This window comes from Botryllus schlosseri, chromosome 9 (genome assembly GCF_051294905.1).
Source record: "Botryllus schlosseri isolate E-star chromosome 9, Bs_hap1, whole genome shotgun sequence".
Taxonomy (NCBI): domain Eukaryota; kingdom Metazoa; phylum Chordata; class Ascidiacea; order Stolidobranchia; family Styelidae; genus Botryllus; species Botryllus schlosseri.
This window is the reverse complement of record NC_137244.1, coordinates 11524231-11668409: the sequence shown is the minus strand read 5'-3', so window position 1 is coordinate 11668409 and position 144179 is coordinate 11524231. Positions and strand designations below refer to the sequence as shown.

The following is a 144179-nucleotide window of genomic DNA, read 5'->3' as shown; positions in this document are numbered from 1 at the left end:
ATTCTCACAATTATGTATTTGCACCGCCCGTACTTAAATTCTGAAGATTAAAAGCCAGGCGAGATTTCTGTTACTATTCTGCATGCGAGAATCGCACGGTTTCTTGACGAATGCAACCTTCTGAAATGCGTGATCGGACACCTGTGTTTGTAGAACACCCCGTACTAAAACGCGTTGCACGCCCAACGCAACGCGAATCTTTCCGGGAATGATTACGCCGTCGTTATTAACTAACGGACTTTATTTGTGCATGCTTTGTGCCCGTGTGCAGTCTGAGCTGACGGCGTCTAGGGATAAAGTTCGAGAGCTGGAGGCCAGTGTCGGTATCGAGAGGAATCGCGTTCAGATCCTGCAGGCCGATTTGGAGAACACGCGGGTAACCGAGCCGTTAGGCTGTGTAGTTTGATGTGTGGGTGGCTTCCAATCTGTCAGAGTCGAACATGTACAGTAGCGTGTAAAATTTGTGGAGGTACACCACATTCGTGCACTAAGTGTTGCATCTTTAGTAGAGTGAATCACTGACACACTACCACCTTATTGGGTAGGCTTGGGATAAATAACTATTGGCAGTTTCTTTCTACCTATATTAAACATCAAACTAGACTACAATTCTGAGGTTTTGAACCGGCGATTTTCAATGGTGACTCTCAGCTTTGCTCCTTGTGGGTGCTTGAGGACGTATCCCTACATTTATTTCGTGTACTTCGTTAAAGTATGGTACAGAGTTTGAGTGTCTGCTTTTTGTTGTGTGTAGAAGTGTGAACGTTTCTTTTTCACTGTGCGTGTCATGTCAATGCCAACGACGCTGGGACTGAGAAAATATAAATCTCAAGCTCAAAATTCCATACTAAATCTTGACTTGAATCCAGCCATCACTCGAATATAAATTTGCCACTCGTCATCATTGCAACTACAATACAGGACTGAAAATCCCTCTCACTGTGTGATTATTAACATCCTCAGAGTCTCGTTATGGGACTGAAATTCCATCTCGGTTCTATATCCAGACCATGTGAATATGCCGTTTCTATGCACTGGCAGTTTGGTTCAGAAATAACACGGAGTGATTTTTGGTGCAAAAATGCTTTCGGTTGGATTTGTGCCCGATTTGCTACTAGAGTTATAAGTCGATTTCAATAGGACATTTCTACTTTTGCATGATTTTGCACGCAGTAACAAGCATTGATTCAAATGCACCGTGGTCGAATCATATTGAGGATGTAGTTCTCGTTGAAAATTATATTATTTACGACACATACTGCAGCTTATCTAATGACTTTCTATTCAGTAATCAGCTCTAGCGCTCGTCTGATGAGAAATGAATTATTTAAAACGCGTTTGATCGTGTAGAAAACGGAAGGGTTTTGTTGCAGGCGTCGGGAATCGACGATAAATCCGCTCTCGATATTCTCAACCGAGAAAGAGAGTCGGTCCAGGAACTCAAAGCCAAACTGAAACAAGCTGAAGATGCCTTGCAGAGCCAGGTGGAGATCAATGCCCTACCTGTGATTGCTCTCGGCGTTAGGCTTTTATATGCGATATCTCGCTTGGTCTTAAATGTCAACAGTAGTAACGTGTAATCCTACTCCTTGAAGTTCCTGTAGTCCAATATTTACCTGTTTTATCGGTTTAATATCACGATATTCTGTTTGCTCACCACTATCCGTGTGTGGCACTGTTTCCCACTTGTGGCACTTTTAATAGTGGTTGTGTGCTGTTGTTTTTCAAGTTCTTACAAATTAAACCCTAATTTCTTACCATAGTGATGTTTTTGAGCCGGAATTGGATCTATTTACTAAATCTCTCTCTTTCGGTTCACATAAAAGTCCTCGTTTGATACCTACTCGAATAGTTCGAAAGTTATGTCCAAATCCAAATTACGTTGATGTCATATTCCTGGATCCAAACTCGACCCAAATCCAGATGTGGTTAATTTAGTCCTTCTTGCTAATCAAGTAGGAGTAGAGCCGCTGATTTCTACTCCATTATAAGTAGAAGTAGGAATCTCCAAGGCATGTCAAAGTCACTACCATGATAGGTCTGAAAACTATGTCAGTAAGCAGTTTAGGTGGTGTGCTTTTAGCAGTTGACCAGAGATGCAAGATGTATTTTCATGACTACTAATGCCACTACGAATCGATGCAATCTTCAGAAACATATTCAGTTACGATGACACGGGGGCCATTTCACGCGGTTCCAATGACAATTTCAGCAGCAAAAACGATACAAACTTATCACAAAACTACTCTTTTCTAACTAAACAAAACTACTCTTCTACTTTTCAACACAATGAGTAGCTTCTTGGAGGTACAGAACTTAAACATACAATTGCATAGTATATTCATATTGAAATGAAACCGACTGACACTCGTCAGGGGTAATCGTGAGCAACTAGTAGAGAATTGGAAAGAACATCGTATATCAACAATCCTATCACAAAATAGGACGTCGCCAGCATGAAATTTTGAATAAGAAAGCGTTCAATGTACTGCTTTTAGATGAAACACGAAATTCTGTGGTGTCAACAAAAGATCTCATGTACCATCTAAAATAGTACATTGAAATTTCAATCTGGCGACGTCTTATTTTGCGATACGGTTATAGATATACAATCTTCTTCCCGATTGTCTACTATTTGTTGACGATTACCCCTGATGAGTTCATTTTCATATTCAGGCTCATTTCAATATGAATATGCTATTCAAAAAAAGTGGAAGTAGGTAATTTACCTTAAGAGATCTCAAGTAGAAGTGGATGTAATCTGATGACAAACTAAAGCACCGGAGTAAGTAGTGAAAGGAAACATTCAAAAAGTGATGTAATTTTGTCACAAAACTGGTTTTTACTTATCGAAACCTAAATTGCGGAAAGCACTTAATTTGCCTAAAAACTGTTCCAAGGAGCAGTGGAAGTCGACAAAATCTACTCGAATATTTCTCTGCGACTCGAATAGTTCTAAAGTTGCATATTCAGAGTCAAAACGCGGCCCAAATTGATCCAAATCCGCACTCGAATTTGATGCTCATCAGTGGCTGGCTACTATACCATACTCTTGTTTTGTGCAGGCCAGGTCCAGCGACGACATGGATATTTTCGAAGACCGCATTTCCGAGTTGATGCAGGATCTCGAGAAGGAGAAAATGCGGTCGGAGCACGACCGTCAAAGCGCGGAGAGCTTCAAACTAAAGCTGGACGCCGTGGAATCGGAGAAGGCGATGTTGGTGGCGGTTGTTGCGGAAATGGTGACTGGAAATTGATTTGCGGGGCAAGTCCAAGTCAAATTTACCAGCCGGTGCATTTCTATTTGCAGAAATCCGAGAGTGCGAGACAGTCGGATGAACGTGAAAGTCTGCAATTTGCGTTTGACGAGTTGAAGCTGAATGCGGAAGAAAAGGAAAGTGCGTTGGAGTCTGCTCAAAATCAGGTGCGTGCAGGGAATCTAGGCTGTCCGTCTGGTTTTGATTCGATGCGGTTTAGAGTTATTAAAGCTGGAAAAGTTGTTTCGCGGATTTGCTTGATCAGAGGTGGTCTGTAACTGGTACTGTAAGTACTGGTACTTTTTTCAGAAGTACGAGAGTTGTTTTTGCCTACCTGCTCTACTTACTTCAGCGCAGTGATTCCCAACCGCGGCTCTGATTGACATCTGAATATGCCACAAAAATAAAATAGACGGTTGTTTATTTCTATGAATTGTTACAGTCAATTTCTTTATATGAATGCTAAAATAGGGGATATTTGTTTTGTCTAAAGCCGCCCAAGGCTGCTTCTGAAAACAGACAAAGAGAATTCTTGCAGACTAGTGTCAAACGCATGAATGAATACCCATCAGACAATGATATATCTCGAGTTCTGCTGGTCATAGACCTTTATATATCGTCTCTGTGAATAGTAAATTTCAACGCAATGTTACTGACATCAAAGTAACGACTCTAGTCAAGTATAAATTGAAATATTTATCAGCGTATGATCCCCCTCAGACTTGGTGCATTTAAGTGCTGAAATGTATGAAGATTTATCACATAACGACATATATAGTATGCTGCAGTATTGATATGCATTTGCAGTATATTTCAATGTATAGCACTCGCTAATCTGCGTTCATCAATGCTAAAATAACTGGTATAGAATCTATAGAAGTCTATGTGCAATGTGCATGCTTTTGAATTAGCTGGATGGCGAGATCCAGAGGTACGCTAGCTGCCTTTAAATTTTCGTTACGATTACTGGAGCGTTTTCATGCGGCTCCATAAGTACTCTGAAATTTGGAATGCACCTCCGTCATCCGAAAAGGTTGGAAACCACTGCACCAGTGGCTGTGTTTTTGACTACTTCTATTTGAGAGCTTTTTATGCCAAACTAGTTGATTCTTTACACCGAAGTAAAGTACACTGAACTGTGTTATTTTGTTTAGATCGTACAACTGAAGAACGAGAAGAACGTCATTGAAAAAGAGAAAGAAGACATTTTAAAAGGGAGCGGAGACAGCTCGCTACAGCTGACGCTACTGAACGATAGTCTGCGCCAGAAAGACCAGTGAGAATTTCAGCATTGTAGGACTCCACTGATAAATTGTTCTGCCAGATATTGATATTAGGGAACGTTTTGATAATTTGGATTGAACCTCAATAATTCCGACGTACGTGTTCAACACAATTGGTAGGTTCTAACCTGTCAACAATTTAGTGAAATACCGGTACCAGTATTTACCAGTGATCTTAACATTCATGATCACGATGGCAACTAAAATGGAAATTCATCACAAAACTAAGAGGTAACATTATTCCATCATAAATTATACATAACATTGCATGGCATATCATATTATTTTAGTTAATAATAAAATTGCTTGCTCCTTGCACTGCCTGGCCTGGGCCTATATTCGCGTGCAGTGGCAGAGTTATCAATGTCTGTTTAGAGGGAAATGGCATAATTCGGTCTGTGGTGAAAAATTATTCCTGGGGTTTGAAGATTCTCTGAGCATCTCTATGATGGTGGGTGCAAATGCTAGCCCGTACTAGCACAAAGTGATCTGGGATCTGTTAGAATTTTACCACCAGGTGCTTATGGCATCCTGTGATAAGGCATTTCGTTAAAGTCATGGTGTTATAGGTGAGATCTTACGAATTGCACCAAACGCACACTGATGGATAGCTACCATTTCGGGCAACATCTTTTTCAAACTTACGCGTTCATAGAATGGCAAAATTGCTTTTCAATGCGACTCCTTTCAAACAATTCAATCCGTATTTTACAAATTCCGATTAGGGGGCTGAATCTAAGATCTAGGATTAGTTTGCATTACAACAGCACATGACTAGGTTTGTGTTCACGTAGAACCTATTATAAAAGTTTGCCTCGATACAAACCATAACGTTTCAGTAGTTTGCACCATCCCTAGTAGATATGCAGAGAAACGCCTGTGAAGAGTATCATTTGCAGCCAAAAGATCCAATTGCGTCACCATGTGGTCATTTCATGAGCTCGCATTTCTATTGTAAGTTGACACAGTTGTGATATTTACTCAAAACACACAAATCGGCGACACTTTCCCCTCAAACTGTGGCCTTTGTGATTTGGTACATCATTTTATTGGTATTGATACCCAAAAACCGATTACGTAAAGTGTTACCGCCCATATGTGTCAGGTCAGTCCTGGTAACAATCGGTCATTTGGCGGTGATGTCACTTTATGCTCACTGTTTTGATGTGCGATTCCTTGTGTTTGATTGCACTACTTACGCATTCTTTTGTGGTGCAGGCACGTCAATCAACTAGAAGAAAATCTACAGTCGTTGAAAGACATGTTAGGCGATGTCAAGGTGAGATCATTGTTTCCATGTCATCGCGAATCATAATATTTTTCATCTTTTCGCCCAAATATTCCTTGTTCTAGCCCTCAAACACCATCCCCCTCTCCATTAATGAGTGGCCTGAGTAAATTGATTGATAAACATTTGATAACTCGTTATTATATGGAGGTGTTCAATGTAGCCATCGTTGGTACTCAAGATAGGTCTTAATTTCTACTCAACTGCAACTAGAAGTAGAAATAGGCTAGCATCGCAACTGCAGCCCAGCCGATTATCGGCTCACAGATAATACAGTATCACACTTTGAAAAATGAATATCCCTATCGGCCACTCGAGGTAAAGTATATTGGCAATTTTCGTGACGTCACAACATGGTTATAGGAATCGGGGAATTATAATCCACGAATGATTTTGGAATATCGGCTGAATATATCTGGCTTATCGGTGAAGGTGCTAGTTATTGGTATTGGCTCAAAATACGATATCGGCATGCCTCTGATCAACAACACTTGAGTAGGTGGTGCAAGTTGGCAAAACTTACTTGAGTACTCCAAAAATTAGGAGCACTTCGTTCCCGACAACCTCTGCTATTATTTGGCACAAAACTTTAGCTTAAAGCCAAATCTGATTTGTTGCTTGAATTCAGCTGGAGAAAGACAGAATCGCCTCTGAGAAATCCAATCTCGAAATCTCCGTGCCGGACTTGAAAAATAAACTCGCCGACTCGGAAAGGCGTAAACTCGAACTCGAAAACGAGCTGAAAGCTGCTCGTGAAAATATCGAGTCTTTGACTTCCAAAGTCGAGAATTCTGCGGTGACCGCAGACGAGTCTGCGAGCCGGTTGCAGAGCGTCGAATCCGAGAGAAATTCCTTGAGAGAGAGAGTGGAGGAAATGATGCGTACGATGGACGGGCTGAAAGAGACGACGGCGCGCTTGCAGCAAGAGAGGCAGGATTTAGAAGAGAAACTGTCGGAGGTCAATTTTTTTTTAATTAAAAATTAAAATTTTGAAATATTAAATTTGTTCCGTAGTTGAGACAAAGAGTGAAATTTTCATGTTCAAATTTGGCTCCAAATTTAAGCTCCCTCCTCACTACCGAGGCCAACCTGAAAGAAGAACTTTTATTTTTTCTCAACAGTGAGCTAAGTAGTTCAAATACATGGTAGTAATGTTCTGTGGCCCATTGCATCCTTCTTCTTAAAAAGCCGGAAGTTGAGAACCCCTGATTTAGGTGATAATAATTTACTGCAGCAAAGTAATAGCCACTGAAAATTTTGATGATTCGCGTTGTACTTTTTCATGCAGGAGTTGGAAAAGACTGTCAACAATCTCGAGGAACTCCGGCGTAAACACGAACAGCTCGAGACGGAGAAGGAGTATCTCGCCAAGAAAAACGACGCCATGCAAAATAAAGTATTTGAAATGCACCAGTTCTTTTCCACGCCGCTCTCGAGCCTTGCGAATTGATTTAGATCATCGAAATGTCGGAGCAATTCCAAAACCTGAGTCAGACTCATGAAGAAACAAAAGCCACATTGTCGCAAATGCAAGAGCAAAGCGGGACGGAAACTCAAAATCTTCTCAAGCAACTGTAAATTTGTTTTTAATCAAAATTGGTCATCAGTACTTTTATAAAGTAAATATTATTGTTGTAGTGTCACATAGTGATGGAATTCCCGGGACTGTGGTCAGTGGTTGTTTATATTTTTCATGACATATTCGGAAGGACCATTAGGTGTAAGATTTTCGGCGGTGAATAAATGACACCGTGCGGTTCCGATGTTATAAAACGAGACTGTGCATCTTGTTCGGCAGTTAGGCACAGGCTGTCAGTGAAGTCTTGTGATTAAATGCTGCTGCGATATCTCTGCATGGTAGGACCGATCTGGCATTTGTAAGGGGCAATGCAAGTGATTGGCTTAGCAAACTGTTCGCTAGGGAGCTAAGGCATTACCTAGAAATTCACCAATGAAGATAAAACTATGTAAGCTATAACTTGATCACCAAGTGTTTTCGTGACACTAATCATAAAAGTATTGCAAATTGATCATAAACTGTAAAATGCAGTTATGCCAAGCAATTCCTAGTTATTTCAAGTCAATGTAAGTTGGCTAGCTTCACTTATTTATCTAATTTGGCAAATTACATCCTAGGAATGTGCAATATTAGTTCCTATATGCAGAAGTCCATGTCTGCAGGATTATTCTACAAACCCCATTTTTTGTTCATTGAAATGCGAGGGATTAAGATTTCATCACCCTTTTAACAGACATGAACAGCGAGAGGCAAATGAAAAGCAAAGAGCCATCGTCTCGGAAAGCACGCGGCACTTCAACGAGATAAAGGCGCAGAAAAATACGTTGGAAGAGGTTTGTGTGCATGACGCGACAGTGGCGGTATTCACAGACGTACTGTCATGTCTGATTGTCTGTGCTTTTCAAACTTGTGTGCCCTGTCACGGTCTTGTTAGCCGTGGACTGGTTAATATCCGTCATTGTGTGAACAAATGATTGTCCTAACCCTTGAAGTAGCGATGCTGTGGCATAGCTCCATGTCAATATTGGTATTCAACTTTGCATTTGATTGTGTTATTAGTGACTGGTTAAGATTGTAACTATGAAACCTTTTCCCTCTGACCATCTGTTGGTATGTTTTTCTAATGAAAAAGTTTAGGTGTGATTCTTCAGTTTGAAGTAGCTGAAATACTGAAAAAAACTTGTGATGACTATGACTGAGGACTCCTGCCACATTTTGATACTGTTCATCAAACTTCTGTTACCCAAGTGACTGAAATAGTCCTAACTTAGTGAAACTCAATTGCTTTTTCTTCCATAATATATCCCACCGACGAAATTTCAGATATATTGTGGCACGCAAATGCCACCATGCAACTAACCACCCCTATTTTCGTATGAAAAGAGACGTGACTAGCCAATTCAGTTTAATTATTCGCTGCTACTGTTTGTTTTGTTATGTTTCATGGCATCGTTTCGTTCCTTGTTGCACGGGTAGCCATCTAATTTGTCGAAATCTCTTGCGTGATCCTTGGTAGCTTTCTTCCCCCTTCTCTTGTAATTGGTTTTCTGAAAAAATGGTGTGAAAAGGAGAAAGATAGCTTGCAAGCGTCGTTGAAGACATCGGAACAGGAACGCGACAACGTTAAGGCACTGTTGGAAGGCGCTACTGCGGAGAAAGAAAACACTGTCAAGGTATGGGCTCGTTCCGTATGAAGCGACTTCGCTTATTGTTTGATATTTGTAATTTTTTAAGTAGAGAGTGAATGTGTGGCTCTGTTATTTTATTACCTAAGTAATTTCAGCTACTGAGCAATGCAGACACTGCGACATACCAAAATGTAGTTTTGGTATTGCACATAATTACGGAGATGGTAAAAGTAGCAAGCATAGTTCTCAAAGGAGAAGTAGAAGTGATGCCGCAAGATTCTCAATTCCAGAATAGACTCTATTACAAATAAAAGCATGGATTTCCAAAATATGCCAAGATTACTTAAAGAAGAAGAAGAAAGAGAGAGGTCTCAAAAATACTCGAGTTGCATATTTTTAGTTGTCAATCGCAGTTCGATACTTTTGAAATTGAAAGGTTCATAACACAATATCAATATCAATGCAAATAAATGTGGTTTTAAAAGAACTCCAGTTTCCATGATGTGGGGCTATTTCACTTGGTTCTGATGATAATTTCACTTGATAAAGCGGTACAAACCTATCCAAAGCCTACTTACGCACTCCAAAAAGTAAAAGCAGTTTGATACTGACCATCTGTGCGTATTTATAGTGCTGTTAGCCAATTCATGTTAATCACAGATTTCCGTTTTTCTGCAGGAACTCGACGAGGTGCGGCTGGAAATTGAATCTTGGAAATCGAAATGCTCCAATGCCGAATGCGGCCTCGAAAAGGCCGAGGTCGAATTATCGGAGAAATCGAAAACCATTGAAGATTTGTCATCAAAGCAAATTGAGTCCGAAACGGTAAGTTTGGCTTGTGGCTATCCTGTTGGAAGCTATCGTTCTTGGTGAAGATTTAATTTCACATATTTAAGTACTATTTTGGTGTCATTGCTGCAAGACTGATTCCCAATTTCTATATAAGATCGGATTAATCCTGGGTTTGATTGTGAATTGAAATCCAGATTCTTCGGATTTCAAGATGATTTCTATCACCCTGTACTTGTGAGATTCATGTTTGATATTTCCGACTCAATAATTAGAAGTGGATCGAATTTGGATGAATTCTTATATGAATTTGAGATTGGGGCATATTTGTGCAAGTGCAAAATAGGCCAAACGATTCTTTTTTTTTGCAAATCCATGTTTGGGTCAATATTACTGAACCTTTTACAGTAGTGCCTTGTTTATGGCGGAATGTTGGTGAAAATTCAATGGACCCAGAAATACCAGTTTTAGTAGCGATTAGTACTGCCTAAAAGTGCATGTCTGAAAAAGAGTGATAATTTTAGATCACAAATATTCTCATAATAGCTCACTTGCATGCCCATTGAAGTACGACTAACGCCAAATGGCATTTCTTTTTTGCAGAAACTCAGAAAGTGTGAATGCGATTTGGCTGAAGAAATCAAGGTCAAATCCGAGTTGCAGTCTGAGATTGAAACACTGAAGAGAGAAAAGGATGAAGTTGATTCGGCCCTTGGTGACGCTAACAAAGGCATCGAATTGTCGAGACAGGTTTGCTGCCGCTTATCTCCCATCCAATTATGTAATATCGCTACAGCAGGTGGTGAATCCAGTCCGGTCAAATTCCTAATCTTGTACTTGAGCATTGTTTAGTTTCTGTTGATAAACTGATTTTCACCATTGAAGTTTGTCACTGCACTGATTAGTTGCAAGTTCTTGGTTTTGAACGCTCTTGGTCAGGCCTGACGACGAAGAATCCTGCTTTTTTCATTTCCTATCGTGGTAGAGGATAGATGATGTATCGGTCTTCATTGCCTCAACGTGATTTTATGATGCGTACAGAAAATTGAAGAATTGAAATCAACGTTAGACGAAGTAAAGCAAAACCACAGTTACGTCGAGTTGGCTTTGAATAACTCGGAAAGCGAAAATCAGACGCTCGCAAAGCAATTGGAAGACTATCAGCTGGAGAACAAGAAAAAAGACGAGGTGATTATATTCAAATTATTCACCCTTGAAATGAGGTGTATTAGTGCCATTATATAGCTTGTGGTCCGACTTAAGCAGCATTATGATATGCTACTATCAACAACACTCTGCGTGCTTATAAAAAGAGATTCAAATAACAAACTAATTTATCACAGTAAGCCTATTATGTAACAAGAAACGGTGCGCGAAGTCAGACTATATGGTAGTCATAACAAGGAAAACGCGTGAGAATCAATTTATACACGACATGGAAAAATTTGGACAGACATTGTAAAGGAATTCCCACTGTTGGCATGAATCTAGATTATTAAATTAAATTATCCTGACTCCAATACAGATGAATGAATATGACCGAAAGTATGTATTATTGAAATATCTCTAGCAATCTCCATCACAAATGTCAACAAAAGTTATTTGTGGCTTTACGTGTCATTGCTAATCTAGGAATTCATGTGGTGAACGCCGGCATAAGCACTCGCATCAATTTGTAGAAAGCCAACCAGCTCTTGGACGAGATCCAGACGTTACGAAGCGACATCGGCAAGTTGGAAGGCGACGCGAAGTCATTGCGAGAGAAATGCGACCAGGTCGAAAAGGCTCGAGACGTATCTCAATCGGGCCGGCAAGCCTTGGAGGAGAAGTGCCAGAAATTGGAAGCGGAGCTGGAAATAACTGCACGGAATTGCGAAGAGAAAGAAAGAACCGCGGTCGATTTAATGGCGCAGGTGTGAACTTGAAATTTGTTGCTTTACTTGTAAAATACAATGATGGCTGGGGATGGCTATAAAGGCATTTGTACTATGCCGAGGGACGATTACTTGATGGTTAATGGCATCCATACCAAAATAACACACTTCTACCGGGATGAATTTCATGTGACATCTTAGAAATGTCATGTGGTGACATTTCTAAAATATGAAATTACCGTGTTTGATATAATTAGGATTGGTGTATGTATGTATGCGCGTGGGATATTTTGCAAAATCGTTTCTTTTGCAGTCATAATAGTTAATCAAGATTCTTGATGTGGTAGATTGAGGTGGTCGGGAACAAATTGCCTTTCAAAGTAATTGACGGATTTGTTTAGTTCCACTAGGCCTACTTAATTGAGTGGTTACATTTCTAGACTCCACCTCTGCTTCATAATTTTTGATCTCGCACGGGGGAATTTTTACGTCACCCAGCATTAAGGCTAGGCAAAATCCCGTGCCCGAGTAATTAGATTTAGAGTTGAGTATGAAACTTGGATTCGAATCAAGTATTCAAGTACCCTCGTTATGATGGCATAACGGTAAGATAGTCCTGGAACATCCAAATACGATATACGACTACAAAGTATATAATCGCATTTACTCATTTATATAAATGATATCAAATCTGCTTGTAGTAACATGTCATTACAATTTGAAACAACACTGCAACACTACTGTACAGAAATACCATTGCCACAAGCGTGGGTAGCTTTCTTATGCATGTATTGAGTGGTCTGCTAATTAGTATCAATATTTCAAGGCTCCTGCAGTGACAAGAAACTATCACAGCGATATTTTTGTTGATATTATAAGAAGCGGATAATTACGTACTCGAAAATATCGACATTTGCTACTCCGAACCGGATGCTCGAATCGCCATGCAAGCAACAACACAAAATTGTCGTTGTGTGATTGTTACGTTATGTTTTCTAAAATTCAAAGGTCGAAAGCCTGACTTCAAATCTCAGCGCCAGTGCTTCGGAACTGCAATCGGCCGTCAAATCACGAGATGAGTTTTCGGCTTCCGCGAACGAGCTTGCCGGCAAGTTGCGCGATTTGGAAACGGAAAAAACAACGTTGGAACGGAAACTCGATTCGTTGTCTGAGCAGCAAGGGAGCACAGAACAGGTGGTGTATTTTTTCTTTTATACGTCTGTTTCCAAAGATTTTTATGAGTGGTTTAATGTTGAGTCTGGTATCGGAATTTAATCAGTTGTCCCTTATTACAGATATGTTCATTCGTTTGAAAAATGAACCACCCCCTTTTGCAAACCCCTTCCTTTTTTTCGGCTGGCTACGCCCTTGGCTTGAGTAGATATTTCAAGCAGGCAGGACCTACTGCACCTGTATTTAACATATAAAGTACAAGTGCGTCGCTACTGACCACCTCTGTGGATACACACTTTGATGCAAGGTGGACCTTTTTAAGGTATAAGGCCAGAGAAACTGGTCGAAGATACATAAAGTCAGTCAATCCCACGATCCCAAATAACTCTATTGAGTTCATTCATGAATTGAAGTTTTTCGTTTTTGCGACAGAAATCTTTCGAGCTACTCGACGAAATCCGAACTCTCAAGGACGAGAACGGCGAATCGCAAGCAGACTTCAAGTCTTTGAAAGAGAAATACGAAGCCGTCGAGAAATTGAAGGACGATCTCTCGTGCGACCGCAAGAATCTCGAAGAAAAATGTTTGAAGCTGGAAGAAGAACGGAAAGCGATATCGATCGAATGTGAAGGCAAAGATAAGACGATAGGGGAATTATCGACAAAGGTAACAAGGCCTATTCTTCCATGCGAATTCGTGAAATATTCTTTTTTGTAGGCTTTCGCAACCTTTCTCTGTTATCTGTTTTAGGTTGAGGTTCTGACGTCGGAAGTCGGTGAGACGAAGTCCGCGCTCGACAAAGCCAGCGAAGCGCGAGACGTGTTTTCTGCCTCGTCGAATGAGTTCTCTGCAAAATTGCGTGACGCAGATATCGAAAAGACGACGCTGCAGCGGAAACTGGAATCGTTGTCGGAACAGCAAGGAAATTCAGTGCAGGTACTGATTATAGTTTTAATTTGACCAGGGTTGCTGGATGGATTAAGTTTGGGTTAGGGGTTAGACATAACTAGACCGTGCCAATGTGTGTTGGTGGTAACTTTATTGGTGTCTCTCAAATGAGTAAAACAGCCATTTTCAATATGTCATCTCAGAAAATGCAATTCAATTGAACTCAAATAATTTGTCACTCAAATGATAAGGCGCTTCGATAGTGGGCAGACATCGAACAATGTTCATCATGATCACCAATAAATGTTTCTCATGACCACATCGGAATTTCTAAACGTCAAAATTACGGTTGGGTAGAGGGGGATATTTGGCTTGGGGTGGGGATATTGGGGTTGGGTAGAGCGATGTTCGGGTGGGGGATATTAGGGTTGGGTAGAGCGATGTTCGGGTGGGGGATATTAGGGTTGAGGGAGGAGATATTAGGGTTGGGTGGGGAATATTAGGGTTGGGGGAATATTAGGCTTGTAGGTGGGTTTTGGCCAAAGGTAGGGTTAGGGTATCCCAAGATTAAGGTTGGGGGAAGGGGATATTAGGGTTGGGGGAATATTAACGTTGGCGGTGAGTTAGGGCCAAAGTTGGGGTTAGGGTATCCCAAGATTTGGGTTGGTGTGAGGGACAGGATATCCAACCCTATCTACTATCCCCCTCTCCCAACCCTAATATCACCCTCCCTAATCTTGCGATACCCTAACCCAACTCCAACCCTAATATTCCCCGTCCCCACCCTAATATCCCCCCTCCTCCAACCCAAACATTTGTCTCTTTCAAAGGCAAAAAAACAATTTGTTTTTACGTTTATAAATTTTGACTTGTACATGAGAAACATTCATTGGTGATCATGGTGAACATTGTTCGATGTCTGCCTACTATCGAAAAAGCGCCTATGATTAGCAGGCTTCTGTAGGTACAGTACCATTTACACTGCAACATTTATTCCACTTGAAGATTTTCGACCGACTCTCATCAAGAGCGAACGTCATAACTGCAGATAACCAAATTCAAAGCATGAAAATGATTTCGTTGTTGTGACGCAGTCTATTAGCGAAAAGTATACAGACTCGCGAAAGGCAGATAACAACACTCAGTTGCAGTATAACAGAATAAAACGTGGCTATAAAAATCACCGAATGACAACACAACATTGGAGATGTTCTTTCTGGTGGCATCGTATTTTCTTTGGCAGCTTTATAATGATTGATTAAAACTACGCTTTTCAATGTATCACTCGAATGCACCATATTCAGATCGCTCTGATGATCAGCCTCTCAGGCGATATAAACCCGATTGAATAGTGAACGCTAATTTTCGCGACTGCATTTCAGAAAAGCGCCGAATTGCTTGATGAAATCCGTACGTTGAAAGAATCCAACGGGAGATTCCAAGTCGAATTGAAGTCGCTGTCAGAGAAATGTGACGAGCTGCAGAAAATCGGAGACGATTTAAAATCCCAAAACAGCGACCTTGACGGAAAAACTGCGAAATTAGAAGGAGAATTGAAGAACGCTTTGAAGACTAGTGAAGATCGAGAAATAGTGATTTCGGAAATATCGTCGAAGGTGAGTTTTCAGCCGTGGCGCTAATTCTAGGTTTGTGGACAGGAAATTTTGCTTAGCTATAATTTTTTGCAGTCTGCTAGTTCGTTAAGATATGGGATCATCCCGCCGCAACTGATAATCTCTTGTTCCGTTGATCTCGGACAACTTATCAATGTGCTATGCAACTGTTATTAAATTGTGAAATATATATCCTATTTGTCAGGCTTGCCAGGTCTAGCTTTTATAGCGACGTAACGAGCAACGCTGACCAAAATCTTGAGATATTTAGATTGTGACAGGCTAGTGCACCAACTGATGCTAATGTAAACCCTCGCACCTGGTACAAATGGAATGCATTCAAATCCTGCACTCTGAATATGAGTGTGGCCTGTAGATTGCTGCTGTAGAAGATCTCGACCTGAAGAGTTTGTGATGCTATAAATATATCTCGAGCATGATCCCCTGCCGGCTGTGCTTGTATGTCATATGGTCTTCATTTTCTGACACTTATTCTTCATCATTCCAGAACGAGGGTTTACTCGCTGATCTTGGTGCTAAAAATGCAGAGCTCGAAGCTTTGCACAAATCGAAAGAGGAACTGTCGATGTCAGCCGACGAATTAACGCGAAAGCTTGGAGACGTTGAGAACGAGAAGTCTACGTTACAATCTAAACTAGAGTCTCTGTCGCAAGAACGTGGCTCTGCGGAGCAGGTGGGTTTAGTCTAAAAAAATGGGTCTGAGTAGCCTTGGCAATCATCGTCAGGTATTCTGTGAGCGGTCATGCATAAGAGTCAGAGGCAGTCAGTAATGCAGTAATGAAGTACTTCTACGTTGTCAGAGTTCTCAAGCAGATTTTACTTGTATTACTATATCAAGTGGCTATGTTATTTTGACTGCTTCCACTTTTACTGAACGCCATTTCCATGTACTTTTTGACACTTTATATTTTAAAAAGTAGAGGGCATTTTTGGATTACATGATGAAAACTTAGTGAAATAGCCACTGAAGATATTTTGAAAGATGACCGCTATTCATTTTGGGTGAGCCGCGAAGATTCATGTTGTTATTTCAAATATATTCACCTCCTGACAAGCGCTAAAAGTATGCAAACTCTCGACTGAATCTACTATTGACAGTTTCTGGCCCTATTTTTCTATTATCAGTCCTGATATGCGAGATTTGATTAAGTCATATAGAATGTCACTTGGTCCGAGTCATGCAAAAAGACTTGAGTACAAGTCGAGTCAATTTGTGTCAAGTCAAATCGAGTCATTTTCCATATTTAAGAAAACGACTCTAGTTTGGGAATGATTAACATTCTCTATTGGCCAAATGCGATGTTTAAATTAATGATATTATTTAGCATTCCCAGTTCTTATCCCTGAAGACAGGTTTAGACTTTTTCTCTCCCAACTAACTGCTTCATTTCCTGTGTAACCCCAACCCTTCAGAGGCAAAACAGATGAGTGCCGTGGTCACTATGCTGATGTTCAGGGTTAATTGTTCTTACCTATCTTTGCGTTTTGATCAACTCTCCATATCGAATGTTGATAACAGTAGCTCGTTACAGCACAATAACACAAATGTCGTCTTTTAATCCGTTATTGTTTTACATTCGATAAAGAAATCATTCGAATTATTGGACAAAATCGAAACGCTGGAAAAGGCCAAGAGTCGGCTCGAGGTGGATTTGGAAGCGGCAAAGACCGAAGGAACAAATACAGCCGAAGAATTGGCGAAATCGAAGACGAATTTACAAGAAATATCGGAAGCCAGGTCTGCCTCGGTAGAAGAACTGTCACGCGTCGTCGAAAATCTCGCCGTCGTGGAATCCGAGAAAAACACTGCCGTCGATAAAGTTCTGAAACTGGAAGTTCAATTAAAGGAGTTCTCGGCTGCGATCGAACAAGCTAGAACGTCGGAACAATCGTTTAAAGAAAAATGGGAGAAGGCCAAGTACGATATTTCTTGTTCCATAATATTATGCTACCAATCATTTCTTCGGTGCTTGGCACAAGATGTTTGTTAAACTTTGAAAGAAATAGGTTCTTGACCCTGCGAAATTGATGGAGGCGTGCATCGTTGCTAGTGTATGACAAATAGGAAATAGTATCTGAGCCTTAGCTATCTGTTTGTCTCAGTTATTGGAATTGTTATGCCTGTGCCATCATATTTGGTGATATACACGTTCTTTTGACTTCCCTGAGGAGAGTCAGCTAAAAATCTACGCGTTTATTTCAATACGAGTCGATATTACTCAAGTGTAAATATTGAATTCTGAGTGTCTTGGAAATAACAATGTATATGACCTGAATCAAAATGTGGAGCTCGTAAACGGAAGAAAATAATCTCAGAATCCTGGTTGAATACGCCGATTTTTTCATTTTGGCTGAAATAATTCAAATATTTCAGCGCCGAAATTTCCACGCTGACGGAACAGAAGACCATGACGGATCAGAGAATCGCCGCGTTGGAACAAAATAAATCCGAATCCGAGCAACGTTCGGCAGAAAAAGCCGAAGAACTGAGCCAAAAACTTGTCGAACGTGAACAAGAAGCCGGCCGACTCCAATCCGAGATCGCCCATCTTAAAGTGCAATATCAAGAAGAGCAGGACAAGGCAGTGTCCTTGCAGCAATCATTCCAAGAAAAGCACGACGATTTGAGCCACGAGACGGCCGCGGTCAGCGGCGAACTATCCGCGTTGAAAGCCGTGCTGGGAGCGACTGAGGCTGAAAAATCCAGGTGTGATTTTATTCTTAAATCTTCTCTTGTTCCGCGTCCTCGAGATCTTACTGTTAGGTATTCTCGATCATGACGAGTGGCAGGACAAATCCGAGGTTTGGATAGATTAGTGATATTTTCTTTTGGAACTCGTCTTATTGCTATATGGAGATGATAGTTTGAATTTTGGTCATTCCGATTTTCATTGGCTTCATCAAAATTCAATCTCAACACGTGACTATTTCTTAATACACAAACCATTTCTTAAAACACAAATCAAAAAGTCAACCTGAAACCCTGACAATTCTTGATACACACAAATTTTTGCCTTTTTTTGAATAAAATTGGTCCTTCCGAAGGTCATTGGAGGCTTGAGGCTTTATCAAACTTCAACCGCAAACCCTGGCAACTCTTAATACACGCACATTTTGGCATTTTTTTGAATAAAATTGGTCCTTCTGATGCTCATTGGAGACTTCAGGTTTTATCAAAAAGTCAACCTCAAACCCTGACAATTCTTAATACACACAAATTTTGACCTTTTTTAAAATGAAATTCATCCTTCCGATGGCATTGGAGGCTTGAGGCTTTATCAAACTTAACCGCAAACCCTGAAAATTCTTGATACACACAAATTTTGACCTTTTTTAAAATGAAATTCATCCTTCCGATGGCATTGGAGGCTTGAGGCTTTATCAAACTTAACCGCAAACCCTGACAATTGCTTAGCACGTGCAAATGTTGTTTTGTAAAACCTGTTTTCTGTTGATCAATTGAATTTCTTGATACACACATATTCATGGCATTTCTCAAAAATGAGCTCCTTAATTGAATTCATATTGTTTTCCTTCCAGTATTCAAGACCGTTTGAAGAGCGTCAATGCCGAAAGAGAGGCCGCTTGTCAAAATCTCGCGTTATCGAAAAATGAGAATTTCGAATTATCCCGTAAAATTGAAGAGCTCTCGCAAGCCAGTCAAAATGAAAGCCAAGTTTCCACGGCGAGGATACAAAACCTGTCGGAAGAGGTTGACTCGCTAAAGTCGCGACTCGAGCAATCTGTCCGAGAATTGGACGAATTGAGTCGGTCCAAATCTGAAGAACTGGGCCAGACAGAACGAAAGGTATAGCCTTCTCGGCTTTCCAAGTCATGCACCACCCCTCCATGCTATCCCAGTGACGCATGAGCGCCAAGCAGGGAAGTCATGAATACCAGTGTTACTAATGAGGTCTTTGGTCTGACCCGGCCGGGGATCGAACCCACGACCTACCGATCAAGAAGCCGGATGCTTCACCATTACGCTATCTTGTCGGCAAAACGTATATTATGAACTATTATAGTCTCAATAGCAAGGGCTAAAACTCGGTTCTATGTCAATATGACTGTCAGTTTCTATTTTCTCAGCTTCCGCATATAGGAATTTGAGTGAAATATAAGATCTGGGTTTTTCTGGGTTTATTTAGCTTCCACATCTGGGTTTTTCCAAAATATTCCAGTGGCATCTCTGCAAGCAAGCGTCAAATAGTCGTTACTCGAAGAATATATTTACTGAGTATTGTCAAAATAAGTGTGGAGCTATTTGGAAATAAGTGAGCTGCTCTCCGACCCAATTGGATTGGGAACTGCACAATCATGATTGTTTTGTTTTGTATTTATATCATAACAACTGCTGATTACTGTATTAACTAGTTTTCAAGCTAAAATAACATTTGTCATTTTTTTCAAGCAGTTGAAAATATATAAGGGGCCATTCATTTTTCAAAATCTTCAAATGGGGCCACGATGTAAAAAAGGTTGGGAACCTGATGTAGAACCTATTAGCCTACCGTATATCTGCCATTGCTACGCTTTTGTGCTTGATCACTAGATCGCCCAAAGATGTCTGCACGAAAATGTTACTTTCCGGCATCAACCATTACTAGTTGTTTCATGCCATTTCCATTTCGACATGACACAGACTTTGTTAAAACCCAACATCAATCGGCGTTTGTAGCGTGATGATAATGTACCCAATTCGTTTGACGCTGATGTGATTTTGCAGACGAGCGAGCAGATTCTGGCGCTCGAAATGAATTTGAAGCAACTGCAAGTTGAGAGAGACGAACTGAGGACAAAGGCTGAGCTACTACAGACTGCGTCGGAAAAAGTAGGTTGTTCCGCAGTGCCGGTATCATACTAGTCTCGCAACAAAATCGATGCGACAGGTCCTGTGGCATTCACTGTTTACCGATACGGCCAAGGTAGAAGTAACTTGTGTAGTAACGGTGCATTTAGAGACAGCCCGAACATTAGTCAAGGATTTTGAAGGAATAGCTTGTTGCTGGTTCAGGCTTTCAGGATTGTGATCTTAGATTAACGCAGAACATCGGACAATGCCGCAAATAAGTGCTGCTTTCTCGATCACAAAAGTGATGTGAATCTATCCAAACAATGCTTTGTGCTGGACAAGATCTTGAATGTAAAGAGCTTGTGGATTGGCTTTTAAAACTGTTGAAGTCTGGAATGATAGCCCCTTGAGTGGTTTGCAGGGCCGTAACCAAGTCGCAAGGTTCCGAGTCACAAGTCAATCTTTCTTTATAGTTTCGACTAGAGTCATTTTCAACTCGCCACAGAGTCAACTAAGTTGGCGAGCAAAGGGTCGTGTCGGAGTCATGGTATTATGACTCGAGTTGGAGTCCAAGTCATTGTGTTGACTGTCCAGTTTTGAAAGTTTTGATAAACCCAATTGTTACGACTCTGCTCAGTGATATCGAAAGCTTTCCCTTCATAGGATACTAATTTTTCTCAGTTAAAAGTTTCTGGTTCGCATTTTTCGCAGTACTAGTAGACGAAATAACAAGAGTGTGGTAACGTTACTATTCTTCGAAATTACAATGAAATGTCGGTCTCGGCCGTCCTGGTCTCAAGTCATTTGACATGGTCCGACTCATTATGACTCGAGTACAGGTCGAGTCAATACACAGTTTGACTCAAGTCGAGTTGAGTAATATGCCGTAATTTGAGAATATACTCGAGTCTAGTTAAGTCACCAAAAATTCGCGACTTGAGTCATTACAACCATAGGCGCCGACTTTAATTTTTATACGAGGTGGCGAAGTCTTGTGACGTCATCATTTTTCCATATCGATGACGTCATCGTCGCACTAAAACGCACTTTACTACATGCCGCTGGTTTACGTGCAGCGTTAAACTATTCGTGTGGCGTTTTAATACCGGCCCTGTGATCATTAATATCAAACCATGCGTTCGAGTTATTAAATGGAATCTTAAAACGGTACGAGTACGATCATATGAAAATATAACTGCGCTACTAGTCCGTCCGACGGAATGCACCGAACAGAAATCAGAATTTACGTCACTGAGAATTCAAGCGCAATGCGCTGTGGTGTGATTAACGAAATACGCTCCGCACTGGCCTGGCAAGTTCGCAATTAACACACAACTCTCGAACATGAGGTTTCAAGCAGACAATAATGATGATTACAAGCGCGAAATCGCGCAGCCAATCAATAATTGTCTCTTGCAATTTCTAGCTTCGCGTTGATTAGCTCGCATCGCGGCAATTGTTTACAGATTAAAACAACGATTTTGGCGGCATTGGTACATTTCCGATTTACGTTCGAGAAGCATTTTGGGAGTACATCGGTCAATTCGTAATTTTAATTTGCATATCGACGGCCGCCAACACATACGTGTTGACGGCTGCACAAATTTCCTTCTACGGCCGCTGGTTGACTAACCCTGGGCTAGAACTAATTCCACTTCTGGGTGCATGCCGCAATCTTATCAATAGAAATTCACTGTCTACCAAATGCCCAATAGTTTAATATTCGATATTGTTGTTCTCGATACGAGTACATCCAGCAATCAAGTTGATCGGAATATAGAAGGTTCCCGGTTCAAACGACTCGAATAAAATCAGAATTTGCACCACCCAGAATCTCGTTATGCATCAATATTTGACAATGGCACGGCATCGCCTACTGCACTTTAATAACGAAAGGAACACTGAAAAATGAATTTGTACGGCAATTTCGGAGTACGAATGTATCAAGCAGAAAACGAAAAATATGGATGGTTGCAAACGAGAAAGCGTGTATTCTAATCAGTATCGTTATGAATGGCTTTTGAGTTTGACATAGTATTGAGTAGCTGTCGTCGCGACAATTGTTTTCTCATTATATCGGTGTTTAAGCTGTATTGCTGCATTTACCGATTAATCTCACTGGCAAAGCCTTCTTAGAGAAACGAATATGCGCAGAAATGAATTCCAATTTGGAGGCACACACCAACACATCCTCCAATTTCACGCTCCGATTACGAAGACTATCACATACGAAGCTAGCTAGCTCAAGAAAGGTTTTGTAAACGAATGTGGGCGTACATCATTTAGATTTTAAAAAAGCAGATCGTCTATTTGGGCGGATGGTCGGGAGAGGAGATCTAGGATGGTGTTCATGTTGACGATTTTATGCGTATGATGAGCTTGCCAAAGAGTCCGGTAGTGCAGTCAATTAGAGAGTCCCTGATCTCTGGTGAACAATTAAATACGTGCGCGTATTACACAGCCTCGATGACAGTTTTCGCAAATCAAAATATCCGAACGGCACCGATTTCAGGTGGTTCAGACCTGTGTCGTCTTTTAGAGCTCAAACCATGATACACATCTTCTGATCGTTACGTTCAAGTATTAGCGGGAATAAATTACGTACGAGTCTCTTTGCATTCGATGTTATTCAGTTTCGCGATGTCGCTCTTTAATCAATGTAACATAAAACAATCACCAATTAGCGTTAACTCGACCGCATTGTCTCCAAACCAGCGAGAGATAGGAGCCAAAGCATGCTAGGCCTGAGACGCGATATTTAAGCCAGCAATGGTATCTTTCGCACCAGGCCTATCGCAGATGCTCAATGCTCATGTATATGCCAGCGATGATATCGTGTACGCCAGGCCGAAGCCGCCAATACAGATGCGATTGCGCAGGCAATCGATAGTATAGAGTGAACCGGGCCTATTTCAGATGCAGGCTTGTTCGAGACGCGATAAACCGGGCTAGCGACGATAGCCACGCGCACGGGAATGAATGACCTAATATCGCGATCATCACAGAATCTTCTCATTAATTGACAACATGCTTCTCGCAAATCGGCCCGGCGGAACAATGATAATACAATTATTGAATTGCAACTGAATATTAGAGTTAGAATGGTCGTTTCCAAATGACATGGTTTCGCGTTTCAAATGGTTTCGGTCCCCGAAAGCCCACTGGCTTCGCGCCTGGCACACGCGCGTATCGAACTCGACGACTTCTCCTCTAACGAGGTCGCGTCGATTCGCCTGATTAATAATTATTGGTCACAAATCACTTGGGCGTTTGAGCATTTTGTACGAGGTGGCCGCCACCTCGTAAATATGGTCACGAGGTGGCACCGCCACCTCGTAACCTCGTAAGTCGGCACCTATGATTACAACTATGGTAGTTTGAGAAGATAAATCAAATCGAACAGTCCAAAGTGTTGATGTGCCTCATCAAGACCACCTGTATCATGAACTGCTTTTCACTTGAAAATTAAAGTTGTTGAAAACATGAGTATTTCAGCGAAATCCCCAAACTCTTTTTCCAGTTTTGTAAGTAGTATACACTATACAATCAGAATCATGTTGCTTCAGTCTCTATTCCAAAAAATCGACGTATCCACCTTATCTTGAACGCTACGTTCTCCTCTCGCGTGCTTAATTCGGCTTCTCATTCAGACGACGTCCACTGTGGAAGAGAGAATCAAGTCTTTGACGGAGGAGAAAGCCAAACTTGTGGCGGAACGCGATTCCAATCAGGGAGTGGTTGAGAAATTGAAAAAGGCAATCATTGAAAATGAGGAGGTAAAGTCATTTACGGCAGGGGCGTGAGATTCATACATGCAATCCATACAGGATCGTCGGTAACTTTAGCTAGGCTTGGTGATGGTGATGGTGATATTGCTGTCAATCCCCAACATCTAATCTATATCTAACTGATGCAGCCTAAGGCTGCATATGAAATATGAATTATTCCAAAAATTTAATTTGCTATATCCGAGTATCAAATCTGCGGTGATAAGTTCACGATTGCAACTTAAATTTTGCCATCAAAATGATATTGAACTAGTATGCATCCTAACTTGTTTGATTTTTGCAGGTCGCCGAGCAGGATTTCATATGATTAATCGCGTTTTTCTACCATTCCTCTCGATGCGTTTGTTAGCTTGATCATACTAGAATTTGCGTGACGTAATCATGATGCTTGCGTGATTCGTAGTCATTGTGACTTCATAATAATCGGTCATTTCGTAGTTTCTTTTGTGATTGGTGTACGTAGTCGTTGTGTTTTAACATCTGCATTCATCGTACTTTTGGTTTTCAGCCGAATATACTCTCCCTTCCCTGGTAGCTTTTTGTGTCGCAAAAAGCCTTTTATTGATATGTTTTTACCTTTGCATCGTACATGGATTATGTTGAGTCAGGATTATGTTTTGGCTCTTCGTTATCTTGATACCCTTCTCTTCAGATATGTGTTGGCAATAGTGATTTAACATTCTCTAATAAGATATCTGTTTTTCTGCTGAAAAAGGGGCCTAAAACTATTCTTTTCTGTCTTTTGTATCTTTTTTTACTCGCGTCTAAAAGACTTGTTGTTACACCTTCCAGACGGACAAGCAGCATCGAAGTAAGATTCTGATTCTTGAAGCTGACACCGCAAACTACAAGGAAAAGCAGAGTGTCTTGGAAGAAAAATATAATTCTGTAAGTCTATTAGCACTCCTCAAAAAAACTACGTGCAGCCATTCTTTACAAGCACCAGATATAGATAAGACAGTGTAACCGCAGGCCGCTTTTAGGTTTCTAGCAGTTGCAAAGTACTCAGAATTCATAACGGTAGTGTCGAGACTTGGTGATGAAGTTTGATATCGGATCGTACGTAGCAATTTCAACCTTTTTCACTGTTCTCTCATCCCACCTGAGCGTTGCTCAAACATACCAAACCAGGCTAAATTTTGAACCTACAATTTGTGCACAATTTTGACGATGTCATTTCCTTCTTGTATGGCAGCTCTCCGAAATTCACGATAAAGTTCAAGCCAAGCTTCTGAAAATGGAGAAAAGGTATACTCCTTCCTTGTGCGATGTTAAATGGGCGTCCCCACCTTTATTCAGGCACTGTCATCGCGAATGAGACGCACTACCTCGCATATACGATTATTACTGTAGGCCTACATCATAATGGTTTGGTAATTTTGGAACAAAATTTTCCTGCTGTTTTCAATGCTGTCAGAATTTTTCATGCGTGTTTTTGAGTAGCGATTTTCCTACATTTTTTATTTTACTTTTGATACCATGGTTTAGTAAGTGGTACGATCTGGAAAGTGTTATATTGCTGTAGTCGGTCATAAAGAAGTGATGACGTAGTGGTAACAAGTTTACATTGGATTTGCAGTGTATTTGCTAACGAGTTAGTCGTCTCTTTCACAGCGCGCCTGATATCGAAGAAAGGTATACCGTTGATCAATTTGCACGTTTGCATGTCTTGTATTGGCGACACGGTGTGTGATTTTAGTAATATGGGTATTGTGCCAGGATTTGAAGGGTAATCGCGGGTAATTTGAGAAATCGTGGATCCGGATTCAAATATTTACTGTCGGAGTTGCGTGCTGTTCGGATTTACTTTTATCGTTCCTGGTTCATTTTGAGCTGTTATTTTAATTCAAATTTTATTTTACGTTTTATTCTACAAAATTAGCATGGCCCGCTATTCCGTTTTCTGCACGGTATGCTAGTAAATGTGATGTGATGCATGCATGTAATAATTACCTGAACAATGATTACCAATAGTGCGGGTGTGCATTAACATTTTGAGAATTTTTTTTGATTAGCAAGGAGTTGTGAGACCCAAATCGACTTGCTGTTGAACTTATTGATTTTGTGCATGATATTTTTTTTCTGTGGTTATAGTGAAAATGCCTCTACTGCGGTAGCATATTGATATAAATCGCAACTTCAAGATGAGGTGAATACCAGTTAGCATGGTCAGAAGACCTCAAGACTACCTTTTAATATGAAAATGTGACCTCGGGCTCTGTAAAATTTCTGTCAAATTTCTGTCAGGATTTTTTAATCTGTCGATTTTCAGGGAAAACGTTCTTAAACGAGAATTTGCCAAAGAACGAGAGAGTCTTCAGCACACGATCGACATCACAACGGCGCTTGTGGAAGAAACAAAAAGCCAATCGGAATCCTACCAGAAAGAGGTTCGCTTCTCATGCAGAGCATCATGCCTGGGGAAGGTTTTTCCCAAAGTCTGCTTCCATTCTATTTTATCTTCTTGCCCTAACCAACGAGATAGTGTAGTGGTAAGGCATCTGTGTTCTTGATTGGTATTTTCCTGGCACGACCTTAGACCTGTGTCAGACCGAAGACTTGCTTGTAAGACAATCGGCACTAATAGATAACTCGTAGAGGAAAAATGGTGCTGCTGCCTCGACAATATTCAAGTTTTCTTGTCATGTCCGATGTGCAGATGTTAATAAACTATCTTCATTCCAATTTCGCTGTGCCATCGGTTTTAAACTGGCCATCATTCGGAGTGCATTGTCAAGCTTAGATGCTGTAAATCGGTTTCCATTGAACTACTGTATTGAAAAATGGAGTAATTTTTAGCTTGTTGAAAGATTAAAAATAACCTAATTAAATATAACTTTCAACAGGAGGAAAATTACTATATTCACCAGTATCGATAGTTCCGATATGAACGTCATTCCTCTCTGTCAATTTATATGCTCACTCGAAATATTGCATCATTGTATGACCTGTGTTGCAGGTCAATCTTCTCAAGAGCGAGATCGTGCTGATGGACAGTTTGCGACAGTCATTGAAGAACGTGGAAATAGAGAAGGAAACTCTCGCCCTGCAACTGCAGAATGCCAAAGCTTCAACCAGGCGTACGTAACCTTGCACTTCATATTCGAATGCATATCGATGGCTGATGATGTCGTCTAAGACTAAGGAAGTTGGCTGGCTGAGAAGGTCATATTCTGAGGACGGATGGTAAAAGTAGTCTAAAATGGTGGTTGGAAATGTTTGTGACCAAGTCAGGGACATTTGTGCCGCTGGGACACTGCTGTAAGGAATGAATATCTTTTGACCTGATGCATTTATAGCCCCTCGGTGTCTGCAAGACTATGGGATATTTTGGCGAGTGATAACGAACAGACACTCGTCGAGTTCCTTCACAGAACAGCATATCCCTAGATGTATCCCTAGATGAACAGGCAACGGCCATGAATTCCGCCAATTTCGATAATTTACGTGATTGGGTTGTAGGGAGTTGGATAACTCGCTAGACTCGGGATTTTGAGATATTTCATATAGCGTGGTGGTGTGCAGATGCAGCCTAGTTTATTTCATGTCAATTATCCAAGCATAGAAAGGCTGTAAAGCTGTAAAATAAATTCTATTCAGATTTGGAAGCTTGATGCCATGTCTTTTGAATAGGTTTGGCTCTAATTATTTCTTTCCGTTTCTTCATGAATTCTCGACTTCTTCGAACAGAGCAATCCGGCCCGATCGAAGACGGCGCCACGGACGAGGAACTGCGCGGCCAGGTCGACTTTCTGAACTCTGTCATCGTGGACCAGCAATCCAAGATCGGCGCTCTGAACGAGAAAATTGACGAGCTCGAACAAATGCTGCTTAGCGGCGACGATATTGACCCGTCTCAAATCGCTGATGAATACGAAAGACAAAACAGGTTCGTCCAAGGATTAAATTTCGCATTAGAAAACTGCAAGTGTTGGCTGTACTTGCTACATGACCCGTATAAAGTGGCTGATAAGCACCACTCTGTTTGAAATGAGTGCTACATGACCCGTATAAAGTGGAAATAAGTGCTACGTGACCCGTATAAAGTGGCTGATAAGCACCACTCTGTTTGAAATAAAATTTCTTTTAATCGTACACTTTGGCACTATAGAAAATAGGTAAATTGATTTCTGGTACGTGTTAGATTAAGAAACGGCAGGGTTGTAACCAAGTCACAAGGTTCCGAGTCACAAGTCAATCTCACTTATAGTTTAGACTCGAGTCAAGTCGAGTCATTTTCAATTCACCACTGAGTCAAGTCCGAGCTCACGTCACGGAGTAGAGTGTCGAGTCCGAGTCGTAGTGTTTTGACTCGCAAGTCATTGTGCTGACTGTTCGGTTCTGAGTTAATGTCATGTGAAACCCACTTTTTACTACTCTACTCGGTGATATCGAATGGTCGCATTTTCAAGTACTAGCACTGATAGACGAAATAATAATAGTGTGATAACTTTACCATTCTTCGAAATTACAATGAAGTGCCTGTCTTGGTAGACCCAGTCTCGAGTCATGTGACTTGGTGCAAGTCGAGTCAATACACAAGTAGATGACTCGAGTCAATTCGAGTCACAACAAAAATTACGACTCGAGTCTAGTCATTACAACCCTGAGACGTCCTCTTATCTGTTCATTGCATCGCGTTGTGTCTTGTGTATCGCATTGTACGCCGTGTGTGTCTTGAGCACATGAGCCTACGATTATCGTTATTGAAACAGTGCACCGACCCCCAGATATATACCGCCACGCTTTTCTTTTCAGTGATTCGAGACGTACTGCGCCACGTCTGTTCTGCGATATCTGCGACATATTTGATGCCCATGACACGGACGACTGTCCCACCCAGTCTTCAGCCCATTACGACAACGGCGACTTGCCACCGTCCGTGCACAACGCCACAAAAAGAGGCGAGGTCCGGTCGTATTGCGAAAACTGCGAAAGTAAGTGCCTGTGGCGGTAATGTTCGTGTACGTTCTGTGACCGTGTCTTGCAACGTGTGCAGGATCCGACCGTTGCGCTGCGGATTGTCGGAAGCCTTTGCAGTGAGCTGGATTGTTGCGGTTTGAGTGTGGGAGTGATGCTTGTTTGATTGATTTTGCGGGACATAGGCTTTTGATTGTTTCTGATTTGCCTTGTAGCGGGCTTGTTGTGATGTCTTCGTAATTCCAAGATTGTGTAGTTTTTGAGATGCCTTACTTGCTTGTAGGCAGTGGTTGTATTCAGACGGCTCGCACTGATCCAATATAACCGTCCCACAAAATTTGAAAGGTTTTGCCAAGCGGTTAGCATTACTGGCTACTGCCAATGACTGTTTGTGACAGAACCGGCTTAAACACATGATTTTTGTGATTGTGATAGAACCACTGTTAGTTGGGTTTCTCATTGTTATTGTACTTGTCTTAGTCGTTAACGCACCCTTTTCATCGATCATAATATGCTTGTTTTACCGGTAGTGGAAAACTGCCAATGCTCAAATTGTATGTGTTATATAATTTTCTGGAGAATAGCTGTTCCTATGCCATGTTGTATTTCTAAATTACCAGCCCCTTCACTAAAAGTTGTCATCTTCCTATTAAGCAAATCAAGTCTAGGTTATTTTCGGTAGTTAAGGAACGTTGGTCTTGTGATAATAATCCACGGCGAGTGATGCGGTCATGACCAATGTTCCCTCTAAGCTGCGTGCATGCCCAATTGCACAGTGCTGACACGGTCTCTGCGCACAGAAAATCTATGCTGCGCTTGAGAGAGCCGAAGTGAGGAAACATTGATCATGACATTACTCGAATTGTAGCATTTTGCTGTGATGTTAGTGGGCAGAAGGACTTGAAATGGTTTGAAAAGCACTCCGATAGTTTCGAAAGCTAGCTCGGCCAACAATTCCTGAGATCTTTGAGAAACTATAGATATTTACTTATACTATTCCTGGATGACTCCTTGATAGTGATACAGCAGCATTAAAACTATTTGACATAACCTTGGTGCTGGAGCTATATTGCCAAGACATGTTACCATCTCATGTTGTCGCTAACAACGCCATTTGTCCATGAACATTTCCTTTAATGTGACGAGTCCAGACATTCTCAATGTTCAAGATTATGTCGAACTGAACATTTCAATTTGAAAGAGTGGGTGGCAATGTGAATTACTTCTGTCATTCAGTGCATGTAACTTGTGTATCAAAGTTTCCAGCCGCATCCGTGTTATTAGTAATCAATCGACTTAATTCGGATAGCAGCATGATATATATTGTGAATCCCTATCACGGATTGCCTCAATTCTGCCATACATCGCTTTACGAGCTCTACCACATTCCCGATCGTATCGGAGACGCAAACTTTTGTGTTTTTATTCAGTGTTCGGGCACGATACTGCGGACTGCACAGAAGAAGACGAAATGTATTGATCGCAAGTTTCTGCAGGACCCTGAAGATTTTGGTTCCGGTTGTGCTATTGACACCAGTCGTGTTGTATCTGATCCCAGAAACTAGGAAACATCTTCCCGGTTTCAAGCAATTGCTCGCTGTCTCGAAAGTATCCATCGTGAACAGTAAAGTATTGAAACTTGCATACGAATGCGATTGATTTTGACTTCCCCATCATTTGAAATGGAAATGCGCTAGTTTGGTGCTTTGAATTATGCTGCGATGGTTGCAAAATGCATTTATTCAAATTAGTTACTACTCTGCTTGGTTAGTTCATGTTGCTCGTACCTATATTTGATCTTTGAGTTAGGGCGTGGGACCAATATTTATGTATATGTATATATACTTTTCAACTTTTAACTTATTCCGCCCGTGCAAAATCTAGGGTCTGCACTTAAAAAGGAGATGACGTTATCCTGGTTGGATGCCTTGTTGGAAGTATTTCCTTGCTTGTTATCATTCGTGTTATTGCTCGCAATTTGTGTGGTAGGTAATTTCCCGCGGGGGTTTCGTACGACCTGTATTTGTTTTGCTCGATTGCCACCGAGTAAATGTAGCAGTACTTACCTGGTGATGGAAATGTATTTTTCGACTAAAACTGAGAATAAATATTGAATTTGCTCTGTATGTTTTTGCTGTTGGTCATTGCAGTGATGATTGTATTGGATTCTAGTGTCATGTTAATTCTGTCCAATATATGGGCCGCGTTCTCCTATACGAGACGGCGTCGTGTTCCCTCCAAGGTCTGCAGCACAGAGCCAGTTAACTCATTGACATGCATTTTATTTTTTTTCCTTGGGTTAAACATCAACAGACTTCAAATAAAAACAATTGGATTCATCAGGTTCTTGAGCAGCATAACAGCGTCGTTCTTTCATCGGTAAAAGCGTGAACTATGGTCTTAAATCCCGACAGAGTTGCGCACAGTCGGTTCAGTTTCTTGTTAGCAATTTTTATCAGTTCAATACACCCCAAAAATTGCGACACAATGAAAAGATAGGAAGGTGTCGAAACGACTTGGAGTAGTCTTTGAAATCAGACACCCTCTTTGGCCTAGGCGACGTAAAGAGGAAGCATACACACCGAACGAAAAGCAAAAGAAGATACTATAAAAGCAAGCGACAAAAATGAGGTGGCATGTCATGGAAGGCGAGATCGGTCCGGTAATCTTGAGGACGGACTGGTATTCAATAGTAGAAATTGTGATTGACGGCGTCGGTGATTCAGTTGCGACCATTGCTTTGTCAGGCAAGGGAAATGGCGCGTTGACTCGACCATTTTGGGAACAGCAATAAACCGGGAGTTAAATTTAAGAGACTACTTCACGTCATTTTGACACCTTACCATCTTCAGTACAGTGTTGGGATGACTGCAAACGAAACGATCACAGCTTCCGTTGTCGAAGTAGTAGTAGTAGATTAATCCAATTGTCACGTATCTTTGTTTCTTAGACGGCTCAGTGCTTACATTACGCAGTGCTCACCTTTACCAACTCTCTTGTATAATTTAAATCGAACGAACATAGTTTATGCGTTTATATTATCGTGTATTTGTTGATGGGTAGTGTAGGCTAGCTACTGTACCATTTCATTATGTTTCGACTTCACGAGGCTTCGTATTCGATCCTCTATTTTGGTTGATGATAACAGACTGCGTGGCTTTTAGCTATACGCCGCAGTTGCTCACGTATTTTATCAGCAGTTCCAAGTGTGCGAGAGCGATACAGCGCCTTTTGCATGTATATTTAACTTTATGTTTGTTATTTGATTCAACATAAATGTCCAATTGATCTGTCTTTCACCCAGTTAGCAAATCTAATGACTTTGCATCATCACTCATACTTCGAAAATCCAATTTGACATGAATCTTGACTTGACTCGTGACTTGACTCGACTTGATTCGAGTCACCTCCAAAAAACGAGTGACTTGACTCGAGTCAAAATGTGCAATGACTCGAGATGACTCATCGTGACTCGAAGGTAGTGACTTGATCCCAACACTGCTTCAGTATCAGTTTTAATAATATTTTCATCATTCCAAAACACCACAAAAATGCGATAGGCCTACAATAAAAAGATAGGAAGATGCCGAAACGACTTGGAGTAGCCTATAGTCTTTGAAATCAGACACCCGGCCTAGGCGAAGTAGAGAAGACGCGTGCACAAATTGCACATTGCACACTGAATGAAAAGTGAAGCAGAGAATATAAAGGCAAAGCGACAAAACGAGGAGGTATGTGGCGGAAGGCGAGATCGATATGTTAGGTCGTGGTTCAGTGATCCTGGAGGCTGACTATAGAATTCATTTAGAAGAAATTGCTTGTATTTCGACTTGAATGTGGACATGGACATGCTCGACGGTTGTCTGATAGCCGGCGAGATGCTGTTCAACAATTGGGGTCCGGCATACTCAATGATATATATCATTGACAAAACGAAATGGATGCGGTTAATTATTGATGATTATAGCTAGGTGTTGTTGGAAGATCACCGGATGGTGTATCTACTCGGCGAAAATACATTCTAGTATGTAATTCTAGATCCTGACATGTTACATAAACTAGTTTACGGATGGTTACCATATTTTGGGATCCAGAAGGAGCACACTTTTTCCCAAAAGATTACCGGACTAGAAAACTGCTGATTCTAGAATCTGTAATAGAAATCCTGTGTTGGCTAAAAAAAGGTCAACCTTCTGACTCGATTTCTGGATTACCCAAATTTTAACGATACTACTGTGGTGATGGCTAAAAAGTCATTTTTCCAGTTTTACTCCCGGAGGACCCGCTCGATCATCCATATAGCAGATATTGGCGATTTTTACTTTAGCCTTTCCATTACCCTGGGTGTCCAAGCTATAAAGGAGTACTAAGAGGATGACATTTAGGCGTCCTCGGACGACATTTTCGATTTCGGCGGGGGAGATAGCGTAGTGGTAATAGGGTTGCCATACGTCCGGAATTTCCCGGACATGTCCGGAATTTCACTGCAAAAACTGCGTCCGGGAGGAATTTCTAAAATCTGGCTAAATGTCCGGAATTTTGAAGGTTTGAAGTAAGCTAATAATTTTTTCGTAAATCAACATAAACAAGATTATTTTTGGGCAGATATATGCCACATGAAATTTTACTCCGCGCTGCGCGCGATTTAGCATCATTTATAATGGTTTTAATATGGGGACTATCTCCCTCGCAAAAACGGCGATCAAAAATAAATAAAAAAATGACATTCATAGAAAAAAAGAAGTGTGATTGTATTGGCAATTATAAGATAACGGTTCGGATGATATATTCAAATATATGGTGTTTCTAAACCTGGGGGTAGTTTGCTTTTATTCTGCGGTTCGCGAAGATTTTGATCGTAATTAGCTACCAAAATAGGCCGTGAGTAGGTCTGGGCAAATATACCGACCTTTAATTAGTAATCAGCTCTTCAAATTTTGAGCTGGGCCACGGCACATTTTCAAATTGGAAATAGAGTCGCGACCATAAAAGGTTGGAAACCACCGGATATGCGGTGTTTATATAGCTCAGTGGTGCAACGCGCACCGGCATTAGTCTGATAAATAATCTTATCGGCGTGACATGAACATGACTTAACCATGTACAATTATGCTCCTTGCGTTCTCGAAGTCATCATCCTCCACCAGCTCGACCGCTAACTCTGATCATGTGGGCGGAGAGAGAATCAAAATTATACAGTAATATATGGAAGAACCAATATTAGTGACATTCAAATCATTTAACGACCAGATGCATATAGTAAGCCCCCAGAAGTTGCATCGAATACCCAACGGGAGGCCCAAGATCAGTATTTATCTCGGCGGAAGGGAGCTGAAAAAATGTGACTTCGGCCCTGGTTCCAATTTACCATACACAACCACATACTCCTGAACCCGACCGTGACCACCTCTAGTCCATAGACAAAGCGTTGCTGGTGTGACGTCATATTTATCGACAATGTGCTCACACCTCATTTTGAAATCCGCTAGTGGGCGCCGAAGAGCGTCCGGAATTTGTGAAACAAAAATATGGCAACCCTAAGTGGTAACGATAAGCGCCCACCAATCTGACGGACTCGGATGGATTCCCGTCGAAGGTTTATCTGGTCTCCTGTTCCCCCGCCGTTGCCGTTCTTACGGCGACAAAAAAGCTCAGAAAAAGACCCGACAAAAGAAAGCACTCACAAGGAATGGAGAGTACTAGTAGAAAGCAGTGGCGGCTCGTGACAATATCGGGTGGTGGGGCAAGGGCCGCAAGCGACTTGTTATCAATATGACGTCACAGTAGCGTTTTTCAACGTTCATGATGGCCACATGAATTTCCCGTAAACAATGATTTTTAACGTAGGTGCCGCGAGAGGTTTGCCGGTGGCGTGACTTGAAGTGCGGTAACAAATGTTTTATTCATTGTTTTTTATTCAAATATTATTTTACAAAATGTACGCGAACTAAGAATCGTTCCCATGCCACGAATCAATCATCAGGTTATCCTTAGTAGCATGCGTTATGATTTCGTGGTAGAGATTACGCAAGCGCCGAGTAAGACTATACCAAAAATACACAGACCAACTACCTACAAAGAGCATTCGCATGACACCTTGTGGTGTTTTAATCGTTCCATGCTCAGCAATTCTGTAAAGTGCTGCAGCGCCTCCGACCCGATTTGTATATGGATTCTCGTCCCGAAAGCGAGTCAAATCGATTTGCCCTCGTCCGAAAGTGTTTGGTACACGATCCTGATGCGTTACGACCAGGGGATAGGCAATCAAAGCGGTGGCACCCATAAACGTAAAACATTATAAAAAGCCAGCTGTTATCCATGGAAGATTAATTACGAGTCTGCCTGCCATCATTCAAGCAGGAATCAAAGCATTGTGTTAAATTGAAATGCGAGCACATATCGCATTAAACAATTTCATGAATAAATTATTTCATCTTGATGAATTTTTCACTTTTTCTCCATAGCCATAACAAAATATATCGGTAAATTAACTGTCAGTGTGCCTCGAGTAATAAGGATGAAAACCACTCACTTTTCCTTAGCCATAGACATGGTTGAGTTACCTGGGCTCACTTGATTGAAATTATTCGGAAAGAACATGATGTGTACAGTCGTCCGCCCACTAGCATTAATTTATGTCTTGTATAAGTATTGTGCGCGACGTGATTTCTTATTAGCAAAATGTTCAATAACGAGTTTATTGAAATCTGGAATTCCCAGAACCACGTCGTTGTGAATCGAGAGAACAGCCAACGCATTAAGCTTATCTTGGCCCATCCTGTTTCTGAGAAAGGTCTTGATACGTTTCAATGTGCTGAAACTGCGCTCGGATTCCGCGGATGAAATCGGGGTAGTCAAAATGATATTCAGAAAGCTAGTTACTGTAGCAAAGTTGATCGAAAGCGAATTTTCAACTAGGAATTTTGAAAGTTCGCTAGTGGTTTTAATTTCCGAAAAGGATGTGTTAGAATACAAACAAGTCAACTCGCTCTCCAACCGAGCAATGTCGATCATCGGGTAATAACGAGGCACGCTGCGCAGTAGTCCAGAAGGAAAATGAATTTTGTAGGCAGGGAAATTTCCCGGATTTAACAGGGCGAAAGTAACCAACTGGTCACTATTCAGACGATGTTGGATTTGGGACATCAGTATATCGCAACATTCGTAAGCCGCAACAAGCAGGTTTTGCACACTTATCCCACGACGTAAAAGCGCTGTGTCACCGCTGTGACTATAAATCGAGAGATTGCGTATGCCTAACTGGGAAGGTCAACGAGTTCGGACACATACGCAATTGTTATCTCATAGATTGGACAAGGAAATGTCATATTGAATCCAAAACATCATTCTGAAGAACTACGGATAGCAGCCTCGGAAATTCGGTCCCGGTACAGCTTGGGAGATTCTGGCCTTGAGGCTGGAGACTGTCACACGACACATACGGCTTACGGTCTATCAGTGGTGGCTGGTCCTATAGGGCAACTGGGGCATTGCCCCACCTAAAATTCTGTTCAATAACAATTTAACCATTTATAGACGCACAGCGCTCAATATATATCGAGATCACAGCGAAACCCGCGTTCTTCTTGGGCTTTCGCTTGCAAATGCCCATACATAGCGAAGTCTCCGCGAAAATCGAATTCTCTTCTGTGTTTTCGCTTTGTGAATGCCTAGCCGGGGCTTGCCCCGGTAGCGCTCATAACAAGCTTTCACTATCTATTCTCTCAAAGCTGCGCACAATTAAGAAACGTTGCTTTACTCTCTCCTATTCGTAAAATGGCCGAGCAACCGGGGCAAATATGGTTGCTCGCCCCTAAGGTGTGATGTAACAATCGTATCTATATCTGAACTCGGATACCGTGATATGCGTTGAGTCGACCGTTGCTGGTACAGGTCGATTTTGATGGTGTTTCACACCATGATAATTCTTGAAACTTGGTATGTCATGTCGTGATGGTGGTATTTAACACTGCCCTAAGTTTCAGGGTTTCTACTCAAGGTTTAGGGTAGTAATTCCGTTTCCAAAGTCGAGTGTGTGCTGATCGGTCATGTATCGCAAACATATTTCACGCAAAGCCGGTATTGGTCTCCATTGATTTTAACGATGCTCCTTAGCTAGATCCGTCATGAACTTTTACATGGTATGTCTTGATTTTAGTATCGAACGCTGTGCCAAGTCTCAAGGTTGACACTCAATGATTAGGGCAGCAATTTCGTTATTAAGTTCGAGTATGGTAGAGATGTGCGCTGATCTGACACTTAGCCTACCTAACGCATTGCGGATTTCACGCAAAAGCCGGTGTGTCTGTGTTCCATACTGAGATAGGTGATGAGATGATGATATCATGAAACAGTTTACTAACATCCTCGGTTTGCATTCAAATATTTAGTTTTATTTTATATTCTCCAATGTCAATTTCACCGTGGAATGGTGGCCTTCGGGCCATTTGCTCACAATTACAACCCCTGTCAAGCGCGATAGCTGTTTCGTTTTCGATGGCGGCTAACAGCTGATCGCTTGATCAGCCGATTCCTCAGTAAATATTACGCAAAATTCGGCGTTGATCTGTTCGTATTAATTTTGACAGTGTACCATACCGAAAACGGTCATGAGGCTATACTTCTCGATGATTTCATGTAACAGTGTACCAAGTTTTCGGCTTTCATCCACGTATTTATTCGGTAATATATTTTCCGAAGGCGATTTTGCAGCAGACATATAGACACTATAGACCGTAAGCCGTATGTGTCGTGTGACAGTCTCCAGCCTCAAGGCCAGAATCTCCCAAGCTGTACCGGGACCGAATTTCCGACGCTGCTGTCCGTAGTTCTTCAGAATGATGTTTTGGATTCAATATGACATTTCCTTGTCCAATCTATGAGATAACAATTGCGTATGTGTCCGAACTCGTTGACCTTTCCAGTTAGGCATACGCAATCTCTCGATTTATAGTCATTTCCATTTCTGCAGATAAGTAGTCAGGTCAAGTGCGAACATGAATCGTGTTGAATCTTTGCTCCGTACGCCGTTTAGCCAGCTGCCTTTAGAGCAAAAATTAGAGGTAAAGCGACTAGGTCCGTATCAGCCTAGAAATTGCCCATTGATCCAATCGTACGCCGGAGAAAAGCGCACTCGTGCCTTTTCTTCAGCGCATTTCGATAAAAATGAATGGCTTACTTATGGCGAGGATAAAAACGCCTTGTTTTGCTTTTACTGTCTTTTATTCGACAGTGCCGGTACCGGAAGCAGTGGCTCTTGTTGGAACAAAATTGGTTATCGCGATCTGAAGCATTTGTCAGAGCGTCTGAAAACGCACCAAAAATCCCAAGTGCACATGGCTAGTGCAGTTAAATATAAATTGTTTGGCAGAGTAAATGTAATGTCGCAGCTCAATGAAAGTTATCGCGTATCAGTCTGCAAGCACAATGAGCTTGTAGATAAGAATGGCATGTTCTCTCTCGGGTGATTGATGCCATTAAATTTATTGGAGTTCATGAATTGCCCCTTCGAGGCCACGATGAGAAGGAATGCTCTCTCAATAGGGGGGTATTTTTGAATCTAATTAAATACACGGCTTCCATTGATAGCATTTTACGCGAACATCTCGACACCGCGACAGTAGCTAAGGGTACCTCACAGACTATTCAAAATGATGTGCTTGATTCGATATATCACATCTATCTACAGCATTTGTTTACCGAGATTGTTGACGCTGAATTTCTATCTATTCAGTCTGACGAAACAACTGACATTACGTGTTTGTCACAACTAGTCGTGATTTTTCGGTTCACGAAATTTGGTATGCCAGTCGAACGATTCCACAGCTTTGTGGCTGTTGACGATCGCACTGCTGTCGGAATTTCTTACGTATTAAAAAAAACATTACAGCCCTATTCAGTTGAGTCGAAACTTATTGCGCAAACCTACGACGGCGCAGCAGTCATGAGCGGATCGCGACATAGCGTACAAGTTTTAATGAAAGAAGTTTACCCGCATGCGCATTTTTTGCATTGCTGCGCGCATCAGCTCAATCTTGTAGTGAAAAAAATGTGCTTAGGAATATCTTCTGTCAAGATATTCTTTGCAAATCTTTCAGGGTTCTCCTCCTTTTTCTCTTTCGCCAAAGCGATCTGATCTATTGCGCGACATATGCAAGCACCGGTTACCTAGATGCGTATCAACACGGTGGAACTTCCAATCCAGAGTTGTGCAACGAGTGTCAGAGAGTAGGGTGGAGCTTCTGGAATGCTTCTCAGTGATTGAGAGCTCTCCTGTCTGGGATGATACTTCCATACGTGAAGCGGCGGGGCTTAAACGACTCCTGGAAGACGAAGAATTTTTTTTCTTTTTGAAGCTTTTTTGTGACATCTTCATGCACGTCGATACACTGTACAGCACTTCTCAGTCGCGTATGGCCGATGGTACTACTGCGCAATTGTGTATTGCACATTTTTGTGAGGCAATTTCGCATATCCGGGCGAATGTACACTTCGCTGGTGACACAGCGCTTTTACGTCGTGGGATAAGTGTGCAAAACCTGCTTGTTGCGGCTTACGAATGTTGCGATATACTGATGTCCCAAATCCAACATCGTCTGAATAGTGACCAGTTGGTTACTTTCGCCCTGTTAAATCCGGGAAATTTCCCTGCCTACAAAATTCATTTTCCTTCTGGACTACTGCGCAGCGTGCCTCGTTATTACCCGATGATCGACATTGCTCGGTTGGAGAGCGAGTTGACTTGTTTGTATTCTAACACATCCTTTTCGGAAATTAAAACCACTAGCGAACTTTCAAAATTCCTAGTTGAAAATTCGCTTTCGATCAACTTTGCTACAGTAACTAGCTTTCTGAATATCATTTTGACCACCCCGATTTCATCCGCGGAATCCGAGCGCAGTTTCAGCACATTGAAACGTATCAAGACCTTTCTCAGAAACAGGATGGGCCAAGATAGGCTTAATGCGTTGGCTGTTCTCTCTATTCACAACGACGTGGTTCTGGGAATTCCAGATTTCAATAAACTCGTTATTGAACATTTTGCTAATAAGAAATCACGTCGCGCACAATACTTATACAAGACATAAATTAATGCTGGTGGGCGGACGACTGTGCACATCATGTTCTTTCCGAATAATTTCAATCAAGTGAGCCCAGGTAACTCAACCATGTCTATGGCTAAGGAAAAGTGAGTGGTTTTCATCCTTATTACTCGAGGCACACTGACAGTTAATTTACCGATATATTTTGTTATGGCTATGGAAAAAAAGTGAAAAATTCATCAAGATGAAATAATTTATTCATGAAATTGTTTAATGCGATATGTGCTCGCATTTCAATTTAACACAATGCTTTGATTCCTGCTTGAATGATGGCAGGCAGACTCGTAATTAATCTTCCATGGATAACAGCTGACTTTTTATAATGTTTTACGTTTATGGGTGCCACCGCTTTGATTGCCTATCCCCTGGTCGTAACGCATCAGGATCGTGTACCAAACACTTTCGGACGAGGGCAAATCGATTTGACTCGCTTTCGGGACGAGAATCCATATACAAATCGGGTCGGAGGCGCTGCAGCACTTTACAGAATTGCTGAGCATGGAACGATTAAAACACCACAAGGTGTCATGCGAATGCTCTTTGTAGGTAGTTGGTCTGTGTATTTTTGGTATAGTCTTACTCGGCGCTTGCGTAATCTCTACCACGAAATCATAACGCATGCTACTAAGGATAACCTGATGATTGATTCGTGGCATGGGAACGATTCTTAGTTCGCGTACATTTTGTAAAATAATCATTTGAATAAAAAACAATGAATAAAACATTTGTTACCGCACTTCAAGTCGCGCCACCGGCAAACCTCTCGCGGCACCTACGTTAAAAATCATTGTTTACGGGAAATTCAGGTGGCCATCATGAACGTTGAAAAACGCTTCTGTGACGTCATATTGATAACAAGTCGCTTGCGGCCCTTGCCCCACCACCCGATATTGTCACGAGCCGCCACTGCGGTCTATAGTGTCTATATGTCTGCTGCAAAATCGCCTTCGGAAAATATATTACCGAATAAATACGTGGATGAAAGCCGAAAACTTGGTACACTGTTACATGAAATCATCGAGAAGTATAGCCTCATGACCGTTTTCGGTATGGTACACTGTCAAAATTAATACGAACAGATCAACGCCGAATTTTGCGTAATATTTACTGAGGAATCGGCTGATCAAGCGATCAGCTGTTAGCCGCCATCGAAAACGAAACAGCTATCGCGCTTGACAGAGGTTGTAATTGTGAGCAAATGGCCCGAAGGCCACCATTCCACGGTGAAATTGACATTGGAGAATATAAAATAAAACTAAATATTTGAATGCAAACCGAGGATGTTAGTAAACTGTTTCATGATATCATCATCTCATCACCTATCTCAGTATGGAACACAGATACACCGGCTTTTGCGTGAAATCCGCAATGCGTTAGGTAGGCTAAGTGTCAGATCAGCGCACATCTCTACCATACTCGAACTTAATAACGAAATTGCTGCCCTAATCATTGAGTGTCAACCTTGAGACTTGGCACAGCGTTCGATACTAAAATCAAGACATACCATGTAAAAGTTCATGACGGATCTAGCTAAGGAGCATCGTTAAAATCAATGGAGACCAATACCGGCTTTGCGTGAAATATGTTTGCGATACATGACCGATCAGCACACACTCGACTTTGGAAACGGAATTACTACCCTAAACTTTGAGTAGAAACCCTGAAACTTAGGACAGTGTTAAATACCACCATCACGACATGACATACCAAGTTTCAAGAATTATCATGGTGTGAAACACCATCAAAATCGACCTGTACCAGCAACGGTCGACTCAACGCATATCACGGTATCCGAGTTCAGATATAGATACGATTGTTACATCACACCTTAGGGGCGAGCAAGCATATTTGCCCCGGTTGCTCGGCCATTTTACGAATAGGAGAGAGTAAAGCAACGTTTCTTAATTGTGCGCAGGTTTGAGAGAATAGATAGTGAAAGCTTGTTATGAGCGCTACCGGGGCAAGCCCCGGCTAGGCATTCACAAAGCGAAAACACAGAAGAGAATTCGATTTTCGCGGAGACTTCGCTATGTATGGGCATTTGCAAGCGAAAGCACAAGAAGAACGCGGGTTTCGCTGTGATCTCGATATATATTAAGCGCTGTGCGTCTATAAATGGTTAAATTGTTATTGAACAGAATTTTAGGTGGGGCAATGCCCCAGTTGCCCTATAGGACGAGCCGCCACTGGTAGAAAGGGACGTGGCTTCTAAAAGATCAACATCGAAAAGAACGGTAACATCGGGCATTACGGGCACTCTAGGCCGAGGTGGACGTTAGGAAGGAAAGGACGTAGTGTATTTTTGTCCTTGATGTGTTTGCGGCATATACACCGACTCATGATATACAACACGATCTGCGCATATGCATACCATGAGTGCATGATGTGCATATGCCGCTGGACAAGGAAGTGCAGATATAGCCTTTACGGCTTTCTATGTGATGCACCACCCCTCCATGCTATCCCAATATTGCATGAGCGCCAAGCAGGGAAGCCATGGATACCAGTGTTACTAATCAGGTCTTTGGTCTGACCCGGCCGGGAATCGAACCCACGACCTACCGATCAAGAAGTGGGACGCTTAACCATTACGCTACTGATGCGTGTCGTTCGACATCCTCCCATCTGTTCATGACATCGCATTGTGTCTAATCGCATTGTATGTTGTGTGTGACTTGTTCAGATGAAAAATATAACCGAACGATATATTGCTGAAAAGGAGGACAAATGATGAAATGGTATCGCTAGTGCACGTCATCATCACCGGATGATTATAGTTTATGGTTGATCAGCAGACCAGAACAGTGTAAACTAAAGGTAATTTTATATTACCACTGTGATGCTAATAGCACATCAGCAGAAATATGATGACCGCGTGAATCATTGTGAATGTACATGGATAACATGATTTTTTTCGGTTTATAAAATTTCGGAATAACTGGAATATGTGTTGCCAGATTTCAAAATTCTCAGAAAAACCGGTTGCCAGCTCATAATATTTAGAGCTGATCAACAAAAAGGATCCTGTTCCGGCAAATAGACATCCAAATGCCTACATTCTAACGATAAAACCGAAAAATCATATTCACCCCTCTGCGACCCCAAGGGCAGATCCACTTCTTGCTACAAGTCGAAATGACTATCCCAACATTACCCCAAAAATATTTCAGCCTTCGGAACACAATAGGGGACCCAGCAGAATCTTTTGAAAATGGATATTTTTCGATGAAATAACCGTAATGATATTATAACGGATATTTAAAAAATCATTTTCACCCCTCTGCGACCCCAAGGGCAGATCCACTTCTTGCTACAAGTCGAAAAGACTATCCCAACATTACCCCAAAAATATTTCAGCCTTCGGAACACAATAGGGGACCCAGCAGAATCTTTTGAAAATGAATATTTTTTCAAGAAATAGGGATGCACATAATGATATCATAACGGATATTTAAAATATCATATTCACCCCTCTGCGGCCCAAGGGCAGAACTACACCTTGCTACCACCAGAGAATCCTATGAAAATTGATCATTTTTCAGGAAATAAACATGCTCGTACTGATATTATAACGGAAATTCGAAAAATCATCTAACCATCTGCGGCCTCAACGGCAAAACTACACCTTACTACAAGTCGAAATGGCGATCCCAATCATGAACTTTTCCGAAAAAAAAACACGAATAATGTAGACCCATGGCATGTTCGTTGATGTTCGACTAAAGTCAAACAATCACTTTAGATGGCACATTCACATGCAAACGAGGGATATATAGAGTTCGTCGCAAACATAGAGGATACAAGTTTCATTCGAAATCAGTATTCGTTCATAGTATAAATACAGAAATATCAAATTGCGAGTCCATCATCGCTTTAGCTGCAATGTAGCTGAGCCTGCGTTTGTGCATTACATATTTAATGCAGATCTCTTTCAGTATAACGTATCGGAAGAATTCATCAGCATGAAAATCGTGCTCCAACACATTCATTAGTTCACAATTTTTTTTTTGATGACCGATGGATTGAACACATTCGTGATACGTGGCGCTGAGTACGCGTGCACAGTGACAGTCGAATTGACTCACTTTCTGAAGAGTTTCTTCTGCAGGCATAACTTCGACATCAAATATCAATACGAATTTCCAGTGTCATCTTCTGGTAATAAGTCTGGCGGCGCTTTGCACTTAGTACGCTGAGCCAATTTGAATTGCATCATCAATTTCTTGTTGATAAGAAAAGTTCCGTGAGTTTGATGATTTGGTTCCTGGCACGCGTTTCGAGGCCTTTCACACAAAGCTGTGAAGTACGAGACTAAACTGTCAGCAAAGATTTCGTCAAATTCTCGTGGTATTTAAACATTATCATTTGGAACTCCGTGACATTTTACATCCTGATTTCCAAATTTTCAATTGGTCTCATTCTTTTTCTCTTCACAATTTTTGGTTTTGGAGTCTCATCTTCGTTGGCGGTAGAATCATCGTCGCTTATAATCAGACGCTTATCTGGGCGTCTTACATAAAAAATATATATCCGTTCTGAGTCTTCACAGTAGATGAAACGTCACACGGCTTTCTCGATAAACGTTATTGTCATCATACACAACTGTGGTACCATCCTTCTTCATTACGTTGGTGACGTAGTGTCCCGCGTTGACCGATTCGCCAAGCCTTGAAACTATGGCGTTTAAATTGAAGCACTTGCCTCCATACTTAATATGTTCCTCTGCTGCAAGGCTGTAGGAAAGAATATTGCTACGATCGTTCCTTGGTGCATGAACCACCAATAAACTCGGAGTCGACAAGATCTGACGATGCATACCCACCACAGAGGTACATTTCAAACAAGGTTCTGTGGTCGAATCATCGAATTGCTTTCGGATATTGTCCTCCAGTGACTCAGTTGCATTATCCCTGACAACAAGACGAATGACTGTTTTGTTTGTGGTCGATTGATTTATGAAGCCACAGAATTGGCAAGCTCCTCGTAATTCAATATGCGTGTTGCAATTCAGGTTGGCCTTTTCCAAAATTGTGGGGATATTGCTGAGCTCGAAAAATTCTATGGCGTCTTGTTGTTGTTTCGCTGGAAACTTACAAGCCTCAGCAGATTCCCTGGCGTCATTTTCAATTTCCTGATCCGTACTCTCCTTGCGGTTTACTAGGTTAGAAATGATTTGAGCTGTATGATTGATGGATTGGATTTCTTCAATATCTCCTGCCCAGCTACACGGAAAGCACGAAGCTACTGCCTGTACAATTGAATTAAACCAACATGTGTTTCCCATGTTTTTCAATCCTATGCCGGCGACATCTTTCAGAATGAATATTTCTTTAGATTTTTTGACATCTGGATGGACGACCTCTGATGTTCTTGCAAAATCGTAAAGAATCCAATGGCGAAAATGTGTTTGATCCAATGGGAATTTCACGGTTCCTGCTGAGCATATCACCCGGGCGACAAGGCAAACGCAAACTCCACAGCTGCTGTTGTCTACCTGCTTCAACACATTCCTTGCCTTGCACCGCGCCTTCAGTATCCGTTTTTGGCTAGATCTTGAGCGACCCAATATGGAGCGTAGTCGTTGTTCTACAAGTTTGGCCAGATCCTCTTTATTTTTTGAGGAAGAATCAATCAAATACCACATGTTTGAATGTTTTGAGTACCACAGAAGAAAAAAGTGTTCGTTGTACAGAACAGGGAGAAGAAGGTGGTCAGGAACATCTCCTGCTGCGTTCATCAGTACAGAAGAAAATTTCACCACTGCTTATTCCTCAATTTCCGTTGGGTTTTGTAATAAGATCAAATTATTATATGTGTCTGAAAAGCCGAATCTTTTCAGGCCAAGGTCTTTATTCAGATTAATAACGCACTGACAAATATATGAGTTGACCACGTCTGCCGTAAGCCACTCTGGATAAGTCGTGTTTAAAACATGCGACTGGATTTTGTTCATGACAATGTCATCAGGATCCAAACACAAACAGTAAACGTCCATCCAAGATACATGCGCACCATTTGGAGTGGAGAAGGCAATTTCTTTGAATTCTTCAAACAAGTGTTCATGATCGTGCCACAATGATCTCGCAAAAGCGTAGACCTGATTTAGCTGACTCACATTGATATTACTTTCCAACACCCCATTTTTCAAATTATCAAGTCGACAAAGGATAGCACCTTCGGAGACGTCGTCAGCGACTGTGACACCGCGAAATTTCAAATGTGCGGCAGCTTTTTTGGACACGTAGTATCCCGAAGCCCGTCGTTTTCGTTTCTTGAATACTGATTTGATGAGTTGATGATTTGAATCGGGAGTTTTAGCATTCGATGAAGACGTTCTCTGAAACCTGTTTTTCGTTTTATTTGATTTCTCGTTGGTACTTTTTCTGTAACCCTCATGGAAAACAGTATCGCAATATATTTCGCAAGACCTTGACACTTCGTTGCGATATTTTAAGATAAATTTATCCAAAGAGCATTTCGATGTGGTATTTTCAAAGTAGATATTTTTCAATTGAAAAAAATGTTCCTCAATTATTCCTTGGGTTCGATTGTTTTTACATATAGACTGTATTCCCTTTTCATTACTTTGCTTTTCAAGATTGTTGTAGAATTTTGCATATTTGGCATAAAAAGCAGTGACTGAATTTTCATTGACGTGTCGCGATAAGTCTCCAAGCAAAAGGCCGGACGTGGCTGCGAGTTTTGGAAAAAATATCGACATCAATTTTTCCATAAAATTGTCGGAGAAATATGCATTTTCCACGGGGAATTTTTCTTTACAATTTCCGTTTCTGTATGATTCACTGTGCTTGAATTCGTTGATCATTTTCTCATAGCGCAAATAGAAGGCCGACTTGAGCTCCTGTTTTTTGTCCAGCGACGCAACATTCGAAAAAAAATCTTCATCATTGCCGAAATCGTCAGAGTCTCCTTCTTCAGACGCACGTAGGCTACTGCGAATACAGGGTGCGTACTATAAACGGGTAGTGGGTACACACTACACAGGCATCAACTTGAATTTGGTACTCTTACTTTGTGTAGATCAAATTCTTCATCCTTTTCTGTTTCCTTCGCCATCGCATTTTCGCGTGTAACGTATAATTCCTTTACAGGGATGTCACCTGAATTTTGTCAACTGCTGAACTATGTACTAAAGAATATAAAACAGTGGTTCCCAACGTGGGTGATATCGCCCCCCAGGGGGCGATTTGGCGGTCTAGGGGGGCGAAAATAACGAAGGGGGCGAAAACAACGAAGGGGGCGATATGGAGGCGATGGCGCGTTAAAACGGCTATATTGGAGTCGGCACCGTAACAACCGCACCCCAAACCCCCCAATTGGGGGTGGGGGCCTGAACTCGATGGGGTGCCAAAATTATTTCGTGAATTAATATAAATTATAGTGTAATTTTTTAGAAATTCAAGCAACTTTTTCAAAAAATAAATATAACTGTTTCATATACGTATCTTGATTTGGGGGTACCCGTCACCCAACAAAAATACGCATGATTTATGGAAATGGGAGACTTCGGCGTCGGCCATTACTGCGCCACGACGCACCAAGACATATGAAGTTAGAGGCCATGTAACATGCGACTCCGAGAAGTGTGCCAGAACGATTACCAGCGAGAAGACCTTGGCCAAAAAGGAATGCCCTTGTGCTGACCGAAAACTTCGATATATATACAATTATACATATATGTGTAATTGTCCATAGGCGCCTCAATGGCTGGCGTCGAATGTTCCTGTCCTGGCGACCTTAACCCTACAGGACAAATGCCATCCCGCAAGGAAAAAATTATTTGCCAGTAAAGAAATACCAATTTGAAATCATGTGCGTCTTTTAGTTTGGTACGTTTTGACGATTTCCATATCTTCTCACATAGCCGTATAGGAGGTCACGAAATGGCATCATGTAACGAAGTTAATATAACAACGATTCCGCCCGAAGATGTTTAATTATTATTTAGAGGTCCTACCTTTTTCAACACACCACACTCAGCTCTACCGGCGAATCTGATTACGTGAGCAGAAAGAGGATAAAAAATTGATAGCAATATATATGCAATTCCCGACCATATTGACCGATTCAAACATGGATTACATAAATTTGTCGCGCTTCGCGCGTTTAGGCGAAATACGGTGACTCACCAAACACTACATGAAATAGGGTATAGCCGATACGTAGCGACAAACAGCCCACTGGCTGAGGGGGGTCTGGTGTTTGGTTTATCACCCTATGGGGCCAAAGACCAACGTTTTAAGAGGGGACTGACGAAGTGCTGTTTTTCGGTTCCCAATATTTGGGGGGCGATGATCGGTGTGGAGCTTCAAAAGGAGGCGATGAGTCGAAAAAGGTTGGGAACCACTGATCTAAAATATTGACGTGAATAACCAAAAAAGCTCTCGTATCGAGACATGGCCCCAGCGCGCGCCAGGTATCAAAGGCATGTTTACTCTCAACCACACGCGACTATAAGTATTGTAACATTTTTACTGCGTTTAAAGGATGCTGCTCCCCCAAAAGCGAATCCTGGACTATTTTTGATCGATGGGGCTCTTATACTCTGTGGAATTCAGTGGTATGGCTGTATTGCAGGGAAACCAGGTTACCATATACCGAGCGAGATAGTGTAATGGCGATGTGTCCGGCTTCTTGATCGGGATCCTCCTATCAAGACAAAACATTCCAGAAGTGGTTATCGTGCTATCGACGTCTACAAGAACACAAAAGTATTGACAGATCACGCGACTTGACGTCTGAAGAATAATAATCTGACGATTTCGGCAATTATGGAGACTTTTTCTACAATGTTGCGTCGCTGGAAAGAAAACAGGAGCTCAAGTCGCCTTTTATTTACGATATGAGAAAATGATCAACGAACTCAAGCACAGTGAATCATACAGAAACGGAAATTGTAAAGAAAAATTATCCGAGGAAAATGCATACTTCTCCGACATTTTTATGGAAAATTGATGTCGAAACTCGCAGAATCATCCCGCCTTTTACTTGGTGATTTATCGCGACATGTCTTTGAAAATTCTGTCACTGCTTTTTATGCAAAATATTCCAATTTCTTCAACAATCTCAAAAAGCAAAGTAATGATAAGGTAATACAGTGTATATGAAAAAACAATCGAACCCAAGGAATAATTGAGGAACATTTTTTCCAATTGAAAAATATTTACTTTGAACATACCACATCGAAATGCTCATTGGATAAATTTATTCTAACATATCGCAACGAAGTGTCAAGGTCTTGTGAGAGATGTTGCGATACAGTTTTCCATAAAAAGTATAAACGGTAAATCAATTAAAACGCAAAAAAAGTTTCAGGGATCGTCTTCATCGAAAGCTAAAACTTCCGATCCAAATCACCAACTCATCAAATCAGTATTCAAGAAACGAAACAAGATAGGGAAAGTGTTAAAGAAGGTAGACAACAGCAGCTGCGGGGTTTGAATTTGCCTTGTCGCCGGGTGATATGCTCCGCAAGAACCGTCAAATACCCATTGGACCAAACACATTTCCACTATTGGATTCGTTTTTAAATATCCGTTATAACATCATTACGTGCATCCCTATTTCTTGAAAAAATATCCATTTCCAAAAGATTCTGCCGGGTCCCCATTTGTGTTCCGATGGCTGAAATATTTTTGGGGTAATGCTAGGATAGTCATTTCGACTTGTAACAAGGAGTGGATCTGCCCTTGGGGTCGCAGAGGGGTGAAAATGATTTTTTAAATATCCGGTATACTATCATCATGTTCATATCTATTTCTCAGAAAAATATTCATTTTCAAAAGGTTCTGCTGGGTTTCTTATTGTGTTCCGAAGACTGAAATATCTTTTGGGGTAATGCTGGGATAGTCATTTCGACTTGTAGCAAGGAGTGGATCTGCCCTTGGGGTCGCAGAGGGGTGAAAATGATTTTTTAAATATCCGTTATAATATCATTACGGGCATACCTATTTCTTCGAAAAATATCCATTTTCAAAAGATTCTGCTGGGTCCCCTATTGCGTTCCCAAGACTGAATTATCTTTTGGGGTAATGTTGGGATAGTCATTTTGACTAGTAGCAAGGAGGGGATTTGCCCTTGGGGTCGCAGAGGGGTGAAAATGATTTTTTAAATATCCGGTATAATATCATTACGGGCATACCTATTTCTTCGAAAAATATCCATTTTCAAAAGGTTCTGCTGGGTTTCTTATTGTGTTCCGAAGACTAAAATATCTTTTGGGGTAATGCTGGGATAGTCATTTCGACTTTTAGCAAGAAGTGGATCTGCCCTTGAGGTCGCAGAGGGGTGAATATGATTTTTTAAATATACTTTACGATATCATTACGGGCATCCTTATTTATTGAAATAATATTCATTTTCAAAAGATTCTGCTGGGTCCCCTATTATGTTCCGAAGGCTGAAATATTTTTGGGGTAATGTTGGGATAGTCATTTCGACTTGTAGCAAAGAGTGGATCTGCCCTTGGGGTCGCAGAGGGGTGAAAATGATTTTTTAAATATCCGTTATAGTATCATTACGGGCATTTCTTCGAAAAATATCCATTTTCAAAAGATTCTGCTGGGTCCCCTATTGTGTTCCGAAGGTTGAAATATTTTTGGGGTAATGTTGGGATAGTCTTTTCGATTTGTAGCAAGAAGTGGATCCGCCCTTGGGGCTGCAGAGGGGTGAAAATGATTTTTTTAAATATCCGTTATAATATCATTACGGGCATTTCTTCGAAACATATCCATTTTCAAAAGATTCTGCTGGGTCCCCTATTGTGTTCCGAAGGCTGAAATATTTTTGGGGTTATGTTGGGATAGTCATTTCGACTTGTAGCAAGAAGTGGATCTGCCCTTGGGGTCGCAGAGGGGTGAATATGAGTTTTCGGTTTTATAGTTAGAATGTAGGCATTTGGATGTCTATTTGCCGGAACAGGATCCTTTTTGTTGATCAGCTCTAAATATTATGAGCTGGCAACCGGTTTTTCTGAGAATTTTGAAATCTGGCAACACATATTCCAGTTATTCCGAAATTTTATAGACCGAAAAAAATCATGTTATTCATGTACATTCACAATGATTCACGCGGTCATCATATTTCTGCAGATGTGCTATTAGCATCACAGTGGTTTTATATTGCGCTTTCCTGAGCCGTCCCAAGCAAGCGTTACTCGTTACTCGAAGAATATATTGATTGCGTACTGTCAAAATAAGTGTGGAGCTATTTGGAAATAAGTGAGCTGCTCTCCGACCCAATAGGATTAGGGACTGCACAGTCAAAGCGGCTGACATGTCCTGTTTTCCGGCTCAGCTGCAAGCTCCAGCGAAAAGCTTTCTTCGACCTTCCACATGGATGCCAGGTGCAAGAAATAACCACGTATGCAACCAAAGGTAACGTACTAAATAGCCTATATATCACTCCTTGTATTGAAAATTGTTGTTTGTGCACGCTTTGTGTAACTATCAAGGCTTGACTCACTACGGTGCCTGCAATCTGCCTGCGTTGCTGCGTGAATGTTGCTTGAGCTGATCTGCCTGATCGTTCCCGAATTCGTGATGACTGATCAGGAACATCGATCAATGCGTGTAACGTGGGGTTACCATACGTCCAAGTTTTCGAAAATGTCCCCCGACTCCGAGGACGCCTAAATGTCCTCCTTTTTGGCAATCCGTCCTCCTTACAGCTAAGATAATGGAGAGATTCTATGGTTCCTGGTTCAAGCGAAAGTGACGACTTATTTTTTTTAGTCAACACCACTAATTTTAAGTAAAAAGTGTGAAAATAGAAAGCGCCTGTTTTCAGTTTTGATCAACTAACTTTTCTGATTTTGTTAAAGTGTCCTCCTTTCCCGATTCCAAAATATGGTAACCCTATGTAACGCAACGTGTTATGGGTTTCATTTTACTCAGATATGTGATGTTGCATACAGATTGCATGTACTATGCAGTATGTAATGAGGATTAGCTGCATTAGGCTATGGTACTAAAATCTCTTCGTTCCTGAAACCTCAGTCCTGTGATGTCCTGATGGATTGTGGGCTATTGAGGTCAACATTGTTAATTTTGACATTTTAAATGCGCTTATATTTTAGATTATTATTCCTGTATTGTCATGTATTGCTAATAATTAATGACCGATTCATATTTATTTTCATACTAGATTTCTGTACGGTAACAGCAGGCTACCTGTACCATGTTGAATTAGGGAAAATCAGACTAACATTTGCTCCAAATTTGAAATCTTTGGGTAAGGCTATAAGGTCACAAAAACTGCTGCTGAGTCTACTCTGTTACTTATTTCATTACCTTACTCGAGTAACCTTGACTACGTTTTGTGCATTTTTGCAGCTGGAAATTGGAGGCAGACCCCGAGCAATGCATTGACGAGTTGATGAGATCAGTGGAGAGGTTAAATGAAAGTGAACACCCTCACGAATACTATGTGAACAAAGTATGTTTCTATTTCCATGCCTAGTCTCGGACAAAACCTTGTTAGGTTTACCAACTGAATTCTTGGCTTCTAAATATCTCCATGAGATGTGAAACTGTGCTTAGTGCTTAGTGTGCTCCTGTGCTAGGTATAGTTGAGAGTGAGAGACAGAATTTTTTTTTTAAATGAATGGAGAGAGCTGCATGTGGTGTCTGAAAACTGTCATGGCACAGGAAGAATATATATTAATATATTTACCCAACACTGACCTAAAATATACTTGTGTTTAAATATGAAAAATAGCAAAGCATGTCTCAAGAATAACTAGCATGAGGAGTAGTGTGGACAGAATAGGTGCAAAATAGGATTGTGAAAAGTGCAGTAGCAACATATTATTAAAGATTACGTGGTATGATTACTCAGAGAGCTGCTGCCTTTTTTAGGTGCGCTATCAAGATCATTGGATACAGATCTACTCGTACACACCTGCTGGATGGTTGGATGTTGTGGAGATATCAATTGTATCATCCGGAACTGATAAGTCTTTAGCAAAGGTATTGATTCTGTGAATTGATTTGCGGTACTGAGATAATAACCTGACTACCTTGACAGGTCTGTTCATTTTCCACCGGCGCAGTGCCAGCCTGGCTGCCATTTGGTCTTATTTGCGATATGGTGAGTACAGTAACCATGCTTCACTCCTTCAGTTGTCAATATGAAGGTATAAATGTGTTTGTGTCATGTCAATATCATCTTATCTTTCACTACTTGTAGGCCCCGTGCTAATATTTTTATTATGTTGTTTGTACTACGGTGGTAGTTTACACTTCGCACGTCTGTTCTGCGTTCTAGTTGCTCTGCTGGTGTCCATTTTCTGACGGAGGGCTGAATGAATTTCGTTGCAAGATACTTCGAGAGTCGCTTCCTTTTCGGGTAAGATTATGCTCGCACAACTTTTTTCTCAGATTATTGCGACTATTTGCTAAAATTATCAGGTTGGTTAAAAACCGTTGTAAACCAAATTTGACTCAATTTCACTGGTAGAAGTGAAGCTATCAGAGTGTGAAAACTTTGAATTTATTATTAAAAAAATTTCAAATCTTATTGGCTAACAAATGAAATTGTTCAGTTGTCTACAAAAACTATGCAAAACAAGTTTGACTCAATTCCAGCTCTTAGAAGTGTTGTTATTCAAGTCTTACATGAATAATAATTCTTGCAATACCCACAGGTCACAGTATAAGCTATTTTTTGAAATCCATGATTTTGAACACCAATAACTTCGCTTTCACCAGTTGCAATCGAGCCAAGTTTGTCCTCTATCGTTTTATTCGACTGTTTGACAATCCCATGGAGCAGACAGTAAAATTTGAAAAAAAAATCATTTTTATAGTAGGCCTAAATTAAAAATGGAGTCAAATTTGGTGTGCAACGTTTTTCGAGCCAACCGAAAATTTTTAGCTAATATCCGCAAATATCTGAAAAAAATGAAGTAATTTTTGAACAACCCTAGTGTACACTGTAGGTAGGTCTACACAATACACATCTACGTTGACGGCCACGAATGTATTTTTATAATTACCTATGCTTCGAGTTAAGTGGTTCGCAAGCTTCTTTGGCATACGTGAACAGCAAGATTATTCAGAAAATGGGTTGCACGTTATAACATGTGTACTTTATAAAAGCATGCTATTCCCAAGAAACATCCTCTTCGGGAGCCACTGCTCTAAGTATTGTTTGTTGTCCATTGTGACCATATTCTAACATGCAGGCTTGGGCACTTAATTCTTCTTGTAATACAAAATTAGTTCTGGATTACTTCCTTTTTTTATTTCTATCATCGAGATATCAATCCTATATGCAGTTTTTCATGTTTGGAATTCATCCCATGTTATTTAAAGTCCCTGATCTTTTCGTATTTAGGTCACCGTGCTGTTTGAAAGTGACACGGACACGCTGCTTCCAAAGGAACATGAAGACAGTACTATTCAGTACACGAGACTTGATCATCCGTGTGTTAGTGAAACACAAAAAAATAAGTAGTTCAAAATGGTTGCTACAGCGAAATTCTTCAGTTACCACACCGTGTCTGACTTCCAATATTTGAGGGTTATCATTTTTATGTCATGCAGTTATGATCGCACTGTGTCTCTTGAAATTTTGAGATTATATTGATCGAATTTTTTTATCCATTTGGCGCTAAAATGCTGTGGGGTACAGTAGCATTGTGGATATTAGTTTGTAAGTATGAAATATCTAATGTTCAAATCATTTGTTTGATTCGTGTTGGTCTGACTTGTGCCCTAGTACGCTGATTTGTTGTAATACGTTACAGTTTTAATGTGTTTCATTTCTATTCCATAAGCTGCCTTATTTTGTTTATCGATCGTGACTATTTCTTCACAATTTCTTTTGTACATGACATGTATAGTGTATAAAATCGTCTAATATATGGTCAATGTGATGTGTGTAAATATTTTGCTGTATCTGCGAGTCAATAGTAACTAAATTTTGAAAATAATGGTGCAGGATATTATCATTTTCTGCAGAAGTATAGAGATCTAAACATTGACCATGTGCACTGTTCAATTTGTCCGTTCTTATTATTTTTACTACGGTATTTTGATGTTTATATAGGGTGGAAAGCAGGAAAACTTGGCCCTTTCGCCAGTTTTTAGATGTGCACATGGAAATGGTGGTAACATATGTGTATTGTGTAGCCAGGGTGATAAGTTTATTTTTTTCATACATGATGATTTCACGTCACGAATGACTTGACCAATGTTCCCTCTAATCTACGCTCGTGCGCGCACTGCTGACAAAGTCTGTGCGCACAGGAAAATGTGTATCGCGCACAAAAAAATCCGCCTGTGGTTCGGAAAAAAATTTTCGCTATATCTTTCACATGATGATGATCAGACCCAGGGGCAATTGTACCATACCCATGCGGGGCAATTATTACAGTGTTATTTATAACTCAAAATAAACGTAATGAACAATGATAACGGGAGCACAAATTGTATTATCTAGAAACATGAGCACAGGGGCAAATACGGAAAACCTACTTGAGTAGGCCTACTCCGTATGTGTAGAAGTAAGATCTACTTCGTTACTGGCCGACTTTAGCCATGAGCACCATAAACAGTACGACAACCGGTTATAAGGAGCCGAAACATATGCTACAAATATTCAGCAACGGCGAAAATGTACAAAATTTGGAGCATTAGGCATCTCCGGGAAACTATCTATTCTATATACAATTAGGGTTACCCAATTTTGGAATCGTCATTTATGCCGATTTTCAATTGAACTTGTCCATTGTCCTACCTGTAAAAGCTGTAAAGGAAGACATTTAGGCGTCCTCGGTGGCGACATTTTCAATTTCCTGAAAAATGAGCACAATTCCTCATGGCAACCCTATATACAATAGAGATTGAAGATGATTCTCGCTAATGGCGACATCAGAAGTTGTTGTGGGCGAATAGCGATGACGCGGAAACCACAATGGATTGTGGGTTGTATAAAAGTCTGTCAGTAGTCCAGTCGACATGGACATTTCAGGGGCGTTGATAAGCAGAGATCGTCAAAGCCGTAAAGAAAGCTATTCCTGTAGAAGTAGCATTAGCGACGCAAAAATCTATTCAAGTACGAGTAGAAGTAGTGCTTTTAAAAGCCACTTAAAACTACTGAAAGTAGAAGTAGAATTGACCGGGTTTTAAATCTACTCAAGTATGTAGGTAGGAGTGAATATAGCAGCCATGAATATACGCTCTCATGGACTGTCTAGGCGAGAGCAGAGCAGTGCAAAAGTGAAGAGTGCTATCGCGCCACGTGCTACTATACGATACGAATGTTAAAAGCTAGATTACCATACGGTAGCTCCAGGACCGTAACTGCCGCACCCCAAACCTCCTAATTGGGGGGGGGGGGGGGGCAAGCTCTACTGGGGCCCAAAATTATTTCGCGAATTAACATAAATCAGAGTATTTAAAAAAAAAATTATGCAACCTTTTCATAAACCTTTTCGCGCTGCGCGCGATGTAATGTTGTCTTATATTGTAGGAACTCGTTTCCTACTGAGTAGTTAACTAACTACGTAACTCTCATTTCGATACTGAGAACGCCAGACAAGTATAGCTACACTCAATCTGTAATCACAACAACAATAATATGAACATGCTCTCTGACTGGCACCTTTTGAGCGTGCAAGTCAGAGCGGTACGAATGTATCAGAATGTTAATATTTGAACGGTAACGCGTCAGGAATAAGCGTAGTACATTTACGAGTCGCGATCGCTTGGATATAGTTTGTAAGTGTATTATGTGCAGCTACACCACCCTCCACCAGATCGTGACTAGCCTTTTCAAGCTCGAAATCGAGGGGGCACGTTAATCATTCTTCCGAAGCGAGTCTTCATCTGCTTGTTGCGCGTAGACGTCATGTCGTCCTGTTCACGTTGGAAGCTTTCCGGTGCTCGCTGCGCAGGATCTGGAGATGACATTGAAGGATCAAGCAAAGGCGGTCTACCTCTTGTAGGTGGTTGTGCCACCATGAATGGATGTTCTTTGTCCATGTAGGCTGGCTTGAGTCTGTCTGCCGAAACGAGTTCATCGCGCAAGCCAATCTTCAGTCTGAACACCTTCTCTCCTGGGGAGATTACTTCGTATGGTCCGTCATATGGTCTTGTCAGCGGGTGCCCATGTGCGCCTCTTCGCACGAAAACGAATTTACTATTTGATAAGTCTGAAGCCACACGAGCTGATGTGTTTCCATGAGAAGAGGTAGGGGTTGGGCGCAAACTTCCAGCAGTTTCTCGAAGGCGGTTAAGCAGTGGATTGTAGTTTGTAATGGTCTCAGGCGTGGCCATGAAATCTGCTGGCACTGCTATCGTCTCACCGTACACAAGTTCCGCCGAAGTGGACCCTAGGTCCGCTTTTGGTGTGGTTCGAAGTCCAAGTAAGACCCACGGTAGCTCGTCTACCCAGCCTGGATGCGTGCATCGAGCACGCAAGGCAGCCTTCATAGAACGGTGGAAGCGTTCCACCAGTCCGTTGGCTTGAGGATGGTACGAAGTGGTCCTGTGTAGTTTGGTGCCGAGAAGTTCACAAACTGCGTCCCATAGTCTGGAAGTGAACTGAGGCCCTCGGTCAGATGACATATCTGCCGGAACGCCAAATCTCGCCACCCAATTATACAGCAGTGCGCGGGCACATCCGGCGGCGGAAATGTCAGAAATCGGTATGGCTTCGGGCCACCTGGTGAACCTATCGACTATTGTAAGGAGATACGTGTATCCCCGCGAGTGAGGCAAGGGGCCTACGAGGTCGATGTTCAGATGACTGAAGCGCTTTTCTGGAACACGAAATGTTTCAAGAGCAGTTTTCGTGTGTTGAGTGACCTTCGACCGTTGGCAGGCGATACAAGACCTGCTCCACTGGTTCACGTCTTTCGCAAGACCCTTCCACACATATTTGGCGCTTACCAAATTCTTTGTGGTCCTAACGCCAGGATGCGACAATGTGTGTACAGCGTCGAAAACCCGTCGTCGCCAAGATGGTGAAACCACCGGCCTCGGTGTCCCAGTGCTGACATCACAAAGCAAGGTGGACCGCCCACCGTCAAATGGAATCCGCTGTAACTCGAGGCTAGTATCGCGCAGATCAAGGTCCGTTTGTTCCCGTGCCATCGCTTGGAAATCTAGGCCGTCGTCGATAGCGTTGACGGTGGCACGCGACAATGTGTCCGCTACCGAGTTGCTTTTCCCAGAAACGTGCCGTATGTCGGTCGTGTACTCACTGATTGCGGCCAATTGTCTGGATTGCCTGGCCGACCACGGTACACATTTCTTCGCCATGGCAAAGGTCAACGGTTTATGGTCGGTGTAGACTGTGAAGTGGCGACCTTCCAGAAAGTAGCGGAATTTTCTGATGCTCAGATGAATCGCCAACAGTTCTCTATCAAAAGCACTGTACTTTCTTTCAGCATTATTCAGTTGACGGCTAAAGAAGGCTAACGGCTTCCAAATACTCCCCAACTTCTGTTGGAGGACGCCCCCAACAGCCACATCAGATGCGTCTACTGTTAAGGCGGTTGGTGCATCTGTTTTAGGATGCACCAGGAGTGTGGCCTTGGCTAAAGCAGCCTTAGTAGCGTTGAAAGCCGTGGTCATGTCCGTGGACCACTGGACAGTTTGAGTCTTGGATTTACGACCGGCGGTAGCTCTGTATAGAGGCTGCATAATTTCCGCAGCACTTGGTAGAAATCTGTGGTAAAAGTTCACCATTCCATTGAATTCCATAAGTTGCTTGACCGTTCGAGGCGCAGGAAAATTGCGGATTACCTCCACCTTCTCAGGAAGGGGCTTGATGCCGCTGGCAGAAACTCGATGGCCAAGGAAATCCAGCGTGGACCGGCCAAATTGACATTTGGTGGGGTTTATCACAAGCCCGTGTTCTCGAAAACGGGAGAATAATGCCCGTAAGTCTGCTAAGTGCTGTTCCTGGTCTTGGCTCGCAATTAAGACGTCGTCAAGATAGACAAATACGTTTTGAAGCCCTTGGCAGACAGAATCCATCAAGCGTTGGAATGTTTGTGCCGCGTTTTTCAAACCGAACGGCATTCGTAGAAATTCAAAGAGTCCGAAAGGCGTGGTGATTGCAGTCTTCGCAACATCCTGTGGCCTGACGGGAATTTGAAAATATCCCTTTACAAGATCAACTTTTGAAAACACCGATTTGCCATCCAAGTTGTGTGAGAAATCTTGAATGTTAGGGACCGGGTACCGATCAGGTGTCGTGGCATCGTTCAAGCGCCTGTAATCGCCGCAGGGGCGGCTTTCACCATTGGCTTTTGGTACTACATGCAGGGGAGACGCCCACTGGCTGCTGGACCTGCGTATAATCCCCAGTCTTTCCATGTTGTCGAACTCATCTTTTGCGGCCTTGAGACGGTCTGGGCGCAATCTGCGTGGGCGCGAAAAGACGGGTTGGCCGGTCGTTACAATGTGGTGTTCCACACCGTGTTTCGGCTGTTGAAGTTCAAAAGACGGTTTGGTAATCTCGCTGAATTCATCGAGAAGCTTTGAGTATACCGTGTGCGGATGCTTTTCGACTACATGGAGTTGCGTGTGACGGGACCATGACAGGTGTCCCACGACAGCTGTACGGCATGTTGAAGCTTCAAGAAGCCGTCGCCCACCTATGTCAACTAGGAGGCTATGCCGCAAAAGGAAATCTGCTCCGAGAATGGGACGAGAAACGTCCGCGAGGACAAACCGGCACTCATACGTCTTGGTGCCGATGTGCAGTATTTCCGTTCTGTATCCATAAGTCTTGATCTCTGAGCCATTTGCAGCTACCAGAAGGGGACCGGTATTGCGAGAGAGGCGATCAGAGCGTAGAGCGGGAAGGATGCTAACCTGGGCTCCTGTGTCTACCAGGAACCCGCGGGCGGATTTGGCATCGTTGATGATCAAGAGGCAGCTACGAATTCCACCAACCGCGTCAGCCTCTAACCGCGATCGGCGTCGTCGTTTCCCTGTCGGGTCTTTCTGCGACGGGCGTAGCGCACCGTCTTCGGTGCCGAAGATTCACTTTTCTGCTTAGACACCAACTGGGCAAATGCGCACCCTTGTTTGCAGTTCGTAGCCTTCATACCGAAAGTTTTGTGGTAGTGACAGATGAAAACTCCGGTTGCGCTGTTTACTTCTGCCTGTGGGGCGATATCCTGCGCGTCATGGCGTAAGGCGCTCACGTTGGCTGTCTGAGCTGCGAAAAACACTCTATCCGCAACTTCGGCCAGTTTTTCAACATCTGTTTCTGCGGATGTGGCCAGCGCTGTTCGCACTGCAGCAGGTAGCTGGGCCAACCAGAACGCTCGCAGTAATGTCTCTTGACTGCCACCTAGCGCGCGCATGTATCTCAACAACCCAGACGGCTTTCTGTCTCCTAAGCCGGCTATGTTAAGAAGTTCAGAGTCCTTAACTTCTTGTGGCTTGCCATATACTTTGATTAGCGCCCTTTTGATAGCAGAGTACTTTTCTGTTGCTGGCGGGTCAGTAAGGAGAGAGGAAATTTCGCTAGCAGTGGCGTTATCTAACACCGAAACCACATGGTTAAATTTCGTTTCATCTCGAGTGATGCGTGCAGCCTCGAACTGAGCTTCAGCTCTAGCGAACCACAAAGTAGGGTTGTCAGTCCATATTGACGGAAGTTTAACGCTTACCGCATTAGCTGTCGAAGGAATGACGAGATTCTTCAGTGCGTCGGTCAATCCCTGCAAAGCGGCGTTATCCATGTTGGAAAGCGTCAGTATAATCCTGGCTGTGCACAATATTTGTGGTCTTCTGGAGTCTTCCAGGTAGTTCGGGGTCACCAATGTAGGAACTCGTTTCCTACTGAGTAGTTAACTAACTACGTAACTCTCATTTCGATACTGAGAACGCCAGACAAGTATAGCTACACTCAATCTGTAATCACAACAACAATAATATGAACATGCTCTCTGACTGGCACCTTTTGAGCGTGCAAGTCAGAGCGGTACGAATGTATCAGAATGTTAATATTTGAACGGTAACGCGTCAGGAATAAGCGTAGTACATTTACGAGTCGCGATCGCTTGGATATAGTTTGTAAGTGTATTATGTGCAGCTACAATATCCTATTTATTGGGTACCCTTTACCCAACAAAAAATACGCATGATATATAGAAATGGACACTTCGGCGTCGGCCGTTACCGCGCCACGACGCACCAAGACTTATGAAGTTATAGGCCATGTAACATGCGACTCCGAAAAGTGTGCCAGAACTATCAACAACGAGATGACCTTAGCCGAAAAGAACTGCCCTTGTGCTGACCGAAAACTTCGATATATATACATATTTAATTGTCCATAGGCGACTAAATTGCTGGCGCCGAATGTTCCTGTCCTGACGATCTGAGCCCCACATGACAAATGCCATCCCGCAGGGACACATTATTTTCCAGTAAAGAAATATCAATTTGAAGTCGTGTAAGCTAAGTCTTTTAGTTTAGTACGTTTGGGCGATTTTAATATCTGTGGACATAGCAGATGGGAGGTCACGAAATAGCATCATGTAACGAAGTCATATACCAGCGGGTACGCCCGAAGATGTTTAGTTAGTATTTAGGGGCCCTACCTTTTCCAACACACCTCACTCAGCTCTACCGGTAAATCTGATTGCGTGAGCAGAGAGAGGATAAAAATTGATAGCAATATATATGCAATTCCCGATCATATTGACCGATTCAATCATGATTCAATCATCGATTCAATCATGATTCAATCATCGATTCAATCATCGATTTGCACCCTGTCGGGGCCAATACCACCCTTTGGGGGGGGGGGGGGAGGGGGGCTGACTAAGTGCTGTTACGGTCCTGGGTAGCTCCAGACATTTTACTGAGTCATAATATACTGCGATGAACATACGATATGGGTGACAAATTATTTTGACCGATTATCCTGAAAACATATTTGTCACTCCTTATCTATTTAGGGCAAAGCGCGACGTAATTTCCGGACTTTACTAAAGTTTTTATAAAATGAAGTTTTTGTTGGTGCTCAGTGAAAATAGCAGTAGTTAGTATGATCGGTCGTGGTGTGCCTGGGGGTCTTATGGCGGGGTGGTGACTCGTATTGAAAACCGGGGGTGGTGACTCGTACTTTCAGACCCCCCTTGTGGTGGTGAGTCGTAATGGGTTCTTATGGACGCGGTCGTGATTCGTACTTTCGGGTATAGGCTGCGGCGGTGACTCGTATTGAAAACTCGGGGTCGTGACTCGTACTTTCAGGTATAGGCTGCGGCGGTGAATCGTAATGAGAACTCGTGGTCGTGATTCGCACTTTCAGACATCTCTCGCGTGGTGTTGAATATGTACGAGTCACCGACAATAACCGCACAAACGGAAACGTGGCTTGCAAGAGGATTAAGCAGTGCGACCTATATTTCGAATGACCTGCGCGCTGAATTGTTTCACAGCCAACCGCGGTGGTCGTGACTCGCCTTTTTTACTATAGGTGGTGACGGTGATTCGCCTGTCGTGTATTCTTACGGGTCTGTGGTGACTCGCCATGTGTTCTTATGGGTGCGGTCGCATGCGGCTATTGCGTCTTATGGCGGGGGTGGTGAGCGGCTATTGATGCTAACACGAAACCCGGGGCGGCGAGCGACACTTATTTCTTATGGCGGCGGGTCTTATTTCTTATGGGTGCGGTCGTGATTCGTACTTTCGGTATAGACTGCGGGTGGCATGTCGTACTTTCAGCAAAAAAGGTGTGAAATAGTTTGCCAAGTCTAGGAATCACTTGCAAGGTAATATTTTGGTATTTAGTTTACCACAGAACCGGCGTAGACGGCGATTCGAATATCAACAATAACAACGCTCACGAATTAACACTTCAAATAGCTGTGAAATAGTTTGCAAAACCCCGCGATCGCTGACAAGATAATGTCTCGGTCATAACCATCTTTCACGACTTGGTGTCATAACCATACCGATCGCTCACGCGGTGAAATTTTAGTAATCAGTTTGTCACAGTACTTGATATCGCTGGTAAGATTTAACAAGTAACGAATAACAGACCGCGGTAACTTGAATAGCGACAAATTGTAACTTATTTCCGCTCTAACTCTAATCCTTTGTGAAGTGAACGCTTATTCAAAAGGGTGTGATATAATTTTAAAATCCAACGACCACTCACCGGATAATACTTCAGACATAGCAATTCCGCATACCCGCCTACAAGGTATTATTTTGGTAATTAGTTTGTCACAGAACCGTCGCAGGCGGTGATTGGAAAACCGACAATTTGTCACTCGCCCGCGATCGCTATATGTTTCACGCCTCCAGAATAGTGGCTGACTTTAGTTGCGTGATAAGATCCATGAAAATATTCAATCAATGTGTTAGTTTATCAACTTGAAATGAAACTCACTACACAAATCAAGTCGATTCGTATCTGAATGTTTTAAATCGGTACAACTCTAATCCTTTGACAAATCCCTTACCGCGTTTCTGTTGAATCGAACGTAACCCGAATATTACTGACGCCGACTTTCAGCCACATCGAATTATCCGCACATTCCGCGCCACTGTTTTCACACTTATAGAATCAATACCAACTATAACTCTACAAGAATCAAGAATCACAAGTATGTGCATTACACAGTTATTGTCTTTATTAACTTGAAATCAAACACTTAACAAAAACACACAACTAATCATTTGGCAACTCTAGCATTACCAAAAAATTCCAGTATTGTTGATTGAAAATCCTTGAGTCATTATTATCAAAAATGTTATAGTACCGCATCGGAATCCATTCGCGGGATGTACTAAAGTTAAATCCAGATAATCCAAAATGAAATATTTGGACTTTGACATAGTCTGAATTGAAATATATTGACAAACATGACTACCAACTTTGATCCAGTCACATTTCAAGATCATACTTTGAAACAATCCTTGAAACTTACAACTCTATTCACGACTGAGTTTTCCGTTTATCAAATAGAGTTTCAGTAAATACTATCGCGATATTTTAATGTGTTACTACACACAATAGAATCAATCAATGAAATAGCCCCTGTTGTAAATATTTCTAACTTGACAACCACTTGTGCGTACCGCGATCGACTTGCGACGCGATGAGTTAAATCGGGATATTTCAATCTATTTGTCGAAACCTTGAACAAACTATCAGGTTATTTTTTGTTGTAATCGAGTGAACGGAAATAGTATTACGTCTCAACATTTTAGCATCTTCCCATAAACAAAAGAGTAAAATACAAAAAACCTTGTCAATTCAATCCGTTTGTAACTTACCCAACCAACTCAACAGTATCCTTACGAAAAGTAGACAAGACTACGCGAGTAATCACTACAATCCAAAATCCATAGCAAGTTCGGCTGTATTCATATCCCTACGACGCGTCTTTTGTTTTTCAACTGTAAAAGTCGTTACTATTTTGCAAGACAAAGTAATTACTACTTGATATATTTTATAAACCAAAGTAAATACTACTCGGTGTGTGGTTTGAGATTAACATATTACATTTGAGTATACCGGATTTGAATGCCTGACCAACGTAGTTGAGAATTCATTTCTTACAATCAAACGCCGGTTTTACATTGAAAGGTATCATACTGTAAACATAAGGATTGACACATTGATTTGATATATGAGATTTTGTAATGCTCGACCACGACTTGATTATTAAATTATTCACGATAATTAGACCCGATGTTGTGGTAAAGGTTATTAGAAAATATCACTTTTGGCATCGAGTACCAGTCGAAGTGGGTGAACAATAACACCGAAAATGATAAATGCGTTTCGTGCTACTATTGATACAAGTTCATTTCTATCAGGTGAAATAAACGCCATCACAAAACTCAGAGCATACAAAGGTCTTGATTGATATGAATTTCGATTTGTGTCTTATGATTTTAGAAATATTATGATTCGTTAAACCAAAGTCGTATGTCCGATTATTAATTGATTGGAAACTTGATCACGTACCTCGATCATTACAGAAGATTATAACCCCATTGTCCGACAATCTTTTACAAAAGGATCGAAACCAAGTAACCCAAAGTCGTTGCCGTCGCATAAACAATTTGTACGACGTTTGATAATTGTACCCTATACGTTGGTGTACTAGAGATATTTGTAAAACACACTCTGGTAAAGAAATCGAAAAGATATCCTACACCTAAATCTGATAAAAACATTTTGCACTTTTTGTTCGTCAGTAGTATCCATTTTAATTTTCCCATTTCCTCTCGTCAAAGTAGATGTAATCATAGTCACTAAAGAACTTACTTGGATGTGTTTGAATTCTAGACATAGTTATGATTTACTCAACGCAAGACCCAAGAACAACCGTAGTTAACAACCGTGCACACATATCCAAAATATCGCACACTCCGCTATTCCTAAAGTACAAACACCCGATACAAAATATCACTTGTTGCGGCATCATCTTCACAATATCACCATTTTGTTTGTGTCAATTAGTTACTTTGTATGTTATCGCACAACTCTTACAAAAGTACGAAGGATATTAACATCGCACTAAGTAATTAACTTTACTCGATATTCTCACATTTCGAAACTAAAGAATGGTTGGTTAGACTCTACAAACTGTTTCGATATCACAAGACCTTTATTGTCTGAATGGGTGTTCATGTATCTTAATAATCAAATAGTTCAACACAGAACTAGTACTAACAGAAACATCAGAGTTGTTTACACAAAAGTTTGTATGTGTACAGTATGCGAATACCATGTGTAAGTCCAGCACAATTGCAGTATCCATTCGAGTTTAGTTAACACAAATTTATTACAACGGAGCCACGTAAACTTTCGTGAAAGAAAAGCATACTCACTTCCAGAGGGTTATGTCAACACCATAGCAGTTCCCCAACAACAAAGTACATATGTTTCTAGCCACGGTCCTTACATCTTTCACATAGATCAATCTACTTTGCTAACGAAAAGTGCTGAGTCATCACATGATCGCTCTCAGAACAAAACAGCTAGTAGATATTATCATTCAAAATATTCCTAACCCTTTACACACCAGTGACAAATCATACAACGAATATGCTTTGCGGGTCGAATTGTTGTTCAGTGTCAAGTCTACCTGTTGAAACGTACATTAAACAGCGCAATCCAATTAAAACCACGAATCTATTTTCATTTCGTCACATACAGAAAAATAAATTTTCTTTCTCCAACACATACTTGTAACCAATCGCTTTCATTAAACACACAACACCATAAAAGTATTTACTTTCTACAACATAGACATTCCGATGTAGTCAAGAAATATTTTTATTAATCAAAATCATCGATTTCTGTTCACGGCGTTAGTGTGTGCATGTCATACCTGTGGGCCCCGTATTAAAATGGACACGACACGACTGACTGTAAGGAGATAGAAGTCTATCACATCGATTTACATGTGGTCTTCGCTACGGTTTCAAAAAACGAATCATCTCTTTTGCATTGATCTAGACCGAGCAAGTTAGTTAATGGCCATGATTGTGTTTGTCATATGCGAATGATAGGGTTACTGTCAAATCTACATACAACAATCTTCTGACGATCATAATAGCAATTTCATTTTCCGCCCCTTCATAATTGTACAACTCGGTAACTACGTTTAACAAGACCAATCACACTACCGGCGTTGAACACAAGATACCTATCCAAGTAAAAATATCATTCTGGTTTGGACAACTGACGTTTACCTGTGTAAAATTATCATTTTCACTTGGAGGTCCACCGTTACCTAACTAAAATACCATTGTCTTTTGGAGATTTATCGTTTACCCAGTGTAACAATCCCCTTTTCACTTGGAAATCTATTTTTGGCCTGAATAACAAACCCCTTTTCACTTGGAAATCTATTTTTGCCCTGGATAACAAACCTTTTTCATTTGGAAATATATTTTTTCTCTTGGTAACAAACCTTTTTCACTTGGAAATATATTTTTTCTCTTGGTAATAAACTTTTTTCACTTGGAAATATATTTTTTCTCTGAGTAACAAACCTTTTTCACTTGGAAATATATTTTTTCTCTTGGTAATAAACCTTTTTCACTTGGAAATATATTTTTTCTCTGAGTAACAAACCTTTTTCACTTGGGAATATATTTTTTCTCTGGTTAACAAACCTTTTTCACTTGGAAATATATTTTTTCTCTGGGTAACAAACCTTTTTCACTTGGAAATATATTTTTTCCCCGGGTAACAAACCTTTTTCCCTGAGCAACAAACCTTTTTCACTTGCAAATATATTTTTTCCTGGGTAACAAACCTTTTTCACTTGGAAATATATTTTTTTCCCTGGGTAACAAATCTTTTTCGCTTGGAAATATATTTTTCCCTGGGTTACAAACCTTTTTCACTTGGTGATCCGTCGTTTACCTGAGTAAAAATATCATTTTCCTTTGGGGATCTGGCGTTTACCCAGTGTAACAATACATTTCTCTTGGCCATCTAGCTTTTCCTAGAGTAACAAAACCATTTTCATTTTGAAATCTGACAACCACACCGACAATTTGATATTTTTGTATTTTCTTACAGCGAACAGCGACAAAATATACACCAACAACGACTCCGATACATTTGTCTAATCAAATATTCACTTGTGTTGGTGCATCCCATCAAAATCGTCGGTTACCCACATGCAATGCGCTCTTGTACACAGAAATGCATGTTTTGGAAAATTGGACAATAGACTTCGATAGTTCTGTGATGTCCGGGTTCGTGCTTTGGATTTTCCAGAGTCAAAATGTCTGAATAAAACACCTCCTTGACGATGGTTGGTATGTGGATAACGGTGTTCGGAAAACGGTTGGATTTATGTCACCCATCGCGATAACAATTCCAGGTCGAGTTTTCCCCCCGCATGTTTACTATATTGTGTCTTTATTGGTCAATGCATGTCTCGACATTCAGTTTGAAATCGGAAACCCTGATAAGTATGTAACCGGATCCGGATATCAACTCTGAATCGATAAACCAATGAACAATATTCAAAGTAAACATGTTACACCCTGTGTTCCCACGAAAAAATACCATCCAGACATACGTCACGCTTGTTTGCCCACATCAGTATACGCGTAAATGGAGGTGTGTGACATTGCATGCAATGTGTTGGTATACAAACATCGGGGAGTAAGCCTTCGATCCACAGACATTATCATAGCCGGTAATTTTGATGCAGATCGAATGTCATCACACCCGATAACAATACCAATAAGCCACATTGCAATGACTCTGAGTCCGCGCTATTACATCGATATTTCGACACCGTTCACTGATTTACTCGATGGTGTTATCGCAAGATAGTCATGACCCTATCTCCGGACAGACCACCCAGACCAATTGGATACATCGATCAATGTGTTGTCCACACCGAAGTTTTCTGCTGCAGCGTTTGACCATGGTGAACTATCGAAGTGGTGCTCGAAATGATTGCGATCAGTCTTTCAGTCATGATGCATGGATGTCGCTACTCCCACATAACGACTCCAGACAAATATCGTGAACAGTGATTATGCAAATCTCGGACTGATACTGTGATCCAATAAGGTGTGTTTCTGTGGAATGAAGACTGCAATCGTACACCGCAATAGAACACTACCTCGCGATTTCACACGCAATCAGAAAACACATCATCGTAAGGATTCAGTTCGTGACATTTCGAAACGGTCGTCACCACAAGAGATCGGGGTTGGTCTCGTCATATCGGAGCATTTTGAAACGGTGTCGTCACAAGGCTATTGACGTCGATTCAGTTGGTCATGTCAATCCGTTTTACAAAGTACCGTTTTTCAAGTCCCTGCACCGTAGTGTTACGACACAGACAAGATGCGACGGTGGAAATAATAAAACACGGAAGGCACACTTTGGTGTTATTTGACATGGATTTTACACCAGACGAACCTCACATTCGAGCGTCGAATTGGAATGACCTTTGTATTATTGACGTCGAAGGGAAAGAAATGTATCGATTTATCGGATTTGTACATATCCAACAAAAATCTGGGTATATGATTGTGCATGGTTCGCATATTTGACTGTGAACGCTCTATTGGTATATGTTGTACAGTTTACTTTCACCGTCGTGTGAATAACCATGTCAAGGTTCCATGTTTGTGTGTCTATATGTCATACTTCAGATTGACTCAGAGTCATTGCAATGTGGCTTATTGGTATTGTTATCGGGTGTGATGACATTCGATCTGCATCAAAATTACCGGCTATGATAATGTCTGTGGATCGAAGGCTTACTCCCCGATGTTTGTATACCAACACATTGCATGCAATGTCACACACCTCCATTTACGCGTATACTGATGTGGGCAAACAAGCGTGACGTATGTCTGGATGGTATTTTTTCGTGGGAACACAGGGTGTAACATGTTTACTTTGAATATTGTTCATTGGTTTATCGATTCAGAGTTGATATCCGGATCCGGTTACATACTTATCAGGGTTTCCGATTTCAAACTGAATGTCGAGACATGCATTGACCAATAAAGACACAATATAGTAAACATGCGGGGGGAAAACTCGACCTGGAATTGTTATCGCGATGGGTGACATAAATCCAACCGTTTTCCGAACACCGTTATCCACATACCAACCATCGTCAAGGAGGTGTTTTATTCAGACATTTTGACTCTGGAAAATCCAAAGCACGAACCCGGACATCACAGAACTATCGAAGTCTATTGTCCAATTTTCCAAAACATGCATTTCTGTGTACAAGAGCGCATTGCATGTGGGTAACCGACGATTTTGATGGGATGCACCAACACAAGTGAATATTTGATTAGACAAATGTATCGGAGTCGTTGTTGGTGTATATTTTGTCGCTGTTCGCTGTAAGAAAATACAAAAATATCAAATTGTCGGTGTGGTTGTCAGATTTCAAAATGAAAATGGTTTTGTTACTCTAGGAAAAGCTAGATGGCCAAGAGAAATGTATTGTTACACTGGGTAAACGCCAGATCCCCAAAGGAAAATGATATTTTTACTCAGGTAAACGACGGATCACCAAGTGAAAAAGGTTTGTAACCCAGGGAAAAATATATTTCCAAGCGAAAAAGATTTGTTACCCAGGGAAAAAAATATATTTCCAAGTGAAAAAGGTTTGTTACCCAGGAAAAAATATATTTGCAAGTGAAAAAGGTTTGTTGCTCAGGGAAAAAGGTTTGTTACCCGGGGAAAAAATATATTTCCAAGTGAAAAAGGTTTGTTACCCAGAGAAAAAATATATTTCCAAGTGAAAAAGGTTTGTTAACCAGAGAAAAAATATATTCCCAAGTGAAAAAGGTTTGTTACTCAGAGAAAAAATATATTTCCAAGTGAAAAAGGTTTATTACCAAGAGAAAAAATATATTTCCAAGTGAAAAAGGTTTGTTACTCAGAGAAAAAATATATTTCCAAGTGAAAAAAGTTTATTACCAAGAGAAAAAATATATTTCCAAGTGAAAAAGGTTTGTTACCAAGAGAAAAAATATATTTCCAAATGAAAAAGGTTTGTTATCCAGGGCAAAAATAGATTTCCAAGTGAAAAGGGGTTTGTTATTCAGGCCAAAAATAGATTTCCAAGTGAAAAGGGGATTGTTACACTGGGTAAACGATAAATCTCCAAAAGACAATGGTATTTTAGTTAGGTAACGGTGGACCTCCAAGTGAAAATGATAATTTTACACAGGTAAACGTCAGTTGTCCAAACCAGAATGATATTTTTACTTGGATAGGTATCTTGTGTTCAACGCCGGTAGTGTGATTGGTCTTGTTAAACGTAGTTACCGAGTTGTACAATTATGAAGGGGCGGAAAATGAAATTGCTATTATGATCGTCAGAAGATTGTTGTATGTAGATTTGACAGTAACCCTATCATTCGCATATGACAAACACAATCATGGCCATTAACTAACTTGCTCGGTCTAGATCAATGCAAAAGAGATGATTCGTTTTTTGAAACCGTAGCGAAGACCACATGTAAATCGATGTGATAGACTTCTATCTCCTTACAGTCAGTCGTGTCGTGTCCATTTTAATACGGGGCCCACAGGTATGACATGCACACACTAACGCCGTGAACAGAAATCGATGATTTTGATTAATAAAAATATTTCTTGACTACATCGGAATGTCTATGTTGTAGAAAGTAAATACTTTTATGGTGTTGTGTGTTTAATGAAAGCGATTGGTTACAAGTATGTGTTGGAGAAAGAAAATTTATTTTTCTGTATGTGACGAAATGAAAATAGATTCGTGGTTTTAATTGGATTGCGCTGTTTAATGTACGTTTCAACAGGTAGACTTGACACTGAACAACAATTCGACCCGCAAAGCATATTCGTTGTATGATTTGTCACTGGTGTGTAAAGGGTTAGGAATATTTTGAATGATAATATCTACTAGCTGTTTTGTTCTGAGAGCGATCATGTGATGACTCAGCACTTTTCGTTAGCAAAGTAGATTGATCTATGTGAAAGATGTAAGGACCGTGGCTAGAAACATATGTACTTTGTTGTTGGGGAACTGCTATGGTGTTGACATAACCCTCTGGAAGTGAGTATGCTTTTCTTTCACGAAAGTTTACGTGGCTCCGTTGTAATAAATTTGTGTTAACTAAACTCGAATGGATACTGCAATTGTGCTGGACTTACACATGGTATTCGCATACTGTACACATACAAACTTTTGTGTAAACAACTCTGATGTTTCTGTTAGTACTAGTTCTGTGTTGAACTATTTGATTATTAAGATACATGAACACCCATTCAGACAATAAAGGTCTTGTGATATCGAAACAGTTTGTAGAGTCTAACCAACCATTCTTTAGTTTCGAAATGTGAGAATATCGAGTAAAGTTAATTACTTAGTGCGATGTTAATATCCTTCGTACTTTTGTAAGAGTTGTGCGATAACATACAAAGTAACTAATTGACACAAACAAAATGGTGATATTGTGAAGATGATGCCGCAACAAGTGATATTTTGTATCGGGTGTTTGTACTTTAGGAATAGCGGAGTGTGCGATATTTTGGATATGTGTGCACGGTTGTTAACTACGGTTGTTCTTGGGTCTTGCGTTGAGTAAATCATAACTATGTCTAGAATTCAAACACATCCAAGTAAGTTCTTTAGTGACTATGATTACATCTACTTTGACGAGAGGAAATGGGAAAATTAAAATGGATACTACTGACGAACAAAAAGTGCAAAATGTTTTTATCAGATTTAGGTGTAGGATATCTTTTCGATTTCTTTACCAGAGTGTGTTTTACAAATATCTCTAGTACACCAACGTATAGGGTACAATTATCAAACGTCGTACAAATTGTTTATGCGACGGCAACGACTTTGGGTTACTTGGTTTCGATCCTTTTGTAAAAGATTGTCGGACAATGGGGTTATAATCTTCTGTAATGATCGAGGTACGTGATCAAGTTTCCAATCAATTAATAATCGGACATACGACTTTGGTTTAACGAATCATAATATTTCTAAAATCATAAGACACAAATCGAAATTCATATCAATCAAGACCTTTGTATGCTCTGAGTTTTGTGATGGCGTTTATTTCACCTGATAGAAATGAACTTGTATCAATAGTAGCACGAAACGCATTTATCATTTTCGGTGTTATTGTTCACCCACTTCGACTGGTACTCGATGCCAAAAGTGATATTTTCTAATAACCTTTACCACAACATCGGGTCTAATTATCGTGAATAATTTAATAATCAAGTCGTGGTCGAGCATTACAAAATCTCATATATCAAATCAATGTGTCAATCCTTATGTTTACAGTATGATACCTTTCAATGTAAAACCGGCGTTTGATTGTAAGAAATGAATTCTCAACTACGTTGGTCAGGCATTCAAATCCGGTATACTCAAATGTAATATGTTAATCTCAAACCACACACCGAGTAGTATTTACTTTGGTTTATAAAATATATCAAGTAGTAATTACTTTGTCTTGCAAAATAGTAACGACTTTTACAGTTGAAAAACAAAAGACGCGTCGTAGGGATATGAATACAGCCGAACTTGCTATGGATTTTGGATTGTAGTGATTACTCGCGTAGTCTTGTCTACTTTTCGTAAGGATACTGTTGAGTTGGTTGGGTAAGTTACAAACGGATTGAATTGACAAGGTTTTTTGTATTTTACTCTTTTGTTTATGGGAAGATGCTAAAATGTTGAGACGTAATACTATTTCCGTTCACTCGATTACAACAAAAAATAACCTGATAGTTTGTTCAAGGTTTCGACAAATAGATTGAAATATCCCGATTTAACTCATCGCGTCGCAAGTCGATCGCGGTACGCACAAGTGGTTGTCAAGTTAGAAATATTTACAACAGGGGCTATTTCATTGATTGATTCTATTGTGTGTAGTAACACATTAAAATATCGCGATAGTATTTACTGAAACTCTATTTGATAAACGGAAAACTCAGTCGTGAATAGAGTTGTAAGTTTCAAGGATTGTTTCAAAGTATGATCTTGAAATGTGACTGGATCAAAGTTGGTAGTCATGTTTGTCAATATATTTCAATTCAGACTATGTCAAAGTCCAAATATTTCATTTTGGATTATCTGGATTTAACTTTAGTACATCCCGCGAATGGATTCCGATGCGGTACTATAACATTTTTGATAATAATGACTCAAGGATTTTCAATCAACAATACTGGAATTTTTTGGTAATGCTAGAGTTGCCAAATGATTAGTTGTGTGTTTTTGTTAAGTGTTTGATTTCAAGTTAATAAAGACAATAACTGTGTAATGCACATACTTGTGATTCTTGATTCTTGTAGAGTTATAGTTGGTATTGATTCTATAAGTGTGAAAACAGTGGCGCGGAATGTGCGGATAATTCGATGTGGCTGAAAGTCGGCGTCAGTAATATTCGGGTTACGTTCGATTCAACAGAAACGCGGTAAGGGATTTGTCAAAGGATTAGAGTTGTACCGATTTAAAACATTCAGATACGAATCGACTTGATTTGTGTAGTGAGTTTCATTTCAAGTTGATAAACTAACACATTGATTGAATATTTTCATGGATCTTATCACGCAACTAAAGTCAGCCACTATTCTGGAGGCGTGAAACATATAGCGATCGCGGGCGAGTGACAAATTGTCGGTTTTCCAATCACCGCCTGCGACGGTTCTGTGACAAACTAATTACCAAAATAATACCTTGTAGGCGGGTATGCGGAATTGCTATGTCTGAAGTATTATCCGGTGAGTGGTCGTTGGATTTTAAAATTATATCACACCCTTTTGAATAAGCGTTCACTTCACAAAGGATTAGAGTTAGAGCGGAAATAAGTTACAATTTGTCGCTATTCAAGTTACCGCGGTCTGTTATTCGTTACTTGTTAAATCTTACCAGCGATATCAAGTACTGTGACAAACTGATTACTAAAATTTCACCGCGTGAGCGATCGGTATGGTTATGACACCAAGTCGTGAAAGATGGTTATGACCGAGACATTATCTTGTCAGCGATCGCGGGGTTTTGCAAACTATTTCACAGCTATTTGAAGTGTTAATTCGTGAGCGTTGTTATTGTTGATATTCGAATCGCCGTCTACGCCGGTTCTGTGGTAAACTAAATACCAAAATATTACCTTGCAAGTGATTCCTAGACTTGGCAAACTATTTCACACCTTTTTTGCTGAAAGTACGACATGCCACCCGCAGTCTATACCGAAAGTACGAATCACGACCGCACCCATAAGAAATAAGACCCGCCGCCATAAGAAATAAGTGTCGCTCGCCGCCCCGGGTTTCGTGTTAGCATCAATAGCCGCTCACCACCCCCGCCATAAGACGCAATAGCCGCATGCGACCGCACCCATAAGAACACATGGCGAGTCACCACAGACCCGTAAGAATACACGACAGGCGAATCACCGTCACCACCTATAGTAAAAAAGGCGAGTCACGACCACCGCGGTTGGCTGTGAAACAATTCAGCGCGCAGGTCATTCGAAATATAGGTCGCACTGCTTAATCCTCTTGCAAGCCACGTTTCCGTTTGTGCGGTTATTGTCGGTGACTCGTACATATTCAACACCACGCGAGAGATGTCTGAAAGTGCGAATCACGACCACGAGTTCTCATTACGATTCACCGCCGCAGCCTATACCTGAAAGTACGAGTCACGACCCCGAGTTTTCAATACGAGTCACCGCCGCAGCCTATACCCGAAAGTACGAATCACGACCGCGTCCATAAGAACCCATTACGACTCACCACCACAAGGGGGGTCTGAAAGTACGAGTCACCACCCCCGGTTTTCAATACGAGTCACCACCCCGCCATAAGACCCCCAGGCACACCACGACCGATCATACTAACTACTAATAGCTCCTAAATGTTTTCATCTCTCTCACTTGATGATTACGTGACAAACTGCAAATAGCGAAAAATATGTCGGAAATCACATAATATTACGACGTAAAAGTAGCGGAAAATTATATTCACATAAGTAAGTTTTGCAAGTAGAGAAGAACTACTTGAGTACTTCGTTACCTACCACCTCTGATGATAAGTCTTCTTCTCTGACGATACGCTTTTAAAGAAACTGTTGGAATGAGTCAAATATAATGCATGAAACTAATAACCTGGACTATGCAGTAATCGGCTATATACGTGAAGTATTTTACCATACAATACAACGTACGTCATATACCTGGTGATTCAATCACTTGCATTGAAACTTTCTCAATTCTAATCTCTCCATCTTCTAACGGACGATCGAGCATATTATTTCACTACGTTTACAACATTTCATGGAACCGAAGCACCGGCAATTTGACGCAGACGAAACTAGTGGTGATATCACTTGTTGACTTTCCAAGCGTGTAGCAGTCAACAATGTTCGATTGCCGGCAAGTAGCCTATACCAAAACAAACGTCCAGTTCACTGATCGTAAAACTGCGGACGATCGAGAGCGAATTCATTTCCAATGTCTGAAGCAGTCTTATCTGAATGCGTGGTGTACTCAGTGTGACGCAGTTCATATTGTGTCTGTGGTATAAGTCAAAGATTATTTTATATAGTTAATCAATGAAGCTACCCAGATGGTGACCAGTTTATTGTCTGCAGAATAAAGTCAATAAGAATTAGAATTACCCATTCTCATAAATTTCAAGTCCAGTCGCAGGCTTGTTAGCTGGATGAATTGTAATTGATCGTCACTATTGTGAATCAGCGTATTGGCTAGAAAAAAGCTAGTATTTACTTTATACAGATCTAAAAGACGTGTTACATTCGCAGCATAGTGTCGTTCGACTGTGATGCAACCTCAGAAGCGCGTAGCTTATATCAGAATGCTACTTAAAACTGTAAACTGGTATTTGCTGTCGGCAAGGCATATCCGTTGTGGTCGGATATAAGAATTCACAATTCCAAATCCTATGTATCAAATTTACAGTAAAATAACCATGACCGAAAAGCGTACGTTCGGTGCCGCGGACTATGCCGTCTTCGGCGGCATGTTAGCGATCTCCGCAGCCGTTGGAATATTCTATGCAATCAAGGACAGAAGATCAAGAGCTGGGACGGAGGGTTATCTTATGGCTGGAAGGTGAGGATTATTGTAGCTAGGGAGTAGGTATTGTACAACTAGATTCATAGTGGAATAAGGTGTCACGTTAATCATGTTGTTCATACTCATATTTTCATATATTGTATTCATATATTTATATTGTTTCGAGACTAGTTCGGTACTTTCACATTCAGCCGATATTCTTCATTAATATTCCCGAGCTTCTAGCACGGCCCACTTTGTCCTAGACCAGTGGTTCCCAACCTTTTCCGACCCATCGCCCCCTTTTCAAGCTCAACGCCGATCATCGCCCCCCAAATTTTGTGTACCGAAAATGTAGCATACAAACTATAATCACCGGCGGGTTGACTAAAAAAAGGTCAACTTTCCGGCTCGAAGCCTAATTTGACACTTTTGTAACTAAATTTCCGTGGGTTGACTAAATAAAAAAAAAGGTCAACTGTTTTCAGGCGTCATCGCCCCCCTATCTCCCCCTTCGCTATTTTCGCCCCCGTCGCCCCCTTTGTCCATTTTCGCCTCCCCTATCACCCCCTTCGTCATTTTCGCCCCCTAGACCGTCAAATCGCCCACGTTGGGAACCACTGTCCTAGACTTTTATAAAACGCCGTTTGCGCTGATAGGATAGCGTAGGGATCGAGCAACTCATGTTAAGAGGAATTATTGTTTAACATTTTGTAGTAGTTGAAGCGTAACATAGTTGCAAACTTACATGAGTCCGTACTCCTCGTACGTAACGTCATTCTGACACCTATATGTTAATTGTTGCTCGTTGGATTCATGTTTGCTCAGCTTGTTGCTGAAGTGACTTTCACGAGCATTGTTTCACAGCGAATGATAGTTACCTCGATCCCATATTGCTTTAGTGAGGTTGCAGCTGTGACGGAATTGAATAAAATAATTGGCTATACTTCATATAATATGCTGCATTTCCTCGAACATGTGTACAGCATTTGTCTACTTCCTTCGGTTCTGCTTAGGTCAGTCGTTTTATGCTTGCGCAATGCACATTGCACATAGTACGTCCAAATACGGTGAATTTACTAAAGCCAGAAGAGTTGAAAATGCCATCTTCGTGGAGGGAGTTGCACGAACGCAGTGACGATTGCTACGCCAATAAGCGTTGTCACAAATAATGATTGTCGACCCGTTGATAGCAAGTGGACCACAAGCAAGCATGTCATCCTCGTCACAGTAACTCAAACACATAATTTTGTACGTGACTCGCGCCACTCATCTGAGTTGACGACATAGTGTTACGCAGTCATCTGGTATTATATCGGTCATTCATATCTAAATCATTGTGTGCAAACCCTGTAAAACAAGTATTTTCTTGTTTGCAGGTCAATGAATGTGATCCCAGTAGCGCTTTCGCTAACAGTAAGCTTCATGTCGGCGATTACTATACTTGGGACTCCAGCAGAGGTTTACTTGTACGGCACAATGTATTGGTGGTAAGTACTATACACTGAAATGCGCCCGGTGTCCCAGGTTCAGAACTCCACGACGAGACTGATCTCCGTCGTAGACGAACGAAATAAATTCCAATGTCCCACATTATCACGCTATTGCTACCATGAAATATCACAAAATTGAATATTGCTTTCTAGGTTTGTTGTTGTTTTCCTGATAGTGGCAGTCGTAACGTCTCAGATATATATCCCTACATTCTATCGCTTAGGGATCTCAAGTACATATGAGGTAAGGATTTATTGTATTCAATTCTTCATTCTATATGTGCGAAGAATTTGTCTGGTGTGACTCAGTGTTGGGATCAAGTCACTACCTTCGAGTCACGAGTCATCTCGAGTCATTGCACATCTTGACTCGAGTCAAGTCAAGTCAATCAATTTTCGAAGGTGACTTGAGTCAAGTCAAGTCACTCGTTTTTTGGAGGCGATTCGAGTCAAGTCAAGTCATGAGTCAAGTCACAATTCAAGTCAAATTGAATTTTAGAAGTATGAGTCATGATTCAAAATGTCATTTTATTTTGCTCGTTGCATGAAAGACAGATTAATTGGCCATATATCTTGAATCAAATAACGAATATAAAGTTAAATACATGCAAAAAGGCGTTGTTTCACTCTCGCACACGTAGAACTGCTAATAAAATACGCGAGAAACTGTACACCTAAATGCTAAAGTCTGTAATTATCATGCAAAATTAAGGATCGAATACGAAGCCTCGAGAAGTTGAAACAAATTGATATGGTACGATACAGTACCCACCCGTCTACGCATCCGTGAGAATATAAACGCCTAAACTGTCATCGCCCGATTCAAGTCAAGAGGGTGGGTAAAGGTGACCGCTGCGCAATGTAAGCACAGAGATACGTTGCTATTACAATATTGCATTAATCTACCACTACTACGACAACGTAAGCTGTTATCATTTCGTTTGCGGTCAATTTATTTGTGATGTAACAATGGAGAATCAGTGAAATGTGCAATCAGTGACTGACTGGTTACTCTCACAAGTGACACCGGCGCATCGTGAACAGTCCGAACTGACACAGGATACAGTGATTTACTCGACACCGTTTACTCGATGACTTGAAATTGACTCGTTAATTTTGCTCCGAGACACGAGTCAATCCACATTTCTGTAGCGCCGAGTCAAGTCAAGTCAAAGTCATGACTCGAGTCATCCCAACACTGGTGTGACTCAGCTTTGAAGACTTTGTCATATCGAGCGTCCCGTCTACCTTGCATGTTGCATTTTACCATGTTGCATTTTTATTACGTGTGATGTTGATTTGTAACATTTGTGGACAAATATAGATGCTCTCTTTCTCTTTGTTCAACGCGATTCGGTTTTAAAATCAGCTGCGTCAGCTATCAAATCTTTCGGTTCATGCCAGATTCCGGAGATACTCTTTACGTTACTGTTCCGGATTTCTTATTTCTGTAACACCTACAAAATGCATTTCCGAACTTGCCCAAGTATTTTCATAAATCCCAAATTTTTCCGCGTCCCTGCAAGCTATCGACAATTTTCCATAGCATTAATAACATAACCACAAAACCTTCTGTTCTTTGCTTTATGCCCTTTGCTTTATGCCCGTGATTGTGTTGGTAGGTAGATAGTTTGGATTGGCGAATCGGTTAGTTACTAGTAGAGTCATTACAACTTCATTTTTAGTATCTGGAAATGCGCTTCAGCCGACCCGTTCGTATCTTAGCGACTGTGTCTTACATCATACAAAATATCATGTACATCGGTATAGTCATCTACGCACCAGCGCTGGCGCTCAACGAAGGTATGCATTTCGGAATAACTCCATCAACCATGTCGCTCTTGCACCGGCTGCCAACACAATATCTGTCATCTGCCTACCGTTTGGAAATGTTATGGTTCTGGTAAAACTGATCACGCAAAACGGCTTATTTCGTGCACATAAGGTTTAGTGGCACAATAAAATTACAAAGATCGCGGGTAATAACTTGAAATTGTCAGACGCACAGTCAAATATTAGTCATCAAAGACATTCTAGGCGTCTTTACGAGGCTTCAACAGTGTATTGATCGATGGTGATATATTCTCTCTGCATTTGTGCAAGACACATTGGATATTTTTATGCGATGAATGATTATTCTACCTAGCAGCGAGCTGTTATCGCAAAAATCGGATATTGACGTAACTCAATTGTGAAGCAGTGCAGACTCCATTTCAAGCTATTGTCATTCAATAAATACTTCTCCGAGTCGTTGCAACCTTGCAACAGTCGCTTGCATTTGCCGCGATAATGCATCGCCAACGCGATCAGTATTGAGTGGAAGACACAACATATGACTTTCGAAGTTTCATTGATATTCCGGCTTGAGCTATAGCGTTGCATTAAGACTTCTCTAAGTGGTTCTGGTTCTTTGTCGTCATTTTATAAGATCTCAATCAAGTTACAATTAGAAATGACAAAATTGATCAACGAACGAACGATTCTCAAATCACACTAATCGCACAGTGTTTCACCATAGCAATGATGTGATGTTATTAAATACCAAATTAATAAACATACCGGCATTTTGGACTGCATTCATCCGTTCTAGCGTGCAATTTGCGTAATGCACCGTCATGCTAAATGTGATGTCGCAGAATCCGTAACCCAAGATTTGTGGCCTGCTTAAATTCGCAGTAGCTTGCTGGCAATACCATGGAATTGATGACCCATGCCATGGCCATCGGCCAATTGGCCATCCATGATATCTGACAATTATCGAGAGAGTAACTCGTTAATCGCTTACGTCCAAATACATTTTAGTGACTGGATTCAACCTGTGGGGCGCCGTGTTCTCAACGGGACTTGTCTGCACATTCTACACAACCCTGGTGAGTGCCACATTCCACTTGATGCAATATTACTCGATTTAATTGCCAAATCCTTGTTCTAGGGCGGGTTAAAGGCCGTTATATGGACGGATGTGTTTCAAGCGATGGTGATGTGTGCGGGGTTTATTGCAGTGATTATAAGAGGGAGTGTGCTGCATGGGGGATTCGGTGAAATTTGGGACACTTGCGCCGAGGCCGGAAGAATTGATTTCGTACAGTATGTTACACTTTTCCGATTTTTATTTGGGATTACCATCATTGTAACGACCGCGAATTGACGGGGTGCACTGGTATCGGTACTCGATAAGGCTTACTAGTTTCTGCGATTTTGTCAACTTTCCGGTATCTAATCAAACGAAATATTCATGATGAAATAACGGCGCCATTACAGACGTAAAATTTGTAATATTTAGGGTTTGGTTATTCTTATGACGTCATAATTGGTTGTATGCAATGTAGCTAGATGCATGTCTTTGAAATTCTCCATTTGCTGACGATTGCCCTTGAAGAGTGTCAGCTCGAAAAGCTTCGGGTTTTAATATATTTCTGCAATGAATATATTACTAAAATGTACATTTAAAACTAATAAATGTTTAAAACACTTTGTTTAAAACATGTTTTAAACACTATTTTAAACGAGGGCCTTTTTAATTTTTTTAAAAAGTCGTATAATTATGCCATAATGGCGTAAAGACTTTCGAAAAAACATGTGGTATGAGCCTGTGGAAGATATACACCCGATATAGCCGACGTATACGACATGGAATAGTTGGAACCCTCGAAATAGTCGGCTCAACAGCTACAGTGCGTATGGATATCGATCATTAGAACGGAATGAAATGTTCTGATAATGATGACCGCCGACCGTAACAGTGCTGCATGACGATGTAATCCTGGTTAAGAATATTTTTGGTTCGTATATGACAGAGATTGGAAGCCTATTTCGGTAATGGAGCTATATTTACCCTATATTTTCAATGGCGAATGTTAATCGACTATGACGTCACAATTGGATATTCGTGACGCCATGAATCAGATAATAAAAACAATAAAAACATGTTTTAAACAAGGCCCTTGTTTTAAAAATGTCTGTTTTGCATATATTTTTGTTTTAAATGCAACCCTATGTACAATACAATATACAACACTTGGTGTGATGCGATGCACAGATAGGAGAATCTCGAAAGGACCATTATACGAACTAACAATCTATGAATCTACCTTGACCTACTAATATATATGACCGAGCAAAATCGAATACCTGAGTGGTTCGAATACCACTCATTATGATGTCGCAACGGTATGAAAGATTTAGAAGGTTCATATCTGTACCTGTCATTTGACGACGAATAATATAATGGCAGTTTTGCATCACATTGAAGATAATTTCTTATTTTCTCGATCACGCCTATTTCATTGTATTTTGTGACAATGCCATGGGTTAATCACAACTTCATCGACCTATCATTTCCTCGGTATCAAAAGTTCATAAGTACGACCCACGCGCGTCCACGTCGTATAACTACCATATGATAGACAAGAAAGATCATCGCTCTATCAAATATTCATAACGTGATTTGCGGAACAGTATCGCGCCGGCTATACGACAGTGATCGTGCATGTGCACATTCAAGTCGAAATACAAACAATTTCTACTGAATCAATACTAGCTAGCCCTCTAGTTTAGCGAACCACGAGCTGACATATCGATCTCGCCTACCGACACATGCCACCTTTTTTTGTCACCAATACTTGTATATTATCTTCTTTGACTTTTCATTTAGTGAGCAATTTAGTGTGCATGCCTCCTTTTTTACATTGCCTATGCCCGGTGGGTGTACTCCAAGTCGTTTCGACACCTTCCTATCTTTCATTCTATCGCAGTCTTGTGGTGTATTGAAATGATGAAATTCTTAGCAATAAATTGAAGTGAATTGAACGTGCGTACTGCGTAGCTTTGTACTGCATGTTTGGTATCCAGCTATACGTTCTATCAAGGTCTCAAGGCTTCCACAGTGGAAAATAGTATCGAAAGTATAATTATCGTTATAAATTAAAATCTCATGGCAAGGAGCGTATTTTTCAGTACTCTAAAAAATCCTCTCCCGCTCCTCGACTCGACTCGCTAAAATTGTTACTCGATTTAGATTCATGTTAATCGAATCTTTGTGCCAAGACCTTCTAGTGAATTGCCACAGTATTGCAAATCCCAAATGCGGGCGCCATTTGACTCCTGACGACGAAATCGAATGGCACTATTTGAATATTCATACTATAGCTTCGAGACTGATTACCGAATCCGTAACACATTCTGGAGTATATTCGTTGGAGGGACTACGCTGTGGACCGCTGTGTACGCCGTCAGCCAATCTCAAGTGCAAAGATATCTCTGTTGCAAGTCGGCGAAACAGGGCAGCTGGTAAAGTTTAGCGATTACTTCTCTGTTATTTCGCAGTACTGTGTACTTCATAATTATTGATGAATTTATATCACCTCGCTTTTCAAAACACATTTCGTGTTTGAAGGTGTCTGTGGTTTTGTGGTTCATTTCACAGTAAATTTGATGAGGAAGTAATGGTTCAGATCGAAAAATTGTATTATTAGATATCACTCTTAAGGAGTTTATTTCTTTATAATTGTGGCATAACTTCGGCGCCATCTAAAACGAATAGAATAGATGCTCATAATCTTTCAACAATCGTATTGTATTAGAATTGAAGTCAAAAGTAGGCCCACTCTCTCATAATATATGGAAACAGCGCGAGGTCAAAGTCTTGTGATGTGGTAAATCGCTCCGTGTTTACAATACCATGATCACGTATTTATCGACGCCAATTATTTCCCGTTCGGTGGCACATTCCTGAGCAGTTGACTCAACCATATCCCGCAGCTAACAGTAAAATACAAACTTTCTGAATGACGCAGTATGACGAAGAGTGAATCATCATTTTTATGTTACAGGGAACACTGCCGTTGCGAGTTTTTATTTCTCCGAGTGACATCGCATGAAATACTACCCTATTTACAATGATAAAGGCCACCTACAGTTTTTGGTCGCTTAGCCCTCGCATCAGATAGTTTGAAAATGGTTTAAAATAGGATGGACGATGTAGGTTTTGTAGGGCGAATTATGGATTGAGACATGAACTCTCTGCTTACATGACGTTGTATCTGTTTCAGCAGTGGGCTGTTGTAGTTCAACGACCGCGAAAGAGTATATCTGCTCGCAATAAACCGCGCAATATACAATGGTATTTGAAACCCGAATAGAAAAGTGGCAACCGAAACTAAAATGCGCTGCCATGGGACAGTCCCGAAACTGTCGTCGCAGCAATACTGAGTACCTATCCCGGTTATGCATCATCCTCAGCTCTAGACCTAGCCTATATCTAGACAAGCAATTTGCGATGGCAAGGGCCAGAATTTGGGATATGAGATACGTGCCCTGAATTCGATCAGTTATAAACCTCGTTACTAATACTACGATTTGAAGTTGATGGAAGGCTATATTGGTACGTGAATACGAGATACATATTAAATATTGAGGAGAGTTACCGCTTGCATTACAGGGATGGTACGAACCCCTGCAAGATTCTGGTTCGTGTGAACCTGAATCTTTTTGAAAAGTTCAATGTGAACGTGAACGTGAACACGGACCTATGACGTCACGTGACGTCATATTGTTAATTCCACCCCTACATTTCAGTAAATCAGATATAAATGTACCGTACATAGTACACGATACTTATAGCGATGACTTTTAATCATCACCAAATGGATCAATTGGAACAATCTAATGCGATAATAATTCCATGAAAACAATATCTTACGTCGCTTCGCCAAAAAAATTTACAAGGACTTGCTGAATTTCTTTTCATGCTGCCAACGCCGTGCAGAGAGTGGTGCGTAGTTGAAATGCAAAGATTTTCAACGAAAGATGTTATAATGACGTGTAACATTGTAATATTTGAAAAAAGTTGACAGTGCAGAACATACCACGGGTCGTTTACGAACGTGAACCTCCAAATTTCCGAGGTTCACACATCTAACGCGAATGTGAACCTCACATTCACGCCATGCCCACATGTAAGGAATGGTACCGAAACTGTCCTGTTATTTTGCAGTGCGTTATTTCTCAATGTGTTTGGACTTTTCGTCATCATCAGCTTGGCTTGCATGGCTGGATTAGTTTTATTCGCGCATTATAGCACATGCGATCCCTTTGGACAGGGATGCGTTGGAGCTTCGGACCAGGTAAGTGTGTAAAGAGGTTCAGGATACTTGCGTTTGTGCGTTGCAAATTCGCCCACTGTGTTTCTATGGCTTGTTGTAGGCCTATATGTCTGTCACGCAGATGTGTAAACAGTAATTAGTTGCGAAGTTGCGTTACTCATGTCAAACTACTCTGGAAAATCGAATGAAAGACAGAACTGTCAATATTCGAGACAGTTTAAATTTTATGGAAGTTGTAAATAGCACATATGCAAAAAGTAACAAAGTAAGTAGTCTTTTGAAGTTGATTTGGATGATATGCCCGAGGCTTCAATTTACCGACAGCTTTCAAAACACGGGATAGCCTTCAATATTCTTTGTTACAAAAGTTATTTCAGATCTGTCCGAAAACAAGTCTATGTTTGACACATTCTCAATAATTTAGGCTTCCGCCTAATAATGAGCAACATAATTGGAAATGTCCATGATACTGTCTTAAAAATGATAAACATGCACATTACACACGGGTAAAGGAGGGCAAGTAGATGTTCTGTCTTAATATCCATAAGAAGTAGAAGTAGCCTACTTCAACGGATGAAATTATTGTACTTTATAGTAGTTTATGGTTCTATGGATACTCCGGGGCCTGCTGGTTACCCCAGAGGTCGGGAACCTATGGCTCGCGAGCAAGGTTCCCTCTAAGCTGCGCACGTGCGCAAATGCGCAGTGCTGACACGATCTCTGCTCACAGAAAATCCAAGTTGCGCACAAAAAATCCGAAGCGATGACCTTTTTTTTAGTCGTTACGCACTGTTGTCCAAGGGTCTGCGCAATGAGTTGCTGAGTGAGCGCGGACTCGTCAAAAATTAGAGGGAACATTGCTCGCGAGTCATATATGGCTCTTTTGGTGATATAATATGACCCTTTGGTAAATTCCTACTTTGCCACTTTATTCGCATCTTATACACCAATTATCTGGATTTTTTGTAGATTTTCATAACGATCGGAATCACTATGCTTGCTGTAGCTGAGACAAGTATTTGTAGGGTTAAAATGTTGCATATCCAGTCGGTTTTAGGGGCTTGGAACCCTCTTTTCAAAGTCTTAAAATTTGGGTCAAATATTGCCGGCCGATAATTGCACATTTACCAGCCCAATATAATAGATTTTTTTTCTGCACGATACTTTGATTAATCTGAGAAAAGCGAACTTAGCGACGCCTTTATGACAATGCAGTATTCAAATTCACATTATCTTCCTCATCATCGGCTAGAAATGAACTCCCTTGGAAGTGACATTCCTCATTACAAATTCAATTCACATATTCTTAGGTAGTTTGCTCGCAACGCCGTTAAAATGTAGGGCTGGAGCTCAGCGCTATGTTACCGCCGAACAATTTGAGATTTGAGTGGTAAGGTTAACCAAATGATACCGGTTAACAATGGTATCTGCCGCTAAAGTTTAATTCAAAATGCACATCTTAATTGCCTTTAGTTCCAAAAAATATCACATGACTCTAACGAAAAGAAAATTAAAATAGATATAGCTTGCAGAAGGTTCTGAACCAGCAGCGACGGTAAAAGTGTCGGATGGTTTGTCGAATATGGTCAACTGTCGTTTCTCATTGTGTCGGATGCTCAAATGTAACGAAACCGTATTGATTAGTGCGGGCGGAATAACATCATATCAGCGTTTACACAGAGAATTTGGCGCACACGACGAATCCCATGTAGTTAACTTTGATTTATTACCACAATGACGTCATGTATCTTCGATTGTGACGTAACAGTTGACATCGATGAACGAATCTTTGGGAATTACAATTGAAAATTTAGAATCAATATGGCTCTTTGTCGAAAAAGGTTCCCGACCCGTGCGGCATATTACGTTTTATGCACTCGTAAATCGGCACACTTCATTATCCAGCTCCTACCCTATCTCGTGATGGACATACTATACGACTATCCCGGGGTACCAGGACTGTTCGTCGCCTGTGTTTTCTCAGGAAGTCTGAGGTAATTCTTTCATCGCTATATCCTTACGATAGTGGAGATAAAGCACGTATCATAATTCTATAGCACTGTATCCTCTGGAATAAACGCCATGGCCACTGTCACTATTGAAGACTTCATCAGACCGTGCACGAAATGGTCCGAAAACAAATACACATGGATGTCGAAAGGTAATTGCATGTTTGAAAACCCGGGAATAGAATTATTGCAAGTCTCATCGAATTTAGCTATATGCACTGCATACCATTTTTGAAGGCAACGATTTCCTGACAATGTCCATTAATGCGGTTCTACACCACTCGTAATGACCAACTCCCGTAACTTTACCGGTCAATTATCTTGCAAATGTGTATAACTGTATATGTATGTCGAATCTGCCTGCTGTATTTTCAAAAACTGAGAATAGTGATCACGGTGAATTTGTGCGTCAGACCCAAAGAGTTTGAGATATTTACGCAAAGCGTACGTGTAATCAATTCGGCATAAGCATCGATCTATTCTAGATTATAGAAACTATCCCGTAACATATGGACATATTGAAAAATTCCTTTAAAGTGTGTATATGAGTAGGCAAGTCAGTTTATAAATAGACCCTAACACAACAAACATCTGTGCATCAGTAGTACCGCAAACAAATTTGTATATTAAATGACTGACGGATAATAGTTATTTTATAGTCATAAGTTCTATGACGATCTCCCCACAGTATTCATCTCCTTAGGATACGACCTGGTGTTTTGCATTATTTTAAGCAGCATGACAAGTTAATTTAATCTAATGCAGGGCTCGTTCTGATCTACGGACTCGCTTGCATCGGTATGGCGGCATTGGCATCTACATTAGGAGAAGTTTTACAAGCCGCCCTCAGCATTCTGGGACTCGTGGGAGGGCCGCTCGTGGGTGTATTCACGTTAGGAATGTTGATGCCGTTTTCTAATTCTTTCGTAAGTACTTGTTATTGCTGCCTTTGTCTTCGATATGGAGATTGCGCTGGCTAGCATATATTGCATTTCGAAACGGCATTGTTTCAATTCGCAATTATTCGTTGTCAGTGTCAATCCCTGTTCGGGAATACAGAAAAGAGAAGGAGGTGCTTTGGCACATGTAAATTGAACATTGGACATGACAAAGATGTGCATTGTACAGATGCGCACACACGATAAATGCTACACCAACTCAGATACCCCACATCGACGTAAAATACGCTACATGTATAATCATTAAACAATAGTTCAAAATTTCCACTATATATTATATAGTAGGCCTACCTACTGAATCATATTCCTTTCTCAATTGTATTAATATCATCATATGTTCACAAGTCCATCACCCACCAAGTTGCAACCAAAATTCAATTGCTATTTCTTTGTGGTTGATCGTATATTTACATAGTAGAACAATATATGAATGAATTGCTGCGGTTATAATAACTATTGTGTGCATCTCTATATGTGTGCACAGCACATGGTCAGTAGCGTCAGTGCTGGACTGAAAACAGTTCATTAGTTTGGAGCTCTTTGCGCATTTACGCATTGTGTTGTAGATTACTGTAGGTAGGCAAATAATAGCGTTCCTAATATTTGATGTTCTCAAATATTACGCTTGGACTATATACTGTTGTTAGCACGTGTGGTATCGTGCACCCTGTTCATAGTTAAAACACTTCAATGGATGCTATAATATAGTAATAATATTATAATCATAAGAATTCGTGATAACGATGGATAGCGATTATTGTGACTTTGCGAGAAATTAATGTGTGATATATGTAGCTCGCTCAGTTGGTTGTGTGATACATTACTAACATGACACGGACCAGAACGACACTTTCGTTATAGTGATGTGGTAATAACGGTGCTGATTACTATCTCGAGTTATAAATGGGTTAGCGAAGAGGAAGTGAAATCATCAGCTAAATGCTAAATTGTTCCAATTGAATGCAACAGGCCGGGGGTCATTGGCGTGTCGCAAAATTTGGCATGATGTGACGATAATCATAATCCAAAAATGTATGGGGATATGAGGTTCAAGCTCTACAAACCATTCCATGGGTCGTGATTTGTGATCCACTTACTTATTTGTAGGGCTGGGCACAATGATTCGAGTACTCGAATCTGAATCGAATATTAATTTTAATGATTCGAGTCGAGTAGTAAAAGATGATTTTTTCGAGTACTGGAGTTATACACTGAAAGTTAATATATCAACGAGAATTATGGTTTCGATATTAATTTTCACCATTGAAGCCCTGGAACCTTGATTGGCCGTATGGTAGCATACGAAACACATAGTACAAAGTACAAACGTTACTGGAAATAGCAAATTTTCGAAGTCATGGCCATCCCACAACATTGTCTCCAGGTGCAATGTGATCGGTATGGCCGAGAAAATACCAAATTATCTTTAATGTGATGGATAACAGGCATTATGTCCTTTGTGGTCGCATAGAACGTACATATTTGAATTTAGACATATTAATTCTGTCATGACATCATAATGAGTGATACTCGAATACTCGACTCGACTCGAAGCATAGTACGTGATTCAGAATCGAATCACTCAGGTACTCGATTTTGCCCAGCCCTTGTGTAAGCTTACTGTCTACCATACGTTGATCGGAGACAAGCGACAATAATTATTATGGATGACGTGTAACTGCCATGATCTGCTTAGTGGCAAAGGAGATCCATATTTGAACCTTTTAAACTATTATAAACCATAGTAGACGTTTGTCGAATACTGGATTTTACGCGAACCTTGATACTTGACTCGGGATCGAATCACTTAGGTATAGGCCTACTCGATTTGGTTACTAAGGATTTTAGCACTTGGTTATTAATATGAAAGCGATGTATCAATATGTTAGCGTATATTTAATAAATTTGTAAATGAATGTTACGCTGAATATGTGCATGAAGCTGAAATTTTTTCTCACATGTCATATAACGTTAAAATCGCAGTTGCAGTAAATTGTCACATCCCTAGAAAAAGGGAAGTTGCTCGCGTACCCCCGAAAATTATCTCGCGTACTCCAGTTTGAGAACCTCTTGTATTAGTGTATTCGGTTTAGGGATTAGTGGTTAGGTTAGGGTCAGATTAGGAGTAGGAGTTCAAAGTTGAAGTGCTGAATTCATTGGCAACCCTCAATGTTGCCAAGATCTACCATAGTATTCAACACGTTATCATTCCCAGGGCGCTTTTTTCGGACTCATAATAGGCTTAGTCATGTCTACGTGGGCTTACGTCGGCGGAAGGATATATCCACCGGGAAATGAATTCGTCAGAAGGCTGCCCTTTAACGACACCACCTGCGCTTCTACATGCTACTGGGAAGAGCCCTTGAACGCGTCGCTAGCGACACCCGCAGTCACTGCGACTGCGTTGCCCACCACGACGTCGGTAGCGGAGGAAGACCCGGCCATCGCCGACTTGTACGCGATGTCTTATTTGTACTTGGGCACATTTGGAATGTTGGGCACCATCATTTCAGGAGTTATCATCAGTCTTGCGACGTGTAAGTAGTGATTTTGTGAGAGACCTTTTGCTTTCTGACTATGAACGGAGAACGATTGCGGTTTGACTTGTCGGTACAATTGTACAACTGAAAGTAGTTCAAAAATGTAATCACTTGAGTAGTACTAGTCGGGGAAACTTATTAAGGATTCCCAAAAGTAAAAGTGCTTCGAATATACTGATCATCTCCGACCACACGTAGACGTGTTTTGAGTATAACGTACCTGGAAAAGATGGTATCTCTTGATTTGTGTTTTTGCCGCGGTCGATATATCCTCTCGTTGCAGGCGGATGGAGAAACCGTCACAACGTCGACCCGAAACTGATGAGTCCTTTTTTCGACCACTGGATTTTTAAGTGGGTTCCGGAGAAGGCGCGGCATATTTTGCGCTGTTGCGTGCCAGGACGTGATGACGAGTACGACCTGGAAACAGAGAAAGCGCACAGCATGTCTACGTTTGCGGAAGTAAGTAGCTTGCAGAAGCGATCTATCATAAACATGGTCAACGTGTCACGTCCGCATGGCAGTTAGACTTCAGGCTGAGCTATGTTATTCCACACCCCATTCCATCGCACAAGTTTACTTGAATAATAACCAGACTGGCGGGGCAACGCTGCTTGATTTTTGGTACATTTCACGATTCGTTACAAAGCTTTTTGCAGTAGCAAGCATGTTTTATAGACCTTGCACACACAATACATGACTACACGGTGCACGCCGCCGTTAGCCTTTCCAGTTAATTTGAATTTCGATCATTTCGACTGATTTTTGTTACATTTGTCAAAATACGTAGGCCTATATTTCATGACTTGGTTGTGGAATATTCTTGCTCCCCATAATTATTAGGATTTGGGGCCATACTCATGTTAAACACTGTTAAGGATGAAATCACTGTGTAATTAGAGGCTGTAAACACTTATGCCCTCCGATCATGCAAATTACAAAGAAGTGCTACTGTAGTGTGTTTATATCCTATCTGTTGTATCGATATCTTCGTTAGGCCAATCTGGACCGCAAGGTGGATGTAAAAATCCCTGTTTTGCTACGATACAGCTCGAATGATTGGTAGCATGTTGCTTTGATGTTTGAGGAGTAGCATTCAGCATATGTATCGATAACAAGACCTTGTATGCGACCTATGTTGCTCTCCCCAGTCGTTGCATATACATGTACTCTACAACTGTGCATTCCATTTTTATTCGGCACTGTGTTGTTGACTATTGTGATATATTTATCTATTTCCAAATTGACGCGCATTACAGCCACTAGTAAACAAAGCCGGGGGAAATGTGTGAGCACGTCCTGCGACGTTGAAAGGTATCTCGTGCATGAGGGTGTTGGTGTTGCTAATTTTACTGTCGTAATGCTGCACGATCATAACATACACGACGTATAGCTAAAAGCGAATAATCGAAGTTTGCACACCAAACAAATGAGCAGCTTCTAGGTTATGTTTGGCCTATTATAATGAATTTGTTGTCTTCTCATACTTCGCTGTCTGGCTAACCTAACCAACAATTGTACTCAGTTCCGTGTACAATCAATCTTTCGTTACAATAGAGCAGGGGTGGGGAATATTTTCCTTTAAAGGAGTCATGTTAGCCCGTTGTAATTCCCAAAGAGTCATAAAACCATATCAACTGCTACGTCACAACTCGTGACGTAATGGTGGCCCGAAACAGAAGTTCACTGCGTGGGATTAGTCATGCGATTTTAAATGAGCATCAACAGCCAATATTTGAGACAAGTATTAGGATTATGAAATAGGGTTTTTCCGAGTCTTTAGGGTTACGCCACTGTCGTAACGACCTCACATCCACTCGTCATGTTACCACAAGGAAAGCGATCTAGTCCGTTACGTAAATTTACAACAAAATAGCAGCAATATCGATAACCAAGATTCGAATAAAGTGCCAAATTGAAAAGTTATCAGAGAGTCATATCATATCATCCAAAGAGCCATATATGGCTCGCGAGCCGTAGGTTTCCGACCCCTGCAATGGAGGAATGTTTGTGAACTGTCAGCTAGCCTACAAATAATTTCTCTGTACTGCGTTGAATTTGTATACGGGTAATTGAACTATAATGAGCGTGGTTTTCTTAAAGATCGTTATAACTCCAGTCGATTTACAATAATTTCCTGTTCTATAACGAGTGGTTTTAATCGCAAAACTGTTTTACTAATTGAAGGGTATCCGTCAGCGTGCTGAATCAATCTACAGTACATTGCGCACCGGACTGAATAATGATGTACATTAGGGCGGTTCAAAAATAACCTTTTTTCCTTAATCTTGCGGGCTACGTGATTAAATCGTTAGGTTGCCTTAAAAAACGACGCATACCAAATTTGAATTCATTCCAACCAATATTCGCGGTTTACGTAGAGTTTGAAAATTTTGAATTTGCCAAGAAACGCAAAAAAAAAATTTTTTCAAATTTTTCTGCCAACCCCATGAGATTGTTTGGCTGTCTTCAAAGACTACACTCTAAGTTTTGAAGTGTTGCTCAACCCGGAAAATTGAACACGAAACGTGATCCAAAAATTGAACGCCTAAAAGTGTTGCGAAGTGTTTAAATTAAAGGTGTTTACCTAAAAAGTGTTCACTGTTCAGTCTCAAAGTGGCTGGTTGACTAGTCACCGGAACGCAGGGCTCAAAATAAAATCAGATTTTATTGATTCATTAATAAATGACGCTTATAATACCCAACCTGGGTTATTAAATACGTGCAAACATTCAAATTTCCAATAGCTGCTGTGACAGGGTTTCATAAATTCAAATCAGCAGTTGAAACCGTTTCCGGAATAGTCCATGAAATTACGAACATCACAAATGATTAAGAGCAAACTCACAACAAATATCATGCAACTCGCTCAATCATGAAAATGAATGCATTGGGATAGTGATAACAAAATATCATTTAGTATCTGAAACTCTCGTGACAGGGGCATGGACTCAAATTAATTGGTTACGTCCGTTAACGGAAAACATGATCAACAGCGGAAAATATGATCAACACAAATCATTACAACTTATATAAAACTAATCAAATTATGGTTTGTAAATTCCTAATTTTATTATAAACAAACAAACAATGAATGTATCAGTATCACTACCACTACCATGATAACCAATCATAAGTATTTTTTTACTCTTAATGAAATTGGGCCTGCTAACCAGGCATCAAAAATATTCTAGTGCTTGCATTACAAGTATTTATATCAGGTTAATGCCAATCACTTTTGTTTAAACAACAAAGAATTGTTTCTTTGAGTCCATACAAATTCTGCAGATTTATAGAAAAGATTTTGTTATTATTTACCAATCTGCTGCAAAAAATGAAATCTGGAAGTCATTAGGGCATTGGTTCTCAAACATTTTTGGGCACACCCCACTTATGATAGCAAAAAATTTCATACACCCCTTATCGTCGTATCATAAAATTAAAAAAGCAACCAGAAATCCCAACGGGTAGTTGGATGGCAGTGACGGTAATGGTTGTTGATGAGAGAATATTCAAATATTAAATTCTGACCATACACAGAGAAATAACTACAAGCTGCCATGTGCGAAAAAGAGTTTAGTTGACTGCGGCTTCACGCCCCTTCAAATGCTTTCTCCTGTTTGAGAACCACTACTTAAGGGTGTGACAATCCAATGCATAGCAGCTCAAAACGTCAACAATGTTTTTGAATACTCCATTTTCAATGAAGCATTTTTATATTCTTGCCATCAGCTGCAATCCAGGCTCGGTGAATCTCTGATTTGTGGCGTGTCATGGTGTTTGCTTCTTTTTACTGGTCGACTCCAAGTTGTGCTCCTTTAAAATGTGATTAAATTCCAAAGTTTTGAATACGTCAATGAAAATTCTAAATTTTATGCAGAAATTAATATAAATATTTCGGACATGTAGGTTACAGAAGCACAGGAAAGGTGCTCGGATACATGTGAAATCCAATCACAGAGCAGGACTAAAATTAGCAAAACGACTAATAAAAATATCTTTAACTAGGTCTGCGTTTTTTTTAAATTCGGCCATTTTGACAGTTACATTGACATTCAGACGCACAGGCAACTGTGAGAATGCAGAACTGTAACTCAGAATGAAATTTATAGCAGAACGTTGCAAGTCTATGTAAATTTGTATCGTCCACAAAACAGAAAGATTACGGTACCTGTTTCAATAAGACATGCGCTCGGGTCTTGGATTATATTCGTTTGTCTCTCAATTTGGCTTGGAGAAGGAGACAGTTGACTTCATCAACCTCGTTTTGCTGAAAATATAATTGATTGCAAACAAGATCTGACAATAAATGTAGTAGAACCGTTGTTCCTATGGGTTCAGATTTCCATTATAATAATTGACATACGGTACGGTAGGCTTTACATATAGCTTTGATTCTAAGATTTTATAGCTGCTTTGAATTGAGACGAGAAAATATATCAGACAAAGGACACATTGATTGTCTTTAGTACAAAAACTTTGTGACATCTTATCGAAGGTGTGAATACTTTTCCTTCATTGCGGTAATTGTAACTGTTGTAAATCTTTCCAAATCCTTCATTTCTGATTAAATTTAATTAACGCAATTCATTGGAATTAGCAGGTTAAGGGAAATGATCTCAATTTGATGATGTTCACCTAGTCCTAGTATAGTTTAGTATGCAATAGTTTAAATACAAGTTACACCGGCTCTTTACATTCAACTACACCTCTGTTCAATGTACAGTATACAGATCAAGCCTTTCATCAGCTCATATGGCTGATATGGATAGTTTTTGAGAAAATTAGGACTGCAAAAACCAGCACATTGCATGATCAATGGTGATATATGAAATGAATAAATAGACTTATATAATCACATGTTTCCATGGGTTCTTGAGACAAAAGTATGTATCGCAAAAGATGACTGTACCGACACAAAATCCGTTCAGATGACTCCTCACGTCACTATCAACATTGTCTGTTAGTGCAGGCATGGTAGAACTAGGGGCTCTTTTCGAAGAGTCGCCATCAGTTGGATGAATTTGAGGATCAATCCAAGACTGTTGAAAAGAAAATACTTGTTTTAAAAATTTGCTATACAAGGGAACTATTCAATATTCGAACAGCTTCTTCGAGGTACAAAACTCCAATATAAAATTGAATAGTATATGCATATTGAAATGTGCCCAAATATTTTTGGCTGAGACTCGTCAGGGGTAATCATCAGCAACTAGTAGAGAATTCAAAAGAACGTTGTATATCAACAATCGTATCACAAAATATGACGTCACCCGCATTCAGTATTCACGCAGATATCAGACTGGATACAATTGTATGTGACAAAAGGGTGTCTTTCATAGAACAATTAATTGATGGAATGGAAAGTTGCATGTGACCTTTCCACCAATTTTACTCCAGCACGGGTAGCATACTTTCCTGGATTGTTAATCATTTTAGTGAAATTTTACCAGCAAACATTCATAAAAATAACCTAATGCAGCAGAATCAAATTTATTATCTAAGGATATACCAGCTTACTTAAGAAACACTGCGATGCTTACCAGTCTTTTAAACACCAAATGCATTTCAAAATGGTGCCAATTGCAATACATACTACCTGAACATTAGGGCATTTTCATATTCTTTCCATCAGCCGCAACCCAGGCTTGATGAGTCCCTGATTCGTAGCGTGTCATGGCGGCTCCATCTTTTTACTGGTCAAATCCAAATGCTGCTCCTAGAAAATATGATAAATACCAAAGGAAAATTGTAAATATTATGCAGAAGTAAATATAAATAATTTACACAGGTAGGTTACAGAAGCACAAGAGAGGTGCTCAGCCCCCCAGGTTGAGAACCACTGACCTAGCCCATTATAGCTCAGTAAGCAATAGTTAAAGTACAAGTTAGATGAGCTCATTACGTTCAACTACATCTCTGTTCAGTGTTCAGTGTACACTGTACAGTGTACACAGATGAAGCCTTTTTCAGCTCATACCGAATAGTCCGTAGGCTATGCAAAAACCAGGAAATTACATAATCAATGGTGATATAAAAAATAAATAAATAGGCTTACATAATCATATGTATCCATGGGTTCTTGAGACAAAGGTCTGTATCGCATAAGATGACTGTGCCGGCACAAAACCCGTTACGAACGACTCCTCAGTCCTCACGTCACTGTCAACATTGTCTGATAGCGCAGGCACGGTAGATCCAGGGGGCTCCTTTCAAAGAGTCGACATCAGTTGGACGAATTTGAGGATCAATCCAAGACTATTGAAAAGAAAATAAATGTTTCAAAAATTTGCAGTACAATAATGAACTACTCAGTAATCACGTAGATATCATACTGAATACAGTTGTTGTTTTCTGCAATAAGTTCTGTGTCACAGAAGGGTGTCTTTCATAGAATAATTTGGTAATGAAATGGAAATTTGCACATGACGTTACCACCGGCACGGGTAGTATACTTCCTGGATTGCTAACAATTTTAGTGATATTTTATCAGCAAACATTCATAAAAATCTTTATCACGAAGATAACCGAATGCAACAGACTCAAATTCATTAAGGATATACCAGTTCACTTACAAAACACCGTGATGCTTACCAGTATTCCATAGAGAAAATGCATTTCAAAAAGGTGCCAATTTCAATACATACTACCTGCAAAATAGAGTTTAGTTCAGTTACCGTATCATAATAAACTCAGGAAAGTCAAATTTGAGGATTGGGCAAAACAAATATTACCCCTTGTGATCCATGGTTTGTTGAAAAGATTGTTTGTTTGGCTGTGCTGTTATTGGGGCGATTTTGTGGACCTAAAAATGGAAGATTTTGACCAAAAAATCTACATTCACACATATTTTGACGATAAAAAACTTAATTTTGACCCCATGTACTTGAATTAGGTGTTTCTGACATAATGTTAGAATTGTACTACCGGTACTTATCTTTATTTCTGGCTGGAGCTGTCTGTTCTTCCAAAGTAGTTTGACCTAAAAAATATCTTTTGGCAAGAAAACTGACAAATTTTTACATGAAGAAACCTTATTTTATCGAAATCTAGACCCATGAAGAATTCCAGTATTCGTTACATCTCGTATTATGGTAGAAATAATTAAAACTTTGTTGTAGTATAACGAAAGATACTTTCCCACATTTTCGGGTAGAAAGTGTCTGTCCTTACTAAGTAGCTTGGCAAGAATGGGGAAAAAACGTTCACCAGCAGCAGTTGTTGGCCGTCAACACTGAAGTTGTGGGTACACTGCAGGTGACACACCGTGTTGCTTCAATGTGACAAAGTTGTCTACATCGCAATTTTTCATCATACGGTTTCTAATAGAAGAACCAATGCCCACGCAATCTTGCTTCAGTTAGGATAATTCAGTAGGCTACGTTGAGCATTTATTTCATTTGACAGTTTCCGATTCACAATGAGCAGACGATGGTCCGTCTACAACGGTAGAACTATAAAGTAGGCTACAAGATGTAAATTGTAAAATGATAAGTTCACCGACAGTGCAATCATCTATGATACAAACGAAATGCAAGTTGCCAAAAAAAATTTGACTTTGTAAACAATTTTTGCAATTTTAACCTAACGGTACAATTTTGACAAAATTTTGGCCTATTTTGACATGTCAAAAAAACTGTCTTAGTTAAAACCTTACCACTTGGAATAAACAGTACAGTGTAAAATGTGTTGCAGTTGAAAAACCATCAAAACCGTTGCATGACTGTTACACCGGTATTCAATTGCTGAAATTGCAGTACTTGTCCACAATGGACCACAATATCGCCTACATAGGGATATTTCAGTGTGGATAGAGAGAACATACCTTTATCTATACGTCAAAAAGTTAGTTGGATATCAGCTTCCCCTCAGTACCGTAGTACTGGACCTGGTCGCAGCCTGGTATATTATCAGATTCGGAGCTCGATCATCCAGCAATAAGATCGGACGAATCATATACTAGAAAACTTCCAAAGAACATTCATATGAATAAGGGATATCAGTAGTCTACTAAAACATCTAAAACAAACGACCTTATTGCCATGTCAAAACGAGCTCATTTTATGACTATGCTCACATTACATATATTCAATAACATTTACCGCATTTCCATACCTTACAGTACATGGATGTTATGATCCTTTACGCCATCAGGTAGCAGAAACTGCTTCAATATATCCATTCCGCCAAGTCTGTTCGTGTACCCTACTCTCTGCCTGAAGCCTGACGAACCACCAATTCAAATTCCAAACTGAAATCGAGCGCGCTCTACCGTAACGAAGGTGGTGACCCCTCTGCGTCATAGGAAATATGTATATTTTGTTCAAATATTACCCTTAAATTTGGTGGTTTGGTCAGTTGAATAATATTATTTTACATACACCATGATTTTATGTGATCCCCGAACGTATCGATAGTTTATGAATGCAAAATTGATGATAAATTACGGAGTATAAATTTTCGTGAAAGTAAGCCGCAGTGGCGAAGTGTTACATATGAACGGAGAAATACGCAGAAGTGTTGCGACGATAATGGCCCAATGCGTTCATATGCCCAAAAAGTGTGTCTGTACGCAGAATAAAGTGTTATGAAGTGTTTAATACGACCTTGCGGATTTAGAGTGTATGCAAAACAAATTTTACTCAATTCCAAGCCGTAGAAGCGGAGTTATTCCAGTTTTTCGATGAAAATTATTGGATTATCCACCGATCAAGGATAATCCCAGAATTATCAAAGAAAAACTGATATAACTCCACTTCTACGGCTTGGAATTGAGTAAAATTTGTTTTGCATAGTTTTTGAAGACAGCCCAACATTTTCATGGGGTTGGCAGAAAAAATTGAAAAAAATATTTTTTCGCGTTTCTGGGCAAATTCAAAATTTTCAAACTCTACGTAAACCGCGAATATTGGTTGGAATGAATTCAAATTTGGTGTGCGTCATTTTTTAAGGCAACCTAACGATTTAATCACGTAGCCCGCAAGATTAAGGAAAAAAGGTTATTTTTGAACCGCCCTAATGTACATTTTACTAATTTACTTCTCTGAAAGCCTTTCTTGTCTGCATCTTTTAATCCCGATTATTCGTAAAAGTGTGGCCGTCATTGATCATAACTTATTAATTTTTTCTGTCAAATCCTGTGGTGTTGTAACGGTCTTGAAACGATAGCATGTAACACTCAATATCGTAGTACTTCAAATTCTTATGAGTTCGCTGCACGGCATTTTCCACAGGAATTATAAACTACTTACTCAAGTGGGGTGATATTGTTTCGACAATATTTATACTACATTTCAATATTGATCGCCAAGATATTATTATACAAAAGGCATGCACCCACTCCTTTTGATACATGTTCATATACATGTACAATCTGGCATACCGTGGCGTTATACATATCCCGTAACCATAATCTCATTAAGGCCATCCGCAAGCAGACTTGCAACGTTGTACTCTAAAGTTTCATTGTTTCAGATTGGATTATCACCTATATCGCTTAGTGTGAAATATGACTCCGACGGCAAGGCGTTAAATGGACAAGATCCGGAATTTCATACGAATGAGATGAAATTGCCGCCATGAAAACAACTAATGGGGTCCGCTACCAATTAGGCGAGATCAGGGATGTCTCCTTTAATCAGTGATTGAAATTCGGGAGGCTTTTTGTTGCATATTACTTTATTACTTTCCATAAATAAATGTGTATAGCAATCGTTTTTATGTTTATGGTCTGATTGAGGCAGTTTAGTAGCGTCATCTTTTCGTACAGGTCAAGCTATCCCTAGTCTTACAGAGAGAAAGAGAGAGAGAGAAAGAGAGAGAGAGAGAGAGAGAGAGAGAGAGAGAGAGAGAGAGAGAGAGAGAGAGAGAGAGAGAGAGAGAGAGAGAGAGATCAACATTAAAAGTACAGAAGATTTCCAGAAGATTCGACTGCTGGAATGGCCTACCTATAACTTAGACTGGGCCGTAAATTCACGCACCCATCAGACTCGCAAGTACAAGCATCTGGAATTCATGTTCCATTATTCATCATAATTCCAACGAGGCATTTTAATCATTGATTTGAATGTTGACACCGTGCGGGTGAAAATATTTCTCAGCACCTAAGGTAATGTTGCTTGCAATGTGGCGGTCAGGCTTTTCTTATTGTGCCTCTGAGCTTCCAGGTTTAGATTTCCGGTAGGGGATTGGCGCCCGCATTTTACGAAAATCGTCACCACACTTGCGAAGATCTTCTGAGCACTACGGAGTTAGCAATTGTTTAATATTACCAGTCAATCATAATACGACTTTCAACTTCGAGTCCTGACTGTAGTCACCTAATCAAGCCGGACTCGACATGGTGCGATTACTGAAATTGAAAGTGACTATACCGTGCATGTACAGTGTACACTGCACAGTGTACAGTGTACAGTTTTATGTAACTGTCTGATCCACTTTCGGTACTCAATTATCGATTGGAAAATTCCCATGGTCTGCGTGCAGTATTCTGCAGACCCGAATTCGGCACCTATGACAGTGAATTGGTATTACGTGATTGGAAGTTGATCTTATCCAAACAACACAAATACCGAGCTAATCTGTCCGCGGCAGAGGCCTATGTTTATATTCGTTAATGCTGGCTAGCCATGGTAGTTGGTTGTATCGACGTGGTTGAGGAGACATATTATTAGCTGCTTGAAGGACTTATCATTTAGCGTATCGGACTAACTGGAGAAATATCACCTCACAATATTATACATTTATAGTTAGTAACATGGGGAACCTGCGACTGCGACACACTGCAATTCCGTAAAATTACGCTATCTGAAAATGTTAATAAATATACAAAATTCGCATACCTTAGATTCAGTGGTATCGTTGCTGGTGATTAATAATAATCATTGTTATCTTGCGATTCGTCGTCGAGCTACCGTAGAAACTGTCACTCATTCAACCAATTGCTATAATTGCGACATAATAGTAACACGATTGCGCCTACGCCTACGGTTCTCAACCTTTTGTCTTCGCGGATCCCCTTTGGACCGTCACGGACCCCCACTGACCCCCCACACACTAAGTCATATATAAAATCTCAATTATCGTGCAAATAGTAACTGCAAGCTTGTGATAAACAGCAACAAAATGACTTTTCTCGAAAATATCATGATACTATTTATGTAGAACTTGGGAAGACTTTTACTATTTCAAAGCGAATTCTGTTTCTACATTTCTTGAAATACGCGTTCGTGTGCTGACAATTCACGTCGTCGATTTGATATGAACTGGCGCCGAAAATCCAATTCCAAAAAGACATGTGGTCGCGAATGTAATAATAATGCGTAACGCTTCCGATGACATCTTTGGGCATGATCGCAACATATATGGCACCAAAATTGAGAAACAGTCAGGGTTGTAACCAATTCAAAAGATTCACAAGTCAATCTCACGTCATAGTTTTGACTCGAGTCATGTCGAGTAATTTTCAAGTCACCGCCAAGTCAAGTCCGAGTCTAAGTCAGTGAGTAGAGGGCCGAGTCTGAGACATAGTGTTGTGACTCAAGTCCGAGTCCAAGTCATTGTGTTCAATGTTCAGTTTTGAGTTTAATTCGGTTCAATCCACTCTGCTAGTACGACTAAGAATGGCTCGCATTCATAAAATCGTAATCTTCCTCGGTCCTAATAATTTCTGGCCCCATTTCCAAGTATCCGGACTGACAGCCGAAATACCAATAATGTGGTGAATCTGCTATTATTCGAAGTTAAAATGAAATGCCTGTCTCGACCGTTCCTATCTCAAGTCGTATGACTTGGTTCGAGTCATGCACATTGACACGAGTACAAGTCGAGTCAATACACAAATTGACTAGAGTCGAGTCATTTAACGCATTTGAAAAAATGACTCGAGTCATTACAACCATGGAAACAGATTTCTAATAAACGAAGAACGTCCAGCCTAGTCACTTCTACGTAGCAGCTCAGCTTGAAGTTATTCTGGAATAACGGTTATGTATATCACAAGAGATATTGGATTTTTGCAAACAATTTTTTCCGAAAACCCAACAAAACATCTCTAAATAGCAACATGTTTGTATCAGTAGGCTATTGGCAATTCGGCAATTAAATTGAGTTTGCACAGTAGAATATTTCATCTCAGACGGCCATTCACTTTATGTGAGTCCTGGAGTTTCAGCAGTTGTATGAAACTAAACTGCATCGAGATTTTTCTAATTTAAAGAAAAGTACAAATTAGATTATCAACCACTTTTCTAATTTGGAGGTTTCGCGGACCCCCTGAAAATGCTTCGTGGACCCCTATCGATCCGCGGACCCCTATTGAGAACCACATGCCTACGCAGTAGGAAATTATTGCCAGATATATGTAGTGGTTTTAACTTGATTATAGAAGGTAGAGCTGTAACCGCATTGCAAAAAGTATTATATCCGAATATTGTTTTAAAAAGTTTATCTTAGAAATTGCATTGACGGCAAGTAAAAAGAGAAATAGCCGGGTGATCTATTACATTTCGGTGAAATAAGTAGTAAACCTGCCTAGTGCCTAGGTGTACGTGTACACTGTAAAGTGTACACCGTACGACGGACGTACAACCCCTCGTTTGAAGCGCATAGTTGGTACTGCGAGTAACTGTTCTATGTTAATCCAGCAAAGAGTCATTTTCGCTCACGATAAATAGATGAAAACGTTTAAATGAAAATTTCGAGTAGCAACTTGTTCGACTTGTGCAACCATCGAAGATGCGTCTCGCGGACGAGAGGATCATTCAGCCATTTCACTGAGAGTTGCCCCGTTCGACATTACTTGCGCCAGTTTCTCGCAAACTTCGTAACGGCAGGACGAGTCTTAGTAGATCGCGATCATTACGGCAACAAATTAGTCAGGAGAGATATTTCACAGGGATGGTGTGAACGCGAGGTTCACGTTCGCGTTCTGTGTGTGAACCTCGGGAATTTGGAGATTCGCGTTCACAACAGAACCTTGGTAGGTTCTGCACTGTGAACCTTTTTCTTATATTACAATTTTCACTTCATAATGACATCTTTGGTTCGAATTTATTGCATTTCAACTGCTGGCCACTCTATGAATGACGCCGGCAGCATAAAAAAAAAAACTCAAAACGAGCATGCACTTTGACAATCTCAAAGATTTTACTTGCTTTGTTACAAAAATTTTGCTCTAAATATCCAACTTTCCGTTTGTGAATATATAGTGACTCTATGCTGTGAGCTGACCCGCAATCACATAACATCACGAGCGACATACAAAACATGTAAAGAGCAATTCAACCAATCAATGAGATTGATATCGTTTTTTGATGTAACAAATCTAGCTAGCGTACGGGTTCTATCTTCACTTCATATGTTTACTGTATCATTAAAACCAAATCCGTGCGATTGAGGTGTTGGCTACAGCTCTATAACTTTTGGGGTAGCCTAATATCGGTAGCAAGTATAAAAGCCTGCGTTACACTCTGCCCAATACCAATGTAGCAATACTCAGACTCATATACCGAATACAGCACCCGGTCTGGTCCAGGACCAGACCGCTAAGGCGTAAGCTGGCAACACCTCTTCGAAATGATTGGCAAAGCGACGGATGATATTGATTTTATGGGAATATTATATCATATGATTGCCCCAGTTGACACATTTTGCGACGTTTAAATCGCCAAAGTGTACTTCAGCATTATGGCATTATGTGGCCCGAGTCGTCTCTAGGTATCGTGTACTGTAGGGGAGATGTGGTTCCGATGGATCAAAAATTGGAAAATGATCACTGGCCACAAAATGTTCTGCCGAAAACAGCAGATCTTTTGCTGGCTCAGCACTTTGATACAAGCGCTACCTATCGCGCACATATACATGAGTATCCGTCTTTTCAAAAATATTTATGGACGTTCAAAATTTGTTGCTCGAACGTATCATCGGTCCCCACCCGGTGGGTCCAATGACACACGACCCGGGGACCTATGACACATATACCCTAAAAAACTCAGATGTGACAATTTTTCTTGGTCAGTATTATAATCTGAGCTACAGCAAGCCAAGGAAGAATGTTTGGTCGCAACCGTCAAAAAATAGAATAAATATTAACTTAAATGTTGTCATAAACATAACAAAAAACATCTGTGAGAGACCCCATAGCTCGTGCACGTTGAATTTTTTATGTATGTGAGGAAAGATTTTGCCAGCATGCAATTGTAGACAAGTTCACGGAATGTAATCACGGAATTATCATAGAAAATTTTCAAAGTATTTTCGGTCCCAGTGATCCATCGGTACCACATCTCCCCTACATGTACAATGTACATTAATATAGGCTATCACTTCATTGAAAGATAGGGTTGGAATTAGCAATATGACGTCACGTGACGTCACGAGGTTCACGTTCGCGTTCACACAGAACCTTTCAAAAAGGTTCGCGTTCACACGAACCTGAACCTTTCCGAGGTTCACACCATCCCTACTTGTAATTAAATTGGAATGGATTGTCTCACGTACTCGTTGCAGCGATAACTTTTATTGGGTAATACTTGTAGCTAGATATCCAGACGATATGGTTGGCGGGGATAGTAGCTGGTGGGCATAACTGCTCTGTTAGTCCGTGTAGGGAAGGAATTAAAGAACACGTTTACAAGCGACATTGCACGGCAATTAAGGAATACGATTGTATGAAGCAGACAAAAATTAATACGCAAAAAAATGACCGAGAAGATAGCGTATTGGTGGAGAGTCCGGCTTCTTGATCGGCAGGTCGGTAGGCCGGGTCAGACCAAAGACCTGATTAGTAACACTGGTACCGATGGGGGTGTCGAGATAGCGTAGCGGTATGATCCACAGCTGCAACACTAATAGGTTGTGGGTTCGAGTCCGACCGAGGTCGACTCCAGAATTCCTACCTAAATGTTGGAGGTTTATCTAGGTTCCTCTTCGCCATTTCATCCGTATAAGCGGTGTCTTACAAAAAGCCTTGAAGTGGGCCGTGCTACATGCCGGCAGCTACGGAATAAAAATGGAGAAAAAATGGCCTGGTGTAAATGACCACAGTAGTCGACAAACACCAAATACCTCAAAACAAACAAACACACTGGTATCGATGACTTCTCCGCTTGGCGCTCAGCATTACCTGGAGAGCTTGGAGGGGTGGTGCAAGACGTAGAAAGCCTTACAAGGCTATATATGTACCTTCCTTGTCCAGCGGCATATGTAGTTATGTATACATAACATGTATACATATCATGAGTCGGTGCATATGCCGCAAGAACGTCCTACTCGTTGTTGCTTTCTTATCCAACACCATGAGGTTCGGACGTCGCATTCAGTATCTCTTATAGCGACAATTATTTGCGGACTACAACGACGTTCTCGGCTGCTGATATGCATTCCCCTGTTGAGTAGGCGCCGCTCCAATATCTATGCAATGCATCTAGCCAGGCCAGGACTGTAACAATGTCCGAGTCACAAGTCATTCTCACTTTTATAGTTTTGACTCGCGTCAAGTCGGAGTCAATTTCAATTCACCGGGTTAAGTCCAAGTCCAAGTCATTGAGTAGATGGTCGAGTCCGTGTCATAGTGTTACAACCAAGTCCAAGTCAATGTGTTGACTGTTCAGTTTTGTGTTCAATCCGGTTCAAACCCACTTTTTTCAACTCTGCTCGAGTTATATAGAATGGCTCGCATTCATAATATCGTAATCTTCTTCGGTCCTAACAGTTTCTGGCCCTCTCTTCCAAGTATCAGGACTGATAGACGAAATACCAATAATGTGGTGAATCTACTATTCTTCGAAGTAATAATGAAATGTCTGTCTCGGCCGTTCTAGTCTCAAGTCGTATGACTTGGTTCGGGTCATGCACAATGCAGTGTTGGGATCAATCCACTATCTTCGCGCCACAATTCATCTCGAGTCATTCTACATTTTGAGTGGAGTCAAGTCATGTCAATCGATTTTCAAAGGTGACTCGAGTCGAGTAAAGTCACTCGATTTTTCGCAATGACTCCTGTCCAGTCACGAGTCAAGTCACTAGTAAAGTCAAGTTGAATTTTCATACGAGAGATAATTAAATTCATTTCATCATTTTACTAGCTGTTTGAAATAGAGATTGAATCCCCATTTATTCTGAATCGCGTCGAATATAGAGTTTAATATACATACAAAAAGGCTCTCGCAGAACTGTTAAACTACGCAAGTAACGGAATAACCCCAGATGATATGAAAATTGATATGATACAGTACACTATTACCACTTACACATCCATTATACACAATTTAAGACTGCTCCAATTGTTGATGAGTATATATAGAGATATAAACGATATTTGTTCGATTTCAATCATACTAGAGCAGGGGTTCTCAACCTGGGGGGCGCGAAACATCTAAAGGGGAGCGCGAAGAAGCGGTCACCTGAAAATTTTTTTCGCGCTTCGCGCGATTTACCTCCAATGCACGCGTGTGTGTCTTTATATAGACCCAATTTCATATATTTTTATTCTCTCATCAACATTCATAACCGTCCATACCATCAAACAATCTGTTGGGGTTGCTAGCATCCCAGTTGGATTTTGTGATATGACGATAAGGGGGGGCGCGAAATTTTTCACTATCAAAAAGGGGGGCGTGTCTAAAAAAAGGTTGAGAACCACTGTACTAGAGGGTTGGTTATACGAGCAGTTTACAGAAGAGAGACACATTGATATTAGATTAATTTGCAACTAGTTTACGACAACGTAAGCTGTTAGTTCCGATCCCCGCGTTTGCGGTCAATTCATTTGTTATATAACAATATAGGCTCGATAACACGCGGAATCATCGAGTGACTGGATACGCAAACAGGTCACGCCCAGCGTATCGTCTTGTCGTTGCGAAAGAGTTGCAGTTACCAAGTCACGTTTCTGGTCGTAGTCCTTACAGAAGTAATCGGAAGCACGTTATCATTAGAATCTAGGAGCTGAGTGATCAGAAAATCGATAACAGTAACGGAAAACATATCTCTAGGTATTATAGGCGACGGGAAGAGTTCCATGTCACGGTGGAACGAAAATTGCTGACGTGCTGTCCGTCGAAAACGGGGAGGCTTCCATAAAATAAAACGATATATATATTATTCAAAAACAGAACAGCAGATGCAAGCACGGTCATAATTTCAACAGAAATCGAATCATATTGGGATGACTTTTGTCGATCCCCCAATCTTAATTCGAAATTGAGTTGATTTCTTATAATGAGACACTTGATGGCGTAATGCGGATGTAGCTTTAGAGGAGCGGCGGACAACATACAGCCCGGAACGGGATTTTGAGCGCCGCAGAGAGTTTCTGCCGTGAAAGTGAGTGAAATTCTAATCTGAAAATATTGACAAATTTCATGCGCCATAGAATCAATCCAAGTTTTCCATCCTGAGAAAGATGGCCATGAAACTACTTGTTCTGCTCGGGTCCATACATTTGCGAGCAAACATTTTCTACCATAAACACTAACAACAAAAGGCTGCGTTCCAATATAAAAAGAACTGATGTCCACGTGCAGTCTTTAGTAAGGGTTTCTACACCCGACATGCAGCCAGAGTTCAAAGAACCTGGAGACAACTTTGATTGACCGCAGATGCCTGATTGACCTCAACAGCTATCGAAGTACATTAGGTTAATAAATTCAATAAATACTGTTATTGGCCTCTGTTTCTTTAAACTTACAGTTTACAATGTATACGATTTATTTCTCGTATTGGTGGATAAATACGCGATTCATGTATCGATTCTGTAATCCGGCCCGCCGAGTAATTGAAGAAGTTGCCCGCCCCTGCTTTAGAGCAAGAAGATGCGCCTTGGTCTGAGATTGCCAGTAATATACAGCAGCAACCGAGTCATTGATAAACCGGTAGCCTATGACTTGTTAGACATTTCAATAAAACAGTTTTAAGTCTCTTTGTTATAGGTTTGTGTAATGATATTCGGTTGATTAATGCAGATGGAATTTGTGCAAAAATTAAAGTGCGGATTGTTCCCGGAAAGATTGAAAAGCACCGCGAATTAACGAATACTGACCGTGGAATGAGATCCAACTATATTGGCCTACTCAATTACTCAAGCATCTTGGGAATGACCTCGCTGACGACGGGGACAAACGCATGAAGGCCAATGCCCTCGTAAATAGTTCGTAATCAATGATAAAATAGTCAGTTCTTTCTTACTTAAGCGTGTTTTAATGGAAACCAATGTATCGTTTCCCTCATGAGTGCCGTTTATTTTGGTATGAATAAAACGTGCTATAAATCCCCTCAAAGGATCTTTCACAGGCTCCAGTAGAATATACAATCAAATGCTTCAGCACCTTGACGAGGAAGCTGAGTTGGAAGTAGGCCTATACTATCAACCAGTGCTGGGCTGACTCAAGTAAAGATAGACTTTTGACCAAAGTGCATATATTCAAGGGGCGCCAAATCGGTAAGGTAAGAGTAAGAAGAACTGGGGTGGACACATACGTGTTCATGAGATTCTGTATTAAGGAATAAATGCATACTAATGGTAGATGACTCCTGTTTGCCGATTTCCAAGGATACCACGGGCCTTCCTGGCATTGTAGGCATTAAAAGTCGGCCTGTTTCTCTTTCTTTCCTGGACAAACGAAGGAAAACTCTAGCATATAGCCCTTGGCTACTACCGACGAGACAGATAATAACTCTTGTAATCGCGCATTTAAAATACTTGGCTCTACATTTTGTGACATAGCACGGTAAACATCTAGCTTTTTATGCTGTTGTCTTATCCTGTTATGAATTATGTGGTTCGACTTTACGAACGTCTTATTCTTGATATCCACGTTATGGGTATTCGCAGAAAGTCTCCAGTTTATATACCCATAGGTATAAATATACTTAACTGACGATGGTGTCGCGGACATTCGTCGCTGCCGATTATGCAGTTTTTGCTATGATGTTAGTCATATCGTCCGCGATCGGGATATTTTACGCTCACCGCAGAAGGAAGCAAAACCACGATACATTGGGATATCTCCTCGCTAATAAGTACGTAATGGTAGACCTTCGATGCTTTATGATATTTATTCACAGTTTACCGACAAAAATCCACACACCTTACACATCGAGAAGGCAGCCTAGCTATCGTCATATTGGCAAGAGTGATTTAAACCTTTTGCAGTTTCAGTAATGATCGTTGCCCATCGATATTGTAAGGTCCTCTCTGTCCATGTCCAATGTCCATCTCTTCTATTCGGCCTTGCTGCTGATTTCCAACTCGACCCGCCTGGTTGCATGAGCTGAGGCCTAGAATAAAGTAGTCGTTGGCATCGCCTCAGCTGCGCTCTTCAGGCTTATGCATTTGCAGTCGAATGAAAAGCCCTGAACACCGTCCAACATATCGCAATACTCTGTTCACATTTTCTGAGGCGCTAATTAATTTCTATATACAATTAAATAGTATATTCATATTGAAATGAACCCGAATATTTTCGGCTGACACTCGTCAGGGGTAATCGTCAGCAACTAGTAGAGAATTGGAAAGAACATTGTATATCAACAATCGTATCACAAAATATGACGTCACCAGCATGAAATTTCGAATGAATATGAATATACTATTTAATTGTATATTGAAGTTCTGTACCTCCAAGAAGCTCTTCTAATTAATTTCTATTATCCAGATCGATGACGATGATACCCGTATCGATTTCCTTGGCAATGAGCTTCCAGTCGTCGATCACGATGTTGGCCATCCCTGCGGAGGTGTATATCTACGGGACAATGATTTTATGGTGGGTAATTATTGTGCGTCAAGTTGGCAGAATGAATGAAGTTATCGGGAGTGTGAACGAAGTTGTGGTTGATGCTTTAATGCAACTATACAATGTTGATGGCACCACTCTGGCTCTATGCGAATGATTTGCGAAACTGAACCGTGTACATACCGGAATGTTATGCCAATTTACTGATCACTTTGCCAATCTTCTACTACCAATTCTCAAACCATACTACGAGTCAATTATGCAGGACAGAAGTATCCATGCGATATGCGATCCCGTATCACGAATACACGCAATGTGAGTGACACACACTACATTTTATATCAGTGGTCGGGAACCTATGGCTCGCGAGCCATATATGGCTCTTTTGGGTATAAGATATGGCTCTTTGCCAAATATTTATTCTTGTATTGAATTGATCAATATTGCTGCGACTTGTTGGTAAATTTTCATCACTGCCAGAATAATTATTCTCGTGGGGCATGGCAGTATAAACATGTCTTTAAGAGATAAAGACAATGTCTTCTTCAGGTTTAGGAGCTCGGACCTCCTCTTTTTAAAATCATCATATTTAAGTTAATGTCACGCCGGCGGCCAATATCACTCGCGAATTTTATGTACCCGACTCGAAACATTGAATTGTGCGATGCGTTGATTAATCAAAGAGCATAACAGACATGGCTACACCCATTTCAAAGCGCAGTTTTCAAATACTCGTTGTCTTCCTGATCTAAGGACAAAATGAACTGTTGTGGATGTGACAATTACAAACTTGAATTACAAAAAAACGTCATAGCTATCCACGTCCTTGATTGGTAAGTATAGCTCTGTGTAGTACAGGCGATAAAATATTGGCGTGTAGCGCAACATTATGTTACCGCCGAATACTTGAAGAGTAGAGAAGTCGATAAGTATATAGATTTTCGGAATCAGTGTGGCAGTCACATTCGATTAATACCAGTTATAATAAATTCTAAGCTACTTACGACAAATTGCGTCATCAATAGTGAGGCTTGGCCCGTTTGTGCCTTACCTCTCGTTTCGAGCTTTATTTTCGAACAATAAATACCAGATTTTACAGAGAAAATATGGCGCACACGAGGAATCCCATGTAGTGAGTTTGAATAAGTGCTACCATGACGTCACGAATTTTCAATTGTGACGTAACAGCTGATTGACATGTATGGCTCTTTGGGAGTTGAGATGGAAAAAATGGGGCCAATATGGCTCTTCGGACAAAAAAGGTTCCTGACCACTGTTTTGTAAAGTCAATTATAGTCCTGAGATGATTATTCTGGCAGACCCGGAACGATGCGCTGTGGAAAATAATTATCGTAACCGGCGGATGATATAATGCGACGTTTTAGTTGCAATGCGTATCATTAGCGTATCGTAGCGACATAATTTTGAAACCATTTAGTCAGGGCATGATTTCTGTGATCAGTTCAGGCGGCATCACGGGAATCACCGGATTGTAAGCAATTTCGATGGATTGAAATACGGATAGAAACGAGCAGCTAGAGTTGTGAAAATTTTAATGCGCTTTAAAGGTACTAGGCGCGGACGCCAGCGAAAGTATTGAATTTCTGGAAGTCAGTTGTTTCTACGCACCGCGGGCAATGATCCATGATGTTATTATCTAATTATGGCTAAACATCGTGCTTCATGATCAGATTATAATACAGTATGCCATGGGTATGAGGCGCGGAATTTCGTGATGATATTTTAAACTTCGATTGCTGGAAATTAGTTTTGAGTATACCGTCTCATCAAGTCACCTCCAATAATTACATACTTGCATGGCATTGTAGCGTATGCCAGTTGAAATCCTGAGATTCAAATGTCCGTTGTGCGTTGAAAATATTGGTGGGAATAAGTCACTACCTTCGAGTTACAAGTCTTTGTACATTTTGACTCCAGCCAAGTCAAGTCAATATTTTTTCGAAGGTGACTAGAGTCAAGTCAATACACTCGTTGGTGTCTCGATACGCAAACGGAGACCTTCTAAATACCGTAAACAACTGTACAGTAAAGCCCCAGTCTATAATTACTAACCAAAATAGAGGATCAAATAGTAAATCTCAGAAAGTTGACATAACATGATATGATGCAATACACTGTCCAGTGCCCAGTGCCCGTGCACATACACATCCATGAGATACAATTTATGCCTGCTTCAATTTTACACGATTATATATAAACGCACACACAATAACTCTATTTATTCGATTTAAATCATACAAGAGGTTTGGTTAAGATGAGCACTGACCATACTGTGAGCAGTCTATAGAGCAGATATGCATTCCTAAGAGATTACTTTATTACTAGTTTACGACAACGGAAGCTGAAAGACCTGATCAATTCGTTTGTGGTCAATTTATTTTTCAAATTTATTTGCCAGATGTAAGTAAGGCCGTGAAACCTCAGGTCACATATAGGTTTTCTGGTAGTGTCATCGGGCTCGTCATATCATTTGGAATTGGTAACTGTGATTGAGAGAGAATTCGGAAACGGGCGTACAGCAATCGTGAATACCTGAAGACAAATCACAGCTTGAAACAATTCAGATTATTGAATGCATTTTCTCAGATATTCACGTGCAAAGTCATTTGTGAATTTAGTTTTGTTTTCGTCCTTCTCTTATCCTACTTGAGATTAACTCAAATTTATCAGACCGAGGGGTCTGTGCCTATTCGGCTGTGCAGTCATGTTGTTTGTAGTATATTCACGGGGTTTGTCGACTACTATGGTCATTAACACCAGGCCAATTTTCATCATTTGTTATTCCGTAGATGCCGACTTGTAGCACGGCTAGGATTGCATTTAAAACAAAAATCAATTTGAAACAAACATGTTTAAAAACAAGGTCCTAGTTTAAAACATGTTTTTTATTGATTTTTATGTTGTTTTAAAGCCATGGCGTCACGAATATTCAATTGTGACGTCATAATGAATTGACATTGACAATTGAAAACATAGGGTAAAAATAGCTCCTTTGACGAAATATATGTACCGTTGCTGTTGAACCGACTATTTTGAGGGTTCTTTCCAATCATCCCATATCGATAAACGTCTGCTAAATCGGGTGGTAATTGTACGTAGGCTCATACAACATGTTTTTTGTAAAGTATTTACACAATTATGGCGTAATTTTACAACTTAAAAACACAATTTTTTTTAAAGGCCCCTTTTAAAAAAACTGTTTAAACACAAGTGTTTTAAAACATCGTTTGTTTTAATGCAACCCTCAGCATGGCCCACTTCTAGGATTTTACAAGACACCGTTTATATACACGGATGAGATGGCGAGGAGAAGTATAGATAAACCACCAACACTTAGGTAGGAATTCTGGAGTCGACCTCGGTCGGACTAGAACCCGCAACCCATTGGTGTTGCAACTGTAAATTAGCTTTTGATTACACTACTACGCTATATCTGGCATTGCTCGGCTGTGCAGTATTGGGATGAATACACGAGTGATGTATAGTGTACACTGTACACATTCGCTGCACAACTATCTTCTGCAAACAAATAAACAAACAAATAGGCCTATCCGTGATAATGGTGTCGAGTGGGGGACTTACGACTATGGTCAGTACCAATGTTCCCTCTAAGCTGCACACGTGCGCAAATGCGCAGTGCTGACACGGTCTCTGCGCACAGAAAATCTAAGTTGCGCACAAAAAATCCGAAGTGATGACCTTTTTTTTAGTCGTTACGCACTGTTGTCGAAGGGTTTGCGCAGTGAGTTGGTGAGTGTGCGCAGACTCGTCAAAAATTAGAGGGAACATTGGTCAGTACATATTCAAATGACTCGGATAATTTTGCGAATGAGTCGGAGTTGTCACTATTTTTATCATAAGTCACTGTCTATTCAGTGTTCGTACAGATGAACAACTTTCGACTGCAAGCATTGGCGGAGAAACCATGTTATAGGCAAGAAACAATTGCATTTCAGGTTTCCTAGCAATGTTTGTTGAATGTAGTCTACTTGAATGTGTAATCGTTTCAGGGTGCTAGTTCTGTACGTCGTAATCGCAATCATCACTTCCGAAATCTTTCTACCAACGTTTTATCGACTTGGCATATCCAGTACATACGAGGTAACTGTAAATATATTTGATAAACTATATTCATTTCACAGGGAGATTTAAATGTGGACGTTAATAGGGTCAGATATAGAGACAAATACTAAAGAAACCAAAGTGCTATCATAGTGCAGAAGAATTTGCCGAACAAAAGCTATTTGAATAATATATCATGGTCAAGCGCTTTATAATTCATTACACAAAATGTTAACAACTAGAATCATACTACCAAAAATCGCATAGCACTAGAAATGTTATTTCAAATAATCTGATATGGATAAGGGGCGCGCCTACCCCATGGCAACGACAAGGAGCTATTACTGCAACGATGACTGCAAGTCAACTATGATATAGTCTTCTATTTTTTTGCTTTCATTGAACACTTTTTGGCGCTTATCGCCTATTCGGTTTGCGCCCAAAGCATGGAATATTGTATCGTTTATTTGTGTTATTCTTGGACTCCTTTTCCGGACAACTTACATTCACGCGTGCATCCACCATCTCTTCCATGCGTAATCGTAAGTGTCTGTTGCTGTTGATCTCCGAAGCCTCGACTTAACTTAATCTATCTGGACTTTTCGTGCGACACCGCATACACAATGAGGTCGAAGATGAGGAGTCCAGAGGAACCTCCGACGCGCAGAAACTAGGCAGAGCCTGGACTCGAACCAGCTGCCATTGCTGCCGTGACTATGTCGCTTAGCACACTGCGCCACCCGCTTCCCCCACCACTGCTCTATACTATGCAACTAATTAGGAGTTTCACTTTCTCCTTGAGAAACGTCCCAGGGTCATTACGGCGTATCCTGCAGACATAGATTCGGGTGGCAGCATATAAATGGCTCGATATCGGGCATCCGAGAGCTTTCCGAATAGTTCAGCAGAATTCTAACCCATTAGGTCAGTGGTTCTCAACCGCCGGTCCGCGGACCGGTGCCGGTCCGCGACGACATTCCTGCCGGTCCGCGAGGTATATTACAATTTTATACCTTTATTTCACAATGCAATATGTTGAAGATTTGTCCATTGATAAAACAAATAAAACATCAAATTCTAAACTGATTCAGAACTTCGTGAGGTAACATTAGGGCGGGATTTGACTTGAAGTTAAAGACATGTCTTTTGACGACATGCGAGAGACAAGAACGAGCTTACTCGCTAGAACCGCGCAGTTTGCGCGGTCATTCGTTTTCAATCCATTTATTTTGTGCAGAACAGGAGCCTAACTTGGGAACCAGAAACCCCCCAATTGTAAAGGTGCCGAGGTTGAATGAGGCCCAGAATTATTTCGCAAATGAAGATAAATCATCGAGTTTTTTTTTAAAACTTTTTCCAACATTTTTCAATTTCCTTTCGCCCGATTTAATGCCACTAAATATCTCGCTTATTGGGGGTACCCTTTTCTCAGAAACAGGCATTTCGGCGTCAGCCATTACCGCGTCACGACACACCAACACTTAATGCAGTTTAAGCTAACATGGGACTCAGAAAGGTGTGCCAAAAATAGGGCACTGAGAAAACCTGGGACGAAAAGTACTAAGCTTTGTTGACCGAAAACCGATATATATTATACATAATATCTAATTGGCCATAGGCGCGTAAATGTCTGGCGCCGAATCTCGGCGTCCTAGTAATCTGTACCCCACAAGACAAATGCGATCCCACAGAGAAAAAAATATTTGCCAGTGAAGAAATACCAATTTGGAATCGTGTGCGGCTTTTAGTTTAGTACGCTTGAGCGATTTCAATATCTATTCACTATATAACAAACATTAGGTCACGAAATAATGACATGCAATGAAGTGATTATTTCAACAGGCCCGCCCGAATATGGTATTTTCAAATATTTTTCACGTGCCCTAAAATTTCCTAGACGACACTTCACTCAGCTCTACCGGAAAATCTGCCAATTCTGAGAGGATAAAAATTTATAACAATATATATATATAATTACCAATATTTTTGACCAATTGAGTCATGAGTGCTCGAATATTTTCGCTATTTACCCGATCAAGCTTCATAAACTCTCTGCTTACACTAAGTAGAATGAATGTGCCCACAAGTACTGGTGAAAACATTCATTCAACTGAGGGGCCTGGGGGCGACGCCCCCAGAAGTTTGCCTTATCGCTGTGTGGGGCCCAACACCAACATGTTTGGGGGTGGGCTGATGAAGTGCTTTTTCGGTCAGCATTATTTTGGATTGCCGGTATAGCTTTTGTCAGGTGATTTCGTGCGGCGCATTGTATTCGTAGTATACAGAGTAGCCTATACGAGTATTGGTGGATGGCCAAAGAGCAAGGTAGCACGACAAGGTGCTTGTTTCGACTCCGAAACGCTTCTTCTCTCGTTATTGTCGAAGGAAAGAATATTATATTCGAGTTAGCCTGGTCAGTTAAACCCACAACCGGCGGCGCGAACGACTGTTTACAAACGAATTCCGGCGGTAGCACGTTTCTCTCGACAAGGCAACTTTACTTCGACTCAACAAACTCACAACCGTAAAATCACATGGATGCCATCGCCGACCTCACTGCGATTGCAGTGACTTATAAAGCCCAGAAAGTACAGTGAGCCGAGCTTGAAAAGTCGGCAGCAATGATCCAATGAACGAAGGCGCATGGAACAGAGAGTGACTGATTCGTGGAAGAGAGAGTGCAAGAAAAGTCGTCATGAAAAAATGCATTGAACTTTTGAAATTGCAATTGAGCTGGTAAAATTGCCATCGTGCCATTGTCGTGGAGCACAAAGCCTCATCGGCCATAAGCAGCACTGCTGTACCTTATCAATACAATACAAACATGGATGCCATCACGAACAATGTTCCCTCTAAGCTGCGCAAATGCGCAGTGCTGACACGGTCTCTGCGAAACGAAAATCTACGTTGCGCACAAAAAAATCCGAAGTGATGACCTTTTTTTTAGTTGTTACGCACTGTTTTCCAAGGGTCTGCGCAGTAAGTTGGTGAGTGTGCGCAGACTCGTCAAAAATTAGAGGGAACATTGATCACGAACATAATTAAATACGATCAAAAGCCTCTAAATGTCACTGTCCAGCACCATATACGTTGAAAAAACGGTTGCATACTTCACATTTTGAGTTGATTTCAATTTTTGAATGTCCACCGGTCCGCGAAATATTTTTTGAAATTTTACCGGTCCGCGAGGGGAAAAAGGTTGAGAACCACTGCATTAGGTCACATTGCGAATTGGAAATATCGTATATCCAAAACCTATAGGTAAACTGGACAAATAAAAACGTACGAACGTCACAATTGAACGTGTAGTTGATATAACGATACTGTCGTGATGTCGAAACTCGAACGTAGTAGCGAGGTGAACTTCTGCAACTTTGGCTGCTCTTTTACGTTTAACGCAACCGATGACGAAAGCATATTCCTCGATCGGACTTTCCGGAATTTACCTCAGGGGTGTCAAACATGCATCCAACCCGCCAGATGATTACATCCAGCCGCGAAGCAATTCAAAAGAAATGAAAAAAATACCTGTATTATTCAGCCCCATTTATATCAAACGTTATGATCTTATTAAGAAATACTTTCACGTGAATAATCCCTGCAGACAGAAAGTGTTGAACATGTTAAATTGTTCATATGCCACAATATAACCGTTTACCTGCCAGCCGACGGCAGTGGTGCGTTTTACCTCTAGCCACCATTAGGAACAAATCGGTGACAATGAGACCAAATTAGGTTAGGAAGCTGAAAGGTCTTTTACATCCATAAAGCGGGTCAAGACCTGGCTACGCTCAACAATGACTTCCGATCGCCTCTCCGATTTATGTGTGCTTCAATGCCATCACGAAAATTAGAACAAGATCGCTCGAGTTGTTACAAATATGGCTGGCGCGAGGCTACGAATTGAGTTGTAATCCTGATGTTGTCATTTTCTGTTCATTTAATAAACTGATCGTGCTTTTTGTTTGAAATTACTTTCTGAATCTATAACAGAGTCTATATTCTTTAGAACTATCAGCAAGCAATAACTTTGGAAAACGTCTGGAGCTGACTTATTTGCGTATACTCATCAATCTTTATAGGTGTATTTGTCTATCTATAAGCTTCTTCATCAGACAGCGGTATCTTAAAACAAACGCTTTGTAGTTCCCTTTGATTCATCAAAAATTTCGCCTCCCCCAATTTTTTTCTGGCTTGGTAATTGGTGTTGCCCTATCATCCGAAATACAATGAATACCGTATAGAAAGGCTTGATAATAAAGTCGGTGTATATGCCGCAAAATCATAAAGTACAAAAATATATAACGTCCCATTTCTGTGAAATTCTCTCCGAGAGGGGGGGTGTTGACCAAAGACAGTTACATTTTCCCCAAATTATGTAGCTTTTCCAAACGACCATGAAAGACAGAGTTTCTTAAAGTACGGGTCGCGAAAGGTATAATTTTGGGTCGCAACGGCACCGGAGCGTAGCAGGAGATCTTCAAGTCTGGGTCGCAAAGGGTATAAATTTGGGTCGCGACGGCACCAGATTGATCTTCTAATATGGATGTAAAATTTGTTGAATTTGTTGCACCAAAATAAATTATTCACGTTTCGCGCGATTATTTGTGGTTATTTTGTCATATACGAATTCCCTATAGCTAATAAGTCAGACACGTTGAATAGTCGTTACTACAATATGGTTTGATCATTAAAATGTGGCGACATTTGTAATACACTAACTGGTTTGAATTCATGATAAGATTTTTCCGAATTTAGTTTCTCTGAAAACCGTCGGAGACCGTTACGATGCATTAGTGTAGCTTAGGGTCTGCAACGGGGGGGGGGGGGGGGGACGGAATATGATGCGTAGGAATTTCGAGGCCGACCGCTTTTGCGCAAGGAGACATGAAGGTATAGAGTTTCGGTCAACATAAGGCTGGGCAAAATGCAGTGCCAAAAACATCGACGACAATAAAAGCGTGGCCGAAATTAACCGTCGTTGGGTGGCCAAAACTTTCGATCTCGATATGTCTGGTCGTCGAAATGGTCGGCACCGAATAGTGCTATCCTTGCAATTTGAGTAGATAGTAGTACCGATGCGACACCTTGAGGACAATAATGTATCCCAATTTGAAATCGCGTGCGCCAGACTCGCTTCGTAGAGATGAGTTGTGTACATTCCTTGTATGCGCGTTCTCTATGTCATTTATGCCCGTGAAAATGTCGCATACTAAAATTAAAAATATATCCGTTTGGATGTCTGAGGCTTTGGTCGCCGTTAAAACTCAAACTTGGGTCGCCGTGTAAAAAGTTTGAGAACCGCTGATGTTACATAGCTGTTCACGATTCTGTTGTGAGCGCGCCCCTTGAAATTACCAAGGCTGGTATCCCAAACGCGAACAGTTGGCGTTCGAAGGTTGCTACCATCCCTAGCGGTAACGATGTAATATATGCCATCCTAATTGTTGGACTGTCTTATACCCTTTATAGTATCTGGAGTTGCGGTTTGGAAAAGTAGCACGGCTAAGTGGAACAATCGTATTCATCGTGGCATCTATGTTCTATTGCGGAATCGTCATATATGGCCCGGCGCTGGCATTTCAAGCAGGCAAGGCAGTGTTTTATACAGTTCAGCATGAGAACATACTATTAATGGATATTTCCATCAGTAAAACACCCTTTATGATTTAAGAGAGTATTTGACTGTTGCCTGTATTAAAATATTGAGATGTATCGTTTCCTTCAGTCACGGGATTTCCATTATGGGCAGCAATCATTACGACCGGCTTAGTGTGCACCATTTACACCACCGTGGTGAGTTCACGTATAGATAATATTATGTTACCTTGGGGTTAATATAACCTATAGCCTACCGGCTATTAAGCTAAATAATTTACCTGCCTTTTGGTTAGTGTCTCAAATGCTAGTGGGGTCGTAGAAGTAATAAAATGATTATATATTTCACGACATTATGATACATAAATGTATATGGTCATGAAAATGGAGACAGATGTACCTGTGAAGGTCACATTAATTACTATATGCACAGGCACCAATGTTCCCTCTAATGTTCGACGAGTCTGCATACACTCACCAACTCACTGCGCAGACCCTTGGACAACAGTGCGTAAACGACTAAAAAAGAAGGTCATCACTTCGGATTTTTAGTGCGCAACTTAGATTTTCTGTGCGAAGAGACCGTGTCAGCACTGCGCATTTGCGCACGTGCGCAGCTTACAGGGAACATTGACAGGCACCCTCATCAGTGGTACTGCATGGTTGAGTAAATGACACCTACCATCACATTCCATACCTAATCATTGCAACAATTAAATTTGACTCAGACCTACTCATTGAGGAACATTTTACAAATCCATTGCATCTTATAATGCCGCATTCTATTCGTATCTCAATCAAAATATTTAGACAGTACAGACATTACGTCCCCACATTCCAATATGACGTTCAATAGGGAGGACTCGAAGGTGTGATTTGGACTGACGTATTCCAAGGCATAATCATGATTTCGGGAATGTTGGCTTTTCTGATCAAAGGCAGTGCCGATGTAGGAGGATTTTCCAACGCTTGGAAGGCAGCGGAAATAGGAGGAAGAATCGATTTCGTTCAGTAAACTATGATCGATAAGTTCTGCTTCTAGATTCTGACGCTAACGGCTCATTTATCACTGTTTAGCTTTGAAACGGATCCGAGGATACGCAATACTTTCTGGAGCATCGTGATTGGTGGTGTCATCAGATGGACCGGAATGTACGGAGTCAGTCAATCTCAAGTCCAGAGATATCTCAGTTGCAGAAGCGAAAGACAAGCAAAACTGTTAGTTGAATATTTACGATTGAATTATGGTACAATAATAAGACTATATTTCGAAGTAAGTAATAGCAAGATTAACAAGAAGTTCAATCTTGAATAAGTCTATAGATGATCCAATGTTCCCTATGATTTTTCACGAGTCTGCGCGCACTCACCAACTCACTGCGCGGTCCCTTGGACACCAGATGGATACGACTAAAAAAATCGTTAATTTTGTAGTGTTGACAAAAAAGATTCTCATTTCGGCTTTCTTGAGCGCAGCTTAGATTTTCTTTGCGCAGAGACCGTGTCAGCACTGCGCAATTGCGCATTGCGCACGCGCGCAGCTTAGAGGGGACATTGGATGGTACGTGTCACTACCTTGATGAGATTGCGTGACCGTGACCATATTGAATTTCATCTAATTGTCATTTAGTCTAGTGCAGGGGTCGTGAACCTTTTTTTGTCTGTAGAACCATATTGGCTTCATCTTTTCCATTTTAACTCCCAAAGAGCCATACATGTCAATCAGCTGTTACGTCACAATTGAAAATCCCTTGCGTCGTGGTAGCACAAATTCGAACTCACTACATGGGATTCGTCGTGTGAGCCACATTTTCTCTATAAAAACTGTACTAATCATGCTGGTTTCCATATTTGAGCATGCGAAACTCGAGTTACAAGAACGTAGGTTCTTCGTCATGGTCCTTTTAAATGCGAGAACCCATGATCACATGCGTAGCTGGAGCCAAACATGGTCACTACAGCAGTATATAGGCCTACCCACTCTATAAGGTGTGATGCATTAGTGAAGTGGGGTCAGGGGAGGCAAGTGAGGAAGAGCCTCACCTGTCGTCAGGATGAGTAAACGAAAATTGTGAAATCTTGAATTACTATTGATATTTTCTATTGATGTTCATGAATGACTAGATTTTGAACATTTTTCTCCCAAATTCACACAATTTGCATATTTATTGTTCGAAAATAAAGCGCGAAACGAGAGGTAGCCTAAGGCACAGACGGGCCAAGCCTAACCATTGACAACGAAATTCATCGCATATAGTTTATAATTTATTATAACTGTTATTAATCCAATGTAACTGCTGAACTGATTCCGAAAATCTGAATACTGATCGACTTCTCAATTCAAAGTAGCCTATTCGCCGGTAACATAGAACGTGGCGCTAACACGCTTACATTTTATCGCCGGTACTACAGAGCTATACTTCCAATCGAGAACGTGGATATGGCGTTGTTTATAATGCGAGTTTGTAATTGTGAATTGTGACCACAGCAGTTCATTTCGCGCCGCAGATCAGGAAGACAACGTGTCTTTGAAAACTGCGTTAACATATTGCCGTCGCCACTGTCTACTATTCTCTTTGATCAACCAACGTATCGCGCAATCCAAGATTTCGAGTCGGGTACATCGAATTCGCCTTTACCTCTCAAATACGTGTTTATACTGCCACGGGAATAATTATACTTTCCGTGATGAAAATTTACTAACAAGTCGCTGCAATATTGATAAATTCAGTATAAAAATAATTATTCGGTAAAGAGCCATATCTTATACCCAAAAGAGCCATAGGTTGCCTACTACAGGTCTAGTGGCTATAAGGCTACATGTTATTAATTTCAGATCTGTATATTTGAATGTAGTCGGACTGCTCCTGCTTTTCACGATGGCGGTTATGTCAGGGGTTATAATTTACGCGTATTACGAAACGTGCGATCCGCTCAGAAGTCAATGCGTGCAAAGACCAGACCAGGTAATGTCGGGTTTATTTATGACTGTGGAGTAGAGCTGTTCAAAAATAACCTTTTTTCCTGAATCTTGCTGGTTACTTGATAAAATCGTTAGGTTGCCTTAAAAAACGACGCACACCAAATTTGAATTCATTCCAACCAATATTCGCGGATTTCGTAGAGTTTGAAAATTTTGAATTTGCCTAAAAATGCAAAAAAAATATTTTTTCAAATTTTTCTGCCAACCCCATGAAATTGTTGCGCTGTCTTCAAAATCGATGCAAAACAAATTTGACTCAATTCGAAGCCGTAGAAGTGAAGTTATTTCAGTTTTTCTTTGATAATTCTGGGATATTTCCTTGATTGATGGATCATCCCAGAAATATCATCAAAAAACTTGAATAACTCCGCTTCTGCAGCTTGGAATTGAGTCAAATTTGTTTCTCATCGTTTTTGAAGACAGCGCAACAATTTCATAAGGTTAGGAAGGAAAATTTGAAAATTTTTTTTTTTGCATTTTTAGGCAAATTCAAAATTTTCAAACTCTACGAAATCCGCGAATATTGCTTGGAATGAACTCAAATTTGCTGTCCGTCGTTTTTTAAAGCAACATAACGATTTAATCAAGTAACCAGCAAGATTCAGGAAAAAAGTTTATTTTTGAACAGCCCTACTGTGGAGTATTTGGCTCTTTATATACAGTTGTGTACGGGCCAAATGATGGCCATATTATTTTACATTATATAATAATGTGATTTAGAAGCAACAAGGGATTACGTAGGCATACAATATACATGTGCTACAATCCGAAAAAATAAGAATAACAAATAATAACAAATACGCATAATTCACTCAATTGAGTCTAATTGTATGAGAGAACAAGTATGGCTAGGGTTGCATTTAAAGCAAAAATCAATTAAAAACAAACGTGTTTAAAACAAGGCCCTAATTCAAAACATGTTTTTTTAAGCCTTGACGTCACGAATATTCAATTGTGACGTCAAAATGGATTAACATTTTGACTGTAGAAAATATAGGGTAAATATAGATCCTTTGACAAAATATCTGTACTATAACTGTTGAACCGACTATTTTGAGGGTTCCAACCATCCCATATCGATATACGTCGGCTAAATCGGGTAGTAATTGTCCGTAGGCTCACACAACATGTTTTTGGAAAGTATGTACAAAATTATGGCATAATTTTACAACTTAAAAAAACACAATTTATTAAAAAGGTATTTGTTTAAAACTCTGTTTGAAACATGTTTTAAACAAAGTGTTTTAAAACACCGTTTGTTTTAAAATGCAGCCCTAAAGTAGGCTATATTTCTAGTATTGCTTTAAGACCGTTTCAGACCGTTCAGGTGCTTTAGTCTAGAATAGTACAATCTAGTGGTGGGGACCATTAGTCGCCGGAGTTTTGGCGCCAGTCATTTCAGCCTAAAGATTCATCAAGAGTTTCAGCAAACATGCGACTCCACAAATTGTACTCCTAGAGAGATCGACGGCGACAAAACCTCACCCCAAAATGTCCTCCCATGTTGCTCTAAATCTTCGATATTCATAAAGTCAGCCGGCTAAATGGCCGACGAGGAATATTCCCGTCTCTGCAATCTGAGATCTGCCTGACGAAAGGCATGGCAGATCGCGCGTGCTGAAAAATACTACGAGCTATTACGACGCTGGTAATCGCAGCACTTGCGTCAGTACCGCCAGGGCGTACGATATCGTATTGGATCCGGTACAGTCTATATAATTGACTATACGGTATTCCGTCTAAGTCACAAAACTATAGTTGTGCAAAGTGAATTTTGCGCGAGTGGTTCGCGAATTCGTGAAACTATTATTATTATTATTCTCGTAATTATTTTTACAGCAGGTGTATACAATGCGCTCATCATAAGATCACGATTGACAATACTCTATTCTAGTATACGTTATTTCAGATTTACCCATTCATGATGCTTGACCTGTTCAAAGACCTTCCAGGTGCGTCTGGACTGATCCTCTCAGCGGTGTACGCCGGGAGCCTGAGGTATACTGTACTCTACATCAGAGTTGGATCAATTGTAATTTGCAATTGAGCTGAATGTATTTAATTACATTTTTTCATGTAATTGTAATTGTAATTGTAATTGAAGCATTTCTATTTTGTGTAATTGTTATTGTAATTTGATAAAAATTTTGCTCAATTACAATTTCATTTACATTATTATGGAAACCTGACAATCACAGTATAAAATAATCAATCAATCAATCATTTATTCGTCACACCAGTGAAAATCCGGTACGTACCAAGATGACGACGAGGGGCCGCAAGGCCTTAAGGCCTTTGTACACAGTCGCCGCCCGTAATAATTGGCCTATTTACACCGGTGTTCTATGCGTGCAGCGTTATAACTAAATAATTCAGCCATGCTAAACTGTTTCCCATACTTCAGTAGCAACAGAAAACTTTGTGAATTACAATATAGGCTAAACCAGTGGTTCTCAAACTCCGGAAGCTCCGGTAAACTGAAAATGTTTCCGCGCTTGGCAGGATTCACCTCCGTTTCATAGTTATTGCTCTGTGTATAGTCCGAATTTCATATTGGAGAATTCTCTCATCAACAGTCATAGCCTTCCATACCATCAAACTATCTGTAAGGATTGCTAACATTCTGGTTTCATTGTGTGATACGACGATAAGGGGGGCACGAAATATTTCACTGTCATAAAGGGGGCGTGTCTAAAAAAGTCAGAGAACCAGTGGGCTAAACTCAATCTTAATATTTAAAAAATGGATGAACAGCAATTAAACTCTCTTGAAACCTGTGCTGAACCATTTCCTACACCACGGTCAGAGTTTTCTTCTAAATCTCTGACCAGTACCGAAGCTTGCTGCAACAATTGCAAAAACAAATTCATGTTTCCAACCAAGGCTTCATCAAACTTGATCACGCAGTTGTAGAGATGTTATTCCAATCCTACCTCAAATCTTGGCCAAATTTACTGGGGCCAGAAACTTTTCTCACCCTAATGTTCATCAAATGCAATCTAAAAGTTTCCGAGCAAGTGAAAATGTAAATGCGAACCAAAATGTTGTAATTCGTAGTTATCAGGAGGTTCTTTCCTTCTGCATTTATTTTAATTTTACACACCTTATCGGTATCATCCTTATCGCTGACGCCTACCACCAATTACATTTCATTATCCTCACTCAGCTCTGAGTAGCCTACTCGTTTGATTACATTTCATTGACTGTCCTGTAGCCTATTCGCTGTTAGTCGCTCAAACTTTTGGTTGTTAACAGTCGCTTGAAACATTTTTATGTGTTTGTAGTTTTCAGTACTCATGAGTAGAAATAGTTCGAATACGTTCAAGTTTTTTTTTAAGTAAAGGGTATTCTACGTATAATGAATGAAACATGAATAGCTTGAGATTGTTGCTAATTACATCGCTACGGTTGTCAAAGAACACCTCTCTACCGAATCAATTACATGTTTAACAGTAATAGTAATTGTAATTGTAATTGTAATTGTAATTGTAATTGTAATTGTAATTATACATGTTTAACAGTAATTGTAATTGTAGTTGTAATTTGATATTTTTTAGCATTGAGTAATTGTAATTGTAATGTAATTGAAACATGCAAGGGAGTAATTATAATTGTAATTGTAATTGAACTGAATTATTGTAATTGATCCAACTCTGCTCTACACATAGTATATTATATTCCTTAAAATAGTAGATATAGCAGGTAGGGATGGTGTGAACGTGAGGTTCACGTTCGCGCTCTGTGCGTGAACCTCAGAAATTTAGAGGTTCACGTTCACAAACGAACCTAGGTAGGTTCTGTACTGTGAACCTTTTTCATATATAACATTTTTCACTTCATTATAACATCTTTGGTTGAAATTTATTGCATTTCAACTGCGGGCCACTCTGTTCATGGCGCTGACAGCATAAAAATCAACACTAAAACGAGCATGTACTTTGACAATATCAAAAATTTTACTTGCTTTGTTACAAAATTACGCTCGAAATATCCAGGTTTCCGTTTGTGAATATTTGGTGACTCTCTGTTGTGAGCTTGACCCGCTATCACACAGCACCAAGAGCGAAATACACTACATGTAGGACATGTATAGTCAACGAATGATACTTATTCAACCAATCAATGGAATTGATATCGCTGTCTGATGTAAAAAATCTAGCAGGAGTGCGGGGTCAATCTTGATTTCATATGTTTATTGCATCATAAAAACCAAATCAGTGCGATTCGGGTGTTGGCTACTGCTGTATAACTTGTTAATGGCGTAATATCGGTAGCAAGTATAGAAACCCGATTTACTCTCTGCTCAATATCAACGTAGAAAAATACTCGTACGCAAAATACATTGTCCGGTCTGGCCTAGACCGTTAAGGCGTAAGGTTATATTCCCTTACAAGTTCTCGTCGAAATTGTTGGTAAAGCGACAGGAGATATTGATTATATGGGATTATTAGATCATTTGATTGCCCCAGTTGATACATTTGGCGACGTTTGAAACGTCAATATGTACTCCAGCATTGTGGCATTGAGTGACCCGCCGAGTCGTCCCTGGATATCGTGTACAATCTGTACATTATTATAGGCTATCACTTCATTGAAATGTAGGGTCGGAATTAGCAATATGACGTAACGTGACGTCATGAGGTTCACGTTCGCGTTCACACAGAACCTTTCAAAAAGGTTCGCGTTCACACGAACCAGAACCTTTCGGAGGTTCACACCATCCCTAATAGCAGGCATATTGACATAGCAACTATAAGGGACCGATATGAAGACCTCATAATATATTGGGTTACCCCTTGAATCCGATTACAGTCATTGCAGCATCAGCAGGCTCTGCGTCTTTAAACTGGGCATGTACACTAGGGTTGTTCAAAAAAAACTTTTTTTTCCAAATCTCACTCGTCTAGTGACTAAATCGTCAGGTTGTCCAAGAAAACGATGCACACCAAATTTGACTCAATTCCAACCAGTAACGGCCGTGCAATCTTGAATTGAAATTTTTAAATTATTATTAAAAATAAAAAAATAAAAATTCTCAAATTTTTCTGTCAACCCCATGAAATTGTTGAGCTGTCTTCAAAGACGATGCAAAACAAATTTGAGTCAATTCCGACCAGTAGAAACGGACTTATTGGAGTTTTTCGTTGAAATTTCTCGGATTATCCTTGATTGGTGGATAATCCGCGATTTATCAACGAAAAACTCACATAAACCCGCTTCTACTGGTCGGAATTGACTCAAATTTGTTTTGCATCGTCTTTGAAGACAGCTCAACAATTTCATGGGGTTGACAGAAAAATTTGAGAATTTTTATTTTTTTATTTTTAATAATAATTTAAAAATTTCAATTCAAGATTGCACGGCCGTTACTGGTTGGAATTGAGTCAAATTTGGTGTGCATCGTTTTCTTGGACAACCTGACGATTTAGTCACTAGGCGAGTGAGATTTGGAAAAAAAAGTTTTTTTTGAACAACCCTAATGTACTCACATACTTTAGGTTCATCTTCTCGCAAAGTCCAAGATAGTGTGATATTTAACGACTGTCCTTCTGTATTAATTTAACGAAATATAATATAGTGTATGAATAGATTCAGCTTTGACCACATATCATATATCGACCGTAGGCTAATATAAACCACTACCAAATCATACTTACCCATCGCTTGCAGCATAATCAGTATTGATCGATCTTGTTCACCCTCAAATAGATCTCCATAGTTACATGATACCATTAACATCATAGCAATAATGTGAGAAAGGCCATTAATGAAGTACTTCAACTCTTTCGAAGTACTTGACCTCTCGAGCAAAACTTACTAATAAACATACGGTTTTCTAGGATTTTATTCACTAAAAGTGTAGACTATATGCTACAAAGAATATGAACCTTAAAACACTAGTAAATGAGGAAACACATTCTGCTCTCAGAATGCCTTACACCAGAATGACCGACTAATGAAAGGAAAAACAGACAAGATCTAGCAGGAGATCAGTCTGGAGTCGGGGTAGCGGTTTGTGACAATGGTCCTGACTCCGACTCCGACTCCAACTAGTGAGGAAATTAGTCGGAGTTGGTGCGCTCAAAGACTCTTTAGTCGGAGTCGGAGTTAGCGTCAGTATATTGAAGATGTCTGGAGTCGGATTTGGACTCGGTGGTAAACTGGACTAACAATTATGGCTATACTTTGAATATACTTTCGTAGGTGACTCATTGCCTTCAAAGTATTTGAAGTCTACTTATACCGGAGTAGGATTACTTCGAAAACCAACCATCTAGCGATTTGCCACGGGCCAGAGAAACTATGTTTTATATAGTTGAATGTATAACATATAGGGACGTATTTTATATTATAGGGACGTATACTGCTCATGTGTGCAACTGCGATGCGTAGAAATATTTTAGCAGATTCGCAATGACTAGCCTATATATGTTGACCAACAATCAACATGTGTATGCTATTGTATAATTTTATACGCATAGTTCTTTATCATCCGGAGTGAACGCGATGGCGACCGTAACAATGCAAGACGTCATCAAGCCTATTTTCAAGGAAAGGTTCACCGAAAGAGGATATTCCTGGATATCTAAAGGTAGTGGTCCATCGCACGAAAGGCTTGCAATGCCTGTCTTTCCTTTTCTTAAGTGAGAAAATATTTCAGTATTTGTTGTCGTGTTTGGGCTGGTCTGTATCGGGATGGCTTTTGTCCTCTCGACCACCAAGGAGCTTCTACAGGCAGCATTCAGTTTGATGGGGATGTTAATGGGATCACTTACCGGTTTCTTCGCACTTGCAATTCAATTTCCGTTTTGTAATTCCATAGTAAGTGCGATTTTCTCTTCTTGTTAGGGGATGTCAATGATGCGATTCAAGTCTATAAATACGCCGTAATGTCGAATTCTACTCAAACAGTTGTAATAGTGATGATCTGAGTATCTCAATAAAAACTGTTTGTATTTTCAGGGGGCAGTCAGCGGCCTCGCTGCAGGAATAGTCTCTACCATTTGGTTCTATCTCGGTAGCAAATCGATACAGAAATCCAACAATTTCATAAGAAGGTTACCGCTCAGAATCGACGGCTGTTCCAACCTGTGCCAAAGATCACCGCTGGATATCCCGACCGTCAATAGTACCATGTCAGCGTTTCTCAACTCAACATTGTTCCTGACCGACGAGACGACGCCGTCCCCATTTCTAACAACTGTTTCGTATGGAATGCCCAGTGACACTACGGCTGCGATACTACTGGAATATGATGATGACGACACCCCGTTCTATTCATTGTCTTACCACTACATCAGTGCGATTGGCTTAGGAGTAACTATTGCAGCTGGAATCGTCGTGAGCTTGTTTACTTGTGAGTAAAATTTTACTCTCGGATCATTTGTTCAACATAATTTGAACTGTTGAAAACTTACACTAATCCAAGTGTCCTTTCAGTAGTAAATCAAGTTCTCCAATGTAAATTTGATATTAGTTCAACTACTGTAAGTGGATCCAATGGTGTGTTTTATTATATTATCTTGTCTGTGGACATATGAACAATGTTCATAGAAAATGCGACAACTAGTCATGGGATACACGAGCATGTGGGTTAAATCTCGGGCTAGAGTTGTTTTAGGGTTAGATTTAGGGTTGGGTATGGGTTACGGTTCGAGTTAGTATGTATATATGCGAGTTGATTCCAGGGTTATGGGGGTAGACTTGGTTTTGGGGTTATATTGTCACGTGCTAAAGTGCCGCCTGCTGTCGTTTTTCATTGTGTTGCAAGTTCGTATTTCGGGCAACCATTTTAGCTATCGTTTCAACATTTGTGCTGACTTACATGAAACTCATTTTGTAATCTGAAACGATAATTGATTAGCAAGATCGAAAATTTCCAATTTTGTGGAACATGCAAAATTCGGCATTGACTTTATAATTGCGGCCGTGATATCAGGGACCTATCCTGAAGTCGGGAACATCTTTTGCAACAGTTTAAAACATATGTGATTTTCGGACATACTCGAATAATAATTAAATGACCAATTTCTGGTTACAGGTGGTTGGAAAAACCGAAAAAATGTTGACACGAGACTGCTGCGACCTCCCTTCGATCACTGGCTGTTTCGAAATTGCCTACCGGAAAAAGTGCGATGGGTCCTACGTTTTGGGATAGAATGGGAGGACAACGTAATAACGACTACCAGTGCACGTGAAGAGGCGATAAGCGAACGAAAAGGAAGCGACGATAAGGTAGAATGCGATTTTCTGGTGGTACCGGATACATGGAAATATAAGGTGTGAGAATGTGTGCTTCAGGGTGCTCCTTTAAAAAAATGTTGGAAAGTTGTTGGTCTGACCCTGCCATATTGTTTCTTTTGGTTAAAAACACCCTGTTTAAAACTTCATTGATATTCATTAATGTGTAGAGGTGGCTTAATGGATCTGAACATCACATTATAGGTATAGAACGCACAGTCATTTCAATAGTTGGTAATAGGCCAACGCATGAAAGCCTGGGTTATCTTGTCTGGGTATTATCTGCTCCCTGGCAGGGATGTCATGATGACCAATATCATTTTCTGTTGCCAAGTAAGGTCTGCTTCAGGGTGTTAGGGAACATTTTTGCGGATGTCACCTAAAATGGTTATCGATTTCGACGTCTATTAATTTTCAAACTTAATGCGATTTTTCGATTATTTCGAATTAAAACGAATTTGAACTTGAGCTTGTATATGATGCGAAACGTTGATGTGATTTTGATTTAAGTTTGAGCTTAAACTAAAATGAGAAAGATTTCCGCGGTGCCCGCTAGGAGGCTCTAGGATGGGGCAGCTATGGTCATGAGGTAGGTACATCAGTGTCTGATAGGAAACTAATATTAAATTAATGGAAAGGGGATGAAAAAGTATCGACCAGGACTCAAACAGCCTTGAGACGTTGTTGCTAAGTCCAACATGCCAAACATACCTCTCGCCTGACGATTTCATTCGGCAGTGCAATGTTGAATAAATGTAAAATGTTTTTGTTTATTGTGCACAACACTCGTGGTCTGATCTAAGCTAAACCAAAATCCCATTTTGCGGGTAGCACATTATTCATTCTTGGCCCTTCTTCATGATCCACAACGATTTTCTCTGTGGGTCTCATTTGTCTCGCCGGCCAGAGGCTGGACATCCCTCCTCAACAGTTTCGACATGTTAGATACTTAAAAGGTATTTAAGACCACGTATGCTCTTAGCTACTGCCGCCTGCAGTGCAATCTGCAGACTTTCTTCGAGCAATGTCTGTGGGCTTTATCCACGCAGAGTGTAGGCTACTGTAATTGTTTCTTGATGATAATCTTGTTTCTTCATTGTTCATTCCACCAGAGTGAAGTCCTCCAGAACGCAGGATTTCGACCTATCGCCAGAGTGAAGGAACCCGAAGAGGAATAGAATCCCATAAACCTTTCTACCCATACTACCAATACCGTTTGGATGGAAGATTTCACAAATGGACTCTAACCAGTGGCCGATAGTTAAGCGATACGGCTTAATCAATATACGACATCGCTATCTAATCTTGGATTGGTTTGAGCTCGTCCACGCATGGTTCTACCATTGCATCTTAGGTTTTTTTCTTTCATGGAGGACATGCATTTGATATAATTATGAAGAGTGAGGTTGTGGAAGGATCTGTTTATAGCTATTAGTACAGCCTACACAGGTGCATATTCCAGGGAGTCACCTCTACCCGAAATATCAGCGTAATTGTAAGATGGATTTGACTGTAAGCGAACTCGAATCTGTTATTTCCAGATTTCTGAATTAAGTCGAGCGGGTATAGATCTAGAGTGGGGAACCCTTAGAGCAAGGGTGTCCCACCTGCGGCCGTAGAAGGAAATTTGTGAGGCCGTCGACACGTAATTCAATTAGTATGTGATGGCAGACGTTGACATGCAAATCCGAATTTTCGAGTTAATTTTAATTAATCTTGAAATTTTCTTCGCGCTAGGCGCGATTCAATGCCACTTCATTTCTCGATTGTACTATAGTAATTGCAATCTGAGCCACATAGTGCATATGCGAACAACAGAGAAAATGATCCGTCCCATATAGAAATAACAACTTAGAATGGCGTTCTCCCCACGAATGAAGTTTGTTTCTGGTATAGGTTGGGGCCCTTCACCTTTCTACTATACCGGCAATCCTGATGGGAGGTCAAGAAATAACAGCATGCAACTAACGACATGAATAATACCAATTGGCCCACCCGTAAATGCATCATCATTTGTAACTTGCCCTCAATTTTCGAAAACACTCTCTCCATCAAAGCTACTGGTGAATCTGATCACATGAACTGAGAAAGGCTACATATTTGATAGTAATATGTGAAAATAATGATATTAATGACAGAATTAATTCGTGAATAAGAAAAAATCTTCGCGCTTCGCGCGAGCATGAAGAGGCCCGGTCACCGTTCATAACATGACCATTCGCGATTTGGGTGAGTATAGTAAGCCGATATCAAAATAGTAGATTAGTCCGGAGTTCACCGGAAATGTAGATGTACAGTTTAACATGGGTATTTGTCGGCCAGCTGGTTTATTACGGCTATGCCCTGGAATGCGGCCTCTGGGCTACATAGTAATCGAAACGCGGCCGTGAATAGTAAAAAGGTTGGCCACCCCTGCTTTAGAGTATTGAGGACCACATCAGCCATATGAAAATTCTTAGCGGGCAACATCAATTTTTAATTTGCAAAATCTGTTAAATTCTCGAAGCACGCAAGCGATGTTACACCGAACCGAAAAGGCTCTCACGGATAAATAAATAGGTATATGGGTATATAGGTCAATGGTGCATGGTGCAAATAACACGATGTTTTCTCAAATTGAACATGTTTGTAATTTTAATTTCACCAGTGTTATCAGTTGCTCGGTAACGGAGCCCACACCTTATGCAGAGGTGGAATCGGAACGTGTGGAATATTGAACACAACCCGAGTTGATGGTACCATTATTTGAGCCCTGAAATGAATACTAACTTGATATAGAAATTATTTCCGAAGTTGAACTCGAACACAGCCTGATTCTAGAAAGAGTTACTCGCGTCAGTATCATATTATTGAGAATAGAGAACTGATTTATAGCCCAATTCGACAAAAATATATTAATAGTTTTTGCGTCCCTTATCGAAGACACTCCATCCTCACCAAAATATATATCTCTTTGACCAGACAACAAAAACTATAGGATTAGATTGCAAACACTTACATAGGGAACATGTCGGAGGATAATCTTGGCCCTTCATCGTTGACCTCACTGCATATGCGGTGTCGTACGAAAAGCCCAGATAGATCAAGTGAAGTCGAGCTTCGAAAATCGACGGAAAAAGACACTGGCGAGCCCGCATGGTAGTGAGAGCGTAAAATGATGAATGGATGCGTGACTGGAAGTCGTCCGTGACAGGGATGCCACTGGGATATTTCGGAAAAACCCAGATGTGGACGCTAAATAAACCCAGAAAAACCCAGATCCTACATTTCACTCAAATTTCTATGCAATAGCTGAGAAAATGGGAACTGACAGTCATTAATTACAGTCATACTGACATAGAACCAAGTTTTTTTAGCCCATGATATTGAAACTACGACAGTTCATACTATACATTTTGCTCGGTTATGCAAATCCTAGAAAAATATATGTTAAAATTTTCCTTTTGAAACATTGCTACGAAAATGTGCGTGTCGCTCCGAAAGCTCGTGTGATAAATAGAAATATTACTTTGTAAGTGGACATTAAATAAGGTGTGAAAGCAACCAAGATCTTAATTTATTTATTGATACACGACAAATTTGTTGGATTGATGTTAGCAGTCAAGTCTGGAATCGATTTAAATTGCAGGAAAACGTTTCCAATCACTTGCCCTATGAACATGACTTTCTGCGAGCTGGAAGTTGCTATTCAATAAAGCTCCCTCACATCATGTCAAGGCCTTTCATTTTATTAGAGAAACAGTCTCTCAAGACTCCGCAGTTACACTACAACGAAATCCCTCGACAATGCAGCAATCAAGCAGTCGATCGGCAACTGAAGTTCGTGCATTTTTCGACATTTTGATCTTAAACTAATCTAATATAATTAATTGTCGAAGATAAAATTAACCTGACGAACATGATGTTGAAAAAACCCAGATTTCAAGGATAAAAACCCAGAAACCCAGGTGATGCTCGAAAAACCCAGATCTGGGTGGAAAAACCCCGGAGTGGCATGTCTGGTCCGTAAAGCGTACCATAAGTAAAGACACCTACGAACATGGTATCATTCATGATCATGTCGGAAATGACCGGATAGGCGATAAGCGCCAAAACTGTTCAATAAAAACAAAATAGGTAACGATATAGAGCTATTGTATGTTGCCCTAATACCTTTACAGTCACATTGAAATCGACATCACGCGGCCAATGGTGTTTTACTGCAAATAAAGGCATGTTGCAATCGAGTCGTTCCATCGATTTCCGCAAGATATTAAACCACTTCAAGTGGCAGTAGAAAATGAATTAGTTTGAAAAATTAGATTTGGTCGGGGTAGTGTTAATCGGAGGAGCCTAGGTTCGAAATTACAGTATCCAATTTATCGACCGCTACAGTATTACAAAATATATACATTCCATGACACAGAGTTGTCATGAGAATATCACCCATGAACTTTATACAAACTTCTTACAAAATTACTGCCTACGTTATAAAATCAAAATTATAAACAGTAACTAGTTTTTCTTAAAATTGTACAAGTAGAAGTGAAAGTAGTCTTGAGTAAGTAATGGAAGCCGGCAAATCTTATAAAGAATACTTGTTCTCATAGCGTGCTGCAAAATCGTGGCAAATCTTTTGATTTGTGTTTTTATCGCGGTCGATGCAATCTCTCTTTACCTGCGGATGGAGAAACCGTGACCCACGTCGCCCCGAAACTGATTCGACCATTGGATTTTAAAGTGGATAACGAAGAAGCCGCGGTATTTTTGACGCTGTTGATGCGCTGGCGAGACGGCGAGTACGACCTGCAAGCGGAGAATATCAATAAATAATCGTCAGATTAATATTTCATCTGTCCAATACACACACACACACACACATAATGTACAATGCGATATACAAGACACACAATGCGATGTATTGATCAGATAGCGGGATGCTAAACGACGAACCAGTTGGGGTCTTTTAAACTAGCATCCACCTCGACCTAGTGCCCGATGTCACTCTCTTCTTCGTCTTCTTCGATGTTAATCCTTCATCGTCTTTCCTTCTGAGAAGGTATTTCTCGCTCTTTTTCTTTCTTTATCACGTCCTTTTTCTCTGCACTTTTCTGTCGCCGTAAGAACAGCGACACGGGGCACGAGGAGCCCAGAATAACCTCCACCGGCGGGACTTGAACCCGGTCCGCCTGCGTAGATGGCGCCGACGCTCACACAGCTTGTCGACATTTACTGAAGTAAGTAGCTTGCAAAAGCGGTCTATCGTTACGTTAACATGGTCAACGTGACACTCCCGCATGGCGTCACAATAGTTAGACTCATGGTCTGAGTCATGTTGTTCCACAGCCCATTTAATCGCACAAGTTTAGTCAGAAATAGTAACTGACGGGGCAATGTTGTTTGGTGTTTGGTAGATTTCGTAATTTCTTATGGAGATATACTTGCAGTAGTAACCGTCATGTTTTATAGAGCCCGCACACATTATGCGGTGCACGTCGCCACAGCTTTACCGCCAAATAGGCGGGTGAATTAGTAATACATTATATATGGTTTAAACGTTAAAACCTGAGTCATGGGGTAAAAGTACATCATCTGAATTCAAAATGTGTGGGGTGAACATCATCAGTGATTGCTCATCATCACTGATATCATATTGTAAGGTGTAACCCCGCCACTTTAAATGTGGAATTCGGACATTTGTACTTGTTTGTTTGTGTTATTCACACACACACACACACACACACACACACACACACACACACACACACACACACACACACACACACACACACACACACACACACACACACACACACACACACACACACACACACACACACACACACACACACACACACACACACACACACACACACACACACACACACACACACACACACACACACACACACACACACACACACACACACACACACACAGAGAGAGAGAGAGATTACTGTTACCGTAACCATATGCGCCGAGTCGTATTATCAGTGTTACGCGGAGCCGCGAAGAATTAGCGAGATTCGTCTGTGCATGTGCAGTGTGCACTAGGGCTGTTCAAAAATAACTTTTTTTCCCGGATTCCAGCCATTCACTGATTAAATTGTCAGGTTACCCTAAAAAATGCTGCACACCAAATTTGGTTCAATTCTAACAAGTATAGGACTCCGCAGATCCAATTAAAATTTTTTCAAATTTTTCTGCCAACCCCATGAAATTGTTGAGCTGTTTTCAAAGACGTTGCAAAACAAATTTGAGTCAATTCCGGCCAGTAGAAGCGGAGTTATGTGAGTTTTTCGTTGATAAATCACGGATTATCCACCGAGGATAATCCGAGGATTATCGTCGAAAAACACACATAACTCCGCTTCTACTGGCCGGAATTGACTCAAATTTGTTTTGCAACGTCTTTGAAAACAGCTCAACAATTTCATGGGGTTGGCAGAAAAATTTGAAAAAATTAATTTTTTTTATTTTCCATAATAAATTAAAAATTTTAATTGGATCTGCGGAGTCCTATACTTGTTAGAATTGAACCAAATTTGGTGTGCAGCATTTTTTAGGGCAACCTGACAATTTAATCAGTGAATGACTGGAATCCGGGAAAAAAAGTTATTTTTGAACAGCCCTAGTGTGCACGCATATCGCATCGCACAATGCAACGCGACGCGATCTCCCGCTAAGATGATTGCGAAATTAGGTCATTATTGCCGCGCTCTCGGCATTCGTCACTGGACTGAGCAGTAACACAGCGCGACAATTCTGGAACACGGACGACAGACAAGAATGATGATTACAAACGCGTGCAGCCAATGAGTAATTATCCCTTACCGATAACACAATGGGTTTTTACTTAGTATTGAGCAGCTCGCATCGCGATAATTGGTTGCTGATTAAAACATCGATTTTGACTGTATTGAAGTATTTCCCGATTTGCGTGCGCAAAGCATAATTGGATTATTATTATGGGCACTAGAATAAATTCCAGCTAGCAGGCACACACACAATAAAACACTGTTCGACTTTGCGCTCCGAGAATATTAATCAAAAAAATGGCTCACAAAATATTTTAAATGCGGCTTGCGGCCCTCATCGATGCAAATAATGCACTTCAATTTGTAGAAGTTGAACATATATTTGGTCGCCAAATCGGGATAGGAAATGATGCTTCACAGAGCTCGCGATGAAATCTACGTTTCTAACGATGAGGTCGGATTTGTACATCTAATAAGGATCGTTAGTTTGCTGATATCAGCATGAGTACGCTGTGCGAAATACATACTAGTGATCAATTTTATCGGACTGTACAATCAGCCGGCAAAGTTGCGCTGATAACGAAATTTCAGACACGCCGCAAACCTGCAATAATTACAATTACAGGGTGCGCTAGTCCTACCTAAATACCCAGATTCGGCAATGGCAACGAGCACAATTTGTTCAGACGCGGGCATAAGTAATAAAATCAAAAAGATACATAAACACAAACAATATTACACTCAGAAATTGACACTGTTTGGCGAAAGTGTTTCTGCGGACGGTAGCAGGCCTGCATGCGGACGCCCTAAATCAAACAACCGACGATAGTGCACAACTGCACCTGAGATATCGATGACCCATATCGCATACAAATGGTTCTCGCTAATTTGCAGTACGCAGCATCGATATAATACGAATTAGTTGGTATTTCAAAAGGACGTGATTTCTAGTTATAAATGAGAAACCCTCTGGCCAAGGGCGTAGCCAGAAAAAATATTTGGGGGGGGGGCGAAAAATTCGATGACGTAAATGAGCCCCTCCCACCTAAAGATAAGGAAAATGGGCTAAACGATGGTCTTGGGCCCTTATTGGATGATTAACACAATATCTGAGGCGATCTTTATGCATATATTCCGCTCATATAAAGTGATGTGTGATTGTAGAAATTTCTGACGTCAATACTTTCGCGCGAAGCGCGCAAATTTTTTGGTTAAAGAATGAAAATTGTTCATTATATTGTTACTTGCATATTGCAAATACGTTTTCATTATCAGATTTACCGGCAAAGCTAATAGAAGTGGTGTCATCGAACATTCAGGGCAAGTACACTTGAACTATGTTCATAACACACGGCAAGACTATTTAGAGCAGTGGTTCTCAACCGGTGATCCGCAAAGCCTTTTCAAGGGATCCACGAAAACTCCAAATTTGCAAAATGGTTGATAACCTAATAGTAATAAACTATTTTTGGTTTGTTTTAAATTAGAGAGATGATGAAGCACTTTCGCTTCATAACTGCTGAAAGTTCAGGACTCACATAAACAGAGAATGGCCGTCTGAGATGAAATATTCCACCGTGCAAAGTCATTTTAATTGCCAATAGCCTACTTTTACGAACACATTGCTGTTTAGGGATGTTTTGCAGGGGTTTTGGAAATAATTGTATGCAGAGATCCATTTTCTCCTATGAAATACACCGACCGCTATTCCAGAATAACTTCACGATGAGCTGCTAGATAGAAATGACTAGGCTGGAAGATATATTGATCCATGAATGTTGCCATCATAGCCAAATGTGTCGTCGGACGGGTTACGCGTTATTATTACATTCGCCACCACCTATCTCCGTGGAAATGGATTCTCGGCACTCGTTCATATCAAATCGACGACGTGGATTTTCAAGACATAGCCCTGTATTTCAAGAAATGCAGCTACAGAATTCGCTTTAAAATAATAAAAAGTCGGTGTTATTGTCAAGAAAGGTCATTACGCTGTTGTTTATCACTAGCCTACAGATAATAATTGCACAAGACAGATGGAGGTTGCATGATAATAGAGGCAAATTTGAAATAAGAACTGGGGGTCCGCCGGGGTACGTGAAGGTGCACAGAGGGTCCGCGACAACAAAAAGGTTTAGAACCACTGATTTAGAGTTTGTATAGCGTGGACGCTGGACGGGAAAGTTGTCATTTATTGCTGTTACTTTATGGCTTGCGGAGAAAGCTGTCACCACTCAAGTGATCGCTCACACACAAGGTCGTAGCCAGAATTACATTTTTTTTATTGTGGGGGGGGGGGGATTTTTATGAGTTTAGGGAAGCTCTCCCGTGGGAACACCTCGCAGAACCGTACATCCTGCCATGGGCAATTTCATCACTACCCTTTATTCAGACGATTCTTAGACGCACGCACACACATACCCTATGGAAGCTTCCAGTTGCTTCCAGTTAAAAAGCAGTGTGCATTTCGGACCTATAGTCGCGCGGAGCGTACATGTTTTTGAGTAAATGAAAGTATTTGATCAATAATATTGGTGCGTGTATATGAGCAAGTGGATTCCATTCTTAATAATTACTTCGTTGAAGCACGGTTATTTAGTGACCTCTGGTAAAGATTGATGCTAGTTTAGAGATTGGAATTGCTGATATATATACCAGACCAAATTACAAAACTCCTTTGATCAGACTCGTGCGATTTCAAATTAGCACTTTTTAAAGGGAGGTTTCGATATTTTCCTGTGCCAGTCGCATTCATGTCGGAGAAGTCTGATTGCAGGGACAGGATCATTAGGCGCCAGCCATTTAAGTACCCGAAAATCTATATCGAATACATGCGTCGGTTTTATGGCCGTCAATCATTTTGGGAGCGCACTTTGCGGAGTTGCATGTAACCTACTTTATATGTCTTCGTGTGTCCCGTAACGGGAATTGTCGGAGCTAACAGTCCCCAATCCCCATACTAAACTGACAACCCTAAACTCAATCAACCCAACGACCTTGAGTTACTCTCGTGTGTCTACTGGTACTGTTGTATTCTCATAATTAAGAATGCAGCTAAAATCAATTGTGGGTATTTGCGGAAGATTTTTTTCGGGACACCGATAATAAAAGAAAGACTGTTATGATCATGGACACTAAATCGCGCGAAGCGCGAAGAAATTTTTTAGGTTGCATTCATCTGCCCTAAAATAATGTCATATTTATTGATTTTACGAAAAAATTTCCAAAAATTTGGGGGGGGGGCGATCGCCCCTTTCGCCCCTCGCTGGCTACGCCAGTGCCTCTGGCTACGCACCTGGGATTTTTATGCCGACAACCCGCTGGTAATATCAGTCCGGGGCCAACGGTCTACGTAGGCCCCGATCAGCCATTTGAATTTGATCGTAAAATTGTGCGCTTTTACTTGACCACGTGTCATTGAAGTAAGAGCAATATGGGCGCATGCCGCTACCTTATCAATGGACATACATATCCCAAAGGTTTGAAATTCTATCCGCGATATGGTTTCACCAAGCTATGAAGTTTATTAATCTAATATAGGAATGGTTGAGCGTTAGTTTGACGGCAGGAATTTTCCTTTTCCTCGAAAAAATTATTGCCTCTGTCTTATTAGTATTTAGACTGAGACCCCATTTCTTGCACCATGATTCTATTTCGGTTAATGACTCTTGGATCGTGGTTCTTATTTTATCAAAACTGAGGCCAGATTCCCAGATGCAGACATCATCTGCAAATACGTTTATATTAGTTTTAATCATTTCGGGGAGATCATTCATCATTACGGTATACAGTAATGGACTTAAAACGCTTCCTTGAGGGATGCCGTTTTCAACTTTATGACTGTCCGACACCTTATTTCCTACTCTGACCTGAAATGTGCGGTTATGTAAGAAGCTGTGAAGCCATCGAATAAGTTTTCCGGATAAGCCCATTTTTTGCAGTTTGATTATTATTCCGTCCCTCCAAACACGATCATAGGCCTTTTCGATGTCCAGAAATATACAGATTGCGGATCTTTGATTTCCCAAGGCCTTGTAGAGATCATCATGTAACGCCATCACACTATCTTTAGTTGACCTGCCATTGCGAAATGCGCTTTGAGATGGGTGGAGGATTTTTCGGTTTTCAAGCCACCAATATAGCCTTTTGCAGATTAGCCGTTCCATTATTTTGCACATATTGCTGGTGAGAGCGATCGGTCTGTAACTCTTTATTGAATTTTGAATTTGACAGTTTTTCGGGATAGGTACGATGATGGAGTGACGCCATGCAGATGGGCACTGGGCTGTCTTCCACACCTCGTTAATGGATCGTAATAGAAGGTTTAGACAGGAGGGTGGTAAATTCATTATCATTTGATAGCATATTCGGTCGTGGCCTGGAGCTGTATTCTTCCGAGGCTTTAATGTTTGTATAAGTTCCGAAACACTGAATTCGATGTTTATTCCTGTGGTGTCATCTTGCATTTCGCATAAGCGTTGGTGCATTGCTTGCTTCATAGCATCGCGTCTATGTCGGAATTCTGGTTGAAGGCTATCATCACTACTGACACTCGCAAAATAGGATGCCAGTGCATTTGCTTTATCCTGCTCTGTTGTGTACACTTGATCGCCGACTTTAAGGGAGGTGATACGACTCCAGGTGCGGCTTCCGCTCATGGATTTGACTACGTGCCAAACACGCGCCAAGTTTGAATTTTCAGTGAGGGAACTGCAAAAGGTTTCCCAGTATTGTTTTTTGGCGGCGAGAATAGTTTTCTTTGCTTGTGCGCGTCGACGCTTGAAGTTGATAACGTCCTCCGTGTTGAAGGTCAGCTTCATCTTTTTGAAGGCCGCACGTTTGAGGCGAAGGGATTTCGAACACTCTTTATTCCACCATGGAACGGAGCTTTTGGAGACCGGTCTAGATTCAGGAATGCTTTTCACTGCGGCGTCTATAATGATAGTTGATATGTCCTCCATTTTTAGAGGTGTATCGCAGGCGACGGAGAATCGCTCACTACAGAGGCTTTTGAATTTATCCCAATCCGCGCGATGAAATGACCAACTCTTCGTGTATGTCTGCGAAGTATCAACCGTTACGCTGAGTTCTGTGAGCACGACGTAATGATCGCTTCCTAACAGATAATCAGTAACATCTGTTGAGACGTTATGGGCCAGGTCTTTGGAGCATATTGTCAGGTCTAATAATGAACTATTGTCGGTAGATTGGGATGAAATGTCAATCCTGGTCGGGATAGTGGTGTTTATTACCACAAAATCCTTGGTATCAATAACATGGTAAAGATGTCTACCGCAACTGTTTATTCGGTCGCTCTTCCACAAGGGATGATGGGCGTTAAAGTCTCCGACTATAATGCACTTTGTGGTGAAGGGGCGAAAACATCGTTCGAGGAGCGTGCGCGATAGATTGCGATTTGGAGGGATATAAACATTCAAAACAGTAATCTGGTCAAGTTTGATGGCTTGCATCTCTATTGGGTGTACACTTTCTATATCTAATTGAACGAATGATAGATTCGATTTGACAAAGAAGCAGATGCCACCGCCATGGATGTCACGGTCACTCCTAACGAGGGTATAGTCTTTGATTTTAGGAGTGTACTTTTTAACCAAATGAGTTTCCTGCAGTGCGAGTAGATCAGGTTTTGTATCAAGTCTTTCTATGAAATATTTCAATTCCGAGATTTTTCTATAAATGCTCCTACAATTCCATTGTAGTATTTTTAATTTACCTTTGAAGGCGAAGCTTGTGTGAGGTCCATTGCAATAGAAGACGCGTCGGTAGTTTGTGGTGAATTTTGTCCGCCGTACGTCCTGTGTCGGCCGACGCTTGAGCTGGCTTCTTGTCGATTGGCGGTATTTAGTTGCAATCCGGGAAATCCTATTCCAAGTTCCTTCTGTGCGGTCTCCGATATGACCTTTTCAACGTCAATTTCCTGTCCTTCGGTGATCGATTTTATTGTACTTTTCAATACGCCTGCGATAAAGCTGAACAGCGCCGATGTTGATAAGGTTATGCTATCATTTGATGGCAATAATGGATGGTTTGTGGAAATGACTTGTCGACTGATTGGAGCTGATCTTACAGCGACGTTACGATGCTGCTGGTGAAGTACCTGGTTTGAGGTTTGGTCACTGCTGTCTTTTTGCAATGGTGGGAATTCGTTCTGAGATAAAACATTTGGGATTTGTCTCTGTTCTTGTTC

General features: G+C 40.7%; 6 protein-coding genes and 2 long non-coding RNA genes across 13 annotated transcripts in view; 4 read left to right on the top strand and 4 right to left on the bottom strand.

Annotated features, from left to right (window-relative positions):
- The window catches only part of LOC145446519 (uncharacterized), a 41211-nt gene extending 10252 nt beyond the window's left edge, over nt 1–30959 (top strand). The window contains exons 12-44 of one of the 5 annotated variants that reach the window (XM_080324840.1): nt 272–376; nt 1374–1484; nt 3066–3242; nt 3311–3424; nt 4412–4533; nt 5759–5819; nt 6457–6786; nt 7117–7224; nt 7284–7402; nt 8081–8180; nt 8916–9020; nt 9654–9800; nt 10368–10514; nt 10806–10952; nt 11444–11677; nt 12647–12832; nt 13244–13477; nt 13562–13747; nt 15082–15315; nt 15821–16006; nt 16920–17251; nt 17708–18040; nt 18874–19141; nt 20060–20164; nt 23776–23901; nt 24706–24801; nt 25109–25161; nt 25528–25548; nt 26186–26303; nt 26873–26993; nt 27604–27802; nt 28672–28850; nt 30264–30959. In XM_080324840.1, the coding sequence (XP_080180966.1) occupies nt 272–376; nt 1374–1484; nt 3066–3242; nt 3311–3424; nt 4412–4533; nt 5759–5819; nt 6457–6786; nt 7117–7224; nt 7284–7402; nt 8081–8180; nt 8916–9020; nt 9654–9800; nt 10368–10514; nt 10806–10952; nt 11444–11677; nt 12647–12832; nt 13244–13477; nt 13562–13747; nt 15082–15315; nt 15821–16006; nt 16920–17251; nt 17708–18040; nt 18874–19141; nt 20060–20164; nt 23776–23901; nt 24706–24801; nt 25109–25161; nt 25528–25548; nt 26186–26303; nt 26873–26993; nt 27604–27802; nt 28672–28850; nt 30264–30313 (5154 nt within the window). In that variant the 3' untranslated portion in view covers nt 30314–30959. Of the gene's footprint in view, nt 1–271; nt 377–1373; nt 1485–3065; nt 3243–3310; nt 3425–4411; nt 4534–5758; nt 5820–6456; nt 6787–7116; nt 7225–7283; nt 7403–8080; nt 8181–8915; nt 9021–9653; nt 9801–10367; nt 10515–10805; nt 10953–11443; nt 11678–12646; nt 12833–13243; nt 13478–13561; nt 13748–15081; nt 15316–15820; nt 16007–16919; nt 17252–17707; nt 18041–18873; nt 19142–20059; nt 20165–23775; nt 23902–24196; nt 24677–24705; nt 24802–25108; nt 25162–25527; nt 25549–26185; nt 26304–26872; nt 26994–27603; nt 27803–28671; nt 28851–30263 lie in introns of those variants that run through there. The other 4 variants (XM_080324842.1, XM_080324843.1, XM_080324841.1 and 1 more) reach the window with 4 other exon arrangements.
- LOC145446561 (CDP-diacylglycerol--inositol 3-phosphatidyltransferase-like) overlaps nt 1–39471 on the bottom strand; it is a 125387-nt gene extending 85916 nt beyond the window's left edge. The window contains exon 1 of the mRNA XM_080324905.1: nt 39001–39471. Coding sequence (XP_080181031.1) covers nt 39001–39208 — 208 coding nt within the window. The 5' untranslated portion in view covers nt 39209–39471. The remainder of the gene's footprint in view (nt 1–39000) is intronic.
- Nucleotides 39472–51065: 11594 nt separating this feature from the next.
- LOC145447163 (uncharacterized) lies at nt 51066–55074 on the top strand. The gene is made up of 6 exons (XM_080325578.1): nt 51066–51331; nt 52289–52391; nt 52814–52924; nt 52983–53045; nt 53223–53303; nt 54294–55074. The coding sequence occupies exons 1-6, from the start codon at nt 51231–51233 to the stop codon at nt 54411–54413; spliced, it is 579 nt and encodes a 192-aa protein (XP_080181704.1). The 5' UTR covers nt 51066–51230; the 3' UTR covers nt 54414–55074.
- Nucleotides 55075–59880: 4806 nt separating this feature from the next.
- LOC145446670 (uncharacterized) lies at nt 59881–60666 on the bottom strand. The gene has a single exon (XM_080325021.1). It carries the CDS (start codon nt 60664–60666, stop codon nt 59881–59883), a length of 786 nt encoding a protein of 261 aa, XP_080181147.1.
- A 15392-nt stretch (nt 60667–76058) lies between these two features.
- LOC145446528 (sodium-coupled monocarboxylate transporter 1-like) lies at nt 76059–100309 on the top strand. 2 transcript variants are annotated; one of them, XM_080324864.1, is made up of 15 exons: nt 76059–76546; nt 77869–77979; nt 78136–78226; nt 79668–79785; nt 80785–80852; nt 80915–81069; nt 83131–83271; nt 84977–85106; nt 86991–87079; nt 87143–87246; nt 87860–88020; nt 90269–90590; nt 90877–91055; nt 91853–91907; nt 100068–100309. In XM_080324864.1, exons 1-14 carry the CDS (start codon nt 76377–76379, stop codon nt 91883–91885), a joined length of 1872 nt encoding a protein of 623 aa, XP_080180990.1. In that variant the 5' UTR covers nt 76059–76376; the 3' UTR covers nt 91886–91907; nt 100068–100309. The 2 variants fall into 2 exon arrangements, with proteins under 2 accessions (XP_080180990.1, XP_080180989.1); XM_080324863.1 differs by lacking the exon at nt 91853–91907 and having other exon boundaries at nt 76069–76546.
- Nucleotides 93243–95136, bottom strand: LOC145446579 (uncharacterized). Its single transcript, XR_013917314.1, has 2 exons — nt 94760–95136; nt 93243–94406 (listed from the first exon to the last, which is right to left on the bottom strand). It is a non-coding gene; the product is annotated as an uncharacterized LOC145446579 (long non-coding RNA).
- On the bottom strand, nt 95590–98327 carry LOC145446577 (uncharacterized). Its single transcript, XR_013917312.1, has 3 exons — nt 97188–98327; nt 96652–96851; nt 95590–96312 (listed from the first exon to the last, which is right to left on the bottom strand). It is a non-coding gene; the product is annotated as an uncharacterized LOC145446577 (long non-coding RNA).
- Nucleotides 100310–109323: 9014 nt separating the features above from the next.
- Nucleotides 109324–132632, top strand: LOC145446575 (sodium-coupled monocarboxylate transporter 1-like). The gene is made up of 14 exons (XM_080324929.1): nt 109324–109613; nt 110249–110359; nt 114361–114451; nt 119885–120002; nt 120141–120208; nt 120867–121021; nt 121088–121228; nt 122847–122976; nt 124903–124991; nt 129476–129591; nt 129655–129815; nt 129957–130350; nt 131035–131228; nt 132347–132632. Exons 1-14 carry the CDS (start codon nt 109474–109476, stop codon nt 132410–132412), a joined length of 1974 nt encoding a protein of 657 aa, XP_080181055.1. The 5' UTR covers nt 109324–109473; the 3' UTR covers nt 132413–132632.
- Nucleotides 132633–144179: the final 11547 nt, after the last annotated feature.

Excerpts from the sequence above, each read along its gene's own strand:
- LOC145447163 (XM_080325578.1), top strand. The coding sequence starts at position 51,231 with ATGTCCTGTTTTCCGGCTCAGCTGCAAGCTCCAGCGAAAAGCTTTCTT. Across the intron at positions 51,332-52,288 it reads AACCACGTATGCAACCAAAG|CTGGAAATTGGAGGCAGACC; the intron begins GTAACGTACTAA and ends GCATTTTTGCAG. Across the intron at positions 53,304-54,293 it reads GAGAGTCGCTTCCTTTTCGG|GTCACCGTGCTGTTTGAAAG; the intron begins GTAAGATTATGC and ends TTTCGTATTTAG.
- LOC145446670 (XM_080325021.1), bottom strand. The coding sequence starts at position 60,666 with ATGGATAACGCCGCTTTGCAGGGATTGACCGACGCACTGAAGAATCTC.
- LOC145446528 (XM_080324863.1), top strand. The coding sequence starts at position 76,377 with ATGTATCAAATTTACAGTAAAATAACCATGACCGAAAAGCGTACGTTC. Across the intron at positions 77,980-78,135 it reads TACGGCACAATGTATTGGTG|GTTTGTTGTTGTTTTCCTGA; the intron begins GTAAGTACTATA and ends ATTGCTTTCTAG. Across the intron at positions 90,591-90,876 it reads TATCATCAGTCTTGCGACGT|GCGGATGGAGAAACCGTCAC; the intron begins GTAAGTAGTGAT and ends CTCTCGTTGCAG.
- LOC145446575 (XM_080324929.1), top strand. The coding sequence starts at position 109,474 with ATGGTGTCGCGGACATTCGTCGCTGCCGATTATGCAGTTTTTGCTATG. Across the intron at positions 122,977-124,902 it reads GCGTGCAAAGACCAGACCAG|ATTTACCCATTCATGATGCT; the intron begins GTAATGTCGGGT and ends ACGTTATTTCAG. Across the intron at positions 129,816-129,956 it reads TTCCGTTTTGTAATTCCATA|GGGGCAGTCAGCGGCCTCGC; the intron begins GTAAGTGCGATT and ends TTGTATTTTCAG.